The sequence below is a fragment of the Monodelphis domestica genome, chromosome 6 (genome assembly GCF_027887165.1).
Source record: "Monodelphis domestica isolate mMonDom1 chromosome 6, mMonDom1.pri, whole genome shotgun sequence".
In the NCBI taxonomy this organism is placed as follows: Eukaryota; Metazoa; Chordata; class Mammalia; order Didelphimorphia; family Didelphidae; genus Monodelphis; species Monodelphis domestica.
The window spans coordinates 275989808-276133986 of record NC_077232.1 but is presented as its reverse complement, the minus strand read 5'-3'; the positions used below and the strand labels follow the sequence as shown (position 1 = coordinate 276133986).

The following is a 144179-nucleotide window of genomic DNA, read 5'->3' as shown; positions in this document are numbered from 1 at the left end:
TTATAGATGAGAAACTGAGGTCCAAGGAAGTACAGTGATTTGTTTAGAGTTACACAGGCAGTAAGTATTAAAGGTGAGACTTGTACCAGGTCTTCCTGACTACAGAATCAATTCTCTGCTGCATAAAAAAAGATGCATATGACCAAAGCAGAAAATGGGCTTCAGAAGATGGGCTTCTCATGAGCCTGAGTAGAGAAAGTGAAGGTTAACCATTTAGATGGTGCCCGGACCTTTGTGAAATATTAAAAGCCTCTAAAAGAAGCCTTCTGGTATACTGGGTAGATCCTGGATTGTAGACTCATAGGAGAATATGGATAAGAATCATATAAAGAGAGAAATTGTGGATGGACCCAGATCCGTAACAGTGGAGAGATTCACAAGATTCACAATCTAAGTCAGTAAATCTATGTCAATATGTTGTGAGATAAATCCTTGGAAATGTGTATTATTATCCAACTAGCACAACAAAGGTGATAACACAGATATATCCAAGGGGGTTGGGCATGGGGGAAATAGTCCCTTGGATTTATCAGATTCCCCTGTGATAATGCCAGGTGTCATTTTATGGTTCATTAGCAGTGCTCAAAGCTTTTGTCTTTTAGTGTCATCCTCCCTTTTACAAAAGCCTTGTAACTTTTAATCTTGCTAAATACTCCAACAGCTTTTTCAAACTAGTCTAGCAAACATGGCCCTCATTTACTGCTAGAACAAAATGCCTGTTACAAAATTCCCTTGCTAAATTAGAAGCAGATTCCTCTCTCTTACTTTGATGGATTTTCCACACAGTGGGATTATACTGATGCCTGGGGTGGCACATGCACCTGCTACTACAGTAACAACATCTAACTGGGAACCATTATAGAGCTTATCTGGTCTCCTCCTTCCTCTTCCCCCTTCCTATCTTCTTCACATGCTGGAGAGCACAGCTGTCTAAAACCTTCCATTCCTTTCCATTCCTAAACTGTCAATTCCATCTGTGGTTCAGAAACTCCTTCTGGGAAAGCCATCATACTGTAGAGCTTTGACCCAAACATAGAACAATGTTGCTCTCTAGTGTTACTAAGGGAGAAGTAGCTTTTCTTGCTACAGTTGTTTAGGTGCAGGTTGATCCCACCATCATTTGATGACCAAAGACTAAAAGTCAAAGAAGGAAGGGAAGAGCAAAATCTGAGAAGAACCATGTGTTTCCTATGACAGCAATTGTCTTGGAATAGTCTTTTTTATCTCAGTAAGAGTCTCTGAGACCTATGGGTTCTAGTCCAGGCTTTGCCCCCACCCAATTATTAATGTGTCTTTGGTCAAGTAATTTCTAAGCCTCAGTCTCTCCATCTTTAAAGGGTGGTTATTGGAGGACACTGTGTGTAATGACAAAAGTCTACATTCACTCAAGAGTGACAAGGTCAAACCAAATGGTTAATGACTAGTTATGGAATCCTCCTTATGAGAGACATTTGGCACCATTCAGACTGCTCTAACTTGATGGGCATTCTTTTTTTTTAACACTTGCCTTCAGTCCTAAGATCAGTTCTAAGAGAGGAGTGGCAAGAGCTGGATAATCAGTTAAGTGACTTGCCTAGAATCACACATTAGGAAGTATCTGAGAGCTGATTTGAAACTAGGTCTTCCTGACTCCAAGCCTGGCACTCTATCTACTGTGCTACCTATGTGCCCTGAATTCACATTCTTGTGATCCAAGTGGAAAGGGGGAGAAATGGTCATGGAAACATAGAATGGAAATAAGCATTTAAGTGCGTACCATGTTGCCAGGTACTGTACAATAATCCTGGGATATCTGAGGTTAAAGAACTTGCTCAGGGTCACACAGCTGGTAAGGCTAGTTCTGAATTCAGGTGATCTTAACTCATATACCCAGAACTCTACTCATCATACCACCTAGCAGCTTATAGGGTGATGGTAGCTTTTCTCTTTGTGGCACAAGGAGACAGACGCTGCTACTGTTCCTACAGTCTTGGTTTCCTTCTTTTTCCCCTCCAATTAGGAGGTCTTTGTGAATCTCTGTTCAAACACTGGGCAAAGCACAGGTTCAGCTGCTACTTTAAATAGAACCTCTCACCAGCTGTCTTTTCTTTTCCTTTTCTTGTAGACAACAAAGTTGGTACCAGCATCAGTCACTAAGGAAATTTAGCTAATCTTTTGACTTTGGATATCCCAGCAGACTAGCTGTCTTCCATATATAGATCATATTAACCCTGTCTAAAGCTAGTTCTTCATTTCTGTGAATGCTCAGCCAAATGCATCACTACTATTGTCAGATTTAACCCTATGCTTCCTGGGTTGGCTGATAGGGATAGATTAATAATTTAATTTACCATACTGAAGTATTTAGTAGCCCCACTGAATATTTGCTATTCCCTAATTGGTTGACAATTCATTACTTCTATAGCTGTATAAAAGGGTATATAGCTGTATAAAATTTTCAAACATTAGTTTGAAAATGAAAAGGCAGGAGTTCTATGGAATGTACAAATGTACACAGTCCTAATATTCCCACAGGGTTTGGGGGCTGGGAAAGCTCACTTATTAGAGTAAATTCTTTTTTGGAATAAGCCTCCAAAATTTTCTGTATAAGATAGAAAAAGTGTTATTGTCTCCCTGCATAGGCTACGAGTAGGTACCTTCTTACCAAAGCATGGAGTGTGTAAAAGATTTGATAAGGAAAATATTTTCAGCAGAACTTTTTGTAGAAACAAAGAACTAGAATCAAGATATGGTCATCATTTGAAGAATGACTACATGAATTATGGTACAGAAAAGTAAAGGAATATTACTGCATCCAGAGAAATGATGAAGTATTCAGGGATGCAAAGTAAAGAATTCAATATGCACAATGACTATAACAATGCAAAAGGGAAGAATGATTTTTTAAAAACTGAAAGTTTTATAATTATAATGATGCAGCTCAACACTAAAGAAAAGTTGAGAAACTACATTTCTTCTCATTTTCAGATATGGGTGCTATGAATATGAAATAGCATATACCCTGTCAACTTTTCTCTTTCTTCTTGATCCTTTCTTAAAAGGTATTGGTCTTTGAAAAGTTTAGAGATATTTGGAAATTAAGTTTATGTAAAACAAAAGATAACAAAAGAGGGGGGGAGGGACATGAACTCATTACCTCCACTCCTGAGACTTCCCTCTTCCTAACTTTATCACCAGAGTGCATCATCATCCTCCAAATGATTGAGACTCTTAACCTTGATATCATTTTTGATTTCTCATTCTCTCTCAGTACCCATATCCAATCAGTTGCCAAGTCTTGTTGATTCTACTCTTGTAACATTTCTTTTACAGGGCCCCTTCTCTCTACTGACACTGCCACCACCTGGTACATCTGAGGTATACCTATACCTTATCACCTCACACATCTGAGCTATTGTTGGTTGGTTACTTTGCTTCAAGTCTCTAGTCACTCTAGTCTGTCTTCAACTCAAATACCAAGAGTGATTTTCCCAAAGTGCTGGTCCCAATTCAATTATCTCTCTATTGCTTCTACCATCAAATTTGACTTATAAAACTCTGATAAACCATCTCCCTCCAGTCTTCTGGCCACATAAGCTATGACACAGGGATACCACCCTGCATGCTATTCCTTGCATAAAATACTCCACCTCCTGACTAGGCATTATCACTGTGTTCCATGGAGGGAATGCACTCCTTCCCCATCTTCATCATCTAGCTTCCTTGACTTCTTTCAAGTCCAAGATAAAATCCTAGAAGGCCTTCCTGATCTCACTTAGTACTAGATCTTTCTTTTTGTGGTCATCTCCAAATATAATATATACCTACTTTAAGGGCAGGTTGCAAAGGGAAAGATGGAACATTGAAAGAAGAGATGATTGACAGCAAAGACTGTTGGTAGCAGAGGATGCTGGGAGAGGAGAACAGACTTAGGAGAGCTCCAAGAATAATGCTGGGCTTTTGAACGGGGATCTTGAAGAAGCAGGAAGCATATTTCTTGCCAAGAGCCAATCAAAGATTTACTAGTGACTAGCCCTAAGACTACTCCTACCAAGTATTTCAACATTGCTCCACTGAGAACATCCAACCAGAGTGTCAAGTATCTTTGGTTCCGAAAGGGTCCTGTACTCTGTCTGAGAGCCTGGTTCTCTCTCCTCAGTCCTTTGTACCTGTTCTGATTATTCCTTAGCCCCAGTAGTATTATATTAAGTGTGAGAGAAATAGTGGGAAGGGGAGGAGAAACTCAGGGTTGCTTGACAGCTCCCAGAGCCACAGACCTCGAGGAATAGAAATCAAGAACTCCAATTTCCACAACCCAGCTCCCCATCTATCCTTATATTCATTGTGTAATAAATAATATAACTCGCAGTCAGATTTATTCAAGTGAATTATTCTAGGAGCTAAAGGAAGGTAACTCGTGGAGGCTACAGATTAGCCATAACAGAGTACAAACCAAGACCCTTCCCCTACTGAGTCAAAAGACTCAGGGGAGGGTTATATCTTTAACCACCTCACGCAAGGGAATTTGGGGGTACCCCTTACAACACCATATTGGGAAGACTTTCCTTCATCTCCTCATCAGTCTTTTATAAAAAGGGATCCTCAATTTCTTGAGGACACCCATTGTTAGCCCAGCTCAGTAGGGGTTTAAGTGAGAGAGAATAGGAGTCATCCCATCAAGGCTCCTACTATTCAGCATCTTCCTCCTTTACAACAAGCTCCCCTAGATCACCATTCACCATCCTAAAAGTAACACCAGTATCTGTACACAAATAATCCTTACACTATGTAATATGTATATGTATAATACATATGATACATAGGAGATGACCACAGGGAGAAGGAATTAGTATTGTGTTGTATATTAATATTATTATATTAATATTACTATATTAATCTTATATAGCACATCACTATATGATAAACTGGAGATAACCACAGAAAGAAGGGATCAGTATTAAGCATATGTGTGTGTGTGTGTGTGTGTGTATATATATATATATATACACACACACATATAAATTTGTACATAGTTGTTTGGATGCTGTCTCACCCTCTGACTATGAGCTCCCCTAAAAGCAAGACTGTTTTTGTCTTTCTTTGTATCCCCAGAGTTTAGCTCAGGGCTTGACAGTAGCTATGAATAAATTATATATTACTATAAATTATCTAATATAAACAAATAAACTACATTGATATAAACAAAATTATTATAATATAATGACAAATGCTTTTTGGTTTAATTTGACTGAAAAAATAACTAATCAATAAAAGGAAAACAATGTAAAAGACATGGATTCTTTCTCTCCTTTCTGTTTCCCACTGGAAATTTAACTCCAAGATGAACTCCCAAAGGAGAGTGGTCATTCTTCCAAGATACACCTTTCTTTCTACTAGGTGGTCTATATCTTCCTCTGGTCTACACTCAATTTGAGTATCATCATGTCAAAGGCTAGAATTTTTCCTTGAGGAAACGAAGCATCTGCCTCTTATTACAACAATTTGTTTTGGTCTAGAGGTAAAAAATGATTCTCTGCTATTAAGTAACTTACTTATAAAATGATTAATGAACATCATCTTAAGGTTCTCTTCCAATTAGCTTGCCCTTAGATAGAAGTCCCTGGAATTTTGGGCAAAGTTCTAATTCTCTGGTCTAATTTTCTTGTGTGTAAAACAAACTGGTTCTGGCATCTTCCCTCTGTACTTAATGTACAGATATGCATCACAAAGCACTTACAAGTTAAATCAAGTAAATAACATATAAACACAACAAATAAACATTTTTTCAGACATTTCAACATCTAAAATATGTCTTTTTAGTACATCACCTTATTGTTCTGTCACGGAAGTTCATTCCCTCCCCCTCATGAGTAGTTTGACCTATCCATCAACATTCTACATATAACATAGTTGTGCCAGGTTTTGGGTCCCTGTACTTGCTTACTATCAATAAGAGTGAGGGGGGCTGGTCTGGGAGGTGCCCCTTGCAAATGAGAAGGAAAGGTGAAGAGACTTGCAAGCAAGGCATCTTGTGGTCAGGTTACTTAGAGGAATGAGATTTAAAACTATGACTGTCTACCCTTTCTAATAAACTTCATAAAATATATATCTGGGTAGAAATATTAATTCAATTCTTATAGTTGGCAACCACTAAAGTAGATTTTTTTTAGACCTTTAATTTTCTTCTGAGAGGTTTTGAGTAAGCGCTTAGCTAACCTTAGATAAGATAGAAGTGACTTCAATTTGCTCTCCTGCCTGCATACAGGAAACACACCTTAGCTGGGAGAAAAGAAGCAGAGACATCTAGCTTGCCTCCCTGGATTGGACAGGTGAGACCCTCCCTACCCTCATTCCTTTATCATAGATACAGGTGGGATAGTAGAGACAGAAGTCCTGGCTTTTTGCCCAAATGGACCTGGGCTTCCCCCCTCCCCCATCATTAAGGACTCTCCCCAAGTGGTCCCCCTCACTGGATATAGAGGAGAGTGGGGCAGTAGAGGACAGGCAGGAAGCATTCTCTGAAGGCAGGAGCACCCCCTGACAGTCTGACCTTCCCCAGGCATGAAAATTCATGTTTCTTCCCAGCCTCTGCACCCTCCCCAGGGTACTATACAGGGCAAGAAACTGACATGGGCTCCCAGATGCCTGCTGCCTTTGCTCAGCTCAGCACAGAGCAGCACATGGGAGTAAGATGCCCCCTAACCCCCCATTGCAAATGGGACTGAGCCTTTTTGTAAAACCAGTGGGTTTTAGGACCCAAAAGGACCTCCTGCACTCTTACTTTCCACAGCTTGAAAGATCCTACTGCTCCTTTGCTCAGTGCAGGGGGGGGGACCCCCTTAAATTAATCCTGGGGGTCCTTCCAGGCTGTGGACTAGAATTAGGCGCTCCCTGCCCACACCCAACTTTGAAAACACCTAGCCACTAACTACACTCCAGAAAGGGAAACAGACTGCATCTTTAGAAGTTCTCTTTTGAATTTTCTGTTCCCCCTTCAAACTTCTTGAAGACTGTCTGCTTCCTTTAGCATTTCAAAAGCCACATTTTCCTTCTCTTATTTTATCAACCAAAATGCCCAAGGGTTGGGTTTTGTTTTGTTTTTTTTGTCTCTCCCTTCCCCTCTCACACACAATCCTTTCTCCCTGCTTGTTTAGATAAGGCCTACCCACAAATACCTTCCACTCTACACACATTTATAGCACCACCTACTGTAAAGAATTAAAACTGCAGGGAAATAAAAAGAAGTCCTTTGCTACCACTACTAGTGATCTAAAATAATATTAAATTGAATACATAAGTTAAATATTAGTAATATTGAATTTAAATTAAAATGAAATTTCAAAAATTGAACAAAGCCAACATTAAATCAAATTAATTATATGCAATATCAAGGAATAATTTTAGAATATAATAGTATTAATAATACTTTAAATAACAATAGTTATTAATTTTCAATAACTATTGTTAATCATATTGCCACCTATTATTAATTACTAATAGTTATTATATTATTGATTATTTATACTTTTTGTTTGTGGTAGTTTATTTTTATTGATTGTTAATACCATCATCAATAATTATATGTATATTATTAATAATTATTAATAACTACAAGAATTATAATAAATTCATAATAATTATTAATTAAAATGATTACACTAAATATACATTCATTATTGATACTATTGCTGTGCAACAATTACGGTTTCCTTACATTAGCTTTTTGTTTTAAACCTCCTCTTATTACCTTCCACAATAACACTGAAGAACATTGTGTCTCCATTTTTTTTATATTTTAGGAATTTTTCATTGTTTAACCTGACCATTTAGCAATACTCAAACTAGCTTAAATAGGCAGATTAAGACATACAGACTAGATAATACGGGAAATACTGCAACAAATCAAGGGAAATCAGGAAATAATCTTCTTGATTCACCCCTGCATAAACTTTTTAATTCATGGAGTGGTGCTAATTTGCCTAAGGAAAACTGGATGACAAAGAAGCTATAAAGCTTTGTAAGGCATGGATGGACATATCTTTTACCTGGCCAAAATATGGCTCTTTTGACTTCAAGATCTTAAAAGATTTCAAATTAGCCATTAAAAACAAAGATTCCAAAGATTATAAATACTGGTTCTGGTGGGCATATCATGTTGATAAATTGACTATTCCTTCTAGTGAGGAAACCATTCTTTCTTTGGAACCAAACCATTCTAGCTTAACTCCTTCAGTGAAATCTAGCAAGAAACACACTCTATCATCCCACCTGGCCTGTGGGGTTTCTCCTCATACTGACGCAAACCAGGACTTGAACCCCTCAGCTCCTCTCCCTGTCAGAATTCACTCATCCACTACTCCTCCCATCCCCTTTCCCCCCAATCTAATTCTTTACCCTCCCTTAACATCCCCTCCTTCTAACTACCTATTGTCCACCCATCTCCCCTATTCCCACCAGTACCATCTCTACTTCAATCCTTTTACATATGCTCCTCCCACCTATGTAACTATGACTCCTCTAAACCTCACCCCTCCTACTCTCCACCCCATACTTGGTGCCATTCCCCTCCTCTCCAACCTTCCCCCAACCCCTCCCACAATCCTCTCGACCACCCCCAGCCCCTCCCCTGTTCCTCTCAATCTCACCCCCACCCCCTATCTTTTTGCCTTGCCTCCCCATGCTCTGATCAGCCTCTCCCTCTCCATTCAACAACCCCATCCCCTTCCCCTATTAGCCTCATTGCAATCCACTCCATTGAACTCCAGAACACAAGCCAAACAGCAGTTACTACAGAGGATTCAAATAAAGGTCTTTTCCCTCTAAGATTTCACCCTACATGTAACAGACGTGGAGATTTAGTAAACATTAGACATCATACACTTTTTTCTCCACAGGACATTGAGAGATTCAAAGAAAAATTTCCCTTATTTGAAACCAAATCCATATTGTTAATAAATAGGGTTGAGAAAAATTTTGTATATAATCCCACATGGGTTGATGTAGATTTGCTTCAGGCCTTGATAACAGAAAGGGACATGAATAAGATTATTTCCTTTGTTAATCAGGCCCAAGGAAAGGGTCCAACAAGATTACTTACCACTATGCCAAGCTAGAAATGCATTGCCAAAAGCTATGAGAGCCTGTTCTGATAGGCCGGCTACATGGACTAAATTTGAAAATCTTAAGCAGACAATGAAAACCCCTCCCAGTTTATGGATACACGTATTGAGCTGAGAAGAAGGTAGATAGAACTTGATCTTGAAAGAGAATGGGATGTTAGACAAATCAGAATACAATTTGTGAAAAACAATTGTAAGGTAGTTGGGAATTATTTTATGACTAGCTGTCCAAACTGGCCTAATATGGACCTTGAAGAACTGAAAAGTGACAGTTTTTGCTTTTGAGGGATATAAGGAAAAGGAAAACACTGATTTAGTGGAAGCATAAAGGAAGGAAATAATGGAATTGACTGCTAAACAGGGTGAGAAGGATAAAGAGAATGCTACTTTAGTAGAGACATTGAGGAAGGAAATTCAAGAATTAACTGAAATAGTTGGAAATGTAAAGCAAGGAGAGATTATAGCTTGCTTACAAGAATCCACAAAACAACCACTAACATGTTATTTTTGTGGAAAAGTGGATCATGTAATTATGAATTATAAGGAGAGAAATCAGGAAAATAGGAATAGAAGTTTCAGGAATAGTAATATTGATAGGAGGAATAGTTATTCAAATGAGGCAAATCAAGACTCACACCCAAACATCTGTACTCAGTGTGGGAACTCCCCAGAGTAAGGGGGACCTCAGAGTTGTGGACAAAGGAATTTGGATGACTGATGGTACTTGGGAGGGGAAGAAACCTCAAAGAGTCTGGAGATGAATTTTTAAGCCTTTTCAGAGTTTATTGACTTATTGATGTTAACTGTTTCAGTTTGTTCCCCTCCCCAGAACAAAGAAGTCTCTGTAACACAATTCTAAATACAAGATGTATGTGACTTAGTGTTAACCACTTCATAAGTTATCAAAATTGAAATTTTCTGTTACATTGTCTTTATTTGTACCTCCCCTATGATTATACTGTAGAATATCATTGTAAAAGGCCATAAATAGGCTTTTGTTCCTTTTTGGCCTTTGTTAATTGTCACACTGAGCTGATAGATGGACTCAATTACATTGGTTTCCACCTATATACAAGTTTTGAGAATTTATTTATCTAATAATTTAAATTGATTTTAATGGGTATTCAAAAGTAGTTTTCAGATGTCTGGGAACATCCCTATATCTGACTGATCATTTGCCTGCCTCTGAGTTGTTTAGAAGAAGAGGTAAGGGTCCATTTTAAATTGAAATAGAGTGCATTGACATTGTCATATTTTCCCACCTCTGCACTTATTGTAAATGTAATGGATGACGTATATGAAGTAATTTTCACTTTTTAGTCCACGTGGCTCCATATGAAAATGGGTGGGACATATTGGAGACAGTTCTATTACACTGTTACAGTCTTATACCAAGGGGGAGCGAGGTGCCCACGGGGCTTAATCAGCCTGTGATGTGTAATAATGTCATCTGGGAGGTGGGAATGATTTTCCTGTGAAGTCTAATATCTTCGAAATGGATTTATTATATTTGTAATTCTTCATCAAATGTAGAGAGGTTTTTCTGGGTTTCTCTCCTACCAAATTTTGGAATGATGGTATTAATAGATGTTGTTGATAATATCTTTGCCAACATTGAAAGATTTGCTAAATCTGTAGAACTTGTGGCATGTATTCATGATTTCAAAAGTTTTTACATGTCACACAGCAAGTTATGTGAATCCTAATGATAGTTGGTTTGTTTGATATTGTCATTAAATGGGCTCTTATAATTTTGGGGATTTGGGTACTGGTACTTCTGAGAATCTGTATTACTTGTTGTACTACTGTTTTTTAAAAGACTTTTACCTGGTGAAAAAATTATGTACATTCACACTGGATCCTTGCCAAGTAAAGAGGGATATAAATTTCATTTTTGAGTGAGCACCTTTTGTGTTGTGCCTCTGCTTGGCTAACACATTGTCACATGGAATATGAACAATTAAATTATGATTTTAATTACTTTTTTCATTATGTTTGTAATAGGATATTTGATTTTTCCCCTTTCTTCTTCCCTCTCCTTGGTGATACTTGAAGTACATGAAATCAGTATTAATGTTTTTTTTTTACTTGAAGATCAAGTTTACAGTGTATTTACAGTATCTATTAGCTCTAGTAATATGCATACTCAAAACCTTTAGACTATGGAACCCTGCCATTTATTGATAAATGTCATGGGGTTTTGTTTAATGATTCTGTCTGATTCCAGGAGAAAGAGCCACTATACAGTGCCAAGTAGCACAAGGTAAAAAAGTACCAAACACAATCCAGGGAGGATTGTTTAACTTCTAGGCCAATACAAAAGGACTTGAACCTAGTGTGAGAATTGAGGTTGTGGCTCTCAACATATGTTAAGATGCAGGACTCCCTTGTACCACACACCATGTGCAATAATCTGAGTCAAGTACCTCAGTGTGGCTATCATCCTGGCTCCCCCTATATCTGACAGAGACAGTAAAATCAGACCAGGAAATGATTTTTCCCATTTGCTGCTGAATCATAGCCCTTTCTCTATTTTAGTTTGGCAATTTTCTGTAGTCCTAGCTGCAAATGGGTAAAGTGCTAAATTGCTGCTATTGCCCTACAGGCTTGTGGGATATGTCACTTTAATAGAGTTTTGCTGTGATTAAAGAACCTGTTACAAGTTTTTCACTCAGAATTTTGTACACATAAGAATTTTATTTTATTTTTCATTTCTGTATTTCTTATTATTTTGATAAAGAATTTAATTTTTACTCTTTTATTTGGGATTGAAAAAATTTGGGGGGGGGTGGTTTGTTTTGGTTTTTCTCTTGACAATTTTTTTATATACCTCATAACTCAGTCATTTATCTTGGTGTGATTTTGGTGTTGGTCAACACCATCTTCAGGGAGGATTGTGTAATTATCCTAAAATCCAAGCTTTAAAAATTATTGGAGAAATTTCAGGAAAAGAAATTTACCAACATCCTGAATCAAGAAAGCAGATTTTTTTTGGAGAAGGTACTGTAAAGATGCCTGAAGAAGCCACACAATGTATCAAAAGATCCAGAATGAACTTTGAGATATAATGAACTGAATTGAAGGGGGTTAAACATACTCTGAGTGTAAACTCTTATTCCGGAGAGGACTACCCCCTAATTGGCATTTTGTCTATGCATCTATCAGTTTTTGTCTCATCTCTTTAACTACTGTAACTTCCTCTTAGAAAAATGCAATATTGTATGTACTTTTAGCTAGAAGGTATTTAGAGTTATTAGATAGCAATATTTAAATAATTCATTAGGGAGACTGGTCTCCCAAAGGATCACAGGGGAAATTGTGTCAAGCAGAACTTTTCTTCCTCTTCCTGCCTACTGCTAAAACTTTAAACTTAAGACAACTAGCACAGAATAGCATAGACAGGAATAAATGAAACGCTTCACCAGCCTGTGAGACCAGGCCTCAGCTCAAAAGCTGAGACACTCAAACCCAACCTAGGGACATCGCAATTCCCTCTTCCCTGATACCTCTCCAATCCAAACTTGTTAAAATTATCTTTATTTCAATAACCTCAGTCAGATAAGAAGACTATCATTTCAGGGGACATAGAGGGAGCTGAACCTCAGGACAGCCATTCAACTATAAACGGTCCTTACTGTACCTCTGCTGGGTGACTGTGGTCCAGGAGAGGCTTATTCCTCAGGAAGTTCTGTGCTTACCTGCTCTGAGTTGTCTTCAACATCAATCCACAGAGAAGATATCTGTTCAGGCTATCATAAATGGCCCATTTCTTGGGAACCCTATTTTTTCAAAATACAGCCTCAACAGGGGGAGATTTCTCTACTTTTAGCTCACCGGCAGCCACATTCCCTTTTTCTTCAACTCCTCCATTCCGTTACAAAACCTTCCATATTCCCTGTGCTTCAATCCCCAACACATTTCCCCAATAAATATTACAGTTTTGGCAAAGCCAGCTAGGTTTTCCAAACTATTATGTCAAGAATTTGGGAAGAAAAAGGCAATTGGAAGTGTCAGGGAAGTTTCAGAGAAATCGGACCTACATACATGTCAAAAGCCTTTGTGACTGTGGAAAGCAGCCATTTTGAGAGCAGTATTAAGTGCAACTAATCTGCCTAGCAACACCACAGCCAAAAGAAATCACTCCTTCTGAAGGGAGGAGGCAACTCTTAAAGGGCCAGATTTAAAAACATTTTTTTCCATTGCAAAAGGCATTTCAAGATACAAGAAAGCAAAGAAAATATTATTTGTCATGGGTAATCTAGTTTTGATTGGACATTTCTTTTATATGTTTTACAACTTATTTTTTGTCAATATTCCAGATAATATTTATTTTCTGCTTAACATCTATGAAAGCTTTCAGTGTTTGAATAGTAAGTATAGATCGCTTGATTTCATTCATTCCTACATATGCTGAAGCATTATTCTTCTAAATCCAATTATACTATGACCTTAAAAAAGGTGTGCATCTAATTTATGAGAAAAAAGCAAAAGACAATGAAATGGCTGTGATGATTTTAGCCATGAGGGAGGAGATAAGGCAACTAAAGCAAATGATTAAGACTGAGGAGAAACAAAGTGGTAAATATATTAACACACAAGACATACATAAAAATAACAATATAGCTGAACAAGAAAAAAAAGACCAAGCCATTCTCCAATTGATAAATGGGAAAAGGACATGAACAGGCAGTTTTCAGCCAAAGAAATCAAAACTATTAATATGCACATGAAAAAGTGTTCTAAATCTCTTCTAATCAGAGAGATGCAAATCAAAACAACTCTGAGGCATCACCTCACACCTAGCAGATTGGCTAACATGACAGCAACAGAAATGCTGGAGGGGATGTGGCAAAGTCATGACATTAATTCATTGCTCGTGGAGTTGTGAATTAATACAACCATTCTGGAGGGCAATTTGGAACTATGCCCAAAGGGCGCTAAAAGACTATCTGTCCTTTGATCCAGCCATAGCACTTCTGGGCTTGTACCCCAAAGAGATAAGGAAAAAAGACTTGTACAAGAATATTCATAGTTGTGCTCTTTTTGGTGGCAAAAAATTGGAAAATGAGGGGATTCCCTTCAATTGGGGAATGGCTGAACAAATTGTGGTATCTGTTGGTGATGAAATACCATTGTACTCAAAGGAATAATAAAGTGGAGGAATTCCATGGGAACTGTAACAACCTCCAGGTATTGATGCAGAGCGAAAGGAGCAGAACCAGGAGAACATTGTACACAAAGACTGATACACTGTGGTACAAATGAATGCAGTGGACTTCTCCATGCAGTGATCCGGAACAACCTGGAAGGATCTATGAGAAAAAACACTATCCAAATTCAGAGGGAAAACTGTAGGAGTAGAAAAACAGAAGAAAAAACTGCTTGCATACATGGGTCGAAGGGATATGGTTGGGGATGTAGACTCTTAAATGAACAACCTAATGCAAACACCAACAACAGGGAAATAGGTTCTGATCAAGGACACATGTAATACCCAGTGAAATTGCGCTTCAGCTACGGGAAGCATGGGGCAGGTGAGGGAGGGAAATAATATGATTCTTGTAACCAAGGAATAATGTTCTAAATTGACTAAATAAATTAATTTAAATTGAAAAAAAAAGACAGATGGGGCTGAAGGGGAAATACCAATATTGCCACTAAGGGATCAAACAAGCCTACAACCAGACAGCGTCATAATTCATATTAAAACACATGAGCCATTTACAGCAGCTGACCTTGAAAGTCTTAAAAAACAGATGTCTTTCTGATTTTCAGAGCCTGTGAGATGTTTGAAAGAATTTAAAAGAGCAATTAGGCTTTATGTTCCAAATTTTCAGGACACTGAAATTCTTCTCTCAGACTTATTTTCAAAAAGGGAAAAACAACAATTAATTGATGAAACTAGACACAATCCAAAATTAACATCATGGCCAAAAGAAGGAACAGACTTAGAGTTATCTAATAATGCAAATCTAGGTTATCTAAAAAAGGCCACAGAAGATCTATTAGAGGCAATGAAAAGTTTTTTTTTCAAAAAGACCAGATACTTGGGGACAATTTGAGAATTTGAGACAGGAAAGTGGGGAACATTCCACAAAGTTCCTTGATAGAGTGATTGAAGTAGCAGAGGATGTGCTTGGATTTGAAAATTTAACTGAACAAAATCTCCAACACATACAGAGACAATTTGTGGAAGGCAGTAACACACCTATAAGATCATATTTTAAACTTCAATGCCCAGACTGGGAAACACTAAGTCTGGAAGATTTAAGAAAAACTGCAACATACATATTCATAGGTCATAAAGAAATCCTAGAGGAAAAGGATGAAATAATAAGAGCTTAAAACCAAGCTCAAGGAAGCAAATAGCACAATTAAACATAAAGAAATTGAAGAAATAAAAAATCTAGCCACTCTGCAATCATACAAACCCATAAAACAATCAAAGGAGAAATGTACCCAAATGTTTCCTATGTGGTAATAAGATGGGTCACAAAGTTCGAGATTGTATTTTAAAAGCACAATTAGACCAAGCTAACACCAGAGGTCCTAGAAAAGCAACATAAACTATAGCAGCAGCAACAATACACTAACAAATACAAAATTTTGTAATTGTAATTGCAAGAATTCATTGCAAGCACCAAATTTAGAAACAATGGAGAGATACAACCAACAAGGGGGAGAAACCACATTATTCGCAAGTAGTCTCAGGTGCTGCCAAAGTCAGTTAAGAAGACAGGGTAACAAAAAGGAAAAATGGGAAAGGAAATGGGAAAAATGAAAAGGAGATGGAATACAAATAGAATTTAGGGTTCCAAAAGCACAAAATAAAACTAAAGAACTAATAAAACTAAAGAAGAAATCCAATTAGATAATGATGTAACAGATTTAGAGAGAAAATTTTTGGAACACTGGAACAAAATACAAAAAAAGGGAAAGGAATAGATCTGGCAACAACAAAGATCTGTAATACACAAACCTTAAACCTATTAGGACATTATAACTTAAAAAACAAAGAACATGAAAGACTAGATCCAAGCAACAGTGAATTGCAACACGTCTCAGCACATGACAAAAGTAACTTAGCAGAAAGGAAAGAATATACTTTGGAAACAGAAAGTATAGAATAAAAAACAGAACCATACAAGACACAAATATCAGAGGGTTCTAAAGATTCTAAACCAATTGCAAATGAATTAATTGAAGCACATGAGCAAACAACAGAACGGTCCAATGGGTAGGAAAATGCAATAACAGAGAATATTCAAATGAGCAGATTTCCTGGAGACAATGACACTGAAAACAGAGATGATATTAAAAAAGAATATACCAAGGACATAATAGAAAAGTCAAACTTAAATCCTTATGGCAAAGAATTCCAACCAATACTAACTGCACAAGAAAAAGCAAACACAAACATTATTACATCATCCTTAAGTCTCCATGCTAATGCAATTCAATTGCAAACTGATGATGGATTGCAAAACGAATGTTCAAAGGACCAAGAAACGTTTGTAGCTAAAGAACAAAATTGGGATATGATAGCAGATCCACAGGAAGGAACAAACACACAAGAGCCAAATTTATCAACACAGAACACAGAGTTACAGCATACTAATAGGCAAGAGCTTGCAAAAGACTTGGGGAATGTAGAAATCACTGAGTCAGTGCAAGACACGAATCACACAGAACTACTATATATAATGATATTTGACTCAGAAAGTGAGGAAGACAAAGAACGTTATGAATATGTCAAACTTTACAATGAAGATCACAAAGCTTGACAAGAGTGGGAGACAAATGATTACATTACCAACGCAAATCAAGAACAAACGATCATGTCAGAAGAGTTAGTTCAAGACACAGAACACACAAACTAATTAGAAGAAATGCTGATAGCATTGGGAGTCTAGAATTATCAAGAACTTTATGAAAAGTATGAGGTTGAGGAAGAAGACACTGAATTATAAGTAGAACAAAATTATATACCTGATAGAAAATAAACAGAAGAAGCAAACAACATAATGATCCTATGACACCTTCCTTTCTCTGATGAACTTCTCACAAACCAGACAGTCAATTAACAAAATATATACAAGCTTTACGAACAAGAATAGTAGAGTTACATGAAATGGGCTTGATACAACAAAGAGTACCCCTGGATTATAATTTGCACATCAAACCAGGAGACATAGTATACTTAAAAAATTTTAAATAGAAAATTGGCTACAGATATAAAAAGGATGGGACCACATGATGTATTGCTTACTACCCCAACAGCTATAAAAATTGCAGGAAAATCATGGTTCCACTGTTCCCACATAAAACCAGAAAAATTCAAAATCACTGTAACAGACATAGAAGGGAATTAGACCAAAGATAATGCTGAGAAATGAAAACAAAAACTGATTGACATAAAAAAGTACACCACAAAGAAACAACAGTGACACATAATGTTCAAGACAACAAGATCCCAGCAGTCAAGCATGCTATAGCAAGAAGTAACCCAGAGGAAAAGCATCCCAGAGGAAAAGGATCAAGAAAAACTGCTATAGAGAAGAAACAAAGAAGGGAAAAAAAGCTGAAATAGACAGCTAAAACTTTTGAACTTTGTAAATTTGTTTATATAAAAAGAGGACAGGCAGGAAACGAGACATATGTATGTTGAAATAATAAAACAAAATTAATTTCATATATTAGGGAAATAGCATGCATCACTACATAACTTGGAAGAGATCTACCATTCAACATGAGAAGTGGAAATCTGAAGAAATTTGATAAATATCAATTCAACACAACACTATTAGACACAAAACCCATAATCACAAACTGACATTTAAATAAACAAGTGTATGAAATTGTATTTATGCAAAATGTAAATATGTATATAGTTAGTTACATAGGTCTTAGGCAAATAGAAAGATGAATAAACATTTCTATTTGACTGACATCAGGATGCGGAACAATGTATATTATTTTATTATATGTAAATAATCTCTATAAATAATGTATATACTATCATTAGGTTAGTAACATAGTGATAGAGTCTGTAAATATTTAGCATAGCATGTATATATGTTGTAAATAAGATTAGGTTATAGATTAGACTAGAGACTTAGATAATAGTCATAATAAGTAGGGAATAGATTAGGAGTAAGTTAAAGATAGCATAGACAGTTCCTATACATAGGAATAAACTTAAACTGCATATCTGCATATCTGCATTTGCAGATATTAAACTTTTAATTGTTTATTATAAAGCTGATGCTGAAATTGTGCTTAATGGAAATATACATAAAATAGTTTGCAAATAATTATAATTAAAATATGGAAAACTGTTTTAGTTTAACTTAGCAAAAGTAGTATTAGCATTAAGATTCAAATTTCTTTGTAATGGTTTTGTTCAAACATTTATTGTACTGAATTTATTGTAAAACCCTAAAACTACCCTTACCCAAACTATCCTGCATAGAATTCCTTAGAGTAGATAAAGATAGCATAAAATACTAATACAGTAATTGAGGAAATTTTATTATTTTGTGAGGAAGTAGTTAGAAATTAGATTTAGTTGATTGGTAACTATAATAAAAATAAGTGACCCTGGGAAGGTCACATCAAAAAAAGGGGACAATTAAGGAAAGGAAACTAGAAATAAATTCTGAACTTTCTGCCAATCAGGTGGAACAAAAAGCAGTTGGAATGTTAGAGAAGATATTAACAAGAAAGACAGTCAGTGGGGGAAGGGGTAACTGGGAGTGGCAGTTGATCTTGTGATTCTCCTCCTGGCCCTAGAATTGGAAGGAGCCTCTTTCCCTGTTTCTGAAGTGCCTCTATTCCTGAATCTCCCAACTGTGTGCTCTACTGGGATTCCTGAGATCCTGTCATCGGACAAAAAGGACGTAAGGGAAGCAGTTTGAACTCTAAGGCCAGTCTTTAGGGGCATCAGCCCAAAGAGACAGGCCCAATCAGCCCTGAACGTCAGAACTTTTCTTCCTCTTGCTGTCTACTGCTAAGACTTTGAACTTAAGAAAACTAGCACAGATTAGCATGGAAAGGAATAAAAGAAACCCTCCACCAGCCTGTGAGGCCAGGCCTCAGCTCAAAAACTGAGCGAGACTGAAACCCAACCTAGGGACATCCCAATTCCCTCTTCGCTGATACCTCCCCAATCCAGACTTGTTATTAAAATTTATCTTTATTTAAATAACCTCAGTCGGATAAGAGGACTATCATGTCAGGGAACATAGAGGGAGCTAAACCTCAGGATATCCATTCAACTATAAACGGTCCTTATTGTATCCCTGTTGGGTGACTGTGGTCTGGGGGAGGCTTGACCGGTATCTTCAACATCAATCCATAGAGAAGACATCCCCTCAGGCTATATTAAGAGGCCCATTTATTGGGAATTCCAGTTTTCAAAATATAGCTTTTTGGAAGGGGGTATCTCTCTCCTTTGACCTCGCCAGAAGCCATATTCCCTCTCTCTCTTCAACTCTTCCATTCCCTGTTACAAAACCTTTCTTTGATGCCAAAGAAAATCATCAAAAGGTAATGTCGGGGGGGGGGGGGGGGGGAAGAACAAAACAGAGGGAAATTGAAATTCATGGGGGGCAATTAGCACTAAGTGGAGTGGGACAGCATAAACCCAAAGAAACTGGGGGGGGGGGTGTAGCGGAAGAGAACCAGGAGAGGATATAGATCAGTGGACTTAGTAGGAAGGGGCCCTCCCATGGGGCAATATCCTGACACATACAATAAATGACATGATCCTAAGAGGAAACACAATGGAAAGGAGGAAACTATAAGACAGTGGCAGAAAATGCCAAAAACAGCAAATGATTTAAGAATTATAGTAGATTTCACTTTGTAGGGTGATGAGTTTCAAGAAATCTTGAAAACCAAAACACTGAGGTGAATGTCTGGGTACCCTCCCAAAATGATGGAGATCTGTGAGGAGTTCTCTGATATCTAATCTCTATCCTCTCTAAATAGAGGGAGGTAGGAGTGTTGAGAAGGTATGAGTTTCAGAGTTGATTTCATCTGGAACAATGATGAGTTTCTGGAAATACTCAAGTCCAGAAAAACAGCCAGATAGGAAATGATGAGGTAAATGTCTTGGATGCCAAAGTCTAAGAGGGGTGAAATGTACCACACCTGGCCTTCAGGCTGTATATTTTTTATAAGAGTTCTACTTTTCTTTTCTTTTTTCCAATTGGCAGGTGAGATAAGAAGTGAAAATAAATGCTTTTTAATTGATATTTTACATTAATTTTTTTTAATTTCATATACTTTAATCTTACTTTTGCACTCATTTTCATCCAAAGTGGGTGACTTTTCCTAAGGGAAGTTAATGTGAGAATATAAATAGAATGAGGCTTAACTCCTAACTGGCTAAAAGAATGCAGAGTAGGACTGCAGATCTGTCAAAGGATAATTGTTGAAGTCCTTCCTTGGGAGGTCTTGGGAATGTGACAAGGAAATCACTTTAAAAGACTGATATATATTAATTTAAGGTCGCCAAGGAATTCAGCTATGTAATTCCTAAATGAAAACTCAAGTCAGCAGTCAACCTTTTATGGAGTTTAATTACATTTACATGTCTTTTATGGAGACGTGAAAAGGAAAGAAAGAGGGCAGCTAGGTGGCTCTATGGATAGAAAATCAGACCTGGAGACTAGAGAAGCACTGGTTTCAAATTTGTCCCCAGAAGCTTCCTAGCTGTATCACCCTGGGCAAGTCATTTAACTTCCTTATTGCTCTTCTGCATTGGAAGCAATAGACAGTGGGGTAGGGGGTGGGAGGAGGTTTTGGAATACCAAGCTGAGGGACAGGTGCAGGGTGACAGAGCATATTATATACTAAAGTTAATATATGTTAAGATTAAAATTTAGTTTCTCTGCTAAAAGTATTATATATTTAGAAGTTTAAGATACAAATATAGAAAGCACGTGGCTAGGAGGGCCGAGAGGCCCATTCAATTTCACTTACTATATCTTGGGAGACACGTGTCCCTAGAAGTGGAAGCCAAGAGGGAGAGCCCCAAAGTAGGCAGAGAGTCAGTCTAAATACAATTTCTGTTCTCGGCCCAGGTGGGAATTCAGGTGAGGTTACAAGGCATTTCGAGAAGTGGCCAAGGACTTCTGGGAATTGAAGTCTGGGGTTCAGATCTCCATTTTTACACATAATACTATAAAGTGTTAGAAGCTAAAATAAAAACTGTCCACAGTTTTAAGCATCTATATCTACTTAGGTCTTAGAATGTATTGCCAGTACAAGTATATACAAGTATTATTACTGTATTTAATGTTGATAATGTCTTATGTGTGTGTAAATTATACTTTATTATACTGTTATATATTATAAATATATGTACAGGAAAATCCCATTACATTTGGGATTAGCAGGTTTTTGTCTATATCCATGGTTCTAGCCATCCATGACATAAATTAAAACATATTCCCTGCAGATATGAGAATATACTGTAGTAAAAAGATATAATTCTATCCCAATATCCCTCTTGTGGACATGTTACGGAAGCAAAAGAACCTATACAACCTACTTCAGGTTCCTCTCAAAGGCAAAAACCATTTCCCTTACAAAGGGGTGAGCCAAATCACAGATCATATCTATCAGTGCCATATATGGACCAACAATTCTTCATATTTACGTGGCTCACATAAAATGTTATAAAGTACTTTCTTTCACCATTTCTTGGAACACATTGCCCAGGATTTAAATCTCAATTCTCTTTGAAAATTTCCCCAGAGAATGACTAAACAAATTGTGGTATATGTTGGTGATGGAATACTATTGCGCTCAAAGGAATAATAAAGTGGAGTAATTCCATGGGAACTGGAACAACCTCCAGGAAGTGATGCAGAGTGAGAGAAGCAGAACCAGGAGAACATTGTTCACAAAGACTGATACACTGTGGAACAATCGAATATAATGGACTTCTCCATTAGTGGCAATGCAGTGATCCTGAACAACTCAGAGGGATTTACGAGAAAGAACATTATCCACATTCAGAGGAAAAACAAGAAAAAAAACTTTTTGATTACATGAGTTGAGGGGATATGATTGGGGATGTAAACTCCAAATGATCAAACTAATGTAAACATCAACAACATGAAAAAAGTTCAGTCGGTTACTAGAAGGGCTGGAGGGAGGGGAGGGAAAGAATATGATTCTTGTAACCAAGGAATAATGTTCTAAATTGATTAATTAAATGAAACTTAAAAAAAAAGAAAAAAGAAAATTCCCCCAGACACCAGCGGGGAGGAGTGTGTAGGAGGAAAGAGATGACCCCCGTCTAACCACAGCTTTTATTTCATGTTTGAATGTTCATGTGTGTTTCTGTGTTATATAACTAATAAATTACATGTCCATTAACAGTGATTTTGTATAAAACCTATCATTTCAGTTTAAGAAAGAGAAAACAAGGACATGGGAGAAAAGACTTCTCTGATTTTACTTTGAATTGGGACTCAGATGATACACAGTAAAATACCTTTGAACCTGGGAAGAATTAATAAAAAAGACAAGCCAATATTAGATGGGCTTTGGTATGGTTGTCCCTGAGGACACCTTGAAAGGTGTATCACTCATACATCCCACATTCCTATAAGTTTATAAAAGAAATGACAACTTGACAAGTACAATGGAGAAACATTTGAATTATTTCCATTAAAAACAGTTGTTAAAGTAAGACATCAACTGTTACCATTTTATTTAACAGAAAATAAAGAAGTTTGGGAAATTGTAGTAATAGAAAGGTTATGAAAAGGAAATTAAACTCTGGTACAGTGGTCAGATAGGCATTAATCAGCTGAGACCAGAAATGTTGTCAACTTATACCAATCTTTGTCCTTTATCTGCCATCAATGTTTGCATTGTGTTCATTGTTCTAACTTCTCAAGAGTGGAAGGCTCTCTAATTCCTACATTTGTGAGTTCTTCATCCCCAACCTAGCTACTCCATGCTTGCTACTTACATAGAATTGCTAATTACAGAAGTAGTTATGGCCTAAAAATGGCACCCAACATGTAAATATAAATCAAATATAGAGCAGGTATGTTATTCCCACAGAGAATGTGAAATTATTTTTTAAAATCAGAATTATTAGATCAAAATCTATTAATGGATTACTACTAATAAAGTTAGTTAAGAAGCCAATATTTATGTATTTTGGAACACAAATACTTTGTACATGATTGCTAATTAGTAAATTCATATTACATCTCAAGACCAGAAGTATAATTTGTAAATTAATTCCACAACTAGAAATTCGCCATATACATTCCAAGCTTCCTTAAAAGACACTGAAACAGGGGCAGCTACGTAGCTCCAAGGATAAAGCCAGGTCTAGAGACAAGAATTCCTGGGTTCAAATTTGGCTTCAGACCCTTCCTGGCTGTGTGAACCTCAGCATGTCACTTAACCCTCATAGCTTAACCCTGACTGCTCTTCTGTCTTGGATGTGATACTTGGTATCAATTCTAAGACATAAGGTAAGGGTTTAAAAAATAGTGAATCAGGGACTGCTAGGTGGCTCAGTGGATTGGGAGCCAGGTCAAGAGATGGGAAGTCCTAGGTTAAAATCTGGCCTCAAACACTTTCTGACTGTATGACACTGGGCAAGTCATTTAATTCCCGGAATTGCTTAGCCCTTACTACTCTTCTGCCTTAGAACTAATACATAGTATTTATTCTAAGATGGAAGGTAAGGGTTTAAAAAAAAAAGTATATATATACTAAACAGTCCATGAGACTTGATTGGCATAGAGAATTAAGGTCTGAACTGTCAACTAAGGCATAAATGCTAGCAAATGAGCAGGCCAGTCTCTTCTGGCTTAATGACTTCCCTAATGTCAGGCAAGGGAATACATTCTTTTGACTAGGTATGGCTCAGTCAGTAATTATAGGAGGCTAAGGAGAGTTGTATCTAAGGGAACCAACTCTCTATTCTTGCTGAGTTTCATTTCCATACTATTCTTAAGTGTGTGTGTGTGTGCGTATGTGTGTGTGTATATATCTTTTGTTAAATGGTATGTAGTCTATAAGTATCTTATTTCATCTTAATCCAGAGACATTCAGAGGTAGGGAGAATTCTGAATCATAGGGTATCCTGATTCAGAAGCCTTGTATGATGTGACAGCCACATTTCTATCTACATACACAGTTTTATCAATGGAACCAGTGTATAAGAGGGAAATGCCAAAAGGGATGGAGAAGACTGGATTTGAAAAACTATCTCAGGAAAAGAGGAAACGGAACCCAGCTGCCATCGGGGGAAGAAATGGAACTTTCCAGACAAGCTAAAAGGAGGAGCAGTGAGAAGCTAAAGGTTCATCTCATCTTGGTCTGAAGAGAGAGGGAACTAACCCTTACTATGAAGGCTACATACACCCCTTAATCCTTTTGCCTCAGAAACAGAAGATCCTGTCTTTCATCTGTGATACCTTTAGGACAGACTTTTCCCTTAGGGGAAAATCAGAGCCTATTGTAAAGATTTCCTAATTCCCCTATGATCACTGTAGAAGGGAAATAGCTAGGGATTTCCTGGTTTCCTCTATCCTCATTATAATTAAAACCTTTTCCCCTAAAAAGTTTTTATTGATTTCTACCTCTTTAAAGAGGGAAAAGAAGTAAAGTTTTTACAGGAGACTCCCTGTTGTGCGGCTTGTCAGTTAGTGAGTTAGAAGGGCTTGACAGAGGGGAGTTAGTTGGAGACGGTTGGAAAGGCCTTTTGTCTCTGGGTTTCCAGGGAAGAGGACTGTGTGACTCTCTAGTTGGAGACAGAGAAAGGGAATTTAAGGCCTTATCAGCCTTATTGATCACTGATGACATAGACAGACAGGTAGTTAGATAGTGGATATATTATTAGATAGTCAGAGTAAAGAGCTGTTTTCTAAAAAAGAAGTATGAAGTTAATATTAACAAAAGCACACACTTGTTTTCCACTTGTTGTGACCACTGTACATTGAAATTCAGTCAAGCAGCAGGTCTGCAGGAAATGCCAGAAGCTATAAAGACAGGGACCTACCCATAATTTCCTAATACTAAATTAAGTGTGTTGCGTTTAGCAAACTGCTCATTGGCTTTTGTTTAAATCCATACACCCCAAAATTTAACCCCTCACACATCCAGGGTCACATGGGTCATTTTAAAAGTTGCTGAAAAAACCTTTGAAAAAGAATACTGGGTTCTTTTATACTAAAAACTATAGAATATGAATATGGGGGCACATGATAATTTGCACATGGTTACTTTTTTAAAAAGCCATTTCTCTTTAATATTCCAAAGCATTTATTATTTCTAAATGATAAAAATGACTCCCTCAAGTCTCAATGTTCAATGTAGGCAACTTGGAGGAAATGATAACTAAAAAAATTCCCAAATAAAACTAAGACAAAAATCCTGGAGCTTTAAACTCATACTGCTAACCTTGAATAGGGCAAAAGAGAGAAAAGTTATCATTTAGAGTGAATGGGTATTTTATTGTTAAGAAAAAATGTGTGTGGGTGCACATATTTCCACATATATATATACTACACACATTTCCCTCAAATCCAAAATAGCTCTCCTTTATCTTCCAAACTCCTCCAACATCAGAACAATGCAAGGTTCTCAGTAGTTGAATAAGTCCTTCACAACATCTTCTGGAACAGTGAACATTCCAATCAGGCTATATCTCTACACTTAGGTAATGTGGAAGTGAGAAATTTAGAATGGTTTGTAGCAGGAGCTTGGAGCAGCTGAGACTGATGACCTGTCATTCAAACAAGAACATTCTGGTCTTGAATGTGACCTGGAGGCAGGTGGAGCAGCCCAACTAAAGTCTGGACTTTTGGGCTTGGAAGACAGAAGAGTGGTCTCTGTGGTCTCTAGACTTTTGGAGACTGAAGCCTGAAGATTATCTTTGGCTTGGAAGACAGAAGAAAGAAGAATGAAGTCCAGATCTCTCTGACTTGCTCTGTTATGATAGAAACTGAACTTCCAGACCTATCAGCCATTTCTCCAAATTGAATTATATTTCACCATCCTTAAATCTAAGACTCATTCTAGCATCCCTCCATTTCTTATCCTTCCCTGTCTTCCTCAATAAATCCATTACTTAAGATAGAAAAGAGAAAGAGTATTTCATTTGAGACATCATAAACTCACCCCCGAGTAGATTTAAAAGACCAACAGAAGAAGGAGGGTGAAGGGAAGAAGAAGATTAACAGCCTGATCTATAGTTACCAATTGCCATTCAAAATAGTCTTATCACCATATGGCACCCAGACTGACTGAATTTATAATTCCTGAAGACAAAGATGTTTAAACAAGTGATCTATGGGGTGGTAGTACTGATAGCAATTGCAGGCTATTGGATTTACAATATCCTGTATAATAAAATGACAAATATGATTGTTGATTCCATGTAATACATAAGCAACACCACAATGTTTAAACTCAACATACCATTTCAAAAAGAAACCATTCTCTGGCAAATTCTGACACACATCTACATCATTTCTATGGCTGCAATACAGACTATGACCTACCTTAAAAACATTTACAGATGTGTAATTCCTAAAACCACAGCACAGATCATGGTAGTGGATATACAAACTTGGAGATACTAGTTAAGAATGTTTAAATAATTCCTGAAGGCAAAAGGGCAAGATCAGATGAAAGATAAGGGAAATGGTCAGATAGATAATACACCTAAGGAGAAAGAAAGGTCAAGGAAGTAAAGTTTGGTGGACACTAAGGCAAATAGTGAAGTTGAGAAAATCTTTCCACTTAATGACATTTCCAAGATATCTAATACAGCTGGTATGTTCACTGGCAGGTTCATTGGCAGTTTACTATTCAGGAATTAGATTCCATGAAGAAAAGGTTCCCAAAGCTTATCAACGAGCCCCATAGAACTCATAAGGTGCTAAAACATGCTTTTTGAATTTTTGAACCCAGTTTTGAGGATGTGGAATTTCTTTTGGCAGAAATTTTTGCCCCTATGAGCCATCACCAGTTTATTGGTAAAACTAGATCAGAAAGTGCCCTGACAAGTTGGCCTACAGAGGAGCAAAGGGAGGACTTTGATTTCTCTAATCCTATCAGAATAACCTATCTAAGGAAAGTAGGGAAGACTTGCTCCAAGCCACATAAATGTAATGCTCAAAACCAAATGCTTGGGGAAAATTTGATAGGCTAGTGCAAAACAAAGGAGAACATCCACCTTGCTTTATTGATTGCCTTTCTTAGACAGATGAAGCTATAACGGGCATAGAAAGGGATATGGAAGAGTCTGTAGCACACATAGAGAGACAATTTCTGAAAGGATGCACATGTCTCAAAAATTTTTTCAAACATTATTTTCCTAGATATAATACCATGAATTTGACTGAATTAAGAGATGCTGCATCATATATATTTGACAGTCACACAGATCAAAGTAAACAGGTGGCAGATATATAGCTAAAGTTGGAAGAATCACAGAAAAATTTAAAATGAGATTGAAGAAATTAAGAATTTGAATACTATTATTAGAACATACCCAAAACCTGCTTATAAGCTAAGAAAGTTCAGAGATACCAGGCAATGTTTTTTTCTGCCATGAAAGACAGGGACTAAGCACAAATATGCAGAAATGCTTAGGAGAGAATTATGAAGCCAGGACTATAATGTATATAGTTTGATACATGGAGATAGAGAAATGCAAAATAGTGAAAGACAGTTTGCTGTTAAACTTAGGAAAAAAACAGATAAGAAACAGTGAAAAGCTAATGCAAGAAATGAAATCTCTGAGTGCTGAAAAATGCAAACCAAATGACAGGCAGAGACAAGTAAAAGAGCTTGATGAAGAAGTTAAAAACAACATTTCTCAAATGAAAATTGAAATAGGAGACTTAAGAGAAACTATATAGTAACCACACATGAAAAAAGTAGAAATCAAGTAAAAATATAGTTGGAAAATTTTTTTCAGTACAGATTGGGCACAGGGATTGAATTTTGCAAAAGAAAAAGTCAGGAAATGTCACATAAAACTCAAGCAGGAATTAGTGAGAGATACAGAGAAACAAAATTTAAATTCCCTGTAGAAAAATGACAGTAGCAGAAAAATCAAAGCACAAGTTTATTGTTACTAATAAGGTTACTTACTGTTAATGGAGCTGTAAATGATTTGGAAATAGTCACAGATTTGACTTCACAAAACACAGTTAATTCTTCAAATAGCTATTTGGCCTAGATCTCCTTAAAAAAAATATCTAATTTGAATCCTGAAGCTGAAAGTTTCCATCCTACAATGATTAATGTAGAAAATAAAAAATTTAATGAAAATGAAGCTGACATTACATTTGAAAATAATAATCATATTCAAAATAATGGAGGTAAAATAAGTTAAATTTAAAGAGAAAGGGAATGAAAAACTTAGTAAATGCTACAACAACTTAGGATTCAAAAGACTTGGATACATTTTAGGTATTTGAGTACTTGAGGTATTGGAGTCAGAGATGGAGAAAGTGAGATTTTCATTTAGTTATAACTGGAATAAAACCTCACAGCTGCTGCTTTCTTTTATTGCCCAGGGAACTACTATAACAGCGATAGCACTAGCATCATAATATGGATGTCACTTGGTTCCCCTTCTCCATAACCTAAGGCTCATTCTGGACCCTGTGCTGCATTTTTCAGTGATGGGCAATAAATTAGCCAGAATTTTGGAAAATGGAAAATCCTGACACAGCAGATTTCTCAAGCCTTGGACATTTATTTGAGGGACCCAAGATCAGATCTTTTGTTCATGCTTTACCTTAGGGCCTCAGTTTTCCTGATCAAATTTCCCACATGTCCAGAGTAGTTGAAAAGAACCTTGGCTCTCCACGTTTTGCCTTTTATATTTCTCTTAACTTCTTGCATTTCGTTTCTGCATAATTGTTATTTCCATTAAAAATGCTTTTAGGTCTAATGTTTTATTATGGTCCATTCCCCTTCACCTCGTAACTCATAGTATCTATGTTCAGTTTTGCTAGGCAAGTTATTCTTTAATGCCTACACCCTTTGTTTTGTGGAATTATTGTATTACAGTTCTCATAATCCTGATTCACAAATATTTCAACGTGTAATTGAATTTTTACTTTCTGGCCATTTAAAATATTTTTCCTTGACCTGAAAGTTCTAGATTTTGCTCTTAGATATAAAGGAAACTTTACTGTACTTGTCTAATATTACCAGAAATTTTTGTTTTCCACTTTTTCCTCTGGTAGTAAAAGATTTGGGCACTTTTTCTTGAGGAGTATCTAGGCCTTTATTTTAGGTCACATCAAAAGCTGTGTGGGCTTTCCCTACAGGCAATTGAAATAAGCTGGACTTAAGCCTCTAACGTCTATCCAGAAAGTTCTATCCATTCAGAGGAAGCCCATTATAGATTCTAATTTTATCTGTCACATTTGCTCTGGTTGTTAATGCTCAGGCTTCCGATTTGGCTAGAAGGTGGAGCCAAGACCCCAAATCTATTTTGGGCTCATAGCCGACATTTGCTTTTTGCTTTGTTCCGTACACAACTGGTACTGACAACTTCTTGCTGAGGAACACTGCTCAAAAGCACAAAATGCCTTCTATTTCTCCCTCTATGGTAGTCCCAACCTTCAGACTGTATAACCCAAAACTGAGCAATGGAGTTGCCATTTGTCTCCTATTTCTGTACTTAGCTTCTTTATATGTTTCTGTGGTATTCTGGGGGCTTCTTACATTGGCACCAAGCCTCTCCCTAATTTGGAATGTTCCATAAGGCAGTTTCTGAGTAGGCCCCAGGGTCTGCATCCTTCCTTACCTCCCATTGTCGACCTAGTTGGGAGTTCTAGTACCACTGTGATTTTTCTCCCCATTCTTCCACTCATGTTAAGTTTCCAGTCTTAGTTGTTCTCAATAATTTGTTAACTAGAATAACATGCCAATGGTCTTCTAATGGTCTCCAGGCTTTCTTACCTTACAGGCCATTTTCTATACAGCTGTCAAAAGAATGTTCCTAATTATCTAAGCATGAAAAAAAATTCTAAACAATTTTTTAAAAAGTGCCTGAATTCCAGCAATCTTAAATATTTCCAAATTCCCAGAATAATCTTCATCCCATGGATTCAGCCTTTTATAGAACCCTCTGTTACCTGCTTTGTCATATCCCTTCCCATAATGTTGGGAATGTGCTCTTAAATTTCTACCTCAGATATCAACTCTCTAGAGCCTTTGATGATATTCCCAATGGGTAAGCCTCTTTTCTAAAAATTTCCTTGTGACATAACTAATCTTTACATTATATCCAATTTTACCTCTCTTTGCCTACCTCCAGAGGGAGGAGTGGATTATTCCTAAACAAAACAAATTCTAACCCTAATCTAACAAAAATATAGTACTTCTTTTTGAGGTGGGATATTTGTTAACTGAGGTGGTACTTAATAAATGGGAAAGGTATTGAAAGAAAAGCAGGCCTGGAATAGATGCCAAGGAGGGAGAAAGTCAATTTAACAGCAGCAAAGTTCCAGGTAGACTCCATAATTCTTGAATATATAAATTGAGAACCCATTCTGCACATGGAACAATTTCTTTCAGTAGAGTTCAGGACAATGAAAGTGGGATAAATGAGGGAATCCCTAGAGCTAGATTTACAAGTGTTTCAACTATATGGTTTTAACCTATTCAATTTATTTTCCTTTTTCTCCTATTGCTTTGATTTCCTTTGCATCCTCCTCAACATGTAGCATGGTGCCTGGCATATACTAAGTGCGTAATAAATGCTTAGTAACTACAGGGCTGACAAATGAAGAGCTAGGGGGCTAGACTGAAAGACTAGGAAAGTACAGAGACTAGAGATTTTGTAAAGCCAGGAGATTTAGGAGATAAGATGATAGAGGGAAAGGAAAAGAAATTTCATATTTCAAAGCCATGCAGGTGATAGTTAAAAAAGTTGATTATTTCAGTCAACAAGCATTTATTGCTTTTCTATATGCAAGGTATTACTATGAAGAAACACAAATAACTAGATACATGCACAATACACAGAGAGTAGAAACTGAGACCAATGGAGCTTAAAGAACTTAGGATGGAAAAAAGAATATCATGTCCATTTAGGGAAGAGGAATTTGGATGATGTGAAAGAGGAAGCAGTTAGCTGGCAGGTGATAAGATGGCTGAAATAAATATCTAGATTGTATGAAAAAGAGGTCACAAAGAAAGTATCTAGATTGTATGAAAAAGAGAACAACCAATAGGTTGTTGAGGAAGTAGTATTGGGAACAATTGGCTAAACCTGAGTAGTCATGTGAATCAGATTTCCATGAAACTGCAAACAATGAAAAGGTACCCTAAAAAAGCCTTTTACTGGAAGGGATGCCACACTTAAAGCTGAGGGAGCAAAGGACTCAAGATTAAAGAGAAAGTACCACATTGCCTAAAGTCCTTTCTACTGCACCCTGGGGCCCAAAGTTCAAGCAAGAAGGGACTCCAGACACACAACTTATAGAAGACTAGGAAGGAAATGTTAGGTTTCAGTTGGATGGGGATAACACCGAAATGCAAAAGAGGTCATATGTTATGGGAAAGCTGAAATAAACCTGCCAGCCACTTTGACTGGGCTCTTTCCTTTCTCCAAGGACATACGACAGCAAATATCACTTATTTCCCCCTTTAGTTCAGTATCTGGCATGATGGTAGTAGGGAATTTATTCCAAATATTTGGGTAAAAAGTGACTGGACTTATCTTCACATGAGCATGGCATCAATGATAACAAAATGCCAATGAATGCAACTAAAAGATAAACAAGGTCTTGGCTCTAATAAGATTCTAAGACTTTACTACTGTAATAGATAATATTGAAGGGTATATTTGATGGATACTAGATAACTAATGAATGCCTACCCTCCTCCCTTTCTCTCTCTTCCAATCTCCCTTCTCCTGTTCTTCCCTTCAGTTTCCCCTTCCCTTTCAGAGGAAATATTCCTTTTTCTTCTTTTATCTAAAATAAGAGTTTTTTTGGGGAAAACAGGAAAGATAGAGGATGAAGGTAAGAGGGTTGGGATTTCCCTATTATCTACAATCAGTCTTAGATTAGAGGATATTGAGAGGAATGGCAATTTAGTCACTATCATGAAACGGAGCTAGTCAGAGATATATGACTATTGTCCTTCTTCTGCCTTCAAATCAGACTGGTCACCTCCAACCTGATTATCCAAAGTCCCAGAAATAAACCTACCATCTTCCTTCAAAGTCACCACCATCAGCCAAAAGCCCTCAGCCAAGTCCCAGAAAATCAGGCACAAAAACTATATCCTCATGTGATTTGTAGACTCATCAGTATTTGCCTCTAAACCCATAATTAATTCAGCCATGTCAGAGAGACAATCTATAAATGAAGCTGGATATTCCCCTGTATTTTGCATGAATTTATCAAATCTTACCCATGCATTAGACTTTGAGCAACAGAGTTTAATGGCTTGGAGCAAGTCCTCCCTACATTTCCTCAAGTAGTTCATGCTTGTGGATTTGCAAAATCAAGGTCTTCCCTTTGCTCCTCTGAGGGCCAACTAGTCAGGTTGTTTTCTGACCTGGTCTTCTCAATGAATTGACGATGCTCATGGGGGCTAAACAGTTCAGACAAGAGAAATTCTACATCTTGGAAATCTGGATCAAAGATCCAGAAAGCATGTTTGAGTTCTGAGTCTTATAAAGCTGATCAATAAATTTTGGAACCCGTTTCTTCAGGGAATCAAGCTCTTGGGGTTGTAAAATGTCTATGCACCTTTGAATGTAACACAACAGATGGTAACTTAGTGATATCCTTTAGTGGAAAAGTTTTCTCAGGTTCACTATCAGACTTAAGTGTCCGTGTCACTGTCATTTCCCTTTGCATTAGCTTTAGTTTTCTTTGCCTTTCTGTCTTTCTCTTTGTGTGCACTATCTGTCTGGCCATATCCTTAATCTGGTCTAGCCCTTTTGCCTTGATAAATTCCTCAAATAAGTTCATAATAACATTTTCCAAGTTAGTATCCACCACCATTATCTTTGCTGTCATTTTTGGGGATTACAAATCTATAGATGTTCTTCAAATAAGTCAGTCTGTATGGCTGCCATGGAGATGATATAAACTTGTGAGTCACAATGTGCCAAAGGACAGTTTCGTTTTGGAACATCCATTGTAATGTGAGCATTGTGGTGTTGTCCAGGTATTCCACCAAATCTACAATCATGGTGGTCATTTTACTATACAGGACGTTATATATCCAGTAAGCCAAAGGCTGCCAGCACAACTACCCCACAGAGTACTTACTTGAACATCTTGCTGTTTGTTTTTAGGATTGTGAAGTTCAGTCAGCCCAGGGTGCCAGACTGTAATAGATAATATTGGAGGGTATATTTGATGGATACTAGATAATAAATCAGGTAGCATCTTCTTCTGCCTACCCTCCTCCCTATTCTAATCCTCTTTCCTCCCCTCTGCTTCCCTTCAGTTTCCCTTTCCCCCTTCTTCAGCCTCCTTCTAAGTCACTCAGAGTGAGCTTTGATGTTTCAGAGGAAATATTCCTTTCTCTTCTTTTATCTCAAATAAGGGTTTATTGGGGGAAAACAGGAAAGATAGAGGATGAAGGTAAGAGGATTAGGATTTCCCTATTATCTATAGTCAGTCTTAGGTTGGAGGATACTGAGAGAAATGGCAATTCAGTCACTACCACCATGAAGCAGGGTTAGTCAGAGAGAGATATATGGAGGATATTGTCCTCCTTCTGCCTTCAAATCAGCCAGGTCACCTCCAACATGATTATCCCAAGTCCCAGAGATAAACCCAGCTTCTTCCTTCAAAGTTACCACCATCAGTCAAAAGTCCTCAGCCAAGTCCCAGAAAATCAGTCACCGTTGGCTTGGCTCCAAACTGCTTTTCCTGGTAACATTCCAAACAGAATCTTCATTTGACTGACAGCTGACCCATTTCCAGCTTCTGTCCTTTGCATGCATGCCTCTTCCACACTTTCTGTCCCTGGCAATGTTTGTAAATCTAGTGAATTCATGGCCTGTGGTTAATACATTTCTTACTCCAAGTGTCGTGGTTTTAGCCCAAGGCTTTGTACAGTCTTATTATTTCAACAGCAATCCGAATAAGCCTAAGATAAGGACCACAGATGATGGGCATAGCAATTCTAATAGGTCATGCTATTAAGTGGTAGGGCTGAAGGACTTTCCACATCCTCTGCATGGTGATTTATCACGTAGGTCATTGACTATTAAATCCCAAGGTACAGGGGAACAGCATGTGATAGTGAAGTCCCCCCCTTCTCCATTTTAAGTCTGATTTGGAGGCCAAAAAAAAAATTTATTTTTCTATCAGAGTCTTTGTTGAGTAGCAACAAAATCAAATGTCTACCCCTCCAAAGGGGGAAGATTTTTCATTTCATTTCATCATTACTTTATACCACTTTATTAAAATGTAGAATTATTGCTGTTTATTAATTTAAAAAAAGTTCACATTTATATAGGTTAGATTTGCCAAGGACTTATAGATGAGGCTGAAATGATTTGTCATGGGTAACATGTTATTTAATAGCTGAGGCAGGTCTTTGATTTAGGTCTCTAAGACCCCAAAATCTAACACTTTATTCACTGCCACTTACCTAGTAGCTGCAGTTACTTTTAATAGGCACATTAATAGGCAATCTGAAAAAATGCCTACCTGAAATGAAGGAACACTCTAATGCAAGACAGCCTGTCCCCAAGGATCTAGCATAGTCTTTTCTTTCCCACCCCAAACCGCTTCAGAAATAAAAATTGTTAACCATGACATTGTCCCACCACCTGGCTTTTCTGTAAGTTCCCAAACCTCTCCATTTGCAATGTTCAGAGGGCTGGATCATGGTCTGAAAAAGAACAGAAACCACCACAGAAAATGAGAAGCAAAAAATGAAGACAAAGAGTATGCAGTTGCAAAATGGCCATTTATTGCCTACAGGGGTGAGGAAAGGGCAGGGACAAAAAGAGAAAGTACACAGGTGCAAGAAGACAAGCAGATATTTACCCCTAGACAGCATGTGTAAGCAGTACCCAATCTCCAAAATGGAAAAAAAGTAGTTTTGTGATTTAACATAGTAGTGAAGGTTCATAAGCACCTCCCTTCTGAGCTGCCACAAGATTTAAAAGGCAGGACTGCTTTGTTTAGTGTTTAATTTTTCACATTAAAAAAATACCAACACCCAACAGTGTCCTCTTGCACGCACACGTTGTACAGTGTCTACTGTGAAAAATACCTTGGCTGAGCAGCATTGTCAATAGTTTCCAGACCTCATCAACTGGACAAATGTAATAAATAGAAAAATAAAGCAGCTGGTGATTGAGTCTGAGAGTGTCCAACAAAAAAGTAGAAACACTGTTCCTCCAGGGATGACATTGAGTACTGAAATGATAACCATTCTGTTAAACAGAGAAAAATCAGCAAGCTGTAATTACATGGCACTTCATTCAACTTTACTTTCACCTTTTTTTCTTTTAAGAAAAGCTAACATTTAAAACATTACTAGTACATTTTATGACAAATTGGGGCTTTTCTTTTCCCTAAAATTCAAAACAAAGATTTTAAAATCTTTTAGATTCCCCCCCTTTATTTTGGAGTACTAGGGCAGTAGAATCTGCAAGTGCTTCGACAACATTAAAAACAAATGAAAAACTTTACTCAGTCTAAACTTCTGTGCTTACCTTTCAACCACTAACTACCATAGTCACACAATACTTAACAATCCACAGAAATGACTTAGTTGTGCACAACATGAATTCTTCATTGCTAATCAATGAAAAAGAAAGGTCCCCTTCCCCCTGAAATGGTTAAGAAGGTAGAGAAGCCAGCATCATGGGGACAGTGTGTTGGCACTTATTTTGGGTAAGAGTTAGAAACAATCAAAATGGAGGGGAAAAAAAGCTGATTCACGGTAAATTTTTCCAGTGCCCTTGCCTTTTCAGCAAAAACATAAAAATAAAAAAATACACTCATACCAAAAAAAGCAAAAACAATAATAATTTAAAAATCAAACATTCATTGCTATCAAAATTCTACCAATAATCCCTACAGCAATCTACTCTTCAGCTTCTCCTAAACGCAAGAAAATGGCCTGCATTTGGACAACTGTACGAATGCCCATGGTGCACTTCTCAGTGCTGCTGGTGTTGAAGAATTTGCCACTCACAACACTGAACAATCTTGGATCCCAGTGTGCAGTAAATGCAGCAGTCCAGATGCAGGGCTATTGGGGGTTGAAACCATGAAACCCCTCCTCCCCACCCTAGTCAGCAAAGCACTGCTTAGGGATTTCACAGGTAGGAAACATATTCTTAAGCAAGTTAAGCAAGAGAGTGGGTAGTGTAGTTTCCAGTGAATATAAACCAGACACTATATCACACACTGAAACTAATATATCTATACTGCCCAGTAAGAAGCAAAGCCAAAGCTTATTAACACATCACCACTGCCAATCATATAAATCCAAAAAATCACAAGCAAATTAAGGAAACATGGCACAATACAACAACTAAAAAGAACCTCACACTATTAAGTAAAAAAAAAATTTCTAAAGGCAAAAAAGGAGAAGCAACCAAATGTCACTTTTAGAAAGGGCCACCATGATTCTTACTCAGGGATACAAAGACGGTTATCATTTAAAAGCTTGGGAAAAATCTCAACACCACCAACCACAAACTACTAGAAGCAGGAGCCATTCTGTCTTCTGAACAATTCTGTAAGATAACACACAAGGTAACCCAAAGAATCGTATCACTTGGCACATTCTGTCATTCCCAATGATACCCAACTGGTCATGTAAAGTTTGTTCATGAAAACTACCTCTAGTTCCAACTATTGTGTCATATAGTCTATTAATAATTTCTGGTAGGCACAAATGGTCTCAGCAATTAATTGTGAAAAAATCTTTTGCTCTCAGAAATGTTCCCCTACAGATTATTTCTATAAGTTTGGAGTCATCTATTGAAATCAACAAGAGCTATTAATTTTAAAAATTACCTCTTATTATCTAGCTTGCCTCTCCAGAATTCTATTTTACACTTTTCCTGAAAAACCTTCCCTGTCTATTAGATAATTCACTCCCAGATAATATGTTGGTATAAATAAGGGAGTTGGGGGGTGGGGGGAGGATGCTTTTCCTCAGTCATGCCTACTCAAAAATATAATGGTCTTCATTTATTACTGAAAACTCAATTTATGAGTTATCAGAAATAGATCTTTAATATTAACATTAGGATTTTCTTATTATTAACCTATTATCATTATTAACCTATTATCATTAACCTATTCTGGAAAAATGCCAACATACTTTAAACTTATGGGGAAAAAAAGTTGGCTCCAATTAGACATGACTTGATTAGGCATCATTTTTTATGATTTAATTGACAATGTCCATCGATTCATTTTTCCTGTGCTATTCTTTCCCCTTCCGCTATCAGATTACTGGAATTATATATAATGCATTAGTGATTTCAGAGACTTTAGAAATATCCATTTCAAATTTTACATATTTGGTATACTAGATATAATTTTTAAATGGAACATTATATTTATAAACTTTCTGGTTTTATGTGCCATCCTCTACACAATAAAGTCACTATGGAACCAAGTGATATGAGTCTTCATGCTCTTCCTTCATTGTAATGATTTAGGATTCCCACAAGATAGGGTCAAGAACTGGAACTTTATATTTTGGAAAACTAAAATACACAGTGGCTCCTAACACATTTACAGAGGATGCTTGTTAGTAAAATTAAATATCTGCTTGTGAAAGGTATTTTTAAAAAAGAAGCTTAGAACTAGGCAAATGGGGGGTGGTTGGGGGGAAGGGGGGCTGAAGGAGCTGGTCTCAGAACGCATTGTGCCATACCTGACTTCAATGTGTGATATCAAATGCTCACCCTCCTTACGTCAAAGTAATGAAATGAAAATATTTAGCTACTTCATACAAAATTGTTTTTTACATAAAACACCATAAATCTGTAACAGATTTACTATATCGAATTTTAAAAAGTTGCCTATATAGATGGTGTTGGGATTCTTTTCTCTGCTTGCTTTTAGGCAGTGCTGTTGCTTAAAAGTTGACACCAGGCACATTTTTGAAAAACAAAGTCAACAAGCAAGGAGCAGTATAAGGACTTGAGCCTTTTTCAGATGTCAGTCCTGAGGATGCTGCAATTTTCCCCATCAACAATGAGTAAAGCTATGAGGTGGGCAATGATGCCCAATAGGTTAGATGATGCTACATGCTCTTGAATGACAAATGATGGCAAATGGTACATTTTCCCCTCTCCCAAACACTGCTTTCAATCATTTTAACACAGATTTCCACTAGATCGACTTCAATTGAAATCACATCTGATAACTTAAAATAGCATAAATCATGAACCAAAAATGCCCCAATTTTTTCTTCTTTCAAAAGATATACAGCTCCATGGCATAAAGCTCATTTATTTGAAAAACTGAAAAGCATGTGAGTGTATATTTCACTTCTAGAAGATATACACATTTTGACATTTTCTCTTCTTTTGCACTAGGTACTATCAAAGATCCAAAGGGCCTACATTTTATTTTAGTAAGACAACATTGAGGACAGCAGCTTTTCTGATCACCTGAACAGGTAGCTCAAAACAGATACTACTCCTTTTACAAAGGGAACTTATTAGGACAAAGGGTTTGTGGATAAGGACTAAAGGGAAATCATACACATGAAGTTTGAGACATTGGGTCCCAAGGGCATGTGCACCACCAAAAACATAACTCAATTTACCCATTTCAACATGAGTTGCTACACATCTACTCAAATCATGTTTAAAAAATTACACAAGATAATAAATGGTTTGAATGAGTGCATTTGGAAGCAGAGAGAATCCAATTACACACCTTCCTGCAACAGAGTGCCTCGGTCATACACAAAATAAACTTAAGCTGTTTACAATGTTTCCCAGGTTTTTTTTTTATTATTTTCCCCATAACATTTAACTATTAAAAAAGTTTATTATTAATAAATGGGCTCCTCTGTGGTTCATATACAATCATAGGTGAACGTTAAATTCCATTTTATACAAACATCTCAAAAATATTGGGAGTGAAGTATGGTAGGAAATATTGCTCACATTGCTAATTAACATGCGTATATGAAAGGAGGAAAATGTTTTGTTAGTGCATACCTCCAGAGCAGAAAAGCCACCCAAAACAAAGTATGAGATACAGGAGCTGATAAAAAAAGGCAATGTCCACACAATTAAGTTTTTCATGCTATTCTACTTTCCAGTACTATACTTTAGTTACTCTCAAATTACTTGCATGGCTAAGATGTTGAATGATTGAGGTATATAAGAAGGGATACCTGGAAAATCTGTTATCTTAAGGATTTCTTTTTTTGGTGCTATAACATTTTTAAAATAATATTTTATTTACATCAAACTTCACTCAACTACAATGATGTCCAATTTTAATAGATGACAGACAACGCCTCTATCACTAGGCACTTTTGAAAGGGGAGTTTAGATTTCAGTAAAATCATCCAATGCAATTTCACAGATGACATCACATAATCCCACCAACCCTATGCCCACAAAAATAAACCCACCAGTGAATATTATTATTTTATATAGCCTGATTAATTTACTATGGATGAAATTATTATAAGACAAAGGAAATGCATCATTTCAAGACTATTAGACTATTAGACAGCCTAAGATATCAGATCTGTAAGAAACAAATTGTATATATCTAAAACTAATTAATTTAAATTTTTGACTTACATGCTTGCATATGGAGACAAATATAGGCTATTTTAAAGTTTCACTCACATAATGGAAAATTTTGTTTAATAAAAATATCACATTCTGAGACTAGAAACAGTAAAGTGCATGAAAAGTTTAAAATATAAATTTTAAGAAACTCTCATAGCAGCAAAAAAGCAGAATAAAGAAAAACTTAAAAACACAGACACGACCTTTTCCTATTACTGTGCCATAATTAACATTAAGCAGCCAACTAATTCCCCCCACCCACCCACCCAAAATTGCATTATATTTTACTGCCTCTTGAGGCACAGGTTTTTTCCACCACCTGGGCATAAAATAACACATTTAAAGAGCATCAACAGTCAGGAATGAACCAGCAGCTTAATTCAACCCTGACAGAAAACAGAAACAAGGAGTAAAAGCATATGATGGCTATTTGGCAGCTAGGGTCAGGAAAAATAATTGAAGGAATGGTATTGAGCTACTCCCTGTTGTATATTTCCCCAAATCCTTCTAAACCCAAAGTGGCCAGCTGGCAGCTGCTTCAGTAATATATATATATACACACACATCCTAGGATGCATGCAAACATTTTTTTGATTGTACCTTTATCCTCCTTAAACTGGGTCTTCTGGCTAGGTCAGAGAGAGGGCCTATAGGTCACACTGGCAACACTTGTCATTCTAGGTCAACTATGCAACAAGCAGGAAGGAAAAAATTTGGATATATGTAGACAAAAACTGTCATCTAGTGGAAGTATGCACTTCATTTTCAAATACATCAAATTTGCTTTCAAGCTATGTAGCAATGACTATTTCCCACTGTTTCCCAAGTGGAGATGGATCTTTGGGGTCTCACCAAGAACTGTATAACTGATGAAAGGGGTTTTGCTTGTGTTCTTCCCAAAATGCCAGAAGGTTTGCCCAACAAAACACTGTACTATCAACTATCAATTAAGTGCTTTCTTTTCAAAGCGTGTATTTGTGTGTAGATTCTACAGTCATACAGATAGACATGTACATACAAGTATCTAATTTTGTATGTATGGCTTACTAATGCGCAGTGATCTGGAGAGGCAAACCATTTTGTAGTAAAGAAGAACAAGTATTCCTTGCAAGATAAACCATTCAATTTTTAAATTTTCTTATTGTAATTAAAATAAAACATTTTATTTTAAAAGATGGATAGCTCATTTTTGTATAATTAGGCAGAAAATGCATCTGGGAGCAATAAATACATATTGTTGGACCTTCAACCGATCATTTCTCAACTATGAAAGCTAACTCTTTGAATAAGAAACAGGTCCAATATTTAAAACACACTAAATTAGAAACACAGAAAGGGAGCAATACTTTGGTTCCAGCCCTAGTGCCAAATAATACCAATATGCACCAAAATGTGCAAAATCTTATAGCAAACAAATAATGAAAGGAGCCTGAAGAAGCAGCTTAAGGATGGCCATACTTCACTCCTACATACTTTGATTTACAACTGTACAGGTCCATAGCAACAGATCCCCGGCGCTGCGGGGTGGGGCTCCACTACCTCCTATTGGGCAAGTGAACACCATTGACAAGAGGCAGGAGTGGAGGATGGAGTTCAAGTTGTGTTAACAGTGAGAAGTGGTCTGAAGGGATGTGAGGGTGTGGACACCCAGTGATGTTGTTCTCAACCAGCCACTGAGGATCTAAAGGCCCCAGGACACCAAGGACGTTCATATGAGTCTTGGAATAGAAAATGTAGTCAATCACACCCTGTAAAGAGATGGGGAGTAGGGTGAGGGAGGGGACAAAAACAGGCTTTGAAATAAAATTTATATAAGATACAAATAAAAACAATACACAATTCTTAAAAATCTGTCAATGAAATAAGCTAGGTTTATGAAATCTGCTTTTTGAGCGTAGGAGGCCAAACACATTTCAAATTCATTGGAGACCATAAAGTTAGAGCAACAATTTTTGTGGAATCAATATTTTAAAAATAACACCAAATTTACAAGCACAAAGGTTTATACTCTTCAGAAACTGGGTCTATCTAGATATGTCTAAGTACATCTGCACCTGTTTAGCATGGCTGGGGAAAATACTACTTTTTTTTTTTAACTTACAAAAAAAGGAAAAAATTATTTTCTAAGAAATATGTAGCATTTCTAATTCTAAAAACATAAGCTTGATCATAGACCTAGACCTGAAGGGACAGATCTAGCTTTCACACCCCCTACACTATTACAGATAAGTATTTTCAAGGCCTGGGAGACTGTCTCAGCTACCTCAGAGGTCATCAGATTGACAGTCTTTCCACTTTACCACACTACCACTGACCACATAAGCACAGTGAAGTCATTAACCAGACTTCTACAGATGAATGTTTAAAAACACATAAACTTAGTTGTGAAAATAAACATGGGTCTGAAACTACATGTTTTGTAACAAGACGCCTAAAACAGTGCTATTTCCTAAAAAAAAAATTTATGTTAGAGAAAGGATCTTCTCTTCAGAGCTCCTCAAACGTAGGCAACTCAGTCTGTACTATAAATCGCAATGTTTCTGGGGAAAAAAAGGATACAAAAACCTTTGGATTTAATCGCTATGAATATATGCAGGCCCAATGTGCTTAGAACTTCTTGATTCAGGCATGGCATGGCACATGGGCAGAGAGCAGCAGGGCACACAACTAATTGGGGACTGTGCTCTCAGACACAAGGATCATCTTTGCCCTTTCAGACCAAAGGAAGAGTTCATTACAATCTGTTTCTGCAGCTAAGTGGTATATTCCCTCCACTTACATGCCCTTCTCTTTTCTAATAATTGCCAACACAATAGGTGCAGGCTATCACCATCAATGTATTCTTTGAACGAGACCTTCCACTTCTCCGCTCCTGCTGCTCTCATTACCTAAAAGGCTCTTCATCCTCACTTATCCCTCCTAGCTTCCTTCAAGACCCAAATAAAATTAGACCATTCTTCTTAATTCTAGTGCCTTTCATCTATTATTATATTTTAGCCAGTACATAGCTTATTTATCTGCTTTGGACCAACCCTAGCAGCCATTAGACAGTGAGCATCTTGAGAACAACAGTCTTTTCCCCCCCTTTGTTTCATATACTAGGTGCTTCATGAATGATGATTTGCTATTTGGCTTGAGAGAGTCAGTTTGAGCTCTACCTTAAACTCTCCATTTGTTGAACTTTCCTTATCTGTAAAATGTACAAACTTCTCAGGATTTAGTGAGAATAAAATGAAATTAACTGATAAAAAAAAAGTGCTTTGAAAATCTAAATGTACTAGAGAAATGTTAGCTATCATTATTAGATATTATATGCATAAAAAGTTCAATGACGGGCTAGAGGCTCATAGTCAGAGACAACTAAGACTAAGTAAAAAACTTCTCACTATCATGCAACTGTGGAGATAATTTCATAAAATGCCTAACAGTTCTTCCTGGGCCTAGTTACAAACAGAGAGAAGATTCTTTCCCGTATGAAAATGACTACAATACAACGAGTTATCTTTCTCTTCCATTCTATTAAAAAGATGTTCTAACCTTCAATTACAATCTACTATTTGGGTCATTGGCGAAGACTGCTGGCTTTTTGATTAGTGGATATTAAGACAAACATTTTCACAAGAATGAAAAACTACTTTTGCACTGCCGTGTAAAGGCTGGGATCACAAAATTTGTTCTTTATGACCTAATTTCAGGTTTTCTTGTTAAAAATTCTGTTTTCATTTTCCTTCTCCAGTTCATTTTGCAGATGAAGAAACTGAGGCAAACATGGTTAAGTGAGTTGCCTAGAATAATCCAGCTAGTAAATGTCTGAAGCAGGAAAACTGGCCCAACTTTACCCTAAAACAAAGCCATTGAAAATTCTTTCCTAAAATCATTTGATTATACTATGGGTCAAAATCTGTCATTGCGGTTAACTCTGTACTGCATCCATTTCACAGAAAATCTATGACATGAGGCATTACAAAGGTGAAAAAAGGACAGATTTGAGTTTGATATTCTTTCAAAAAGGGAAAATGAATTGGAAAAAAAAAAGGCTATATAGCAGTTATGAAGAAGGAACTCTACAGGACCCAATTCAGAAATCACTTTTCTTCTTTTCAACACTGTTATGCTCATGTCTCAACTCTTTCCACACTTTCTTTTTTAACCCACCCCTATTAGATTAGGGCTTTCAAAGAATATACTTTCATTGTCAGTTTGACATTTACAGATCTAATAAGGAATATGCTGGCAAAGAGAAAGGTCATGGAAAGCTCATTATCCAAGAAAACTTTCTGTGCTATAATCTCTTCTACATCTAGCTATAGATAACAAGAATCCCCCATCCCCAATGTATACATTCAAGAAATCATATTATTAAATAATCTACTAATGCCCTTATATTAGTTGAAAGATAATTAGGAAGTAAAAATGCTCTCATTTTTAAGGGAAGAGATACTATATCAATATCATTTTGAGTCCCATCTAACTTCATTAAATGAATGTTGTCTTCCTCATTTAGGCAAACTTGAGAACAGAGGGAAAGCACAAATGAGAAAAAAAGGACAGTTGACTGGAGATAACAGGTTCAAGTTCTATCACAAAACGTGTGGTAAAACAGAACTGGAGTGCCATATTTAGACATCTTGAGATAGTGTCAGGATTATATTACTAAATTGCTCATTCTTCAATTTAGGATTTTCTACTGTCCTATCAGGATTGAGGCTACTTTAAATTTTAGCAACTAAAGGTTCAGAGAAGGCACAAAATACTGCCAGTCATTCCTTGCGACATCCTTGGCTGGACTCAAAGCATTTCTAATTCCTGGAAGTTTTATCACAATTTGGCCATACATGATATGAAATTAAGTTTTAAAGATAAAAATCTTGATTTGCAGGACACATGCTTAGAACTATAATAAATAACTGAATATAATAATTCCATGCAAACCCCAATTTTGTCACTCACTTTGAAGTCAAAAGTGTAATTTGTGTAAGGCATCAAGTTATTTTCATAGGCGCTCTGGAGCTGGAAGCCATGTGTGATTCTTCCTTCTGAGGTACCATTTTTCCCACTGCAGCTGAAGTTCATTAGACACTCATTATAACGCAGCTCCTTAAAGTCCTTGTGGTTGTCAGCCACTCCTCCACTGCTCAAGTACTCAACAACACCTGATGATAGGAAAGATAGAAGGGAGGACCCCATTTGTCATTTCTGTCCATTTAAAAGGAACTGGACCTCTCAGGTGTCATTCTGTAATAAAGCTAACAAAATAATGCTCACTTGGGCTTCATTCCCAATTTCTCAGACTTTTGAATGAAAACTATCTCTTAAAGAGATCATAATGTTCTATAATCTTCTAATTCCTACTAATATATTCTGACACTCAATAACTAGTAAGTAGTCTCTCGGTAACCGAGGATGACAATTGTCTTTGTGTGTTTTCATCCATGATAGATGAGTGTGCACAAAGACACTTGTGCGTGAAGGAGATTTAAGAGGAAAAGTTAATGCACAGAGATAGCCCCACTCTCTCGGTGTTGGAAGCCTGGGTCCAGTGGCACGAAAAGTTGTTACACCTGGAGACTTCCTCAGCTGCATTGGGAGGTACAGAATTTTAAAACACACAGCATCAAACTCAAGTCTCATGAACCATGAACGTGACAATCAGTGCCAAAGTTATCTTCCCAACTTGGGTATCCTTTTTAGGAAGTTTGGGGATTTTTCAAACGACTAGATATCAAAGTCTTAGATGGGAAAGCAAGATGTATAAGGGTGAAGTGGAATGACACAAAGGGCAGTCTACAAATAAGATGTTAAACTAAATTATTAAAAATAATTCCCCTCAATAAAAAATATTATGGAAAATATAAACACAGAACACTTAACCCACAAATTATCCCCTCAAATTCTGCAGCAAGGAAGAATAATGGGTTTTGTTTCTTGCAAGCCAAAGAAACAAGACTACTTCTTTTCCTAAAGTTATCTGGCAACATTTTATATTGCCATCCATCATATTAGCAATATTACAGACCAGGCTATGTAAGAAGCTAGTTAACTACATTTCCCTCAAATACTTAGGATTTACTTAATGTTTGTAAAAATCCAAAGGAAAAGAACAGGGTGGAGAACTTAAATAGCGCTAATAGAATAATGTTGAAAGATAAAACACACACACACACACACACACACACACACACACACACAGAAATTTAAAAAGAAACATAAAATTATTGCTTTGAATCTGTTTAAAGAATCTACATCCAAAGAGAACAGAAACTGGTACCATATTTGACTCTAACATTCAATAAATACCACAATAATATATAATTGGATGATTTTGTACTCATTAAGTTACTGATTTTATGTCAAAAGTACTGATTTAATGCCAGTCATGCCAGAGTTAAATGATCTGGAAAATGAAATCCTTTCCTGATATACATTTATTTGGATATGGCTACGAATATATATCAACTAAAAGTAAATACAAAAATGGTAAGGAAGGGATCTCTTTTTCATACCTGAATCTGGCAATGAGTTAAGATCCGCACATAGCACCAGTGGGATGGAGTTAGGATCGGCAGATGGGCTACCAGGCCTGCTAGAGGCTTTCTCCAGGATGTTTTTAACTTCTGAGACAAACATCATAGTTTGGATGAGTTTCACATCAGAATATTCTGGATCCCAATGCATGTGAGCATTTGCCACAATAAGAAGCTGTTTGTCTATAGCGTGAATAGGCTTCATACCTAAATTCAATAGTTTAAAAAAAAAAGAAACCAAAACTGTAAAAATCTCCATGAAAATATAATCACCGATATCTAAATCAGTACTATCAAAGGTTATCTCTCGAAAACCATCTGATAAAAATCTTTTTGACTTCTTTTTAGTAGTCAAAAGTGTTGAGTGCCAGGGAATTTTCCTTTGGGAAATACTACTCTTTAAACAAACAAATTACGTTACCTAATTATTTATGACATCTTAGGACTCAAGTTAATGTTAGCAAGTAACATAATCCACCCTCCCCACAAACATTCAATGCACTCAAATCACAGTCCAGATTGTGAGGATGAATTTAGAATATAGGTTTACATAGAATTATACTATTCTATTTGTCTTGAAAATACCAAGGTGTGAGTAGAGTGTGAATGTAGATCAAAGCATTCAATTTTTTACTTTATGTGCATTTTGGATCTTGGTTTTTAATATTTGGATTTTATGAGTATTCTCTCACAAAAACATGGAAATATGTTGTATGTATGATCATAGCTGTACAAATCAGATCAAATTGCTCAGTTTTGGGGGAATGAAGAAGAAATAGAGGTAGAAAATTTGGATCTTACAATTTCATAAAAAGAGTTAAATAATATTGCATGTAATTTGGGGAAATAAATTATTACGTTTTTACAAGAAAAGATGTATTAAGGCATGAACACAAGAGTAAACACTCCATAATAAAAAGGTCCCATGTATCACACTATACAACATATGTTCCAAGGTGCTACTTAGAAGCAACAAAAAGTAATTAATTTATATAAATGCCTTCTTTTCTCTGCTGTTTCCCAACTTCCCTTGGTGATTTTTTAAATTAAAGTACTGCAAGGTAGGTAGAAGGAAGAATAAAGCAACTAGTTCTGGACTGTAGATGACAGTATTAAGGTTTAGGATAGCAAGTAAAAGAGCTAAGCACCGACTCACCAAAAAAAGGCAGCTAAATATAAGAGGTTAAACTTTAAAAACATACATTTCATCTATTTCCCATTTATAGACATTTTAGAACAAACTATTTAAGGACCTTTGCATCACAACTTCCCTTTCTTCATAAAATGCCACATTTTAGCCTTACCTGACATGTATTCAAACTGAAAGTTAAATTACTAAACAGAAATCAGCTATGATGCTCCCTAAAATAGGTACTTACCTGAGCCAAACAATTCTTTGTGGACCTCTAAAACCACAGCCACACCAATGTTGTCCTTTGTCATGACTCTATTCAGCATGGCTTCCGATCCATCAGAATTTGCCATGGCCACTTGGTTAAATTCTACTGTGTGTTTCTGCACCAGCGTGAATCTGAAAGGCACAATCAAATTGGAAAGATATGGAGCTCATCTGTGCTTACATGGGGCAGGAACTGTCAAGCCTCAGAACCACTCCAGAAAACCTGCTCTAGGGACAGAAGAGAGATTCTCAATCAGTTCACTGGGAAAACAAAAGTTCAGTATAGCTAATTTCAACTGCAAGCCTACATATCTTATATGTATTTAAAAACATTTTAAGATGAGTTCCACAGGTTCCGCTAGACTGCCAGAAGTATCCATGGCCATCTGGAAAATAGGATGTCCTCAAAGAGAGCTATGGGGAAGGGAAGCACAAGATCTTGGATAGAAATATGGGGTTATCTATTAACTGCCTCTTTGTGACTGTAGAGCTTTCTTAGCAATACCAAAGGTCAAGAATAGGGGTTGAACTAATGTTCTTATTAATGGTCTTTAGTAGATCTAAGATGATGATTTGGAAGAATGAAAGAGTGGGGAGATTTATTTCTACTCCCCTTACATCTTGCTTGTTGGGTCAAACCCATAAAAAGTTTGGATTCTTGCTTATATAAAGGCTTGAGGTAAGCAGGAGTTTTTACAACTGAATGCAAATTTCTCCCCTTTCCCCTCCAGCAATCTGTTGGGGTAGTCTTCAAACACCATTACCAAACACTTCAAACACCATAAGCCCTCTATTCAACAAATATAATTTGCCTTCTTGAGATTGTATAATTATAGTGTTCACTTTTAGGGAAAATGCACAAGGAAGAAAGAAGCAGAGTGTTAGGTAGAGTCACGGCAAATCTCCTAGCCGCTTGAGGCCAAATAGTTCCTAAAATAGGAATATGATGTAGATACTGTTTCCTACAACAAAAACAGGGATGTTCTTTTACATTTTAAGTTTACAGTTTGTTTCATGACTTTATAACTATTTAAAGGCTTTATCAAAATGTTTCTTACTGACTACAGAAATTAATCTGGAGTTTTACCATGACAACAATATATTTCTTACTCAACCTACAAGTTTCACCTCCTCCAGGAACCCATTTTGCATTGGCTTTTTTCCCTTGCTTGCATTCTGAAAGGACAATAATGCCTTGTGTTTTGGGAGTTTTATCCTTCACCTAAAGTGCAAGTGTTTTATTCGCTGGATCTCCCACTTAATTACCTTTGGTTCTTTTCTGTTTTCCACATCATTTACTGTGGAATGATATTTCAACATAAAGCTTTCCCTCGTAAATGCATTTTTGTCTCTACACATAGCTAAAAAGCAAGTCCCTATGAATGTTGGATGGAGAAAACAAGGAAAAGCAAATATACAAAAATTGAGAAATTTTGTCAAAATTCTTGTGTTCCCTTGATGTGTGATAGGGCAACGTTATTTTGAAAAGAGAAAACTAACTACAAATCAATTTCTGGCTGCTGCCAAAATAATCTAAGTCTCATCACAATGACCTTTACATGCTTTAACATAGGAAAGAGTTATATAAGTTGCTTTAGACTATATTAGAAAATTTTTCCATTTTTGTTTACAAAATAGTCATTTTATTTCAAAGGCTTTTATTTTTTAATGGGATTTCTTAAAACTATTTTTAAAGAGGTAAATTACAGGAAAGAACAGAGACTATAAATGACAATATAGGAAAATTTCTCAAAACCCTAGGACTAGGGTTCCTTCCTATCTAATATTTTCATGTAGGTATAGGAAAGGAATGTATAAGAGAAGACACAGTCCTTACCTGTGATTAATCAATTTTCATATATCATAAATTGATATCATAAATCAATTTTCACATCAGATATTAGCAAATCACACTCTTTTTGTTAAACTATACAAACACAAAAACAGGAGCATTTCCATATAAAATTCTGAAAATGTATTTTAAAATCTTGCTACATCTGGCCCACAGTAAATGTTTAATAAATTATATTTAGCATAACTACACATTAGATCAACATGGTAGCTCCAATGTGTAGTATAAGAGAAAAAAGTTATGCATGAAATTATGGACATAGAAATTAAGGGAAATTATTAAATATGAAAAACAAACAGGTACATAAAGTTATTTTTCTTTCTTTGAAAAAAAGTTTGGTGATATTCCTTTCCTACCTATATACAAATCCAATCTCTAAAGACCTCATTAAAAATAGCAAAATAAATGAGACATGTCAATCATCAGGATACCAATCAAGAGTCGAGTCATATTGATCAGAGTTCATAAATCTTTCAAAGTAACTTTTCTTTACAATGTAGCTATTATTGTATATTATCCTGAATTGCTCATTTCCCTCTGTACCATTTTAGACAAAATTTTAAAGATTATCTCTGAAACAAACCCTTTGATCACATACCAATATTCTAAAATCTCATGAGTTTCCACTTTACTCAAAAGAACTGAGCTACTCCAGATTTGGCAAACATGGATCCTTTTTGAGGCAAAGGCCTTATATTGCTATAGTTTTGTGAATAAGAGTGTCAATATTCATAATTCAGTAATATAGAACATGGCTCTAAATTCCTTACCAGAATGTTTTTGGAATAATTGTAGCCTCTTCAAATTTTCATTTACTAACTTTTATACCTCAGATATAGAGCCCTTCATGGTTATTGATAAACTGTCTTCAAATACTTTGATCTTTGTATCCACTAGGTAACGGCTCATCTAGTAAATTCTTCCATATAGATTGTGGATAATAGACAAAAGTAAGAGAAACTTGTTAAGAAAATATATGTTCCCTCAATTATCTGATTCCTTTAAAAATAAGACCTTCTTACTCATTTGTGAACCCCTCTTACCTATTTAACCATGAACCCATATCTATTAATCTAAAATCATAAAGCCTTTTGATCTCTAACAAAGGTTTACTCCAGATTGGTTGGAGTCCATAAGAAAGTAGAACATGTATAGGGAGGAGTTGACTAGCCAAACCAAAAAACTTTCAAATTTCTCTTTTACCTTGGAAGACGACTCTGCTTTTTAGGTCCTATAAGTTAACAGAATATACTTTACCAAGGAGTAATTTATTAGATAAGGTAGATAAAAAATTTTCAAATCCCCTAGTAAAGCTATCTTTCAAAAGTGGCAAATTGGATACCTATTCAGCAATTTTCCACAAAAGTCTCTTTGAAGTTGCTGTAGAATTCAGGAGATAGCTGGAAGCTGTAAAAGGCAAGGAAATTGTTTATACAGTCCCTAGAGCTACATACAAAATTAGAATACTTGAAGTTGTCAAATTAATTAATCTATCATAGTGCTTCAGGTTGTGCTAGAGCTTCTTTCTTAGCACAAGTGGGGAAATACAGAAAAAACTTTCAAATACATACATGGGCATCCTTGAAATTCCAGGCACATCTCACAAGTACCCAAATTCCATGAGTTACTAGTATGAAAAATGGCCACCAAAGAGATCGGTATAATCTTAGGCTACATGAGAAGTGGAGAGGAGGCAGGGAATGTTCTTGCAGTTTTCTAATAAAGATACAGAGCACTCAGGAGGGAAACTGGGATGTTGATGAGCTTTGAAGATCAGTGGAAATAAGGATGGGAAAAGACAAGAGGTCTTTGTGGTGAAAATGGAGATATATGCTTGACAACAATAAACAGAGATAAGAAAACTAGGTATCAGTTCAAAAGAGACAATTTAGGTTTGACTTAAGGAAAAAACAGAACTATCAAAGGGACAAGACTGCATCAAATGGGAGCTTTTCCCTGACTGGGGGTCTTCTGCTAGTATTTCACGTATAACTTGGAATGGTCCCATTCAACTCTTTTAAATACTTTTTAAACATATCCAAAGTACCGTGTGCTTTAAACAAATCATTTTGATTGCAAGTATAAACAAACATTTTCTACACAAAAAATGGGGAGTAGTGGGAGGGAAGGAAAAAAAAATCACAGGTGCTAGGTTGAACATATTTACAATAAATGTCATGGGAAAAAATGATAGCATAACTTCCACAATTAAGTTTCAAAGCCAAACATTTAAAAATTCCAAAAGCAACCTGGAAATGAGAGCCAGGAAACACTGAAGGGAGGAAAGAGATATAAAAGGTATAAAAGAATAATTTATCATACATGACATCCTTGAGATAAGAATATGGCAAATATGGTTGCCAAGTAACAAATATATTATCATCTGAGGTTAAAATCTTAAGTGTGCATGGGCCTTTAAGGTAATATGAGGTTTTCCTTTGTCCTTCTATTTCATCCCTTATGATCCTACCTGAATATTTGCAATGATTATACATGTTCATTACCTCAAACCAGTGGCTATTTGATTTTACATACAACTGATCTTAATTCTACCCTACAATCTTCAAGCATTTCTAATATTGGTGCTTTGACCCATTGCACCCTCTTTGTTAGGGATACTAATCCTTCATTCCTTATAATTATTACCCAAAAGAGATGGTTCCAAACCTAGCCAACTAATTTCTCTGGACACACTAGTCTGTCAATATCCCTCAAATTATGGTACCCAGAAAAACAAACCAAAACAAAACAAACCACGTAATTATTAAACCATCAGAAAGCACTTATATTTGATGGAATATTGTGATGCTTAAATGACAGATTTACCTGGTATCACATTCATCTCCATCAACAAGACTCCTGTGCTCTGCACCTTTGGATTTTTTCTCTGCCTGCCATGAATATGCAGTACTTTAAAGATAATATTATTCTTAATGACATTCCATTTGGACAACACTTCTTATGCTGCCGATTCACAAATCTTCAGTAAATAAAAAACCCTAATTCCATCCCAAATATTACTTATTTGTTTTAACCTAAGTATGAGCACCAAAAAGACCTGAAAGACTAATTCTATGAGACCATACCTGAATGATTTAATTTTATGAAATGTTTACTTTGAAAACTGTTTTTGCTTGCCTAAGCTTTCTTTTCTTCTGAACTCCTCTATTTTGTTTTATTTTGTTTTGACATAAATGTAATATTTTTGTCAACACTACCACCAGTACACTATTAGGGACTATTCATTCCAATTCATGAAGAAAAAGGAAGAGAACAAAGTACCTTTAAAACAAAAAGGCCTAGGGACCATAATTTGACATTGTATGCTGCCTTGGGTACCTTGATTTCTCTCACTTGCCAGAAGGCAGAAAATATTCCAGTCCACTGAAGACAGGACTAGCCTCAGTGTTAAATTCATCTTGGAGTTATATTTATTTCACTGTGTTAGCGTCATACTATACCATTTATGAGGTAATGCTCATTGTTTTTCTTTCTTATTCCCCTCATCTCAGTCACTCGCCTCTTTCTAATTCATTAAATTTTGTCTATGATTATCCATTCCCTCCCAAACATCATTCTCCCTCAAATTCCTATTTGCTTCACTGTAAAGCATGACAAACAAAAAATTATGGGCACATGTATATGTAACCGCTTTTATCCATTTCTAATCAGAATGAAGTGAATCAGATCCCCACTCTCCTGCCTCCTTCCTTCTGAATTATGAAAAATAAAGTTCTACTCCCACTGTCTACACTATTGCATGACTTCATCTAATTTCCCTTTTCTTTTAGTTTTCCTTCACAGCCATTATCTTCCACCTTAGAAATCAAGTTTGTATTAATACCATGTCAAAGGAATTATAAAGTGACTTGCCCAAGGTCACCCAACTAGGAAGTGACAGGTCACATTTGAACCTAGGACCTTGCTGAGTCATCCCCACTCCTTCTTTGTTCTCCACCTCACCCACAGGACCCCTAGGACTCGAGTGTGTCTATGTTCCTCTTATTTAATTCTCTTAATATGCTTTATGAAGTGCTGAATACTTATTTCTGCTTCTGAAAACAAAGTGCTATATCCTCAGCTACATAAAGCAGTGGAGAGAGCACTAGGCCTGGAGTCAGGAAGATTCATCTTCATTAGTTCAAACCTGGCTTCAAACACTGAATAGATGTGTGACCATGGGCCAGTCACTTTCCCCTGTTGGTCTCAGTTCCTCATCTATAAAATGAGAAGATGGTAAACTACTCTGGTATTTCTGGCCCCAAAACACAAAAAGGTGTTACAAAACATCAGACATAACTGAGAGACTAATCAATTTCAACAACTATATCATCATATAAACCTTTTTAATGCTAAGATCAATGTATCTTTCCACAATTTTTTTTACCTTTCCTGCTCATAATTGTTTGGAAGTCTATTCCACTAAAGGTCAATTTCCCATCACGGTCATTGTAAGGCTCTGAAATAGTTTGAAGATTGCCTCTGATTTCTAACACAAGGTGTCAAGACTTATAATTCTGAGTATAGTTTCAAGGTTTGTGAACTACTTTTCTCTGGATGCTTCAAAATGTTTTCTTTTGGGTGACTGGGAGATATTGATTCCAGTAGCTTTCTTGTTGGGAGTTCTTTTCTTGCAATTTTATCAGTGGATTCTACCTTTATCTCTGATTCTAACAAATGTCTCAACTTTTCATTTCTGAATTTGTGAAATATAGGATAGATTTTTCCCCCCTCATTATCAGTTTTCAGGGAATCCAAACAATGCTTCCTCCTTGACTTCTCAAAGGTTCAGGCTTTAAAAAAATATTAGATGTTATGATTTGCTCTATTTCAATATTTTTATATTGTTCTAATATTTGTTGCTGACTAAATGAATTATTAATTTCACTTAGGCTAAATTATAGGGAATTTGTTACTTTCTCTTCTAAGCTACTTATTTCTCTAATTCTGTCAAGCATCTTCACTGAAGTCCTCTTTGATCCAGACCTGATCGCCTCTTTATTAGGAGTAGGGGGGAAAAGATTCAGAGCACTTAATGGCCTCCTTTGGTGTCTCAGGACACAGGGATATGACTCTGAGAGTCCCTGGTCCTAGGCAGTCTAGGTCAGAATGTTGACAGTTTACTAGTATTATTCATAGTGTCTTTGTTCACCATCACTACCCACCACTTGCAACGTTTCTACTCTTGTACTTGCTATGAGTAGCTCACATTTTTACAGCATTTTGACAAATAGCCTAACAGGACTGACAGGAATATGTGCCCTGTCTTTTTAAACTTTTTAATTATCTTCTCTTATGAATTTGATTTAAAAAAAGAAAAGAAAAAGGAGAGGGGAAGGAGGTTCTCACGCTGCAGGGGTTTATTACTTCATATAATCAGAACACACATACACTATTTTCCAAATACAATCTAAAAGAATGACTGGTTTCCCAATTATTAAAAGAAAAGCTGGATGAATTTACATGAGTGAACTTTAACTCACTAAAACATTGCTGGGAGTAGTTTTCCTCTCTCCAATTGTACTATGAAGCTGAAAAAAAATATCAAGTAAGGATCTCAAAAGCTCTGATGAATTATAACTCCATAGTTCTATAGTCTGATGAAAAATAATCTACTTTTTCTTCCTGATTCCATTCTCCCCTCCAATGCCATGGGAAATGCCACTTGGGCATTACTTCCTCAAAAATCTTTAGTACTCTTAAAAAAAAATCCTTAGCTTATCATTTAAGAATTCAACAATATGACCCAAATTATCCTTTTTGTAGCTTTACTTCAAATATACTAGACATATATATATATATATCAAATTGTTACTCATCAATGACTGCTTCTCAGAAAGCAATTTCAATTTCTTCATTCCCGCCATTCCTCTTGCCTGGAATGGCTTTTGTAACCCAATTCACCACCACCCCCGGCACATTCATAATCCATGTTGAATTCCTACAAAGGCAGACTTTCAATAAACACTCCCTGATCGCCACCCTAGAAGTAATCTTTGCCTCTTCAAATTTGTGACACTATTCATATGCCCCTATCACTGTCATTTCTGCCTTGTTTATGAGGTGGTTTCATGGTTCTATGGCTTCTTTCCTTTACATGAATACACTCCTTGAGATCAGGGAACTGAGATTCTGACCCTTTTCCTAACTGTATCCTCACAAGCCTCTGCATGTGGGAGGGTCTTACTATTTCAGAACTCTGGGAGAAAATTCCTTCAGGCCTGGATACCTGACTGGCCTCCTCCTATACTTCTGCAGGCTTTCCCTCCTCTTCATGGTGCCCTTTCAAGTTTCAGCATCATTCCCTTTGATAAAAGTCAGAAGCAAACTAAGAACTGCATGAGTCACCTGTTGTCTATTAATATTAAACCATGTCTTCACAGATAGTCTGTTTCAAGAAGCATTATCTGTGTTCTAGGTATAATGCTAGACACTGGAAGATGAAAGGGCAAAATTTCAGGAAGGAGTTCACATCTATTTAGGGGTATTGTACCCTAAATGTAGCTTTCTAAACATCTTTTTTGTTGTCCTTGGCATTTTTCCCCTTTTTTAGAAGACTCAGACCATTCTGAGCATTCATTAGCTGATATTCTCAGGGGGTTCTTGTAACTGTTTTTGACTACTGGTTATGTTCCTTCTGGAGCTAGTTATGTTTCCCAGTGGAAACATCTTCCCAAGTTCAAATCTAACTTCATACAAATGTATGTGCAATCCTGGGCAAGTCTCTTTGTCTCAGGTTCCTCGTCTATAAAATAAGCTGATGAAGGAAATGTGCAAACCACTCCAAAATCTATTTCAAGAAAATCCCCAAAAGGGGTCAGAGAGTCAGATACAAAGTAAACAAATGGGTTCCAACATTCTGTCTCCTTTAATTTTCAGTAAATGTCTGAAGTATATTTAGTGCCATACCCATCAAACTGTTTTACTGAATTAGAAAAAAAAACATAACAAAGTTCATTTGGAAGAACAAAAGATCAAGGATATCCAGGGAAATAATGAAAAAAAATATGAAGGAAGGGGGCTTAGCAGTACCAGATCTCAAACTATACTATAAAGCAGTGGTCATCAAAACAACATGGTACTGGCTAAGAGACCAGTGGAATAGATTTGGATTAAGTGACCTCAGCAAGAAAGTCTAAACCCAAAGATCCCAGCTTTGGAAACAAAAATCCACTATTTGATAAAAACTGCTGAGAAAATTGGAAGACAGTATGGGAGAGATTGGGTTTTGATCAATAGCTCACACCCTACACCAAGATAAACTCAGAATGGGTGAATGACCTGAATATAAAGAAGGAAACTATAAGTAAACTAGGTGAACACATAATAGTATACATGTCAGATCTTTGGGAAAAGAAAGATTTTAAGACCTAGCAAGAGTTAGAAAAAAATTACAAAATTACAAAAAATTACAAAATGCAAAACAAATTAAAAACTTTTAGTATAAACAAAACCAATGCAACCAAAATTAGAAGGGAACCAACAAATTGGGGGAAAAAATCTTCATAACAAAAATCTGTGATAAAGGTCTAATTACTCAATTTATAGAGCTAATTGTACCCCCCCCAAAAAAAAAAAATATATATATATATATATATATATATCTCAAGCCATTCTCCAATAGATAAGTGGGCAAGGAACAGGAATAGGCAATTTTCAGATAAAGAAATCAAAACTAATTAATAAGCACATAAAAAGGGTTCTAAATCTCTTATAGTCAGAGAGATGCAAATCAAAACAACTTTGAGGCATCACCTCACACCAAGCGGATTGGCTAACATGACAGCAAAAGAAAGTAATAAATGTTGGAAGGGATGTGGCAAAATTGGGACATTAATACATTGCTGGTGGAATTGTGATTCAACCATTCCGGAAGGCAATTTGGAATTAGACCCAAAGGATGATAAAAGACTGCCTGCCTTTTAATCCAGCCATATCTCTGCTGGGTTTATAGCCCAAAGAGGTAAGAGGAGAAAATATTCATAGCTGCACTCTTAGTGGTGGCCAAAAATTGGAAAATGAGGGGATGGCGAATGGCTAAACAATATGTGGTATATATTGGTGATGGAATATTATTGTGCTCAAAGGAATAATGAACTGGAGGAATTCCATTGAACTGGAATGACCTCCAGGAATTGATGCAGAATGAGAGGAGAACCAGGAGAATAACATATACAGAGACTGGTAGACTGAGGTATAATCAAATTTAATGGACTTCTCTACTAATAACAATGCAATGATCCAGGAAAATTCTGAGGAACTTATGAGAAAGAACACTATCCACATTCAGAGGAAGAACTGTGAGAGTAGAAACAGAAGAAAAACAACTGCTTCATTACATGGGTCGATGGGGATATGATTGGGGATGTAGACTCTAAACGATCATTCTAGTGTTAACATCACCATGGAAATAGACATATAAAACCAAGTGAAGGGGGCAGCTGGGTGGCTCAGTGGATTGACAGCCAGGCCTAGAGATGGGAGGTCCTAGGTTCAAATCTGGCCCCAGACACTTCCAAGCTGTGTGACCCTGGGCAAGTCACTTAAGTCTAATTGCTTAGCCCTTTCCACACTTCTGCCTTGGAACCAATACATAGTATTGATTCTAAGGTGGAAGGTATGAGTTTAAAAAACAAAACAAAAACAGTGGAATTGTGCAGCTATGGAAAGGGGTGGGGAAATGGGAGGGAAAGAATACAATTCTTATAACCAAGGGAAAATGTTCTAAATTGACTAATTTTTAAAAAACCACAAAAATTAACAAATTAATAAAAATCTGTAAGCATTAAAAAATAAAAGCTTAAATAAAAAAAGTGTTGCAGACCCCCAAAACCTTCTGTCCAAGGATATGATCAAATTTCATGAAGTATGAAACCAAACAGGTAGTCTACATATGATTTCATGACTGAGTCCCACAAATGCATTCTCCTTAACTAAAGTTCATTAACATTATGGATTCATAATGTTTGGTGTGGAGGAAGAACAGTATCTTTTTCTTATAAGCCTCTTGGGAGATTAGATAATTTTTCATTCCATTTCTATCCTCAACAAATTACAAAGTTAAGCACATAGTGGGTGCTTAATGTACATTAAGTGATTTATCATTTCAGATTATATACTCAAAATGATTGCTCCTATCCTCTTGAATCTTATGCCTTTCAGTAACAATGGTAACCCTATTGGTCTGAATTTATTTTGAGAAATCCCCTTCTAAGCAAAAGATTATCTGTACATTCTCTTTCTTCACAATACAAAATCCATCAGGATCATTATCAAATCAAGAGAACAAAGTTCTCTAACTAGTAACTCTAACTAATACTGATTGGTCATAATTAAGTTCTGAATGGCAACTCCTTCTGAAATCTGAGAACAAAGAAACAAGTTAATTGGATAAATCCTTTCCTTTTAGCAAAACAAAATTCACTAGAAGTCAGGACAGCAAAAGGATTGTTGATACTATAATTTCATTTAATTCTAAAACTGTTATTGTAATTAACATCACCCTCTTATCTAGAACCCTACCTCAACAGCAGAGGTCTCAAACTTAAATGTGTCCAAATCAGAATTGTCTTTCTTTTGAAATCTCCCACTTTTCCCAATGTTCCCATTGTCTGAAAAGGGCAAATCTATCCTTGCAGTAATACCACCACTTCACCACCTCAGTATGATTCTTGAGTCTTCACTTTCCATTACTCCACAGTATTTGCAAAGTATTTCCAATTCTAAAAGGTGACTTTTCAGTAAAGAGTCTGGTTAGGGTACTGCCCTAATAAATCAGGCAAGTTAAGCTAAATGATAAAATAAAAGATTATTATAACATACACAATATTGAATGGGCTAAGGCCCTAAGATACAAGGAAGGGCTGATTTAAAAAACAAATTGTCCTAATGAGAGAAGACAAACCTTGATGGGTTCATATTTCTAAAAGTGGATGGGCAAGTATTGCATCAGAGACAAGGTATTCAGGTAGGATGTTTATTTCTAAAGGGGATTGAAGCTCGGCATTACTCATTCTGCAATCCAGAGAGATAGCATGGATATTTATTTAGGTAGTCCCCTACCCTTATGAATATTTTTAAAAAAGGAGGATGGGATATCAGAAGTTCACTCAAACTTACTTAGCTGTTGGCAAATTTCCAAAGAATAGCTCAGTGGATGGTCTGGAATCAGGAAAACCACAATTATTCATTAGCTGTTTGACCCTGGCCAAGTCATTTAACCTGTCTGCTTCAGTTTCCTGAACTGTAAAATAGGGATAATAGCCTACCTCCCAGGGTTGTTGTTGTAAAGTACAGGGCCTGGCACATAGTAGGCAATATCCTCTTCAATGTTCATAAAGGAAAAGAACAGAAGAAGTAAGAGTCAAGGTTACAAATTTTTTTAAAAATTACTTCACTAGATTAGTACATTGGTCTTTGTTTTGGGGGGAATTGGGGGAGGGTAAGAGATTACCTTAGAGCCTTTTATTTAACAGATGAGGAAACTGGGGGCAGAGGTTAAGTGATTTCACCAAATGAATAAAAAGTTTAAAATTTAGGGCTTTACTATTATCTCACACATATAAATGTATGAGAGGAACAGACAACTATACCTGGGTCTAAAGTAAAGATAAAAGTGGAGTTGTCCCTCACCCTACATTTTTTCCAATGGGCCACTTAGCTCATTTAATACCAATATAATTATAATCATGAACTTGAGGGCCTTTGTTCTGACAATGGCTATTTTATTCAAGGGTGGCTTTCAAAGAAGCTCCACTTAAATGCCCATTGTGTGTATTCAAGGGAAGTCTTAGTTTAGTTCCTCAATGAAAGGCCAAAGAACACACAAATAATTTAACTTAGAAATAGAAATTTAACATGAAATATTCAGAAAGGAGAAGAGAGATCAGGAGAATGCAATAAAAGGGGTGAATAGAGTAGTATGTACTAGTCTCTAAAGGAGAAAGTGTTAGAGCAGCCAAGTGGCCAGATGAAGAGTACAGGGTTCAAATCTGACCTTAGACATTGTGTGACTGAAGAACTCACTTAACCCCAAATGCCTAGATCTTACCACCACTCTTCTGCTCTAAGAGAGAAGGTACGAGTTATTTTTTCTAAATAAGGGATTGTTAAGGGGGGGGGGGGGGGGGGGGAGAAGACACCAAGTACACTTGTAACAGTATGTTGAAGTACATTTAAAATAAAAATGAAAAGGAAACCAACTAAACTGGGATTGTTTGGGAAAAAAATTCTTAAGATCACAGATACCAAATTAAGGACCCCTGCTCTTAGACTTCAAAAAGTAAAAATTAAGGTACATTTAGAGTAAAATTGATTTTTAAAAAGACAAAACAACAAGAAAAGATAACATCAATCAGTTGGTCAGAGCAAAGCAGCCACCATTTGTTTCAGAAAAATAGATATTTAAATTTAAAGATATTTAAATCAGGTTGGTTAGGCCTTAAAAGCCCATAAAAACTCCCTTTTTCCTCTCTCAAGCCTCCAGAGTGTACCCCAAGCCTTTTGTTATGCAGAAGGCACAGAATAACTCACAGTTTTGCCATAAATGACAAAAATACTTCTTAAATGAAGGTGAATGTATTGAGAGACATTGGAGTCTAGTGGGAAGAGTACTAGACTGAGATCACAATACTCCTGGGAGCTCTTATTTTCTACTTGCAGGACTGAAGATAGGTGGTTGTAAGAGCTTGAGTTTCTTCATCTATAAAATGGGGTAATAATATACTGTCAATACAAATTACTGAAAAAATAGAAATTTATACACCTTAAATTATACAAATGTAATTTATTATTTTTTAATGAATACTCTTGCTTTTAGCTACCAAAAACACAAAGCTCCCATTCTCTGTATGCTAGGTTCTATTACAAGCACTGCCACAAATGTAATTAGGACTTTTCTTAAACCTGATGGAAACAGCCAACACCAGTATGTTCAGGAGTATCCTCACTAGAAGTCCAGCCATTCCTTCAAGACAGCAAGTGCTGTGAAGATATAGGAAAGAAGGGTAGGCAGAAAAGCCCACCAAGCAGGTGCCTTAGCAGAGAGAGGGGGCAGCATATATCAGGCTAGTTATTTGGATACCGCTCAGCAATGAATGCTCCAGAGCCTCCCATCGTTGGCATAATCAAAAAGTTCAACCTCAGACATAGACATGTTTCTGGAAATGACAGGAAAGAAGCTGCCTTCACACTTGCCCATCCACTAATGGGCCTCCCCACAGACCAGCTTTTCTGTTGCTAGTATTTCCTTAGAATATCACTTTTTTTTCAATAGCGATCATCCTTGTTTTACATATATTATATATTATATATATATATATATATCATTCATTTGTTTTATCTCTTCATGTACTTAACCCTAATATCCATATGCCTGTATATTCTTGGAACAGTACCATGAGTTAAGGAGAACTCAAGAAGCATCCATGAGGAATAAAATAAGGAATAGCCAAGTACCCCAAAAATCAAAGAAACCCAGATTTGCTACTCAGGTTTAACTGAGTTGTCAGTGATCTCTACATGTGGAACTTCAAGTATGAGAACTAAAAAACTGCACCAGTTTATGCACTTTACTCACTTTTCTGTTTTGAAGAATATTGCACAACCGTCCACATGTTTTCTCTCCTGCTCTGACATGATTTTGGCACGTGACTTGGGAGAAAAAAATCCATCATATCCACGCTCCTTTAATGCTGGCAGAAAAAGGGTGAAGTATTGCTCTGTTTCCACTTCCTGAGAGAAGAGAAGAATCATCCTCTACAAGACACTGAGGAAAATCTAACTGAGATATATATCAGAGAGGGCAGGGCCATGAGATAAGTAAAGATTAATTTAAAACCAAAAAGGGGCTAAAGAAGTTTCCCAGTCTCCAGCTACTTTTGTTTTTGCCATGAAGATATACAACAAAATTGGCCAATAAAAAATAAAAATAATCACATTACAGTTAATGAATGACAAAGGATTAAAGGTTAGGATAATTTTTTTAAAATAGAGTATCTGTCTCATTTCCCAGACTCACCTACTGAATCAAGAAACAGGGAGATTAAGTCAGATTGTCCAGGGTCATATGGCAAGTAATTATGGTGTGATTTCAATTCAGATTTTGACTCCAGTGCCCAATATACTGTTTTCTCTTATCCTGACATTCATCCCTTGCTTCCTATCTCATTAAAATATAATTTTAAAAAATATCCTAGATAGCTATGACAGGTGTTTCCCCCTAGAAATTAAAATGGTTAGAAAAGAATAAGGGATTTTATTGAGTTAGGTAATTAATACAAATCGGATCTCTGCTAATTACAAGACTGATTTTTTTGTTATTGAAACTACATCTAAAGAACGTGCATCATTGAACTATAGGTGATTGTGCCATTCCCCACCTTTGATCTTTTCAAAATATTTGACTTTCAAAAGCTGCATTTTATCTGATGGTTCTTGCTGTTTCCCAGGTACACACAAAAAGTATAAGTAGAATGGCAACTCTAAATTGCCTTTTACTCCTCAGTCTTGATCTATCTATAGTATTGAAGCTATGGAATTTACAAGCTGCAGGCAGATTCCTTTTAAAATACCTTGAACTCCTGAAATGCTTTTTAAAATTATTGGTAAAACCTAACCAAGAAAGTAAATTGCCTAAAAATACTACATTTCCATAGTGTTGAGAGAGGAGGAGGCAATGTAGCTTTATTTTAATCAAATTAGCTTTAGCAGAATATGACCAAAAGAAACTAAAGCACAGCTAAGAGTATTAAGGAAAGCACCAATAAAAGCACATAATTGTATATACATTCCAGCTATTCTCCAAGTTCTACTTCAAGACAGGGACTTGCTTGTACATCTTCCGTGAAAGCTAGGTACTATTTAATAATTTTCTGTCTTAATTACTCTTCTGATCAATGACTGTTGTACCACTCTCATAGTGAAATACAAGAAAAGTAGAAGTAGCCATCTCAACTTCATAACTGTCATTTTTATATTTCATGAAAATGCTCCTCACTGAAATTTCTCCCCTCTTAAATGAAAAAAAAAGGGGGGGGGGTGGAGGGGGCTCTGTATACTTTCCATTTTTAGCATAAAGTGCTTTTTCTGAAGTATTGCCTTTTTTTTTACCATTTTGTCTTGAAGTGAAAGACAATTTAATTTTCTAATTTTACCTGAAGACTAATGATATCTGCATCACAGTTAACAATTTCTTCCATAATTCCCTTTTTCCTGTACTCCCAGTTTAATGCCCAGGATGGGCAGTAGCCATATAGCTGCCGGGTGGCGTATTTATCACATAACACATTATAACACATAACCGTGAATGATGCTAGGAAGAAAGAGGAGAAAAAACAAGGGACAAAAAGAAGAAAATTAGGCAGTTTGCTTGTGAAGAAATATAATGCACATGCACATATGCATACAGACACTAAGTCTAAACTTTATTCACCAAGAAAAGACAAAGAATTTCAGTGCAGAGAAACACCCAGAACTGCTTTCTGTTGGCTCAAAAACACTAAAAACATAACAATGTTGGGAGACACTCCAACTTTGTCAAAAGTCAAATCTTAAAGTCAAATAAATTTCTACTTTTCACTGCTAGCCCAGGAGTCCCTTAATTAAAACAAACATTTCTGGGAGAATAACAAATGTCTGTAAATAAGTCTGATTTTCTTTAAGTGGATGAGTATTCACCCTATTTCTTTCTATATTAATTTGTTGAGCAAAATTTCCTCACTTAAAATGCTGCAAAGTTAAACTAAATTTTGTCCAAAACAAATTTTTTTTGCCGAACTCATCTTTCCTCCCTCCCTGCAGCAGATTAATCTAAAGGATAAGTCAATAAATCTTAAGTGTTAGGGGTCTGAAATCAGGATGTTCATATTGTTTGACACAGAATCTAACCTCAAGACCAATTTCTTAAAAATAGTTTCTAAATTAAATTCTCATTTCCATGAAAAGCAAAAGATTCAAAACCAATCCAATTGAGCTGAAAAATCAACATATCTGAAGTTTCCTTCAGATACTAAGATCCCTGAGGACAACCTACACCTTTCCCATGAATAGCATTTTTTTTAGCTCCAAATCACCGGGGTCTCAAATCTAATTCAATGAAATACTTCATTGTTCCTGACACAAGTTTAAATCTTCTAAACAACCTAACTAGATTATTACCCCACACATGTATCTCTTAATGGGAAAACTCACTATATGTCTTACTATGATGGATTTTATCTGAGTGGAAATTAGGGGGCTTTCAGCTTCATTCTAATTCTAGATACAATTATATGTCTTTTTCTGGACCACAAAGGGAACTGTGAAAAAGAAATCTCTACCTATGCCCCAAACATCAATAAATTTTTTATATTCAGAGAGAAGGGCTTTATCAAAAATGTTCATGTCTAAATATTAGAAATCAAATAAAATAAAAACATTCCTTCCAATATTTTTTATTTTCAATGATTTGAAATCGAGAAAAAAAGGATATAATTATTTTTATTCAGTCATTTTTTAGTCCTCTCTGAATCTTTTTACCCCATTTGGGGTTTTCTTGGCAAAGAAACTGGATGTATTGCCATTTCCTTCTTCATCTCATTTTATATATGAGAAAAAAGAGGCAGTGCTAAGTGACTTGTCCAGGGTCACAAAGATAACCTATGGCTGGACTTAAACTCAGGTCTTTCTAAGCTCAAGGGTGGTACTCTATCCATCACATCACCACCTACTTAGCTGCCCAAAGAAACAGTTGGATTCTATAAAAAGTTAACTACATTTAGTGCAGAATATATAAGTGCTGTTAAAGAAACTTTAAAGTCTAAATTATTATGTGTGGATCATGGGTATACCTGCATTTTTGAAGATTGCACATCCCATCATATAGGGTTTATTAAATGAAAACACTGACACAATCCCACTAAAAGAAAAATTTTAAATGCTGTACGATGTAGTAGGTTATTACATGCGTTTTATAAAAGCAAAATATTTCTGACATTAGTAAAAATTTAAATGGATGATTGAATATCTACCCTCAGAATACCAATGACCTCCAACTACCAGGGCAAAATTACTTGAGAATAATCCCTAAACAAAGCCAACTTTGATAACAAAAGATTTCATAATAACTACATAAAATAAATACTTTCTAAATAGTATTAAAAGTCAATTCCTTAATCATTTGATCTTCAAAAAAAAAAAAGCTCTGGGAAGTATGCTGTTATTAATATCCCAATTTTGAAGATAAGGAACGAGGGCTAGGAATAAGTGACTTGACACAGAGAGCAACTGTCATGAGGAAGAATTCAAACTCCACTCTTCCTAACACCAAGTTCCCATCTCAATCCTTCTATACCACAGAGATTATAATTGACTGAATCAAGCCTAAAAAATCATGTCTAGTCAACTCAAACTTTGGAGAAATTATATATAATTATAATTAACAATATTTATATAAATATTAAATCTCTTCTTAAAAAAGGTAATTAATTACAAATAGCTCTGCATCAAATCAGTCAGCCTCAAAATAAGAGGTCTCCAGAAACATTACAGTATTCCCAAAACAGCCAAGATATAGAGAAATTAAAACATAATCTCGGGTTCCTTAGCCAGCTCTATATTATTTTTATTGTCAACGCATATTATTAGTTCATGATTATGGTAACAATTCATGCTTTCACGATACTACCCGAGAAGTTGTCAAGTCTTTTTTCAGTTGTGTCCCACACTCTATGACCTCAAATAGGGTCTTTTGAGCAGATATACTGGAGTAATTTACCATGTGCTTCTATTTGCTGTGTCATTTTATAGAAGAGGAAAGTGGGACAAAGTGAGTTGCACAGTCACACAGCTATTTGAAATTAAAGTTCTCCTAATATGTAAAAACTCTTACATTAATTATTTTCATGGTTTTTTGGGGGGTAAGCTTGAGTGGGGTGGGGGTGGGGGGTTCACAAAGTTCCCAAAAATCATATGATTGAACTTATCTCCTTCCCTGTCTTCCCTCCCCCCTCCCAGTGCTGGCAGGCAATTCTACATTAAACTTTTTTAAAATCAGTGTAATCTGTATTATTTCTTCTTACTGACATTGTTCTTGTGCTAGTTATCTAATGCAGGTATTCGTGATGAATACAGCATATATAAAATAAGTCATATATTCTTTTGAGAAACCATCAGTAGCCTATTTATGAATAGTGAATTGGTATTATCCCATTAGTGAAGTCATGGGATTGATTATGAGGGACCCAGAGAAAAAGAAAAGGCATGTTATTAATTACACATCACAAAGACCAAATGGAATCTCCTGTATTTCTAGAAAAGTGAAGAAGAGAATAAAATTCTAACCTGAGGGCAGAATTTGGTCTCGTTCTTTTAGTGTAATCCATGGCCTCGGAGGAAGCTGCTCTGGATGAACTGAAAGATGCATTTGTTTTAATATCATATATATTGTAGATGTATTGTCAAATTTACCACTTAAATACAATGTCACAGAATAGAAGATATAAAATTTAAGTGTCAAGCTCTAATGAGGCTTTAAAAACAGGCAAATTTAAGGGAGGACAAGTCAGTGTAATAATCCCACATTGAATCAATTTAAGGTATGATTTTTTTATGCTTTTAAAATAAGAATCTTTTTTATTCAGGCACTGAATTGCAAATAAACACTTAAAAATAAAAAGCGCCCTCACTTTCTTCCTACTTTAACTTGAGAGATAGGTGAAGAAAAAAGTTTTAAAGTAACAAATTCCAACATTGGCATTCCATAGCAAACACTGAGTGAAATATAATGTATATAATGAGGCATGAAATTAATTAATTTTAGAATAAATAAAACATCTACTAGCCTAACTTTCCCAGCATCTACTATATTGCTCTAAACAGAGTAAGTTTGTTCAATTAACAAAAGATTTATTTTGGGGGGAAAAGGCTGATAAAGAAAAATTAACTGACTTCAGACTACTCCCCAAAAGGCCCCAAACCAAAAGAAAAGATCACAAGTGGCTCTATGCAATTGTGAAAAGGGAAGCCATTTCACTAACTATAGTGTTTCAGTTATAGGACCAGATGTTTCAAGGGACTCCCACCCACAGCTTAACAAGAATCTGAACTACAATATACCAGATATAGGATTATCCACTGTGCTTGATGACTTCCACTATCAAAGGAGAATATATTAAGAAGTGGGATTCAAATCTCGCTTCCAATGTTTCATTCTCCTTGTACTTGTGAGATAATTTTTTCTAATCCAACTGCAAAACTTTGACTTTCACCTTAGTGGATTCAGTCTAATATTCTTTCTTTGCTCTAATCTATATCATTTTTGTTGTACTGTAATATATTATGACTATAAATAATTCATAAACAGATAATATACAAACCAACTCAAAGTGAAAAAAGCAGAACCATGAGGATACAGAGGCAATATAATGTAAATGGGGAGAAAGGGTAAGGGTAAGAAGTGAGACCATGGGCACAGAATACTATTGAGTCAACAACAATTATATTCAGGTTTAGTTTTGCTCAACTTTTTCCCCTTTTTCTATGTTACAAGAGATACTTCACAGGAGAGGAAAAATATATTCAAAATTTATGGTAATATAAAGCAATGGATTCTGGCATTTAATTGCTCAAATATGATAGTAAATGATAACATTTTGGCAAGATTAGAATCCCTCTCATTGGTGGCAATCTGACTTGCTTAGCAACAGAGGGATTAATACTCAATATCACCCAAACTAGTTTGAAAACTTAAGGATGCATTAAACTGAACAATGTAAATATCATGGATATAAATAAGCAATAATATGTAAAATATAAAAATAACTACTAGGTTCAATGCCTACTGTTGGCCACATACAATACAGAGAAGACATAGATATGTTGATATTTTTTATTTCTATATGTTCACATATTACCAACTCTCTTGCTTATTAAATCCAATAATTCCATAAAATCATGTACTCAATCAAATCCATTACTAACTAAAAAAAATTTATATGTCCCATAGTATAATTACTTTGTATTCACACAAAATCACTATAGATTTCTTCAGCCTATTAAGAAGTAGACCTATTTTGTATATTTTTATTTCATATTTTATTTATATCCAATTTAACAACCATAAAATTGTGCTACGCTTTTATTAGGTGCCTGCGTTTTTATATCACTGACTTTTCCATAGCTGTACCCCTGTCAGTTTTTCTTGTAGGCTATGATTTTACTCACTTCAAACAGTACTATGATAAAATTTTAGGAACACATATCATATTATAGCACAACTGACTACTGTGAACAATTCAATCAGGGAAACCATGAAAGCAGAAGACTAATCAAGAGATAAATGCAAAAACTAAGGTGAGTAGCAGTGTAAAAATGAAGAGTCTGAATTCTCCATTAGAGCATAAGCTTTCTTTGGGAGGTATGGCTGGCACACACATTAAATGCTTTTAAAAAGTAGTTATAGCCTTTTCATTCATTACAAGAATAATGGAGTCATATAAAAATGTCAGAAAAATAACATGAAAGCATCAAGATGTCACAGATTCACAGATTGAGAGCACATATAAATGAACAATGAATGTCAAGACAAGTTAAGTGACTTGCCAAGAGAATTCCATTTGATATTACCATAGAAAAGAATGAAATAAGAGGACTAAAATGAGGAACAAAAAGAATAGTTTGAAAGGTTACAGGAACACTCAGCAGAAGCTAGGACTGCATTGCCATAAAATTCAAGAATTAAAAAAAATTAGGATTAAATCACCTGCTAGATTGTCGAGCATGTAGTTCAGTAGCTTTCGGGTTCCATCTGGGTCCTGGTATAAGCTGAGAATATCTTGTGATAAAGGATTGCCTGAAACAAAGAGTAAAAACAATCGCATGAGTTCCAAATGCTTGGAATACTGAAGAGAAATTCACTTGCACCTCCATTATAATCATAATATAAGAATCATAATATAAGAACAGAAGGGGAAAAAGTCATTCCTTAAACTGGTCACAAATAAACACATAAAATTGACCTTTTCTATTTTTTTTGTTGTTGTGAATAAAAAGACTGAAATCCTAAGTAGAAAGGATTTCCATTATGGTTTAGAATGGAGGAAATGTCAAGAAAAGCTAATAACATGTATTAAAGGAATAGAAATCATTATGGTCTTGGCAGGGTGTTAGAAGAAGAGATAAGATTGGAGAAAGTAGGAGACCTACATCTGTCGCATATGTTTCACAAATTTTCAGGCTTTTCAAACATATTGATTAATTGAGCTGACATTTTTTCCTCTCTAAAAAATATTTGTGATATAAGATAGCTCTCAGGGAGACTACTGATAACTACATGGGTATAGGAAACAGAACATACTAAGAAAAGGTTATATATCCTTTTTCAAAATTCTTACATATTAAGCATTTCGATGAAAACATGGCAAAATGGCTTAAATTCAATAAGAAACCTGAAATAGGTCCCAGATTATTAAAATTATTCACTTTTCCTAGAAAATCAAGGAGATAAATCTCCATTTCAAATATGACTTTTATCAAAATAATAGAGTCCATTACTGGCCTTATACTCCAACCAGACTTAAAATACCTGTGGCCTTCTGGTGTTGGTCAAAATTAACTCTCCATGCTCAAACTTCTCCTTGAAGACAAGTACTCTAATCATATTTGTAGCCTAGATATCTTACTTGTATTTCTTCACAACGGCGAAATAAGTGAATGTGTTTTGATTATTTATTGCTCTGAACAATATCCTTATTTTGGCTGATTAGAAAGGGCCAACACATTGACACATGAGCTCATGCTCATAATCTTAACGTACCTACAAAATATCTTGAATCCAGGGTATTTTTCTGAAAACCCCAAAGTTAAGAACTTTTTAGAATTGTACATTTCCCACAAAACAGGCACTATATAAATTAAATATGCAAAATAACTGAAATCATACCGCTTGTCTTCTCAAGAGGGGAAGGGCTGTTAAGGAGCTACTGGAACTCAACATTGTAAAATAAAAGAAAAATAAAAGAGTTGCAAATGTGTACTTAGGGGGTTAGAGAACAGACAACTCATTTTGTATCATAATGCACTGCAGTGATTCAAAGGCAATTTGTCAACTATCTTAGCTGACCCTCAAAAAGAAATGGCTTAAGGGTCTAAGCAAGTTAGGATTAAAAAGGGGAAGTGATAATTAAAATTAAATAAAATGTCAAATGTAATCAATTGTTTTAATATGGATTTTGAGAACCATTAAACCTTGGATGTGTCTTCTTTTGGTTTCATATAAAAATCTAATGGGGTACGCCATCAGTAAAATGAGCTGTATTTTATTAAGAGCAATATATGCAAATGATATGAGGACTACACTTGAAATGCTACAGTTCAGATCTGACACTTCAATTTCAATGCAAAATTTCTTGCCATACAATCTGTTCCTTTTTTGAAACAAATTAGTTATTAATTAAGTGCTTCAATATCGCTGGAAAATTGAACCACCACATAGTTATACATAGAACAACTAATTTGTACAATTTTTCCTATTTTAGCTCCTTTTCAGGACTAATCTGATGTTCATAAATGTGCTATTTTGAACTAAGTGGTTTTCCTTCTTGCTCACTTCATGTTTTCATTTCACCAACTGCAAAAACGATTCTCTTAAAGAGTCTTTAGGACAGATCAAAACCTAAATGTTTAGATGAAGTCCAAAAAAAATAGCTCCAGCAAAAGATTCATGCAAAAATCTAACTTAACACTTTATAGTAACCAAGACAAATTTGACTGTCAATTTATCAAAAGTTTAGTGAACAATACATAATTAATAATGCTTCCTCCTTGTCACACAATTTGTGCAATGGCTACTTTGTCAAATTTTATGGTTATGATTTTAGCTTTAAACAATATTTTTCAATCACAGAGATAATGTGATCAATCACAGAGATAATCCTGTTAGGAAATTAAATTTTTCTTAACAGTCCCATGATAAAACTGCAAGAGTAACCAAACAAATCCTCAACTTCATACCAAGTTTCCATTAGCCCTGACTGCATCTAAAACTAACAAAAAAAAAAACTCACCTTTCAAACCCAAGGTTTGTAGCTGAAAGAGCCGACCAAGTTCATAAGGCAAAACCCGTAACAGATTGTTATTTAAAAGCAATTCCCTATTAACACAAAGAAACAAACAGTATTTGTGATCTTTAAGAAAAAAAATAAAATAAAACACAATTCTATATTATAAGCAATAAAATGAAATCTTGAAGAAAAATAAAATGATGTACAATTTGGGGAAAGACATGGTTATTTTTATAAAAATAAAACTTTTTAAAAATCTTAAGAAAATGGTAATGTTTTCAATACTAACTTACTGTTCAAGTTTTAAACTCTTATTTCTCCAGTGTGACAGAAAAGGTTAAAAGTTGGAATTCTAAATCATGTTTTCAGGGTTGACTTAAAAGTTGTGACAGAATCAATATTCCCACCCACCCATCTTTGGAGATCCCCCATGTATCATTTGTCCTGCTTTCGTTTTTTAGGTGAGTGTGGGAGCTCACCAAAGTGTCTGGTGAGGGGGGTAAGAAAGGAACATATGCATGGGGTCAGCAGGTAGTTGTTCAATTATATCCACAGGATATGTTCTTCAAAGATACAGAGGACCTACTGTATACCAACTAAGCAAGAAGCCATAGAATAAAAAATTTAATTTGAATATTAGAAAAGGCCCAATAAAGCAGTAAGCATGTAAAGCATATCCAATCTTTTTCCGTTAGGTGGAATGTTAAGCTTTCTCCATACTTCTTATGAGTAATGCCCCATTCCCTTTTGTGAATTCCAATTTTCAGCTATCAGAACATCCATGTTTGCTCACCTGAGAGACACCATGTTTCCTAGTTCTGCTGGTAAACTTCTGAGTTTATTAGATGACAAATCCAGGTAAACCAAATTATGAAGCTTGGCAATATCAGGTGGAATGCGAGTAAGATAATTGTCATTTAGGTGCAGAGCTGTCAAGTGTGTCAATGACCAAAGTGATGTACTTAAGCTCCGCACTCTACCTAAAAAGCAAAATGTTACAAGATAAATCTTCAGGGGCATTATCCAATCACCAAAATTGGAATGTTGGAAGTGAACTTATAGAGACATACAGTGAAAGGCACAAACATGTGTTTTTACACTGTCTCTGAACTCATTAGCATTTAAGTGTACTATTTATGTATGCAATGAAACACTAAAAAATCCAGAAAACAAATTGCCTTATTTGAACATGCCTGCCTCACAAAAGAGTCAATTATATTTTTAAATGTTTCATTTTCATTCATTCATTTCCAGGGCAAGAGATAAGCCTTTTCTGGTTAAGGCTCTTTTGATGCAAATTTGATCAAGTCATTGTTTTCTGGGAAAACTTAAGGGAAACTTAAGATTTTTATGTCTGGTTAAAATGCAAATAAATGAAGGTATGGATATCATAGGAATTGGTCCTATCTCCTTTCCAAGAACTGGTTTTAATGGGGGGAAAGGGAAGCTGAAGCTGGGCAACATGGGGTAGAGGGGAACATGGGACAGATATAAAAGGAGTAGTAAAGATGCTTGGAGGGGGAAAGACGAATGCAGAGAACAAAGCTGATCACTCTACAGTATCAAAACATGGCACTAAGAAAAATACGGTGCTAAAAATGTACTTCCCAAAATACTTAATAAAGACATAAATCACGTTATTACTTTTCAAAAGAGAAGTTTGTATATTTCATTTGTTAACAGTTAATGAGAATAATTCCGAGTAATTTTTTAATATATAAAAATATTTCAAAAACTTTTTTACATATGAAAATACAACACTTGGCTATCCTAGAATTAGAGATAGCCAGCTTTCACTCAGTCGCAGTTTTATTTCATCTGCAAAAACTGGTAGGCTAAGCTATTTAAGAGTTAAAGAGTTTTTACCACATAGTCCCTCTAGTTGAATGCATGGGAATAAATACATAGGCCAATGTTTTGGTTTTTTAAAAGAATCCTTTAGATTTGACTCACCAGAGATTTCTAATTCTGTCCAGTGAGATTTCTTTCCATTGGCTACCTCCTCTGCTGACATGATGGTGTAAATTCTGCGAGGATCTGGGGGATCATATTTTTCTTTTGGCATCCCTGTTAGTCTGGAAAATGGGATGGGATTATTACAATTTATTCCAAAAAACAACAAATGCTTGATTTCTGAAAGTACCAACAAAAGAAAAAGGAAATAGAACTTCTTTGTCAAAAGTGGTCTTTATAGTCTAATAAAATTATATCAGATATAAAGTACTTGGAAAAATTTAAAGCAATATGTAGATGCTGGTTATTACCATATCATAATTATTAATAATCTACATTTAATATGCCACAAGTTCTTACACAAGGACACGTACACTGCGCCTTTGCTACCCGAGAATTTTATTGGTGCTCAGCTGGGAATTTTCAAAAATTGACAATGGTCTGCCAAAGGAAAACATTTAGTTCCCAAAACAATTTAGAAATCCACCCAGTAGTAAAAGACTTAACAAAAAAATTCACAAGGAAACATTCTCCATCCAAGAGAATGACAGCCATTAAACAGAATAGAAATAGAAATAAATAGAAAACTGCCTCAGAAATGCATGTGGTCTACCATAAAGGACAATGTTTTATGTCAGTGCCATCTGAGCTGTTAAGTCTTTTTACATTCTACAACCTGGCTAAAAGTTGCTTTTCCAAACTTATTTCATACTACTTCCTTCATGCACTCCATGCTCCAGGCAAATTGGAACTAAACCGCCTCCTCATTCTACCTCCCTCCTTTCTGTTTTTATACATTGTCCATTCTTGAAATATTCTCTCTCCTACTCCCCAGCCACCTTTTAGAATTCCTAGCTTTCCTCAAGGTTCCTGTCAGTTGCCACTTGCTATTAAGAAGCCTTTCCTGATACTGGTCTCCAAAAAAAAAAAAAGCAATAAACCAAAAGGCATATTACAGAGTACACGGTGTTTACACACATATGCTCATGTGTTCTTGCCAACATACCACCATATAACTAATCTGCAACTGCTCTTAGGACGAAGCAGATTCCTGGATTTGCTTCAAAGCAGTTCAGGTTTAAAACTGGCCCGTGTGTGAATAAATGCTATTAAGAAAAAAAAAGAAAAGAAAACCACCTGTACCTGCCCTAAACGTACAAGCTAAACTGCAGCACAGTATTTGTAGAACTCAATACCTGGCATTCCAGGCTCTATCATCCTTTTTCTCAAGTTCCCATTTCCACATATTTTAAAATGCTTAAAAATAGTTAAATTGTTCAGATTTGTTTTATCATCTATCAAGCACATGGCTATTTTGAGCTACTGAGTGAGTTGCACCCAAATTAAACACATCCTGTTCCAAAGACAAATTCCTTTACCTTTGCTAAACTGAAAACTGTGGACTACTATAAGAAAGGTTCAGACACAAATCTTGGTGTGGATACAAAGATTAAGATTAAAACCAGTCCTTCCCTTATCTGACATTCTCTGGCAGGACAAAACATACAAAGAGATATAAAGGTAAAGAAAAGTGAGAAAGCACTAACAATGGAAGTGAATAAAGAAAATTTCCAATAATAAGAAGGAATGAGCTGAAATGCCAGTTTTTGAGAAAAGTAGGTCAGTTTGGCAGGAAAATAGATGGCATTGAAGGAAATAATGTAAAATGTCTAGAAAAGTACACTAGAGCCAAAAGAAACGGTATCTTATCCTAGAAGCAACAAAAAGGAAGGTTTGAATACTTTTTTAAACATGTTTTTTCTCCCAAAAACCAAGTGAGAAAGCTATTACAAACAGTAGACAGTAGGAAATGGAAGGAGCATGAAATATCAAGGTATATTAGAAAATATACTGAATTGGGAATCAAGAGTCAAAGTCCAACAAATCAAGTTCATTTGCTGATGAGGTTAGGGCCAAGTAATTTATTATCTTCTGCCCTCAACTTGCTCAAGGTCTAGGGCAAAAATCAAATACTGTTTATTAAACATTATTATTAAATATTATTAAGTATTATTAAAGTCTTGAATAACTGGAAATATATTAATTCCCCAATACTACTCAAATAGGTTCTTTTTTTTTTTTATAAATGGACAAAATAACAATGTACCTAAAGGAATGAAAGGATCAAGAATCTCAGAGAAAATAATGAAAAAAGATTAATTAGTAAAAGATCTCAAATTGCACTATAAATTTTACATTAGGGGATAGCTGGGTAGCTCAATGGATTGAGTGTCATGCCTAGAGATGGGAGGTCCTGGGTTGAAATCTGGTCTCAGACACTTCCCAGCTGTGTTACCCTGGGCAAGTCACTTGACCCTCCCACCACCACCACCACCACTGCCTAGTCCTTACCACTCTTCTGCCTTGGAACCAAAACACAGAACTGATTCCCAGAGAGAAGGTGAGGGCTTAAAAAAAATTTTTTTAAATACACACATACACACAAAATAGATGAATGAATTATTTGGTACTAGTTAAGACAGAATAGATACAGAGGCAATTATTAAAAAAGGAGAGTGTTAATAAATGTATGGACTAGAATGAGGACTTGGGGGTTGGGGGGGAAAGCCAGTTGGTGAAGATTAGACTTAAAAATATGCACCAAAAATTAATTATGTAGAAGTATATATTGCATAAGAGCATAGTAACGAGAAAAAAAAAAACTTGGCAGCAAATCTGATACCAAAGACACAGTGAATGAATCAAATAAGAGCCATGCCTCTGGGACAAATAGGTGGCACCATCATGGCCCCTTAATTCTATCAGCCTAGTCCTTCCATTTCTGTCTTGAAACAGTTAATGAGATAGAAAGCACTGGGTCAAAAAAAAAAAAAGAAAAGGAGCCATGTTCCCAAAAATAAAAGGTCCAAAAACAAAGTCTGTTTCAGAAGAAATGCAAAATATCAAACACAGGGAAAAAATTCATTAAATTAGAAAATAATCACTTTTCCACATTTCCCACACATCAGATTAGCAAAGAAAAAAAATGTACAAAGCAGAAAAACAATATATGATTTGGCTGTAAAAAGGAAATCAAACTATTAGGCTTTTTATTGTAAACAAGATCATTAACATTTTATCAATAACCTCAACAAAAAAATTCCTTATTCAAAAATATCAGAAACAAGAATTGCATATAAAACTGTAGCACAGAGAGCTAGTATTTAAGCATTTTCTCATGGTTCCATGGATTCATGTTCTTTTCCTACCCCCCTCAGAGCCAACAAGCAATTCCACTGAGTTATTATACATGTATTATCATTCAAATTATTCATTTTTGTAATCAAGTAATCTTTCAAAACCCAAAGCCCTACATCCTATAGCCATATAAACAAGTGATTTAATTAAATGTTTTCCTTTTGCATTTCTATCCCAACAGTTCTTTCCATGTGGGATAGCATTCTTTCTCATGAGCCCTTCAGGATTCCTGATTCATTGTATTGCTATTAATAGCAAAGTCGATAACAAAATGTTTAAGTTTCCGTGTACAACTTAATCCTGGCTCTCCTCATTTAGCTCAACATCATTTCATGGACGGTCTTTCCAGCTCATATGAAAATCAAGCACCTTATTGACCTTTATTGCACAATAGAATTCCATCATCATATAACACAATTTGTTCAGCCATTCCCCAAGAGGGACACTCCATCATTTTCCCATTTAAACTATATTAAGCAACAGTACTGCTACCAGTCTATATTCCAGTCAGGACTTACTTTTGCTCTTTTCTGTATTTCTGATGTGACATCAGTGCTTTTTTAATGGTAGCACTACCCCATAATCACATTTTTCTCCCCAAATAAATTCTTTGTGTGACAAGTACAATCCAGCTCTGACCAATCAGAATTCATCATCTTTTGAGTTGTTTTCCATTAGGATGAGGCAGTCATCTAGTGCCCTGCTGATGCAGACTCTCAACTGCCTCACATCATACAAATGCTTTGGTTTCAAGAATGAGAGGAAAGCTCAGAGGCCATTTATTCCAGCTTTAACACAAAAGGCATCCCTTAATTCATAAACATAGCTAACAAGTGATTGTTCAGACTGCTTAAAGACCTCTAAGAATGGAGAATCCTTACCTACTTTGAGCAGCTAACTCTACTTTTGGACAGGATTTTGTAGGAAGTTCTTCCTGAAATAAAAACATATTTCTTGCCTAAACAGTGCAAATATCATCCCTGGGGCATATAATCCTTAAAAAACTTGTGGATGGTTATTTTGGCCTCCTTAGAGGTTTCTTGGGGCCCTTTGTCATATAGGCTACCTAAGTTTGTTATTGCCATACTGCAGTGCAATATTATCCAATATTCCAATCATTTTTACTTACTTTTTTTGTTGCATGTTAAGTTCCACAGATGCTTCCCTACCCACAAAGACATCATGACAAAGATAATTACATATATATAGATGTGTAAAACCATTACCATACATACTCAACTTGACCATCATTTCTTACAAATGTTACAATCATATGCTGTAATTTTTTAAAATATTCTCCATGAGCATCCCTTCAATTTTCATTTCTTTATGAACAGAGCTGCTACAAATATTTTAGAATATTTAGGTTCTTTTCCTTTTACTCTGATTACCTTGAAAAACCGATTTAATAGTGGTATTATTGGGTTAAAGGATATAATTTCAAGATATCCTCCAAAATGGTTGGATGAGTTTAGTTCCAAGAGTATTAATGCCAGTTAATTTTGATAATTACCACCTTTTAATACAATTTAAAATCGAGTACATCTAGACTTCCTTTCCATTTATTAATTCCTTTGATATTCTTGCATTTTTAATCTTTCAAATGATTTTTCCAACTCACTAAAATTATTATTGCAATGGCCTTAAATAGATTAGATTATTTTTTAATTAGTTTGGATCTACCCATCCACAAACAATATTTCTCCAATGACCTAAATCTGATTTTTATTTGTTTAAAGTGTTTTATGATTATTTTTATGTAGTTCCTGTGTTTCTTTTGGCATAATTATTCTACAGTTACTTTATTTCTTAAATTCTTATCTTCCATCATAGAATACTATACAACTCCAAGTCAGAAGAGTGATAAGGAGGTTATTTAACTGGCAATGGGGGTTAAGTGTTAATTGGGGTGTATGGGGTGCTCAGGGAGGGGTAGTATCTCTGGTATGGAGGGCTTGTCCTGCCCTCCTAGGGCAGCTCTCCAACCTCTGACCCTCGCCTGACACCCAGCTATCACTTGTGGCTCCTAGTAGCTGCTAGCATGCGGCAGCGGACACACCCCAAGCAACGGCTTCGACAGGCCGGCTAAACCTTGTGAGGGTAGTCATCGGGTGGTAGACCCCTGGTGAACCAGGGCCTTGCTCACCCAGCATGTGAAGAGTGCCTCGGCAGAACAGACGGAAGAAACCAATAAGAAGGTTCAAGGGCTGAGAGGGCGACACAGCAAGGCACTGTGGAGTGCTTAGGGCGTGTTGGAGCACAAAAGACAACAAGGCCATCCAATGAAGCTGAGGAAGTCTCCAGGTACCACTGGACCCAGGCTTCTAACGCCGAGAGAGTGGGACTGTCTGTGCATCGACTTTTCCACTTAAATCTCCTTCACGCACAAGTGTCTTTGTCCACACTCATCTATCATAGATGAAAATGCACAAAGACAATCGTCATCCTCAGTTACTGAGAGACTAAGAGGTTAAGTGACTTGCCCATGGACACAATGCAATCAAGTGTTAGAAGCCATTGTTTCACTTATTGGGAAGAGATCTTCCTGGCTTAATCCATGTTGTAAATAATGCTGGCTTCAAGTTTTAGGTAAATACTTTCATTTTAAGGAAAAATCCATTTACTATTTTTAAGTAGTATTCAAATGAATGCTGTATTTTCTCAAAAGTCTTCTGCATCATAATTTGTTACTTTTGTTATTGATATTATGCTAATAGTTTTTTTTTTATTAAATCATCTTCGCATTCTTGGCATAAATCCCATTTGGTCACATTGTCTTTGTGATACACTTTTATATTCTCCTAGCTAGTATTTAAGCTATTTGCATCTATATTCATTAATGAAACAGGTTTAATTTCTTTATGGTTGTGCTCTTCCTGGTTTAGGTATCTGCTAGGTATCTTAGGCACTGTTACTTATTTCAGAAAACATGTTGGTAGACTTTTCCTATTCCAAAAAATAATGAAATTTATCATTAGATATTTGGCAAAATTCACTTGTAAATCCATATGGTCCTGAATGCCCCCCTTCCCCCCAGGAAGCTCATTCAATGAAGCCTGTTCAATTTCCTTTTCCTAAAGAAGTTTTATTCAGATATTTTATTTCCTGTGGTCCCATTAGTTTACAGTTTTGTCAACAATCTCCTACGTCACTTAAATTGCTAAATTTATTGGCATAAACTGGAGCAAAATAACTCCCAATAGATCTTCCAGGTCAAGATGGCTCCAGAGTAAAAGCAGGGCTCTGCCTCTCCTCTCCAGACAGAGTGCCTCAAAACAACAAAACCAAAATCAAAGGAGCAAATCAAAGTAGGGTACAGCAAAGTAGGCAAAAAGGGAGCAAAATTTCCCCCAAGGGGTGAGCTCATCACCCCTCCCCCACTTCACCTACCTTTCCAGAGTGCCAGGAAGCACAGGACAAACTTCTAAGTTCTAGGAGAGAGGCTAGCTGAGATCAACAGACTTACCTCTAAGAGAAACTAGACGCAGAACACTGAGAAGCTGAGGAAATGTGGACAAAGGGTGTTGCAAAGCTTGGGGAGAGGGGGCAGCTCACAGAAAAACGCCACAGAAAACAGGGAAAAAAACCTCTCAGGCTAAAACCTCTCCAGTGCTCAATATGGAGACTGGCCTACAATCCATATCCAGACCTCAGCAAGGCAATCTTTAAGTTCTTAGGGGCTGGACCTGGCACTAAGAGCAGCTGGACACTGCTGAGACTGGGAAAAAATATCCTCAGGGCAAAAACCTCTTCAGAGCCCAATACAAAGATCCCCCAAATTCCTCACTTAAACATCTGACCAGGAAGGAACAAGGCAATGCCCACCAACTCCCAGGAACTAATAGCCACAAACAGCAAAAAAAAAAGGCAAGAGAATTAGGTCTACAACCAAGGATCACCTACTCATCAAAATTGACTATATACTTCCAGGGGAAAGTACAGGCATTCAACAAAATAGAAGAGTTCCAAATATTTGTAAAGAAAAGACCAGAATTTAAACAGAAAATTTAACATCGAAATACAAAAACCAAGAGAAACATGAAAAGGTAAATAAGAAAGAGAGGGGTCTTATTTTTTGTTTTCTAAGGGCCTCAAATGTTCAAATTGTTTATATTCCTATATGGAAAAATGTTATTTGTAACTGTCAAAAATTGCATTTTAATATTATAGTAGTTAGAAGAATTATCCAAATGTAGAGATTGGGGTACTGAGTGGTTTAAAATCATATTTTCAAAAAAAGGGGTGGGGGGGGAGATAATGGCACCAAGAGAAACTTGAAGGAATAAGAAAATTAGGATACTGTATACTACACAAAAAGGCACATAGAAGTGGGAGGGGAAGAATACAACTATAAGGAAAAGAAGAGAATGCTTCTTCTAAAAGGTAATACTCAAACCTTATTCTCAGTGGAATCAATTCCAAGAGGAAAGAACATCTAGATTCATTGGGGTATTGAACTCTATCTTACCCTATAGGGAAACTGAGAGGGGAAAACTAACAGGGGAGTGGGGAGGAGAGTTAAAAAGGGTGTGAGGGGGCTTAATAGACCCTAAAAAACAAAAGGGGAAGAAAAAGGGAGGGATCCGAAAGGTAGGGTGGGGAGGGAAGCAATACAAGGGGGGAAGAGTGTGTGGGGTAGCTTAAAAATACCCTAAAAGAAAATTAAGAGAAATAAGAAAAGGGGGGGGGGGGGGAAGGGTGGAAAGTAAAATAAGGGTGAGGATTAGGAGGACAGATTAAAAACAGAATACTGGTGTAGAAGGAAATGAGAGGAAAGAATGCTGGTGTAGTGGAAAAGGAGAAAATAAAAATGATGGCGAGTACACAAGTAGTAATCATAACTTTGAATGTGAATGGGATGAACTCACCCATAAAACGTAAACAAATAGCAGAGTGGATTGGAAAACAAAACCCTACCATATGCTTCTACAACAAACACAATGAGGAAGATTAATACATAGGGTCAAAGTAAGCAGATAGAGCAAAAATCTATTGGGCATCAACGAAGAAAAAGAAGGCAGGAGCCCCAATCATATCTGGCAAAGTCAAAGGAAAAATAGATCTAGTCAAAAGAGATAGGGAAGGTAATCACATCCTGATAAAATAATTAGACAATGAGGAAATATCAACTCATAATATGTATGCACCAATTGTCACAGCACCCAAATTTCTAAAGGAGAAACTAGTGGAGCTCAAGGATGAAATAGATAGAAAAACTATACTAGTGGGAGACCTGAACCTTCCTCTATCAGAACTAAATAAATCAAACCAAAAAATAAATAAGAGGTAAGAGAAGTGAATGAAATCTTAGAAAAATTTAAGATATGTGGAGAAAAATAGGGACAAAAAGGAATACACCTTTTCAAGCAGCACATGGTACATTCAAAAAGATTGACATTGTATATGGTATTTTAAAAAAATAACCCCAAGAATCCAACCTACTTGGAGCTTTATGTTTTCTGGATATCATAATAAAATATTCACAAGTCTATTTGTCCATTGCTTTTAGCACATAACCAGTAACTTTTTATACTCCTTTTTGATTCCATCTTGATATCTGCTTATATCCACCATTCCCCTTTACACTGCCCATTGGGTAATCTTCAACTTTTAAGTCTTTAGAGAAAACAATGCAGGATATAAAATAAAATTTTTAATTTTTAAAATCATCACTCTAAAAGGGAGAGAGAGAATTACTAGGCAGAGATAAAAAAATTTCAGGAATTCAAGATGAAAGAAGCAACACATAAGACCAGAGCTATGATGTATAGGATAGTATACATTTGATCTCACAGGACAGGATAAGAATTAGATCACCAGTGTTAAGAAATACACCTGAACTTGGAGAAGAACTTAAGTTCTTGTAATTGGTTCACAAATTAAAATCATATAAATCCACTAAGTATGCTTTGAGGAAAAATCCTTATAACTCCACAAATGTGTGGAAACATTGGGATTTTTGCTTTGATGCTATCAAGTTAAATAGTAATAGAACTTTTAGATTTGGAGGCTCTCTCTGAAATCAAATATGCCAGCCCAATTTTTAGATGAGTTAAGAGCTTGACTTCAGTTCTCTAGGTAATAGTCTTTTGTTTTTAAAAATAAATGACCATATTGGATAACAGTTTTAATGTTGTCTTAGTATACTCCAGAATGTCACTTTCATACTTTCATTTAGAGCCCAATCAACAATGGTTGTTGAAAATTAGTAATTAAGGAACTCTTGGATCTTAATCCAAATGACTTAGGATACATGATAAAATGTCTAAATTTAGGACTTCTATAGCATGAACCACACTTTAGTTTTGAGAAATTTTCTTTGGGGGTGCGGGGGTGGGGGGGTGGGAGACCATTTGGAAGACCCATTTTTAACTCTGCACTGTACCCTGATACTATTTTTAGGGACTGTTATCTTGATATAACTCCAATAAATTTAAAGCACACTAAATTATGAGCCCTTTAGAAGGGTAGTTTTTTGGTTAATCCAGGAATTATTCAAGGCTAAAAATGACAGGATGGGTAACAACCTGCAATAGTGGTTTCCTTTCCCAGGTTATCTGCTCTTCTAGAATAATCAATAGGCATTAGCAAATGGCTATTATGAGCATAGGGTATGGGAAAAAAAAGGCATCAACATAACTACTTTCTACAAATATGACATTGTAGAAAATCTGAGAGAGAGAAAACACCAAGATTAGAGAAGACTAGGAAAAGCTCCATCAAAAGTTAAGGATTGTGTTGAGACTTGAAGGAAGCCCAAAATAGCTGGCTCTATCAGATACCACAGGTAGACCTAACAGAGCAGCAATTATTGCATGTATTTCCAGCAGACAGGAAACCATAGGGACAGTTTCTCTTTCTTTCTTTCTACCCTTCTGCTACTCTTTTATGTGTGGGAGATGAGATTAGGGTTAGTATTACTATTCCTTAGACTAAATCTGACTGCCCCTCCCCATCCCATTAAAACTTTTCCTGACATAATCTTGAGAAGAGTTTCTCTATACCCCGGGAGGGAAGCAGAGTATAAGATATGAAGGAACAGTTTCAAAATTATCATTATGGTACCAGACTGGGAACCCCATGGTAGTCATGGGTTTTTCTTGACCATGGGGGTACTTAATGTTGAAAATCACAAGCTGCAAATGTCATATCTCCCCACCCCTTCACCACCTCCAAAACAGGACTGAACAGAGGGGAGGAGGAGAATCTTGTGTCAAGATTATTTTATTTAGTCTGATTTTACCTAAAAGAGGAGAGGACATTTTGCCCCAAGTAAGCCACTTCTGTAGGCAGAATCTTTTCCTTCCCTTCCCCTCTCTTCCCTGTTTGCTGCTTTTTTCCCTCAAAAAAAAAAAGGGGGGGGGGCACTTTTCTTTCCAGCATCTTATCAAGTCTCCTATCTGTTCATTAGAGTGATTTCTGGGGGTATAAGAATTCCATGACACACAATGGAACTGCAAAAATATCTTTGGGAATAAACTCCTCAGAGTTAAAGGACTTTCATAGTAGATAAGAGGAAACAAATCTTGTCCTAAAACACTGATCACAAAGCCGTATCTGACGCTCAAATAGATTCCATTGTAAAATGGTGCCTCCTTTCCCCTCAGTTCAAGTGGAAGAAACTAGTGCAAAATTATTAAAAAGATGTTTGCCCATAACCTAATAAAATATTCTCCTTATATTATACTTCTCAAATAACTTAGCGAAGTGACAGGACGTGAAAAAAATTTCTCCAAATTGAAGATATTATGTATTAATAATGAGCAAACAAAAACCCCTTAGTACAGTCTGTTTTCTTTCAACCAAACAGTAATGCAAACATCATTTTTGCTAATAAACTAAACTGAGAGTAAATATGTTTAAGCTCATTGAGACAAGCTACAGAGACAGCTGTAGAATTATCAGATTATTAGAGCAAAATTTGTATTGTTTAATGAAGTATTAAAATGATTGAAGATCACGGTTCCTATGCTTAAAAAATCCTCTAGGAAAACTTGAAATTGAAATTTTATTATGAAAAAACTAAGAAACTTTAAAAAACCATTCCCCATAACCATACTACATATTTTTCTCGCCTTTGTTGTTTAGTTTGCTTTTTAATTTGCAGAATAAGTTTTTATGCTTATACTATAGACAGGAAGAACTCTTAATATTATAATGAATCGATGCTCCAAAAACATTGTGTTGGTTCCTCTAACACTTTCAATCATTCTTTTTTCCTGATCACAATGATTCATTTGAAAACTCAGTAAAAAAAAGTAATTAATAAAAATGTTGAATATAAAGAACTTTCTATATCAATTATGAGGTAAAATAATCTTCAAAATAGCCATATTCTTTCCCTTTAACCCCAAAATAAAGTCACACTGCTAACAGTAAACTTCAAAGACCAGAAATGCATAAAACAAATTATAAATAAACTGTATTTCTGCAAACTAGTTTTGCCATTTTAATAAGTCAATTAATATTTATTATGAGACTGTGTCCCGCACAAGTGCTGGAAAAACAAAGAAAGTCACTTCCCCTCAAGGAATTCAAATCTAGTAGAGAGCATGTAGTTATATACAAACAAGCTATATATAGTATAAGAAATAAATAAAAGGGCTAATAATTAAGAGATATGCATAGAGACTTACTATAGAAGATAGATTTTAATTTATACTTAAAAAAAACCAAGGGAGTTGAGAAAATCCAATCATTGGAGGGGCAGGAAGTCAGGAAGTGTCCCTTCATAAAACAGTAAGGAGGCCAGAGTCATGTTATTGCATATTATGTCAGGAGCATAATATATAGAAGATAAGAACGGAGAGGGGCTGGGTTTTTTTAAACACTAGTTAGGTTTCATATTTGATACTGTATACTCAATAGAGCTAAATGAAAAAGACTTGCACTTTAGAAAAAAAAATTAGTGGAAGATGAACTGGAGTTGAGAGATTTGTATAGGCCACTGCACCTGCTGATTACAACAATCCAAAACTGCTGCAATGTCACAAAAGCCCATGGCAAGATATTAACTATGTGGGGGAGAAGAAATTAAAAAGTTGGGGACACACCTAGAGAAACTGGGAGGATGGTGGCACCTTCAATAATGGTGGGGGAAAAGAGACATGGACATCCAGCTCAAGATGTCAAAGACACAGTTAGTTGCAAAGTGATAATACATGTAAAGTGCTTTTTAAGTCTTTAAGGATTATATGAATGTTAACTAGAAGTCTTTACCAGAGAAGTCTTAGTAAATGAGCTGAGACCAAAGCTGACAGGGAGAAAGGCTCTATGCAGAAAAGGCTGAAGGCTTCCAAACAAACAGATTATAAATGAATTCCAAAAAAGGTAGGCACCAGAGCTGACCACATTCAGCTGATTGACTTTCCACTTAGTTCTGGTCTTTTCTTTACAACTACTTGGAAATCTATTTTCTTGAATTCCCATACTTTCCCCTGGAAGTATATAGTTAGTTTTGATGGGTAGGTGATTTTTGGTTGAAAACCCAATTCTCTTGCCTTTCTGAATATTATGTTCCAGGTCTTTAGTGTGGAACTTTAGGTCCTTTAGTGTGGAAGCTACCAGGTCTTGTGTGATCCTGATTGTTGCTCCTTGGTATCTAAATTTCCACTTTTTGGCTTCTTGTAGAATTTTCTCCTTAGCTTGAAAGCTCTGGAATTTGGCAATTACATTCCTGGGAGTTGTTTTGGGGGGATTTATTGTATAGGGTGTCCAATGAACTCCTTCAATGTCTATTTTGCCCCCTTGCTCAAGAACATCCAGGCAATTTTCTTGGATGATTTCCTGTATTATGATGTCAATATTTCTGTTTATTTCTGGATTTTCAGATAGACCAATGATTCTCAAATTGTCTCTCCTTCCTGTTTTCCTGACCTGTCACCTTGTCAGTGAGATATTTTATGTTTTCTTCACAGTCTTTTGACTTTGCCTTCTTAATTCTTGTTGTTTTGCAAGATCATTAGTTTCCAGTTGCTCGATTCTGGTCCTTAAGGCCTGGTTTTCTGCTTTCACCTTTTGGTATTCAGCTATGATTTCTTGGCATTTTGTTTTTAACCATTTCCCACTTCTCTTGCCAGAAGGCTTCCATCTTTTTGATAAGCTCCCATTTAAATTCTTCCAGAGCTTGTGAACAATTTCCATTTTTTAAGAAAGTTTTGCCTTTGAATTTCATCCTGTATTTCCTCTGTAGGCTGGGTTTTTCCTCTGTAAAAATTTGAGGGTCACTGTCTTTTTTGGAAGGATTTTGAGGATACAGTGTGCAATTATCCATCACTATGGATGTCTTACCTTCCCTTTTTAGTCAGAATTCTGAGTGAGCTGGGCAGGTTCTGTTTATGGAGTTAAGGAGCAAGGATTTTGCCTGAGGCAAGCTATCGAATCTCTGCAGTCCTTTGCAGCTCTTCTCTGCACTACCTTCCCAGGAGTGCCCACGGTCTGCACTCCCTTTCCCACCTGGGTTTCCGGTCTAGCCAGTTTCCTGGGTAGGTCCCCAGAGGTCCTAGTCATCTCCCAAGGACCTAGAGGTGCCCCTCGCTCACTGGCTGGTTCTGGCGGGCTGGCTCTGGCTCCGTAGGTAGGGTGGGGGAGGGTGGATCAGCTCATGTTTGGGTGGGAGCTTTTTCACCCTTATAGTGTGGAAATGCCCAAATCCTACGTACCTTCAATCAATGCTGCGCCCTAATGCACAGTTCCTCCGTTCTTCTGAAAATGATTTTTAAGGACTTTTGAGGTAGTCTATATCGGTGTGCTGGGGAGAGGAAGTGTCCCGCGTCTAGACTGCCGCCATGCTTACCCAGAAGTCAAGATGAAACTATTTGATAAGAGTTCCTATTTTTCAAGAAATTCTGAAGAAACTGGAAGACAATTTGGCATCATCTTCTAACATATTACAACATAAAGTCTAAATGCACAGTACATTTAAATACAAATGGCCACATCATGTAAGAAAACAAAGGCATGGATGTTCATTATGGGAGGAGGAAGATTCTTAACCAAACAATTAGATAAAGAGGATAAAAATGAAGCCAGCTTCAATACCTACCAGATATCTCCACATATGCAGGCTCCACTTAATGCCATGGACTTCATTGCTAGAAACGCTTGATAGGACGTCCCTTTTGACTTTACCTGGCTCAGATCCAGGCCTCCATGCATTTCCATGTATCCTCCACCAAAATTGCACTTCATGTGTGGTCTTCTCTCATCAAAAAAGACAGGGATTGTAGTACATGTCACATAGTAAGGACTTAAATGCCTCATCAATCACTAGCCTCTCCCACAGAAACAAGAGGTGCTATTAAAAAGCAACAGAACCTTGAAAAACTGTCTGTTTAACTGTCATACTAAGGAGAATTAATTTTGATGTCTGAAAAAAGATTATCTCCCCAAAGAGAAGTTTTAACTCATATTACCCAAAAAAAAAAAAAAACAGGAAAATTCTTGAGAAGAAGCTTTTAATCGGAATCCTGAGAATTGAATGGTGGGCCCAATTTTTAGAATAGAGAACTGAGCAGTAGCAGTGACAGTTGACACTCTGGCTATGATCTTTCTCATACAGTACTGTAAAGAATTGTTTTACTTTTAGCTATATTGTTAGTAAATTATATCATCAGCAATTGACAAGTTTAAGTCTAGGGCATTGATATATACATACAAAGTAGTATATTAACATTCATTAAAAATGAATGTCTTGAAAGCCACACCTAGAGTCCTGCATTGCAATCTAACCTCATATACTTTCTAGTTTTGTGTCCCTGGGCAAATCACTTAACCCTCATTACCACTCTTCTGCCTTGGAACCAATTCTAAGACAGAAGTAAGGGTTTAAAAAAATTACTGACTTGATGGATGAAAAAAACTGAGAAATAATTTTTAAATACTTAATTCAAATACTATAGAAATTGTGTGCAATAATAAAGAAATATCTCTCCAATTTCTTTAATTATATTCTTGATATAGAAACCTTAGGAAGGGAATACGGAAGAGAAAGAAAACTACAGAATAATATACACTAATGTAAAAATACTAACCAACAGTAGCTCATGGCTATGATCCCTACTAGCTGAGGTTGATTGATAAGATTTCTTTAGTTGCAGCAGCCAATTTTAGTCTAGCACCAATATGGTGACCCCCTGAAAGAAAAGAGCTACCAACCTACCTAAGAGGTAGGCAAGGCCAAAAAAGGTGCAGGTAAAAACCCCTGTGCTGATTAGTAATGGAATGAGGCCCTTTCACTTCCACCTTGGACGAGATGAGAAGGACGTCAATATAACTAAATACAAACCACTAGCAAAAAATTTCCTCAATCAAAATCCAAGAACTTGAATGATCTATAATATGGAGAAATAAAGGCCTTCCCATTAAGATTAGGGTTTGAAAGACAGGTCCATTACCACCATTATTAGTTTTGGAAACGCAAACTATTTAAAAAGAATGCAAATGGGCAAAGAGGAAACAAAAGTACCACTACTTAGAAATAATATAATGCTTAACCTATGGAGAACCCTAGTCATTTAAAAGTGATGTGAAACCAAGCAATATGAGGATATGTATAAACTTATACTTCTTAACTCATGGTCTTGGCACCACATAAACATCTAGCTAGCTGGCTGATGGTGAAGTAGATAGAAATCTGGACTCTTTAATCAATAAACATTTATTGTCAATAAATACTAGTTTGTACGACCTGGACAAATCACTTAACCACCAAACATCTCAGTGTCCACAATTGTAAAAAGGGGCTGATAATAGCATCTACCTCCCAGTATTGGGGTATACAGGTGTTTCTCTGGTGTGAAGGCTTATTGAGCCATTTTCAAGACTGCTCATCCTCCTTTGGTGCCCATCTGCCTGCCGCTCAGCTCCCACACCCCAATAAACATTCTCTGCAGGCAGGCTAAATTATGTGGATACCTCAAATCCACAGAAGTTGGGGGTGGGGAGGAGTATCTAGACTCGATATGAGAAGATTTTCCCTAGGGGAATGAGCAGATAAGAATACTATGTTCCATTGGTCACAAGGGAGGCAGAAGTACACACTGTGGAGCACTTGGAGCTTAGTCAGACACTGGAAATGCCAAGGTCAGCCAGACCATCTCCAGTTATCTTGTGTTGTCTTACCACTAGATTTGGATGACTATGGAAGAGTAAGGCTGACTTTGTGCAACTCTGTCTCATTTAAATTCAATTTATGAGCAAGTCAAAATCACCCATAATGTAACTTTGGTCGCCCAGTATGAAAGACAATCTCCAGGGGTGTTGATAGGCTCTAATGAAATAATATTTAGAAAGTGTTAGCACTTAAAAATTAAAACTTAAAGTTTTTTTTTTCCCCACAACTATGGCAAGGAAAATAAGCTTTATTTACTTCAACAGGATAAAAAGGATCAAAAGAGTGAAAATGAAATACTTAGACCCCCCCCAAAAAAAATTGTTCTGCACAAGCAAATATAAGTGCAGTTATAATCAGGGAAATTATTAGGAAAAACTTCAAAATCTTATGATAAAGATCTACTATATAAGATATTTTTTAAACTTGATAAATGGTTCATTATATAATGATCAGCCATTAGAAAGAGGCATTTTTTCTCAATGAAATGCTCCAAATCACTAACGTAAAACCAATTTTAAGGTTTCATTTAACAATCATTATGTTACCAAAGATGATAAAAGGAAAAAATTGATCAAGAAGTTGATAGGAGACAGGTAGACAAGCATACTACCGAAAATTGTTCTAGAAAACCATTTTGGAATTATATCCAAAATGGTCAGAAATAATACATACAATTTTTTGGTTTTTCAGAGTTGTTTCCTCTCCTATTAAATAAATTGTTCTGGTTCCGCTCAGTTCACTGTATCAGTTCATATTATTTTCCCCATGTTTCTCAGAATCTTTTATATTCCTTATTTCTTTTGGTGAGATAAAATCCCATTAAATTCACAAGGCCATTTTTGTTTAGCTAGTCGTCCATGGATGTTCCTGTCCTCCCTCCCGAGTATTTATGTGACAACAAAAATCATGGTTCAGAATTTTGGCATATGCAGTAGCAGCCAAACAATAACTGAAGGATAAAGCATTTTTGGCTCAGTAAAGTAAAAAAAGAAAAAGAAAAAAAACTGGCTTAGTAAAGAAAAAAATGGATTAGAGCTACAGAATCAAGATATAGATTCTCAGAAGTGGCCAATATTGTGATTTCTTTTCCTTTATCATAATTTGTATTGAGAGAGTGCATCTACTTAGGGAAGAGGACAGTGACAAATATATTCTAAAAAGCAAAATTATTTTTAAAAGTTAAAAATGTCAAAACAAAAATGTTAGTAATAAATTCTGATTCTAGGAATGAAAATTTTATGGACTTTTAAAGAGTTAAAGAAGTCAGTTCCAAAGAACTTGTGATGAAAAATGCTAGCCACCTCCACATAAAGGATTAAGTTTGAATGAAAATTGAAGAATGTTTCACTTTCACTTTTCTTGCCTTTTTGGTTAATATAGTTAACATATTTCACCTGTATTATATTTCTTGCTTTCACAATACACGAGAGGTTTAGGAGAGAAATTTGGAATTTCTCATATTTTACATTTTACATGAATATAAATAATAATAATATATATATAATATATGTATATATTATATATTATTATTTATATTCATGTAAAATGTATAATATATATATTATTATAATATATATATAATATATATATATAATATAAAAAATATATAATGGATTTTTAAAGGGAGAATGCTGATTTTGATTTAAACCATCAACCAACTTAGGCACAGATTTTAAAAGTCAACAGGAAACAAATGTAGAACTAACCAACCTATAATTAGTTTAGTTATTAAGATGTTGGGAAAGTGGTTACTGATGTAATGTCACTTCATACTTCATGTATTTTACTTAATAATCAAAAGACATTCGTTAAGTTTCTACTATGTGCCAGGCATTATGCCAAAGGCTAGGGATTCAAATAATAATAATAATAATGATACTCCAGGTGCTTACAATCTAATAGAAGGTGATACACCAAAGGAAGGTAAAATTAGGGAGAGAATATTGAATATATATCCTGAATCTCTAACTTAAAAAAGGTTCTGGAATTCAGAAGGGAGAAAGCATAGTAATAAGTACTACAGTTGATTCAATCTTACAGAATTATTATTGGTACTACATCATCATCATCATTGTCAAAGCCTTTTTCCATTTTGCTTGAAACATCCAGGAAAATGGTGCTTTGTGTTGCTATGTTTATTGTAAATTATGTTAATGTTGATTTAATGTATCCCGAGCCATTTTTAGGCTTAAAATATTTGGTCATAATGTGAAATGTGAGGGCAGTTTCATCAGTCTCTCAGAAGGACAATTGTTGAATCTTTAAGAAGGAATAGAAGCTTGAGACTGTAAGTTTCTTTTAGGAAGCTTTAATTTTTTTTTTTTTTGGATGGAAAAGACTGAAAGGGTAGAAAAGGATTGAGAAATTCTTTTGAAAAACCATTTTACAAAGATGAAAAGAAAATTCCCGATGACTTTATGACATCTTAAGAGAAGTATGTATGTAAAATTGATAAGTCAGCAGGCTTAGTGACAGGTCACTCTGTGATCTTTCTTACATCTAACATAATAAATGATTATTTATTGTTTTGTTTGCTGCACTGCTGATGTCCAGCCAAGAATCTTGAAGTGTAGGAGATTAGAGATATTGATATAGAGATGAATAGAATCTTACCAGGAAAGGATCTTCGTTATTTAATAAACTGGGGGCTCAGAGCTAATTGATGTTGATAGTTAAAATAGATATTGTAGTAATTGAGGAAATCCCTGAATAGATACTTTGCCTTGGATACCAGATCTGAGACCAAAAAAGATGAACTACCCAGTGCTAATAATGGAATACTATTGCCCTATAAGAAATGATAAAGACAACCACAGAAAAAACATCTGGATTTTTGTGAGGTGATACAACAGAACCAGGAGAACATTGTACACAGTAACAGCAATAAAATTCAATGATCAACTATAAATGACAACTATTATGAGTAGATCCAGGACAACTCCATGGGGCTCATGACAGACTATCCACCACCATAAAAGGCCTGAAAGCATGCCATTCTTCACTTTATTTCTTCCATGATTTATTCTCTAATGTTACTAATATGTGTCCTCTTTCACAACATGGACATGTATAACTTGTGTACTTGATCATATTACCTGCCATCTTCTGAAGGGAGGACAAGCAGGAGGGAATGAGAGAACCCAGATCTCAAAATATCAGAAAATGATTATCAAAAATTGTATCAATTCGTGATCTGGGAAAAAAAAAATCCTTAAAAGTCTCCAAACAAATTTGGAGCAATAGAACCCACAAAAGGATGGAGTCAAACAATTTTTTCACCAAAGACAAAGGAAAGGTCAGTCTCACTGGGTAAGGAGACATAGTCCAAAGCAGTAAGCATCCAAGCAAGCCAGCGGCAAACTTCCACAAAGTAAGCCACCCAGGCAGCCAGACCTCCCATGTCCCAGCCCCTAAGGCAGTCAGGACTCCTGACCCCAAAAGCTTTGGATAGTGCGCCCACCCCATCTCAGGAGGAGAGATAAGCTTTAGGAAACAGTTAACTCAGATAAAGTTACCATGATGACAGGGAAGATCAAAAACATGAACTACTTCAGAAGCCTCAAAGAAAAATGTGAAATGGTATCACTCCTGTAAGGGCTCAAAAAACCCTTTATAAAGCAAATTAAGATGGATGACTAGGTGGCTCTCTGGATATAGAGCCAGGCATAGAGTTTAAATCTGGGTTTGGACACCTCCTAGCTGTGAGGCCTGATCAAGTCACTTAATTCCCACTGTCTCACCCATACCGCACTCTTAGAACTGATACTTAGTTATCAATTCTTAGAGAAATCAGATGGGTTTTTTTTTAAACAAATAGATGAAGAAAAATTAAGTTAAGAAGTGAAGAGGGACACAATATGATCATGAAAAAAATAATCAACAATTTGGTAAATGAAGCACAAAAAATGGAAAATGTGTAGAAAAATGGCATGAAAAAAAACCTTAAAAGCAGAATTGGCCAAATGTAGATGGGTACAAAATTTCAATGAAGAAAATAATGCCTTTAAATTAGAATTGGGCACATGGAAACTATGAGACTAAAGAAAGATCCATGAGTCATCAAGAAACATTTTTTTTTAAATAGAAGAAAATGTGAAATGTCACATTGGAAAACTGACCCAGAAAATAGGTTCAGAAGAATTAATTCAAGAATTGGACTCTCTGAAAGCTCTTAAAAAAAAGAGCCTGGACATCATTATTAGAAATTATCAAGGAAAACTGCCCTGATATATTCATGATCAGGAGGACAAGAAACTGAAAGTATCCAGACACAGATGAAAATAAACAAGAAAGTTAAGGATGTGAATAGAATCTTGGAAAATTGAAAAGGAACAGTAAGGAATACACCTTTTTTGCCTCATGGTACATGGCACCTACATAAAAACTGACTATATTAGGGTATTAAAAAAAATCTCACAGCCAAAATCAAAAGTATCAAATGCATATTTTCCAGACCTGTATTACACGATAAAAATCGCATTCACCAAAGAGCTGTGGAAAGACATTGAAAAGTAATTAGAAGGAATGAGTGGGTCAAACAACAAAACAGAAGTAATCAATAATGTCATTAAAGAAAATGACAGACAACATACCAAAATTTATGAAACACAGCTAAAGCCATACTCTTGGGGAAATTTTATATCTCTAAATGTTTGTATAAAATAAATAACAGCTTGATGAATCTGTTAGGCAACTAAAAAAAGAAAAAGACAACAAATAAATCCTCAGTTAAACACCAAATTGGAAATCCTGAAAATCGAAGAATACTCTTCTTTAAAATCTACTTTTAAAATTGAAAGAAAACCACCAGAGGACACTTAGATGGCATAGCCTAGCCTATGCCACTCTTCTGTCTTGGAACCAACATACAATCTGGATTCTAAGATGGAAGGGTGTTGTTTTTTTAATTCAACAAATAAGTCTAGGAGCTAGCTTTATAAAAGAAAAAAAAATAAACTATGGGAGTTATTTTGCCCAATATGGTGTTGGTAACTAAACCAGAAAGAGAGAAAATAAAACTATAGATCAATTTCCCTAATATTGATGCAAATCTTTAAAATAATAACAAGGACATTACAGCAATATATCACAAAGATCACCCATTATGGACCATGAAGTTTTTATGCCATAAATTCAGGAATAGTTCAGTATTAAACTAATAAATAGTTCAGTCAAATTGACCTTGTCAATAATAACAAAACAAACAAACAAAAAAACAGAAAACATTTTACAAAATACAACATCCATTTCCGTTAAAAACACTACAGAGCATAGAAAAATGGAGCTTTCCTTTAAGCATTGTACTGGGATAAGCTAGCTTTCCCAGTAAGATCAGGAGGAAATAATGATGTCCATTATTTTCACTATTATTCAATAATATACTAGAAATTCCAGTTATGGTAACCAAAAAATTAATTGAAAGAATGAGAATGAGCAATTGCAGAATTACACTTGAACTAAAGAGTTACGGCAATTAACAACTTGCAGGCTATAAAATAAACCCATATAAATCAGTATTTCTACATATTACCAATCCAGCAATAGCAAGAAAATACTATTTAAGATAACAGTAGACAATATAAAAAACCTGGGGTGGGGGGTGGGGTTTATCTGCCAAGTTAAATCCAGGAACTATAAAGAACACAATTACAAAACCCTCTTCACAAAGTCATTCAAACAACTGGGAAAAAACATCAATTGCTTATGGGTAGGCCAAACTATTCTTAGTGCCATAATCAAACTATCAAAAAAATATTTCATAGAGCTAGAAAAAATAACGAAATTGATCTATAAAAACAGAAGACCAAGTAGATCATCTTTTTTTAAATGTGAAGGAAGGTAGGCTAGATAGATTATCTCAAATTGTATTACAAAACAATCAAGTGGGGGTTAAGAAACAGTGGTGGCTATAAAACATACATTAATTAAGCTATTGTTTGATAACTCGAACTGCTGGAAAACAGTATGGCAGAAACTAGAGAAAGAGACATCTCACACCATAAACCAAGATAAATTAGGGTAGCATGGAATAGGTTAAAAAACAAACCAAAGGATAAATGAAGAATTTATCACCAAATAATAGAGCAAGTGATAACAAACCTTTTAGAGACAGAGTTGCATGTGAGGCACCCTTCCCCTTACCCCAGCCAGGGCAGGGAGGAAGTGCTCCCATTGGGCTGCTAGGCAAAGGGGCCAATGATATGAAAAATATTGCCAGACTCCATGGGAGCACCCCCTTCTGGCATGTACATCATGTATGCCATAGGTTCACCAACATGCACATAAGAGAATTATAAGAAATAAATGGACTATTTTGATTATTATTGCATATTATTATGTATTTTTTTACACAAACAAAACCAACGCGACAAATATTAAAAGAAAGCAAAAAACTGGGGGAAATTTTTATGTCTTTGGTAAGACTTCATTTCTCAAATATATAGAGAATTGAGTCAAATTTGTAATACTACAGTCATTCTCCAAATCAGTATGGAATGTCTTAGCTATATTTTCTCAACAATTAGAATGATTAAAGACAATTCCCACCCCCGGAGAAAAGGATTGATAGGATATGAATGCAAATCGGGGAATATTTTCCACCTTTTTCATTTTTTTCCCCTGGATGTATCTACTTCTATAATACAATATGGAAGGAAATGCTTTACATGATTTCATATGTATATGAAATTGGTTACTTTCTCAAGGAAGGAAGTATATCTTAACATGAAACTGGGGGAAAAAATATTGATAAATTTGACGTAGTGATCCACCTAAACTATCTTTCTCAAAGAGGTCATCAACAAAAAATTTTTATATAAATATACAACATTCTCAATATATGAAATGAGATTCAGTTTTTTTGTGGTTGGAAAATGAGGGGATGCCCTTCAATTGGGGAATGGCTGAACAAATTGTGGTATATGTTGGTGATGGAATATTGTGCTAAAAGGAATAATAAAGTGGAGGATTCCATGGAGACTGGAACAACCTCCAGGAAGTGATGCAGAGCGAAAGAAACAGAGCCAGGAGAACACTGTACACAGAAACTGTACACTGTGGTACAATCGAACGTAATTGGACTTTTCAGTTAGTGTCAATGCAATGTCCCTGAACAACCTGCAGGGATCAAGGAGAAAAAAACACTACCCACAAGCACAGAGGACAAACTGTGGGAGTAAAAACACTGAGGAAAGGCAACAGCTTGACTACAGGGGTGGAAGGGATACGATTGAGGAGAGACTCTAAATGAACACCCTAATGCAAAAACCAATAACACGGAAATGAGTTCGGATCGGATGTATACCCAGAGGAATCACACATCGCCAATGGGGGGGGGGGGGGGAGGAAAAGAAACTGATCTTTGTTTCTAATGAATGTTTGAAAATGACCAAATAAAATGTTTAAAAGGAAAAAAATTAATTATGAAAATATATATATATGAAATGAGAATGCCACTGACATAAAAACATGTCCTAAAGATATAAATGAAGCAGACAAATCCCTTGTATCTCTAAAACTATGATCTTATGATAATCAGTGAAGAAAACAGAACCAAAAAAAGCCTCCAATCAACAAACATTGGCTAAGTGACACCAAAAGTATAAATGCCAGGGACTGAGGATATAAAAACCAAAAGTAACTTCAGTAATGTAAGGCTGGATGTTCTAATTAACATGAACAGTACTGATTTGGGAGAAAAAATTATGAAGTACATGTAACTCCTCTGTCAAAAGGAAAACAGGAGATTTACAGGTATACAGGTAGAGAATGTTCCATATGCTACCAAATGTGGTTGCTTTGTCAACAAGTTTTTTTTTTAAGGCAGCAAGGTGGTCCAATGAATAAAGTATGGCAGGCTGGAGGCCATAGACATTTATTAGCTGTGTTGCTCTGTAGAAGTTACTCAACTTGTTTGCTTCAGTTTCCTCAACTGTAAATGTAGATATAACCGTATAGTTGTGGTGTGGCTAAAGTGTGATATCTGTGTAGTGTTTACCAAGGAATGAGTTACCTATGTGCTCTTTATTATTTGTTGGTTTAGTTATTTCTGTCCTGATTCATAACCCCATTTTGAATTTTGGAGAGGGAGGGGGCAAAGATACAGGTTTGTCACACCTTCTCTGGCTCATTTTACAGAGGAACAACAAGGTTAAGTGACTTGCCCAGGGTCACACTACCCAAGGTCAGAGGTGAATTAAGATGAATCTTTCCAAGTTTAGGGGCTACCACTCTTATATCCACTTCAGCACCTAGTTTGCCTGACAGTAGGAACTTAATATTTGTTCCCTCCTTTCCTGCTTTTCTTTGTTTGAGTGAAGGAAATCTATTAGTAATATCTATTAGAAGTAACAGCTAATAGCATCTTTAAGGTTTGATTTTTGATTTTTATTTGATTCTCCCAATCTATCTGTAAGGTGCTATTATTATTCCTACTATACAGGATGGCAAAACTGGGACTATTGGAGCTTAAATACGGGGCTACTAAGTACGAAGGAATTGAAAGTCCAGTCTTCAAAGTACAATGCTTTATTAAGAAATGACCGAGGCTTTAAAAAAGGAGAGGTACCAAAGAGTAGGGGGATTTTTAACTTTAAAAGAATAAAATATGTAAAACCCAGTGGAATTGCACATTAGCTATGGGAGGGAGATGGAAGGAGGGGAGGGAAAGAATGTGAATCATGGAAACATGGAAAATTTTTTCTTAATCAATATATGAAATTTTTTTAAAGAATAAAAACAAAATTAATGATGGGACTAATCTCCCCTCACCTAGATTGCTTTAACAGGTAAGCTGCTCTATTCTCCTTTTCCATCCATAACCAGATGTTACTGCTCTTTTTCCTTGATTTCCCTAATATAAGAATCTAAAACAGCTTGTCCTATCAGATGCCCAGGCTTTCCCAGACCATCCTAATTTCTACATAACTCAGCCCTCCTTCAGCAACAAGCTCAAGTTTTGTCTCCCATACATCCATGTCTCCTGTCTTTTCCTTGAACCCAGGATGACATGACTTAAAAGTTCATATTTTTAGTCTTCCTTGCCTAATACAATTCCTTTACTTTTTCCTGTCATTTTGACCTTAATATCACCCATGTTTTATTTTCTGTACTTCTAATTAAAGGTCCACTGAACAAACATCTATTAATTGATTCTATGTACAAGAAAGACATTGTACAAGGAGTCAGAGATATAAAGGCGGGGGGAGATCATGGAACTTTAGATTTAGAAAGGAACAATCAACTAGCTAATTCCTAATTTTTATAGATGAGGAAATTAAATCAGAGGAATTAAGTAAACTTGTCCAAAGTTAAACATGTAGTGAGTGCTAAATGCACTGCTTTTCTCAGTCTTCATCCTTCCTCTGACATTGTCAAATCACCCTCATCTTATTTTTCTTGTTCACTCATTTCATACTTTTTGTGACCCCATTTGGGGTTTCTTGGCAAAGATTAAGTTGTGTGCCTTTTCTTCTACTCATTTTACAGAATGAGGTCAACAGTTAAGTGACTTTCTCCAGGGCACAAAGCTAGGAAGTGTCTGAGGCAAGGTTTGAACTAGAGAAGATGAATGAAGTCTTCGTAATTTCAAGACTCTATCCACTATTTGCCTTTCTCATAGTTATTCTATTTGGGACACTAATTTTCCTGGTTCCCCTATATATCTAATCACTCCTGTTCAGCCTTCCTTTTACAGGCCAACAGTAGGCTTTTTCCCATACCTTCTCCCTCTATACTACACTTCATTTGATGATCTGAAGTCCCAGAGCTATGAAGTTTCTTTCCAGACCCACAGGCTCTCCCTAGATCGTATAAATATCTTAAACTCAGCATGTCCAAAATGAAACTTATTATCTCTTCCTACCCAACTTTCTCCCAATTCTAAACTTCCCTATTTCTGTTGATGGGACATATAGGAGGCATTTAAAAAAGAATGACTAAGTGGATATGAACCAACATCCTCTAACTCTACAAAGTCTGTCTGCAGCTTACTTTCCATTTTTCAAAAAAATCCAGACCTTTTGTCTTGGTATCAATACTGTGTTCCAAAGCAGAAAAGCAGTAAGGTCTAGGCAATGGGGGTTAAATGACTTGTCCAGGGTCACACAGAGCTTGTACACATAAATACAAAGTATTCATCAAATTATACAAAGTAAATTCATGGGGCAGTTCGGTAGCTCAATGGATAGAGCAGCAAGCCTGAAGTTGGGAGGACCTAGATTTAAATCTGGCCTCAAATACTTCCTAGAAGAGTGAACCTGGGCTGGTTTTGCCTAGCCTTTCCTTGCCCTTCTATCTTAGAGGTGTCACTAAGAAAGCAAAGGTTTAAAAAATAAAAATAAATCCACTGGGGAGCCAGGACTAATCAAAAGCCATGTATCAAATATGGCACCCTGAGCTATGCCATGAGAACTTAGGGATTCATTCCTCCCTAGTACACCCTTCCTGCCCCTAAGGATACAACCTAAAGTGGTAAAAAATTGGGGGAGAGGGGATGGGAACTTTGTTGTTAAGTCCCATTATGTGCTGCCCTTGGATAAGTCTTCCTGATTTCAAGCCAGGGATTCTATCCACTGAGCCACCTAGCTGCCCAATCAAGCTGCTAAAGCTTCTTAATTCTAGATCCTAACTAATTTCTCTCCTATCCATCCCCCCTTTTCTAACTGCATCCCCTTATATTATATTATATATTATATTATCAAGGCTAATAGTCTCCTGGGGGCAGCTAGGTGGCTCAGAGCATAGGATGCTAGGACTGGAGTCAAGCAGAGCTGAGGTCTCAAACACTTACTAGCTGTGTTGGGCAAATCACTTAATCCTACTTGCCTCAGTTTTCTCATCTGGAAAATGAACTGGAGAAGGAAATGGCAAACCATTCCAATTTCTTTGCCAAGAAAGCCTCAAATGAGGTCAAATGAGGTCTGATATAACTGAAAAACAACAAAAGCAGATAACGAGGCTGGAAGTCAGAAAGACCTGACTCCTAACTCAAACTCTTGCTAGTTGTGTGGCCTTGGGCAAGTTCAATGGGACAAGACTAAAAGGGCAGACAATTGCATCCTTTTGAATAATAATAGTATTGGATGAATGAGGAGGTGAAGGAGATGGTGAAAGAGAATATAGATATTCAAGTAATGTTTGTTATATTTTATCTGCTCTTTTTCAAACTGTCCTATTATGTGACCTACAGGTGGCTATTTTAGAATGATAACAGCACAGCCACAAATATCAACAGGTAAAAAGATCAATCCCAAATGAGGCCTTACACATTAACACAGTACTCAAAGATTCATGCTCTTACAAGAAAAAGAACATAAGCTTTATTTAGTATCTCTGGGGAAAAAAAAAAACCTGGACCCTTACATTTGAAACTCCAAGTTTTCTTAACTCTAAAAGTCTTATCTGATGACAGGGCCCAGAAAACTACAAAGAAAATTCTCACCTATGTATTGCTACAAGAAAATAAACTGTTTACAATACAACTATCAAATCTAAGGAAGAGGTTGTACAACTTTCAAATCTCTCAGAATTAAAGAAATTCACTCTTCAGAGATAAAAATTCCATTAAAAAACACTTCTAAGGAAAAGTAATATTTGTACTAAATACTGGGCAAGCTTTTGTTGTTGTTGTTGTTTATCAATACATGTCCTTGAGGGCAGCTAGATGGCTCAATGGATAGTCAGGCCCAGAGATGGGAAGATGTGTGTTCAAATCTGCTCTTAGACACTTCATATGTAATCCTGAGCTTACTGTTCCTTCTGCCTTAGAAATATAGTATTGATTTTTAAATGGAAGGTAAGGGTTTAAAAAAACACACATATATATCAAGAAAAGTTAATAGGATTTGAAGTCAGACAACTAGTATTCAAATCTCTCTTACTATGGGATATGGCTATGACCTTGGGTTACTTACTTTCTCTGGACCTTTTTCATTATCTACAAAGCAAGATGGTTAATTCTCATACTTTTTGGACTCAGAATCTTATTACATTCTTAAATATGGTGGAACCCCTCCTCCCTAACCTCTTAGGGAAGGGTCTTTGGTTTATGAGGGGTATATTGATAATTACCACTAGTTCTAAGAAAATAATTTTGACCTCATATGCCTTGAAAAGGTCTTAGGGACCCCAGATCATGTTAAAAGAATTATTGAACTATATTATCTCCAAGAACTCCATTATCATTACAACCAGGAAAGCAATTACCCATTTTCTAGGTAAAGAAACTAAAGCTCAGAGTTTAAACTGATGGTGTCAGTGATGGTGAACCTTGCCTCAAACCACCTCCCCAGAGGGACTGGGTGTTGCCCCCCACCTTACCCCTGACAGGGGGGGAAGTGCACCCATTGGGCTCCTGGGCGTGGATGGGAGGCTCATGTGAGGAGGGGGAGGAAAGTGGTCCAAGCACCCCCTCCAAACCCACCCTGCTATCTGAGCCACACCCTCAGGCAGCATGTAAGCCCTCCTCCACCTCCCAAGCACCTTACCCCAGACTGGGGTAACTCCCATTAGGTTGCTAGGCAGAAAGGCAGGAGAAGTAAGGCATATCCTTAGGAGGTGCATGGTGAAGGGGAAGAGTCCTTCTGACTTTGAATTCTGGCAGGCAACTGTAGGCTGGTCAACAGAGGGATCTGCATAAGTGCACATGTGTCATAGGTTTAAAATCATAGGCCTAGGGTGACCCAGCTGGTTCAAATGGTGAGACTCCAGAATAAAAGGTTCTAGTTTTCTGAGCAACTGATTACTCCAATGCTTTTTCTTCTTATGCCACCCCACTTCCTATTTTTATCAATATCTGATGTCCACATCAGCATTATAAAATTGAAGACATTTTTCTCTTCATAATTTTTTCTTGACCCCGTTTTCTTTGGTAACATTCCTAAGTTTTAAAAAAAATTTCCCTTTCCCAAAATTTAATGAATTTCTGATTTTTTAATTCATAATAATTGAAACCCAGTGTACTACCCAAAATTGGAAGGGGGGGAAAAAGCATTTACAGAATACAATTGAAATATTTTATTTAATAAGGACCTGCATTAACATACAACTAGTTGCAAAATCAAAATGTTTTGGTCATGTTAACTTTTTTGTAAGGATTCTCAATTCAGAACCCATTCTAACCCCTGTATTCTAGTCAATTTTGAAAAATCACATAACAGAAGCCTGACATCTTGCCTTTTATAATAAACAAAAGCTGTTCCAGGACTAGTCAAAAAGTGAATACATAAATGTGCTGAAACTTCAATGGTTTACTGGATTAACAAAAATAACAGCCAATGTTGATGTTGATTCAATCTCACCTGGTTTTGAAAATCACTATCAGAAAATGGCAATTCCAAACTTATGCCATTATCTCCCTACATTATCCCTACACTCAATCTTTCTCACCTCCCTCCCTACTCCCCACCCCAAAAGCAAGTGCTGTTCAATTGAAAAATTAGACCCTGGAAACAGCTAATTTCACTGGGCACTTCTAACAACTCTAAATAAGTTCTAAAGAACTATTTATGTCTATATCATTCTTTATGGTGAAATATAACAAAAAAGGACAAGTCACTTTTATTATTCCTGATGAAGTAGAGAAAGGGAAGGGGGGGGGGAGGAAAAGATGGAAAAGCTTTTACTAGATACTACTATATACTGAGCATTGTGCTAAGCACTTTACAAATATTTCTTTTGATCTTCACTACTACCCTGCTGTGTTATTTTACAAAGAGGTTAAGGGACTTACATACACCCTAGGTCATACAGCTTTCTAAGTGTCTGAAGTCACATTTGAACTCAGGCATTCCTGCCTCCAGACTCAGCACTCTATCCACCTTCACCAACTGTCTCTGATGACTGGATGATGGCATATTTTCAATACAAACCAAAATCTTCAAGTATTTTCTGAATCAAAATAAGACTATAAAAGCAAATTAAAGGGATTACCTTCTAGAATATATTTCTCTTCTTGGAGCAAATGTACCTTATAAATATGTAAAACATATTCAGTTATTTAAATCAGAAAGCATTGCATAGTGGAGTATCTGGTTTTAGAGCAACCTGACACAAACTGGCTGAATGGCTGAGGAGTCACTTAAAACCTCTCAGAGCAAAATAAGGTACCAATCAATCAGCATTGGTAGAGGGAATTGTCCCATCTTGGAGTTTCCAAAGCCAACCTACCTTACTAGTAGCAGTTTTCAAATGCTTTCAAATATTAAGAAACTCCTTCCATCTCCAAAAAGATACTGTTTATGTGGGTCACATCTACTCAAATATCTTAGTATTAGTATTTTTGGCCTCAAGGACCCCTAAGTAAAAACTATACTCTGGGCCTTCTAAAAACACTCTCAGAAAAATGTAATACTCTCTAAATATGACTTTACAGCTACTAAACACTGTATGTACATCTTGGTTTTTTCCCCTTAAAATTTCTACCACTTCACAATCTAAAATTAAAACTCATATGCATCCTTAGTATGCAACAAGTACTAAAGTTAGTTGGAGTTAGGTCTGGAGTCAAGTCCTACCTCAGACACTTAATGCCTAGGCAACTGCACTTAAACCTCTTTGCCTCAGTTTCCTCAACTATAAAAAGATGATAATACTAACTCTCCCTTCCTCCTCTCACCCTCAGAAAATATGACTCGGCTATAGCTAGCAAATGTTAAGAATTAAGAGGGATTGGGGAGATTTTCTAAAACAAAAAACTACTATTTTATCTGAGCTTTGTAACCTAGAATACACACTAAATTAGTAACAGAAGTGTTTATTACTCATACCAATGTTGTTTTGTCTACAAGTCCTGGGTATGAACTAGTGATGTGTCTCTGGTAGTAGTTAAAGAAAATAATTCCCTTGTCCCTCTAGATACCAGGATTTTATGAAATCAAGATTGGGGAATGCAACCTCTTTAGAGGTTTTTTAGAGTTTTAAGTCCACATAGCCCAAAGAAACTGAGAGGTTAGTCAGCCTCACTAGAAAAAAATTTTTTCCAATGTAACCACTCGTCTACAAATCAATTTTTAAAAATTAAAATCCCAATCATTTATATTTGGAATTGAAATGAATGGCTTTTTTCTCTTTTTAGACTTTGCTTAGAAGATAAACAATCAGTATTAAAATAGCATTCATAAAATACATACTTAGTGGGCAAGTGAAGGCGGTTAGACTCAGATTCTGGCAAATGTGAACAAATAGGGATTAGAAGTAACAAAACTTGAAAGCACGAGAACAATATTCCAGGCAATTGAGATAGAATCGGTGAGGGAACTCCTGTAGAAGCTGCGATGCCTCGGTCAAGCTCCCCTCAAACGCTTCTATAGCTGGCCTGTGCCCTCCCCCACGTACTCAGGGAGCAGGCAGGCGCCCCGCAGCTTAAGACACCTCCCCTCCTCTATCCCCTAGGAGGCAGAAGACAGCAGTCTCCCATCACCTCCCCCTACCGAATCTTCCCTTCCATCATTCCAGAGTGGCCCTCGGGCCCGCCTCTCGCTAGGGGAGGCCCCTCTCCATTTCTCCACTCCCCCGGGATGCGTACACTCCTGGGGTAAATGTTCCCCATTCAATCCCCGGAGAGCTGGACGCCCGCGGGCAGGGCCTTTTCCAGCAAATATCTTCCTCTCTCGGTTTTCCGCTCTTTCACTAACCACCGCCCTCCTACCAGCCCCAGCGGGGGCGAAGTGTTTTAAAGAAAAAACTCTGCCTCCAGAGTGCAGGGAGGGGGAGGAGGTGGGTCTCGGGCGCCCCCTACTCCCGGGGTGAGCGGGCCCGCGCAGCGCGGTCCCGGGCGGTTAGGCCACGCTGCGGGCTGGGGTCCGGCCTGCTCCCCCAGACGCGTGAGGGAGGCTGGGCCGTGGGTGTAACTACCAGAGTTACACGAACACGTTTGCCACGACGAATGCAGCTCGCAACTGAGGCTGGGAACAACTGCGCACACGCACACCGCACACACACGCACAGATAGGAGTACGCGGGGGAGGGGATGTAAATAAGACAGTAGGCCCTCGCCTTCGCCTCCATTCTACACCCACGCACAAGCGAGAAGCCTCGCCCCCCGTAATGTTCCAAAACGCACGTTCCCTCCATCGGTCCCAAAGCCAAGCCAAGCCGTCCCCCCCACTGCCCCTGCCTCCCCGGCGCCCGCACGCGCGCGCACACTCACCGACACACACGCACACAGGACCACACGCACATACCCACGGGCGCTGCCCCCGGCCTGGGCCGGTCATACCTCGCTACCCCCTGCCCAGCAGCCAAGAGCTCGACGCGCGCGCGCCCCCCGCGGTGCCTCCAGGGCCCCCCCCCCGCCCGTCCCCGCGCTACCCCACCCCCGCCTCACCTGCATTCAGCGCGCCGAGCTCCGGGCGGCGGCGGCGGCGAGGCAAGCGAGGGAGGCGGCGCGGCGGCGGCGGCGGCGGGGACGGCGGGGGCGGCGGGGCTGAGGGCAGCCAAGACATGCAGGCAGCCCGCCGGCGGGGACAGGCACCGGCCGGGAGGGGCGCGGGGCAGCCGGGCCGGGCCGGGCCGGGCCGTGGGGAAGGCCGAGGCGGGGCGGCCCCGCTCCCAAGGCTCACTAAGGTGGCTCCGCGGCGCCTGACTCCGCGGCTCCGACCTGAGCCCACCGCCGCGGGGGAAGCTTGGTGCTGTACTCCGCCGGCTCGCAGAGGCCGTGGCCTCGGCGCCCGCCGCCTTCCGGTTCTTTCTCTCACTCACGCTGTCCACGTTCCAAGCCCCCGGGCCGGGGGAAAAAAGGAGGCGGCCGCCGCGCGAGCTGCGGATGGAGATTAACAACAAGGTGCCGAGAGTGAGAGGAAGGCTGATTGACGTGGAGGGGCTGGCGGGAACCGGACACGCCCCCATGGCTCGGCCGGAGGTGGGGCTGCGCATGCACTCGTGTTGGGGGCGAGGTCGCGCCTGCGCAATCGGAGGAAACCACGGGATGGCTCCTCCTCTCCCGCGCTCCCCTACCCCGATTCCCCCTACGAAACGCGCAGACCTTCCGGTTGTTTGCAAGCTTTGCGGGGTGTACACGCGCCCTGGGAGGGAGGGGCAGAGCTGAGATCACCCCGCCATCTATTTTTACTGCGAACTATTTACCGCAGTCGTTACCGAGTCCAGCTGCGGGAAGAAGGGCTGTGAAGCAAGAACGCTCCTCGAAACTGCTGATGGACTTGGAGGACTAAATTCAAGACATGCTTCCGCGGCAGCGATGGGGTATGGGAAGGGTCGTCTTACCTGCTGGAGTTACCCGCATATGTCCCTCCCCACCCTCCAACCCTCAGAGAGCCGGGCGCAGCCTAAAAGACAAGTGAAAGTAAATACACATCACTACCTCTCCCCCTTACCCCCCCCCCCCCGGCCCCCGTTCTTGCCCCTGGTTTAATCCTATTGAGCATCATGTTATGGTGACTTCTATGGTCTGGATTACCAAACCCTGTCAAGAAAAACCTTGATGTGGCAGACCTTGGGCTAATCAAAGAAAGGCCACAGACAGACGGGCCTATTCACAACTCCCAGTTTAATGAGGTAGACAACGTGCAAACAGCTAGTACAAACAAACCGTGAAAACAGAAGGAGGACGCACCTAGCATTCTTATTGTGTGAAGTGGAAATTTAAGGGGACCTTGAAATTATCAAAGTACACCATCCTTAACCACTATTTTAAAAAATGGGAAAAACCAGTTTCCCAAAATGGAGATTATTAAGAGAGAAATGTGGGGCATTGCCACCTTAGGGCCTAAGCCAAATGCCCCAAAAAATTTACAGAGAGAGATGCGCGGCTATATCTCTCAGGTCATTATCAGAGCAGGAGTCACTGACTGATTCTTTGAGTTACAGAAAGACGACTTCTAGGAAAATGCAATAGATATATTTTACACATTCAAGCAAATTAACATTTGTAAAAGAAATGGTCTAAAGTGGAGACAAAAGTTTTAATCCAGAAATAACCGACAAGAATATTATTTAAAAAGAGGAGTTCAGGGGGCAGCTGGGTAGTTCAGTGGATTGAGAGCCAGTCCTAGAGATGGGAGGTCCTACGTTCAAATTTGGCCTCAGAAACTTCCCAGCTGTGTGACCCTGGGCAAGTCACTTAACCCCCATTGCCTACCCCTTACCACTCTTCTGCCTTGGAGCCAATACACAGTATTGACTTCAAGAGGGAAGGGAAGGATTTAAAAAAAAAAATTCAGGACTGGATTATAAGGGAGGGGCTGATGTGAGGATAAACTTTGAGAGCAGGACTGTGTTTGGCCTTTCTTTGTAGCCCCTAACTTTGACACAAAGTGACGACTTGCTTTAAAGGAAACATACTATGTGGAGTGAGAAATTAGTGTGTTATTCTCAAATTATTAATATTTAAAAGCTTGTTCTCTTCCCCTCAACTTCTCCCCCAACCATTTCTCTTACAAGATTACCACACTCTTTTCCCTTTTAGACAAAGTGCTTTGCTTTGGGTCTTTGGAGTATGTTTGGGAACTTGCCCTGGGCAGGAGTCCCAGGCTGATGGTCTTAGATCCTGAAAGTACCCAAAGATCAAATTTTAAATACAAATCCCTTCTGGGAGGCTTGATTGCCTCAGGATTCTCTTATAAGTAAGGGATTTTTTTTCTGTGAGTTTTGGGACATTTGACTTGGGTCATTGACTTGAGACAGTGCCCACCACTTCTCTCTCAATAAAGCAATATATTTTAAGTGATGGATTTCCCTGGTCATATTTTTTTAATAGTGGTTAAAAAGACCATCCTTTGAAATTTTCAAGGTCCCCTCATTTTCCACCCCACACAACAGGATGCATACTGGATAACATGAATGACCTGATCTCATTTGATTCTCACTCATTTGGGATTTGGGAATTTAAAGTACCAAGGCTCTTTTTCTTTTTAATTATATTAGTGCTGGACTGACTAAAACACAGGCAATATCCCATCTATAGCAAATTACTTTAGAGGTATAATACTACTATTCAGTTGAGATCTGAATTTAAACCCCTTTTGGGGTTTTGGATTTTTTTTTGTTTGGATTTTGTTTTGGATTTAACAATTATTTTCAGCTTTAGTAAATTAATACACAATTATTATTGTGATGTTTTTTTAGCACACTGGTCTCCTGTTGGTTGCAGTTAGTCTTAAACTTTATTATTGGTGTGAAATGCATTCATCTCCTTCCATTAATAAAACATGAAATGTAGGTGCAAATGATTAACTAAAGGAATATCATGTCCATGTAATTGCTGCATATTGTGTGCTTCAAGGAAGTGTGCTTATTAGAGTGATGGAAATAGCCCTCAGGACAGAGAAGGCAACACAAATTTTCCCCCAGTACTAAGTTGGAAGATTCATAAAATTCTTATGGGTTTCTTGGGGCTACCCATACTTTACCCATACTAACATTAATCCAAGAAAATTAATACCCCAATCCTCAGCAATCTAATTTTAAAAACATCATTGTTTGGATTTTCAAACAACAAAGCCAAACATAACACTTCAGAATTCCAGGATCAAATTGCTTATTCTCTATAAACTATTGTAATAATTCTTAGCTTGCTCCTAAAAAGAACACATGCATACACACATATGAAAGCTATATATCAGATCTTGTTTACTCCTACCAGATTTTAAGTGAGCCATCTCTCTTAAGCAGTCAGTAATTGTTCTCTATTAACTAAAATAGTAGCTACCAAATAATAGCTACACTAGTTAGTAAACTCATCACTATATTATTTTTTCAATGCCTACATGTTTTTGTTAGCCTTATAACATCTAGCCTACCTAACCTCATAAACTGGCAGGCCTTCATGGAGAAGACTGGAGAACCCCAAAAAATCCCAGAAGCCAAGAATCCCACTAACTATAAATACCCATTTCATTCTTCCCTGATAGAAGATAAACTCTAGTAGATTGTTCCACAAATCAACATTGCCTTGTGCATTTTTTATGCACTGTCATGGGCTCAGAAGTCTCTCAGCTATCCAGAAGCACACATTGCATCATGGGTCTGCCCTTCAAGATACCCCACCTGGCATTCGAATGTTACATGAGTAATTTTAAGAGGGGACAATTAGGAAAGTCAAGTCAAGCTATCCTGAGAAGATAGAATCAATCCATGTATATCAAAGAAATTTTCCAAAATCTACTTAATGGTAGACTTAGTTAGGTTGAACATCAGGTACATATCATATGCTGAATTCTAGGTAACTGATTCATTTGCTTTGATCCTTTACAAGTGATCCTGGATCTGCACTGTAAGAAACAATGAGTAGATTGATTTTTTAATTGGAAATAATTATATGAGATAAAGAGTGAAATGAGTTGAACCAAGAGAACATTATAGATTTAATATCTGAAGAATAACTTATGAATGTTCATCTCCAGTGGTATGGGGAGGGGAGGGAGAAGCTGAATAAAAAATAAATAATAAACCTTATAGTATTTTTTTCATGATCCTAAGTCTTAATGAAATCACCACAGTGTCATTCACAAAGAGGAACTCCAGGACAAAGGTCTCCAACAGAAGGGCCATGACCAGTGTGTGGTCAGCCAACCTCCCTGCAATAGAAAATCCTTGTTTCCAATATAACTACACCTTACCTTATCTGCTAAATGCTCCCCTTTTTTTTGCCGTGTGCAAGATGCCAGCCTCTTCTCATTTCCTAGTACTCCCAGCTGCTGGAACAGAGCGAGCCACATAGGATGAGAAAGAAGGCAGATATAGAATGGGTACTACATTATCTTTCCTCACTCTCCTAAATTTGGCCTATTTCTGGGGAAGACAACATTCAAATCCTAGACACCCAGCTTCAAAACATCAGTAGCATCCTTAGTCACTCACCCCCACTGCACAAGTTGACAAATCTTGGCATTTTTCACATCCACATCCCTAGTATCCATTTCCTTTTCTCTGGGCAGATGGCTATAACCACAGGCCTGGAGACAGGAAGATCTCAAACACTGAGGAAGTCACTCAACCACTGTTTGTCTTGGTTTCCTCAACAGTAAAATGGGAATAATAATAGTAACTACTGCCTAGGGTTGTTGTGAGAATCAAATGAGATAATATTAGTAGTTCCTGCCACATAGTAGGCACTTAATAAATTCTTATTCCCTTCCCTTTCCCTACTGACATGGTCTCCACCCTACTTCATCACCCCCTTCCCTGGTCTGTTACAAAGAGCCTTCTAATTAGACTCCCTAATTCTGGTCTCTCCCCATATAGTTGCCAAAATGATTTACTGAAAGGCAAGTCTAACCATGTCATTCCCCTGCTCAGTAAAACCTGGTGACTCCTTATTACCTTCAGGATCAACTATTTTTTCCCCATTGTGATGAGACCAGAAAGCCAACCTAGTGTCCTGAGGGAGAGATGAGATGTCCTAAGCATAGAATAGGTCAAACCAACACCACTTTATTCCCTCAAACTCAAACCTTGGTGGAAAGAGCCCAAGCGTACCAAGAATTGCAATCCCCCATCCCTCATACCTAGTCCTGCCTCCACTTTAATACCCAGGATTTTCATCTAGGGAAGCAATTCCAATTGAGAGAATTCCTGACATCTAACACCAAAGCCCAAGAACTCCAGAAATTGCAATACTTCAAAGACTACCAATAGTGATACCAGTCCAACTCCTGAAGGTTTCATTTAGGGAAACAACTTATATGGAAATTTTTATCTGTCAACTGTCTCAAGGTGCTGAAGTCCTGGCTTTCTTAGCAGCTAAAAACTACAGAAAATTTAGAAAAGAAAGTTCTCACTAGCCAAACTTCTTGCCACTTTCAAATCATTTAACATCTGAAATAGTAATGGCTTTATCAGTGAAAATGATCTTAAAGAAATAAATGAGGTCTGTCAAAAAAAAATGCCCCTCAGATTCTGTATAAGGCTATAGGTGGTGGCAAACAATGGAAATAAAAAAATAAAAATGAAACCATCCTCATAGTCAAAGGGTTTAGGTTCCACTTAGGGGTAGGGGTACAAAAATATATACAAATAAATATTGTCCAAGTAGAACTGATGAAGGGAGAGCACACTAACGTTTGGGGAGTTTCAGGAAGTCTTCACATATAAGGTGGCTTCTGAAAGTTGATTCTCATAAGGATTCTGAGAATTCATCTTTCTAATGCTAACTTTGTTTGAATAAACGAGATTGTTATACTAATTGATTTAATGAAAGGGACTTCTAATTGCTAGATTTAGCTCCTTGCATCTAGTATTAGTTAATAAATCAATAAATAATAATTAACATAAATCCATTCATTAATATTAATGAATACAAATTTATTTACTTGATGTCTTTTTAAAGTTATTTGATTTAAAAAACATTTACCTTAAATTGTTTAATTATTTTAGTGATTTAAATAATTTTACAATTTTAATAAATAGATTTACATTTATTTTAATTTTTTTTAAATTTGATTAAATTGACCAGTTCTTTTGATGCTATGAAAAAATGTGGGGCAGCTAGGAAGATCAGTGGTTAGAGAACCAGGCCTAGAGAAAAGAGGTCCTGGATTCAAATTTAACCTCTGATACTTCCTGGGCAAGTTAATTCTACCTAGCCCTTACCACTTTTCTTTGGTATCAATAGCATCAATTCTAAGTCAAAAGGTAAGGGTTTTAGAAAAGAAAAAGAAAAAAATTATCTATTTCATTCTTTAGCTTAAGATGAAGAGTCCTTATATCTTTTGATTTCCATTCCTTCACTTGTTAATCTCTTCAGTTCTTCCACTACTGATATAGCATTCCGTCTGGAACTACTCCCCCAAATCTGTACTCATCTTGGGAGATTGGGTCCTCAAAATGGCAACTGTTACCTTAAGTTCTGGACGATCCTATGTTCTCTATACTCTTTTTTTACACAGTAGTTAGAGCCCCTACTAGTATGTTCTCTGTGAACAATCAGCCAGTAATAATCTCCATTGGTTTTTAGTAGGGGCATTTATCAAGATAATAAATATATTTAAAACATCCAGGACAAAACATTCTTCCTATCCCACAAAGTCAGAGAGCAATCTCCCACATGGAAAACTTATGTGGAAGAGTGGGCTCATACTCAAAGTAAAATAGGAATGAGGCCTAGAGTAGAGAACACATGTGGCAAAAGGGCACTCCCAATCCCTTACCCTAGAAGTCCTTGTCTCCATTCTAGATGTCACCTGAAGTCCCACTTGTTGTGGGTTGTTGTAAAAAAAAAAAAAGTTGTAAACTCTTTGCTGAACAATGAAAGTACTTAAACCCATACTTATAATAAGGCAAAAAGTTCTTAAGCTGTGCCTATTTTTGGATATAATACAAAAGGGTGCTAAGTACCTATAAAGGTCAGGCAACTTGTGAACTTACAAGGAGCAAAGAGGTGAGAACTTACTGAGATTCTAGTCTACTCAGGTGTGAATTACTCAAAAGATTAGTCTTCTTAGTTGTAAACTAAGAATGGTCTGTCCTGTGAAAAACGTCTACTGTGATTGGTAGATGGGAGAACTTAGGGGAGGTGACATAGGAGAAAATTCCCTTTATAAGGAGATGAAAATCTGAGAGCAAGGACAGTCTCTTGGAGACAGTCTCTTGAAGACAGTTTGAGGGAGGCTGACTCTGTCTGGAACTCCTTCTGAGGAGACTCTGTCCCTCTGAATCCTTGCTTGGACAGATCTTGTGGTGAGTGATAAAAGACTGACTGATCCCTCTCTTCCTAGGCTGGCTCATGCCGGCCTAGGCTGGAATAGCCCTTTTCTCATTATTTCCTTTTTCTCTCTCTCTCTCTCTTTCTTAATTCCTCATTTGTATTAATTAAAATCTCTATAAAACCCAGCTGACTTGGGTTTATTGAATAATTGGGAATTTTTCCCTGGCGACCACCTTATTTAAAAACAAGACACTGTAGTGAAAACATATTTCCTGCGGTCACAACTTCCTCATCCACTCTTTTATCTACTACAATTTAAGTCTTCCACTATTTTAACTCTTACAGTTTATGGCCCCAACTACTTTAATTATTACAATATGGAGAAATACATATGACCAATATGGAAATGCATTTTGAAACTTTGTGAGTCTTAAAGCACTATATAAACACTAGCTATTATTGTTGTTATTGTTATGGATGTGTCCCATAAATCCCAAGGTCATAGAGTAGGAGAGTTGGGACTAGAAGGAAGAGAAAAAGGAGGGGGAAAGCATTGATTAAGCACTTACTTTGTATTCTACAAATATCACTTTATTTCTCTGGGATCAGTTTCTTTTTCTGAAAAATGATGTGAAGGGGTTTAGAATAAATGATTTCCAATGATCACTTTCAATTTTCAAATCTTGTAGTTTTATGGAGATTTTCATTTTCCCTTAAAGATTATATTTCTCTAGTTTTTGCTACCAAATTAGAAGATTTTTGAGGCAACTTGATGTTGGTGGGACTAGCACTAGGTCTAGAATCAGATAACCTAGCCTCCAATTCTTGCTTTGACTTTACTAGTCCTTTAACTTAGGACAAACCAATTAGGTTCTCTGAGCCTTAGTATAAAAATGGATATTAATACCTATTTCATTACCTGTTTGCAAGACCATATCTATCAGTCTTGGCCCTGAGGAAAGCAGTTGACAGGCAATATCACATCAACATTGTAATTCATAATATGAGAATAATACAAAAAGAAAAAAGAATTCAAAAAGCAATAAGATAAATTAATTGGAACAAGAGGGGAGAAGATAAGGAATGAGGTGAGATCTTGCAACATAAGGACTTATGTAGAGAGTAACCCTAGGAAATCAGCCCATACAGTAAGGGTAGGGGCAGAGACCTTGGAGTCCTACAGTTAGAGACTACAGATCATGTGACTGATGCCCAAGGATGAGGGGCAGAGGAGTGGGGTGGGGTTGAGTCACTAGAAACTCAACTCAGAATATAGATGCCCAGAGAAAGAAGCATACAATCTGCTAGTTTCCTACTTTAATTATTTTTGCTAAACTAGGTACTAACTTCATTTGTTTATCTGCTGCTAAAACTCTACAAATGATGTCAAAATATAAATGTAACACATTTTAAAATTGTATAGCCTAGTAAAATCAGGAAGAGGTCACTAGCAGCTAAGAGGTTTAGGAAAGGTTCCAGGTAGAAAATTATTCATAAGCTGTCCTGAAGGATATGGCATTCTAAGAAGCAAAGGTGAAGAAATAGATCAAAAGTTGCAAGCTCTCCCTCATTTTGCAGATCAGGAACCTAGTAAATTATTTGCCCATGATCACAGTGGTAGAGATTGGAAAAATTTAAATCCAGGTCCTCAAACTTTAGGGTCTGTGTCCATTCCACTGTGCCACAAAAGGACAATGACAAGGAAAATATTCACAAGTAGGGGTACACTTTCTCATGGAGAGGGAGATGTATAGCCTGAATGTTTTAGGGCTAAGTCCTAACTGGAACATTTCTCTTTCTTCCAAGCTACTGTTTCCTAATTCTCAGGAGCTGTTGATACCATCTCCTAGGATGCTTTTTCCAACAAGCTGGAAGCTGCTGAAGTCATTGACTGGACTTTGCTACTTCTCCCTTGAACCTCTACCTCCTAGTTTTCCAATAAATTAAAGCTGCTATTTTTCCTCTGGTCCACATGAATATGTTGATAGCCCTTTGGGGGAGTCTGTTTCATAACCTCAGAGTTATATTTGTTCTTTTGTGAGTCAAACCAATAGTTCCCTAAGCTGTCAGTCTTTTGAATTATTTTGCTTCCCTTTCAATGCCAACTCTCCCTAGATCCATCTGAGATTTGTGTGTACATAAATTCCATTCAGCTACCATCATGACCCTGTAGGACAATGTAGCTTTACTCAAGCTGTTTTCTTTACAATCTTGTAAAGATCCAGGCTGGCTGCCTGGATGGATGGGCAGACTGACACAAATCTACATAGTGACCAATGATCTGTCTTTCCATAACATGACCAGTAATGGGATCAAGCTTTAGCTCAAGACCTTGAGAGATGAGAAAATGTCACCTCCCTACGCAGCCATTTCACTTTGGGATGTCTCTAATTGTTAGGAAATGTTTCCTTGTATTAAGGTCAAATTTGCACTATATAAATGTCAGCTATTATTACATTGGCAAATTCTTTATAGAATTTCTCTACATCATCTACTGGGACATACGCTTCAATTATGGTATAATGATGATGGATTACTGGGCTTGGAATTCAAACACTTGGGATCTAGTACAGTTTGAGACAATCAGTTATTGTCTATGTGACCATCAACAGGTTATTCTCTGGGATTTAGTTTCCCCATTTGTGGAATAATAATAAATCATGTACATCTCTGACTTCTTCGTAGCCTGACCAAAAATCTTAGATTTCCCCCCAACCTCCACCCCCAGAATATGGGAACTGTCAAGGATCAGCTAATCATGATCAGCTGATTGTGAGTGTCCTAAAGGAAGACCAGACTACTCATAGCAAGATAACTGGTGTTTGGGTTGGTGCAGTTGGAATGGCATGTGCCATCAGTATCTTAATGATGAACTTGCCCTAGTTAATATTATAGAAGACAAATTAAAGGGAGAGATGATGGATCTCCAACATGGCAGCCTTAACCTCAAAACACCAAAGATCATCTTTAGCAAAGACTATTCCATGACTGCAAACTCAAAGCTGGTTGTGATTACTGCTGGGGCATGTCAGCAGGAAGGAGAAAGTCGTCTTCATTTGGTCCAGCATAATGTGAATATGTTTAAGTTCATCATTCCCAATATTGTTAAATACATCCCTAATTGCACGTTGCTTGTTGTCTCCAATCCAGTAGATATTTTGACATATGTGGCCTGGAAGCTTTCCTAAAAACTGTTATTGGAAGTGGTTGCAATCTGGATTCTGTCCGTTTTCATTACCTGATGGGGGAAAAACTCGGTATCCACTCTTCAAGTTGTCATGGATGGATCCTTGGGGAACATGGAGACTCAAGTATTTCTGTATGGAGTGCTTTGAATGTTGCTGGTGTCTCTCTGAAGACTCTTCATCCTGCTCTAGGAACTGATGGTGATTCAGAGCATTGGAAAAATGTTTCATAAACAAGTAGTTGAAAGTGCTTATGAGGTGATCAAGTTGAAGAGCTACACTTCCTGGGCCATTGGCTTATCTGTGGCAGACCGCACAGAAAGCATCATGAAGAATCTTAGGAGAGTGCATCCAATTTCCACCATGATTGCAGAATGGCATTTCAGTTATCCTGATTCTGGGAGGAAGAGGCTCATTTAAAGCAGAGTGAAGACACTGGGGGATCCAGAAGGAGCTACAGTTTTAAATCCTTCTAATATGATTTCACTTTACTGTCTAGAGAACATGATAATGGCTAAGGGATTGTGTATGGTACACATTTCAAGTGGGTCAAATCCTTCCTCTGATTAGTGATTCAATACCAATAGACAGCAGAAATATAAAACCTATGAATATACTCTAGTATCCTCCTAAAGGTAGAGATGGGGAATAGTACAGTGACTTTGCTAAACCCTCTTGTTTGCACAGTGATACTGGGTATGACTTGTCTTGTATCAAAGTCATAAAGTGCTTGTGATCAAGCTCAGTCATCTCCCCATAGGTATGTTACTGCCTATTTTGTAGGTTCTATGAGTTCCCAGTTCCCTTAACTCTAAGTTAGTTTTTGGTTCCTGGTGTGGCATTTAAAAGAGTGGATGCCATAAACTGTAAGAGTTAAGTTGTAAACTGTAGTGAGTAAAATAGTGGAAGATATAAATTGTAGTAGATATAAGAGTGGGTGAGTAAATTGTGAGCGCAGAAAATGTGTTTTTACTACAGTGTCTTGTTTTAAATCAAATATAAGGTGGTCGCCAGGGAAATATTCCCAATTATGAATATACCCAAGTCAACTGGGTTTTATAGAGAATCTAATTAATAATACAATGAGGAATCAAAGAAAGAGAGAGAGAGAGAGAGAAAGGAAATAAATGAGAAAAGAATAGGCAGGCCCAGGCAGCTCTGGCAACCCAGGCCTAAGCCCTAAAAGAAAAGATCAGTCAGTCCTTAATCACTCACCATAAGATCTGTTCAAGTGAGGATTCAGGGGAACAGAGTCTCCCCAGAGGGAGTTCCAGCCAGAAACAGCCTCCCTTGAGAGACCTCCTTAGAGATCGTCCTTTTCTCAACAACCTCCTTAGAGACTCTCCTTTTAACAGTCTCCTTAGAGACTGTTTTTCAAGAGTGCTCCTTTTCAACAGCCTGTCCTTTTCTTATATAGGGGGTTTTCTCCTATGTCACCTCCCCTAAGTTCTTCCATCTACCAATCATAGTAGATGTTTTCCAAAGGACAGCCCATTCTGAATTAACACCTGAGTAGATTAATCCTTTTAGTAATCCACACCTGAGCAGGCTAGAATCTCTGAGTAAGTTTCTTTTTTTTTTAATCTCTGAGTAAGTTTCTTACCTCTTTGTCCCATGTAAGTTTCCCTGACCTTTATAGGTACTTAGCACCCCTTTGTATTAATTCTAAAAATAGGCATGGCTTAAGTATGGGTTTAAGTACTTTTCATTGTTCAGCAAGGAGTTTTTTTCCCCTAAAGCAGGCTTAAGTACGTGGAGTAGAGGTCTCACATTTTTTATCTAAGTAGAGTTCTCACTGTCCAAATGGGGAATGTTCCCAATAAGGAATTGTCCCAATGGAGAATACCCCAATGGGGAATTTTTTAACATTCACAAGTCTGAGAAATTTCAAGATTCACACTGGATACACACCACCATAGAGTAATAATACTCTGCTTTGGGGCCACCCTCCCCATAAGGGTTCTACAGTATGGCCCATGCATCACTTTTCCAGAGGACCTAGTTCTGTCTAATTTATATTAGACAGAACTAGGTCCTCTGGAATATATATATATATATGTAGTTGTGCATTTCAGTTATATAAAAAGTATCTATATAGGTACAACAATCCAACCAGTTCCTCAAGTCTCATACTAACCCATATATTGAATAAACAACAAGTAACTGAAAAAAATAATAAGTAGTATTTATATAGTGTGTGCCCAAGCACTGTACTGAGCTTTTTACAATTATTATCTTATTTGATCCTCACAATAACTTTGGGAAACTATTATCTCCATTTAACAGATGAGCAAACTAAGGCAGATGGGGGTTGAATGACTTGCCTAGGGTCCAGAGCTCCCACATGAAAGAGAAAATACTACAGTCATATTGAAAGAAACAGATCAAGTACAAAGAACTATAATCAAGCTATCGCCTGGAAGCTTTTCTTCACTTCTTACTTAAAATTCTTTATAAATAAGTACATTTATGGGGCTCTCTCAGACCAAGGTTCCTCATTTGTAGAATGGTGTTCATGCTGTAGATCACTGAAACATTTAAAAAATAAACCAGAAACCAGAAGGAAGTTCAGAAGGAAACAGAGATAAGTAGGATAATGTTTGTCCTATCTAGTTAAATGTAACCTATATAAAAGTGTTTATACAAGCTATATTCAAGAAATCATAACTTCACAAATAAACCTCTGTTTCCAGCTTTGTTTGTATATACAAATGTTTATATTTGTTGATGATTCTCTAGTTCATAATAAAACAAAAAATTGTAACCTAGATAAAATCTGCAAGAGTTCCTGCTCCTCTTACATCATCTTCAAGAATCTAAGACTTGGGGTAGCTAGGTGGTTCAGAGGATAGAGCACCAGGCCTAGGATGGGAGCTCCCGAGTTCAAATATGACCTCAGACACTTACTAGCTATATAGTCCTGGGCAAGCCACTTGACTCCAGTTGTCTAGTCTTTACCAGTCTTCTGCCTTGGAATCAACACTTTGTATTGATTCTAAGACAGAAGTTAAAGGTTACAAAAGAAAAATTGAATCTAAGACTTGGTTCAAAATAGCATATACAGTGGTATATTTCAGCTTTATGAAATATTCACCATATTACTTAGATTTGGGAAATCTGATGTTATCACTCGTAATTCTTGTTTTCTTAAAAAAGGAATAAAATTGGCAAGTAATTTTCCTTTGATTAATAAAATATTAATTGCATTCTTTCCATTGCAAAACTAGGATTGGACACTATCCAAAAACTTAAAGAATGAGCAACATGCAGTATTTTAAAGCATGAAAGAAACAGGAAAAATGCACACTTGAAAGACAGTCAAAGGGAAGTGTAATGTATGAGAAGAGAGTAAGAGAGGAGGAGATCAGAGAGAATATCCTTCATTTTCTCCTCTTTAACATAAGGCTCCAGGAAAGTATTTTTTTTAGAAGAGCAAAATTCAAAGCTTATTTAAATGAAAAGTAGAAACCTTAAGAATATATAAAGAAAGTTATGAAATGGGCAAAGAGAATGAGTCAGGCAAAGGAACACAAGTATTAAATGTACAAGTGTTCCCAGAGTAAGAGAACAAAAGAACAGGAAAGCTAAAGAATAGGAGTTCCTCATTGCAAAGGAAAAAGGATAAACTCTAATATTAAACTGTAGGCCCCTTATCATGACTTCAAATCTTTCCGTATTCTAAGGCCTGTTATTAGAGGGATAATTACCAAAAGCCCACTTCAACCCCAGATGGGGGTAAAGAGTGCCTTGAATGGGTCAAGAGCTGTGAGAAATACATTCTGGGTGTATGTAGCTGGGTTTCCAAGCATTCCTAACAGCAGCCCCAGCCAAATCAAAGACAAGACACCTTTAGTCAAAAAAAATCAACATTCCCCTGACTCTGCAAGGCTTTCAGTTCATTTTCCTTTTATGTCTTTCTCTCTCTCCAACTTCAAAAGGAAAAGATTTGGGTCCATTATTAATTTATACCCCATATTAATTAATTAATCCTCTTATATTAATTTACTTTGGAAAATTAATGTTAATAAGAAATATTATCTTGATGACTCTGTCCCTTAACCAGACTATACATACAGAGAAAAACCTCCTTTCGGGTTAGGTTTGGCTTCTTTTCTCTTAAACTTGCTTCACTTGTTCATAGTCAAACTCATATTAGATGGTCATCTGGGTTTTGTTGGGTTTTTTAAAAATATGTAACTATTTCAAACAGCACAGAAATAAAACAGTTAATTAAAGGGAGAATTACATCAGTCAAAAGTGAATATATAATTCTTGACTCTTACAATACTCATTCTCCTACTGAGACAGAAAGGGGGAAAATGCAAAGTGATAAAAATGACTCTTCTTCTCCTGGTATAGAAACTGTCATAGATTAAGTTCATGCATCTCATGGATCCTGTATCAGCTTTATCTATTCTTTATCTCTAGTGTTAGGCCATCCATACTTGGATATCTCCACTGCCCTGTTCTTGATCTCCATGTTCTTTAGTTGTATGTTACTCATACCAGTAATAAGCTCTAATTTAGATAGTCCAGAATGAAGTTCTAACTCACTCCTGCCTGACTTGTGCTTGCCTTCTAAACTTCCTTCTTTCTCTTCTGTGATATAATTTTTTTAAAGTAACAATATCTCCTTTTAACCTTTATTCCCCACCCCATAAATCCATAAACAGAAAGAGGGGGAGCCCCTCATAACAAATAAACATAGTTAAGAAAAATTAATCCATACAATGGTCATGTCAAAAATATATTACATGGGGGCAGCTATGTGACTCAGTGGAATGAGAGCCAGGTCTAGAGATAGGAGTCTAGGGTTCAAATATAACCTTAGACACTTTGTAGCTTTGTGACCCTTGGCAAGTCACTTAACTCCCATTGCCTAGCCCTTACCAAGCTTCTGCCTTGGAACCAATGCACAGCACCGTTTCTAACACAGTTATTGTAGTAATCCAGGGATGAAGTGACAAAAGCCTGCTCTAGAGTGCTGGCATTGTCAAAGGTGAGAAGGGAACATATTGGAAAGATCTCACAGGGTGAAAAATACAGACCCTGGTACCATGTTGGATATGGGGAGTGGAAGAAAGAGTGAGAAATCCAGGATGGCTCCTAGGTTGAGAGCCTGAGAGACTAGGAGGATGATGTTACCCTCTAGGTAATAGGGAAAGAAGGAATGGAGAAGGGATTGGGGGAAAGATGAGTTCCATTTTTAACATATTGCATTTAAAATGTCCACTGGACATCTCATTTGAGATGTCTAAAAAAGCAGTTGGAGTGCAAACTTAGAGGTGAGCAGAGAGTTTCAGGTAAGAAAGGTAGATGTGAGAATCAACAACATAGTGATAGTGATTAAAATCATGAGAATTGATGAGAACACCAAGTGAAGAAATACAGTGAGAGAAAAGAAGAGGGCCCAGGACAGAGCCCAGAGGAACACTTAAGGCAGAGGCTATGATCTGGAATACTAGCAAAGGAAGGACCAGTCAGATGATTAGAAGTTAAAAAAAAAAAGAAAGTGGTGCTTGGAAAACCTAGAGAGAATAGAATAGTAAGGTGGAGGAGGTGATCAACAATATCAAGAATACTTTATTGTATAAAAACAGTAAATGCAACTCACCAAGGACTCATATCACAACCCATGAACAGATTTTAACAAGTTTTTTCTTCCTTTTCCAATAAACCTTTCCCTATAGAGTCCTCCAGACAGATAAAATTGCATTGAGTTTTCCATCTCTTCTTCCCCTCTCCCCCTTCCATCATAAGTTAAAATTGTGCCCTAGTTCCAGAGGGAAACCCTTATAACCTCATCTTTCTCAAGAACCTACCCAGTTTTTCAGATTTACAGTACAGTACAGGCTAAAGCCCTTCCAAAAGGAGAAAGAACTAAAGGTTACTAGGGACAAAAGTTCCTTCTCTCAAACATGTGTGAACTTTAGATTATTCCACCCTACTTAGTCTAACAAAAACAGGAATGTCTACACCCATATTTAAGGATTAAATATTTAGGAGGATGGCCTATGATGGACATGTGCTAGCAAGTGACAAATCAGAAATAACTGACAGACCCCTGGGCTGTCCTAAGTCAAGCTTAAGCTACCATTGGTACATGTAAGATGCAGGAAACTGATGTAAAAATGGTCTATATATTTTGCGTCACTTCCTCTCTCCAGCTCTTTGGGGTCTTTCTGTGGAGAGCTGGCTCTGGCTAGCAGCTAAGCATTCTGGCATCTTGGCATGGTGGAAGCTATTGTCTGGTTTGGCAGTAAGTTTTCCTTGATACTATACTGGGAGAATCTGAGTAGCCTAGTTCAGGTGAGGCATGTTAACTGAGTTCTCTCAGAATTTAGGCTGATTTCTTTCTCCTTTACCTTCCAAACATTATCCTCTTAGAAAGCCTCTAATCTTCTTCAGAGATCTTGTGGTGGAGGTCTTTGAACTTCCCCTGGCATAGGCCAGGCAGGAGAAATTCTATACCCTCCTTCTCTCACTTTTCCTTAATTCCTTCCCTCTATATTAATTAAAATGACCATAAATTTCTAGCTGTCTTGGGTATTTTATTTGGGATTTCCTCTGGAGACCAAAATTAATTTAGATTAGGTCACAACCCTAAAATTATCCTAACACATGCACAATCCTCATGACAAAATATCGATGAAAAATAAGGTCTAGATTTTCTCCTTGATATTAAGGAATTTTCTCTTGTTGCTCTTCAGCCCCAGTTCCTGTTTATTTCCTGTTTCTCAAATCAGAGTCCCTTTCTTAATCTCACTGATCTGTTCTTCTTATCTCTATCTGTATGGCTCTGCCTTTTGTACAGCACATTGAAGGACGTGGCCCAGGTTCATGACTAACCACTTCAATCAGCCTCAGATGTGATATTAATCAGATGTTTTTGTCTTACATGGGGAACTCCCTTAAATGACAGAAAAAAAGAGATCAGAAATAGAGGGAAAAGACCTACTTGTATAAAAACATTTTTTGCAGCTTTTTTTGTAGTGGCAAAGTATTGAAAACTGAAGGAATGTCCATCAATTGGGGAATGACTGAACAAGTTGTGGAATATGATTGTAATAAAATACTATTGTGCTATAAGAAATGACAAACTGGGGGACTTCAGGTCAAGATGGCGGTGTAGAAGCAGTGAAAGTTCAGACCTCGGAAACCCTTCCTTACCGATCGCAAACAGAGTGCTCCTAGGCCACCAAAATTCAAGCTGAACAACAGGATAGACCTAGGGAAACCTCCTGGACCTGGATCAAAAGGTACCACACCCCAAAAGCCAGAACCCTAGATCACTCGGATCTAAAGGGTAGACAGAAAGAAGGTCCCAGGCACCATCCCCCCAACCCAGAGTGCTTAGCCCAAGGCAGCAGCGGGAACCTCAGTGCTCTGAGGACTCACCTTGAAAGCAACCTGAGCCAGTCTCTGGGGCACCCAACACAGACAGCAGGGAAACATAGACAGAAGGGAGAAGCCTGTAGCCCCGTGGCTGGTATCTTCCATCTGAGTCTCAAGGGAGGTCCCAGCTTTAGGGCACCAGCTGAACCCAATCCCATCAGGAGCCCTCAGAGCTACTGAAAGGACAGAAAACTCAGGGCTGGCAAACGGGTTGCTCCAAAGAGCTTACCTTGAAACTAACCCCGGGCCAGTTTCTGGGGACTCAACACACACTGTGGAAGAGGAGGTTGCTGCTTTTTTTTTCCTTCCTTTTTTTGGCTCCGGGATTGTTCGGCCCACACCACCTGAACCTAATCCCATCAGGAGCCATCAGAGTCCAGGCAAGCCACAACCCCTCCCCCCTTAGAGACCTGGGTCTTCTGAAAAAAACAGAAACCTAGAGGCGAAGTCAAGATGGCAGCCTAGAAAGAGCATAGACCTGGCAGCCTGGCCAGAGCTTTAGAGATCCTCCATATCTGCTCCAGCCGTCCAGGAAGTTTAAAACTCAGAGTAAACCCAGCCCAACTAAACTGAACTCAATCCCATCAAAAATCTCCAGAACGCAGGGAAGCCCAGGCTCCCCATCCATCCTCATTGACTGCTGGACTTTAAGTCAATCAAAAGCCTCCAGAGGACAGGAAAGCTCAAACCCCCAACAACCCTCCCTCAGAGATTACACCAAGAGATCCTTTGTTAAAGCTCCAAGAGGGGAGACTGATAGAAGTCCCCCAAAAACAAAAAAATGAGAGGAACAAGAGCACAGACAAATACGGGGATGAAAGAAGAGGTGAATTTGAACAAACAACAGAAACAGAAGAAAGAAACTACAATAGACAGCTACTACTCACCAAATGGAACAGAGGGGGAGAGATCAGCAAACGATAAACCAGAAACCCCAGCAAAATGGATACAGGCTGTGGAAGAACTCAAAACACAACTAAGAGAGGCTGAAGACAATTGGGAAAAGAACTTAAAAATTAAGATAAGTCATCTGGAAACAGAGACACTTGAACTAAAACAAGAAAATAGTGTCCTGAAAGCCAAAATCATCCAGCTGGAAAATGAGGCAAAGGAGATGAAAGATGAGGCAAAGGAGATGAAAGACGAGATAAAAAGGATGAAAGACGACCTTCAAAGAAACTCAGACCAGAAGGAAAAAGACGACCAAAAAGCCAAAGATGAAATCCAATCTTTAAGAACCCGAGTAAAACAACTAGAATCAAGTGACCTCACAAGGCAGCAGGACACTATAAAACAAAACAAAAAGAATGAAAAATTGAGGAAAATGTGAAGCATCTCATTCACAAAACAGACGATTTAGAAAATCATTCAAGAAGAGACAATTTAAGAATAATTGGACTACCAGAAGACCATGACAAAAGAAAAAGCCTGGACATAATACTAGAGGAAATTATCCATGAAAACAGTCCCGAAATCCTAGAACAAGAGGGGAAAGTGGAGATTGAAAGAATCCACAGATCACCCCCTGTATTTAATCCCCAACTGACAACACCAAGAAATGTTATAGCCAAATTCAAAAACAATCAGATAAAAGAACAGGTATTACAAGCTGCCAAGAAGAAACCATTCAGATACCATGGAAACATGGTAAGGATAACACAGGATCTGTCTGCATCCACACTGAAGGACCGAAAGGCATGGAGTATGATATTCCGGAAAGCAAGGGATCTAGGCCTACAGGCAAGAATAAAATACCCATCAAAACTGACTATATTATTACAGGGGAAAGTATGGTCATTTAACACAACAGAAGAGTTCCAAGCATTCATAAATAAAAGACCAGACCTGACAGAAAATTCGAAGTCCAACCACAGAACTCAAGAGAATCATCAAAAGGTATTTAAAAAAGAGGGGAAAAACAACAACAACAAAAAAAAAGGTTTTTTTTAAGAGACTCAATAAGTTAAAATGATATGTATCCCTATAAGAAAAGAGGTCATCGGCAACTCTTAAAAACTGTTGCTATCACCTAAGCAGCTAGAGGAACTACACTCAGAGGGAACAGTGACAAACTGTATAGGATGAAAGGACAAGACATAAATAGGTATATAGATATATGCATGTATAAATACATATACATGTGTATGTATATATATACATATATATACATTACTAAAGCTAAAAAAGAAAAGAGGTTATGACTAAAAGAAATGGGAAAAGAAACAAATGGGGGTAAATTTATATGTCACAAAGAGGCTCATGGTGGGAGGGGGGAGAACATCAATACACTGGAAGGGTAAAGAGGTTGGAGATAAGAAATACTCAACTAAAGAGGGAAGAACAATCCAATCCATTGGGGAAGAGAATAGATTTTCGCCCTATAGGGGAGTAGAAGGGTAAAAAACAGACTGGTGGGGAGGGAAGCAGTACAAAGGAGGGAGAGGGTGGGGGGGGATTTTTAAAAAGACTACAGGGGAAAATACGGGAGGGAATAAGAAGGGAGGGGGGTAGAAAGGGAAGTACAAGGGGGACTGATTTAAACTAAATCACTGGACTAAAAGGTAGAGCTGAAGAAGAAAGGTTAGAATTAGGGAAGGATATCAAAATGCCAGGGAGTCCACAAGTGACAGTCATAACATTGAACGTGAATGGGATGAACTCACCCATAAAATGTAGACAAATAGAAGAATGGATTAGAATCCAAAACCCTACCATATGTTGTCTCCAAGAAACACACATGAGGCGGGTTGACACCCACAAGGTCAGAATTAAAGGATGGAGTAAGACCTTCTGGGCCTCAACTGACAGAAAGAAGGCAGGAGTGGCAATCATGATATCTGATAAAGCCAAAGCAAAAATAGACCTGATCAAAAGGGATAGGGAAGGTAATTATATTTTGTTAAAAGGGACTTTAGATAATGAGGAAATATCACTAATCAACATATATGCACCAAATAATATAGCACTCAAATTTCTAATGGAGAAACTAGGAGAATTGAAGGAAGAAATAGACAGTAAAATCATATTAGTGGGAGACTTGAACCAACCATTATCAAATTTAGATAAATCAAATCAAAAAGTAAATAAGAAAGAGGTAAAAGAAGTGAACAAAATCTTAGAAAAATTAGAATTAATAGACATATGGAGAAAAATAAATAGGGATAAAAAGGAATACACCTTCTTCTCAGCACCACATGGCACATTCACAAAGATTGACCATACATTAGGTCACAGAAACATGGCACACAAATGCAGAAAAGCAGAACTAATAAATGCAGCCTTTTCAGACCACAAGGCAATAAAAATAACTATCAGTAATGGTACATGGAAAACCAAATCAAAAACTAATTGGAAACTAAACAGTATGATACTCCAAAATTGTTTAGAGAAGAAATCATAGAAACAATAATTTCATCGAGGAAAATGACAATGGTGAGACATCCTTTCAAACCTTTTGGGATGCAGCCAAAGTGGTAATCAGAGATAAATTCATATCCCTGAGTGCATATATTAACAAACTAGGGAGAGCAGAGATCAATCAATTGGAAATGCAAATAAAAAACTTGAAAGTGATCAAATTAAAAACTCCCAGCAGAAAACCAAACTAGAAATCCTAAAAATTAAGGGAGAAATTAATAAAATCGAAAGTGATAGAACTATTGATTTAATAAATAAGACAAGAAGCTGGTACTTTGAAAAAACAAACAAAATAGACAAAGTACTGGTCAATCTAATTAAAAAAAAAGAAGGAAGAAAAGCAAATTAACAGCATCAAAGATGAAAAGGGGGACATCACCTCTGAGGAAGAGGAAATTAAGGCAATCATTAAAAATTACTTTGCCCAATTATATGGCAATAAATATACCAATTTAAGTGATATGGATGAATATATACAAAAATACAAACTGCCTAGACTAACAGAAGAAGAAATAGAATTCTTAAATAATCCCATATCAGAAAATGAAATCCAACAGGCCATCAAAGAACTTCCTAAGAAAAAATCCCCAGGGATCCCCCTGATGGATTCACCAGTGAATTCTATCAAACATTCAGAGAACAGTTAATCCCAATACTATAAAAACTATTTGACATAATAAGCAAAGAGGGAGTTCTACCAAACTCCTTTTATCACACAAACATGGTACTGATTCCAAAACCAGGCAGGTCAAAAACAGAGAAAGAAAACTATAGACCAATATCTCTAATGAATATAGATGCAAAAATCTTAAATAGGATACTAGCAAAAAGACTCCAGCAAGTGATTAGAAGGGTCATCCACCATGAACAAGTAGGATTTATCCCTGGGATGCAGGGCTGGTTCAATATTAGGAAAACCATCCACATAATTGACCACATCAACAAGCAAACCAATAAGAACCACATGATTATCTCAATAGACGCAGAAAAAGCCTTTGATAAAACCCATTCCTATTAAAAACACTAGAAAGCATAGGAATAGAAGGGTCATTCCTAAAAATAATGAGCAGTATATATCTAAAACCATCAACTAATATCATTTGCAATGGGGACAAACTAGATGCATTCTCAATAAGATCAGGAGTGAAACAAGGATGCCCATTATCACCTCTACTATTTGTCATTGTACTAGAAACACTAGCAGTAGCAATTAGAGAAGAAAAAGAAATTGAAGGCATCAAAATAGGCAAGGAGGAGACCAAGTTATCACTCTTTGCAGATGACATGATGGTCTACTTAAAGAATCCTAGAGATTCAACCAAAAAGCTAATTGAAATAATCAACAATTTTAGCAAACTTGCAGGATACAAAATAAACCCGCATAAGTCATCAGCTTTTCTATATATCTCCAACGCAGCTCAGCAGCAAAAACTAGAAAGAGAAATCCCATTCAAAATCACCTTAGACAAAATAAAATACCTAGGAATCTACCTCCTGAGACAAACACAGGAACTATATGAACACAACTACAAAACACTCGCCACACAACTAAAACTAGACTTGAGCAAATGGAAAAACATTAACTGCTCATGGATAGGACGAGCCAGTATAATAAAAATGACCATCCTACCCAAACTTATTTATCTATTTAGTGCCATACCCATAGAACTCCCAAAAAATTTCTTTACTGATTTGGAAAAAACCATAACAAAGTTCTTTTGGAATAACAAAAGATCAAGGATATCCAGGGAAATAATGAAAAAAAACACAAACGAGGGGGGCCTAGCAGTCCCAGACCTCAAACTATATTACAAAGCAGCAGTCATCAAAACAATTTGGTACTGGCTAAGAGACAGAAAGGAGGATCAGTGGAATAGACTGGGGGCAAGTGACCTCAGCCAGACAGTATACGATAAACCCAAAGATCCCAGGTCTTGGGACAAAAAATCCACCATTCGATAAAAACTGCTGGGAAAATTGGAAGACAGTGTGGGAGAGATTAGGAATTGATCAACCCCTGACACCCTACACCAAGATAAATTCAAAATGGGTGAGTGACTTAAACATAAAGAAGGAAACCATAAGTAAATTGGGTAAACATAGAATAGTATACATGTCAGACCTTTGGGAGGGGAAAGACTTTAAAACCAAGCAAGACAGAAAGAATCACAAAATGTAAAATAAATCATTTAGACTACATTAAATTAAAAGGCTTTTGTACAAACAAAACCAATATAACTAAAATCAGAAGGAAAACAACAAATTGGGAAAAAATCTTCATAAAAACCTCTGACAAAGGTTTAATTACTCAAATTTATAAAGAGCTAAATCAATTGTACAAAAAATCAAGCCATTCCCCAATTGATAAATGGGCAAGGGACATGGATAGGCAGTTTTCAGATAAAGAAATCAAAACTATTAATAAGCACATGAAAAAGTGTTCTAAATCTCTTATAATCAGAGAGATGCAAATCAAAACAACTCTGAGGTATCACCTCACACCTAGCAGATTGGCTAACATGATAGCAAAGGAAAGTAATGGATGCTGGAGGGGATGTGGCAAAGTAGGGACATTAATTCATTGCTGGTGGAGTTGTGAACTGATCCAGCCATTCTGGAGGGCAATTTGGAACTATGCACAAAGGGCAATAAAAGAATGTCTACCCTTTGATCCAGCCATAGCACTGCTCGGTCTCTACCCCAAAGAGATAATGGACAAAAAGACTTGTACAAAAATATTCATAGCTGCGCTCTTTGTGGTGGCCAAAAATTGGAAAACGAGGGGATGCTCATCAATTGGAGAATGGCTGAACAAATTGTGGTATATGTTGGTGATGGAATATTATTGTGAAAAAAGGAATAATAAAGTGGAGGAATTCCATGGAGACTGGAACGACCTCCAGGAAGTGACGCAGAGCGAGAGGTGCAGAACCAGGAGAACATTGTACACAGAGACAAACACACTGTGGTATAATTGAACGTAATGCACTTCTCCATTAGTGGTAATGTAATGTCCCTGAACAATCTGCAGGGATCTAGGAGAAAAAACACTATCCATAAGCAGAGGACAAACTGAGGGAGTAGAAACACTGAGGAAAAGCAACTGCCTGACTACACTGGCTGAGGGGACATGACAGAGGAGAGACTCTAAACCAACACTCTAATGCAAATACTAACAACATGGCAATGGGTTCGAATCAAGAACACATGTGATACCCAGTGGAATCACGCGTCGGCTACAGGGGGTGGGAGGGAGGAAAAGAAAATGATCTTTGTCTTTAATGAATAATGCATGGAAATGATCAAATAAAATACTATAAAATTTAAAAAAAAATGTGGCAAATTTGAGAACTGGTAAAGAATCAGACAAAAATCAAGCTTTCCATAATAAAGGATTGAGGCTTCATTAAAAAAAAAAAAGAAATGACAAACTGTATGAGTTCAGAAAAACTTGGAATGACTTATATGAAAGTGAAGTGAGCAGAACCAGAAGAACACTGTATATAGTAACAGGAATACTGCACGATGATAAACTGTGAAGGACTAACCTGTTATCAGCAAAAGAAGGCCCCCAAGATAACTCCAAAGGACTTATGACAAAAAATGCTATCCACAGCCAGAAGGAACAGTTTTATTGATGGTTTTGTATATGTGCCATTGCTGTTCTTCATCCAAACCCTTCGCTTTCACTCTACATAATTAAAAGCACCAGGCAATTAAAAACAAGTTGTACATAATAGAAACTTACAGCATAATTAATAATATATAATATAAAATATTATATGTAATAATAATATAGTATAATTCTCTTTTCCTGTTCTACTACATCTATACCAATACCTATTTTATTTGGTATTTCAGTTCAGAATAAAAATTTTAATTAATTTTTAATTTTTAAAAAGTACTTTCCCAAATATGACACAGCAAAAAGCTAATCCTCCATAAACCCGAGTTTAGCTCATTATTCAAGCAGCACCTGACTATACTCTATATTGTGATGAAATAACTCCTAGAGTTCACCCATCTAATTATATATTGTAATCAAGATGATATATAGTACTTCACTCTGTTTTTCCATGTTGGTGAATTAGATCAAACTCATAAATGATCATCAGTTATGTGAGATCTAAAATGGTTGAGGTCTTAAACTGTAGTGAGTTAAAATGGTGGAAGATATAAATTATGATAGATATAAGAGAGGGTGAGTGAATCTGACTGTAGAAAATATATTTCACTAGAGTGTCTTGGTATTAAATCAAATATAAGGTGGTCGCCAGGGAAATATTCCCAATTATTCAAATACCCAAGTCAACTGGGATTTATAGAGATTTTTAATTAATAATTTAATGAGGAATGAGAGAAAGAGTAGGAAAGGAATAATTATGAAGGGCCTCAAGCCAATATGGCCTAGACCTGAGTCTTAAGAGAGAGAGAGAGAGAGAGAGAGAGAGAGAGAGAGAGAGAGAGAGAGAGAGAGAGAATTAGTCAGTCAGTCTTTTAACACTCACCACAAGGTCTGCCTAAACAAGGATTCTAGTGACACCAGGCCAGCTCCATCTCAGCTGACTTCACCAGAGAGCCTTCCAGCCAGAGACTGTTCCAAAGGGCCTCTCTCCAGAGCCTCCAGAGGGACAGAGTCCCCTTAGAGGAGCTCCAGCGGACCTCCTTAGAGATTGTCCTCCAAGAGCTTCCCTTCTCCAGAGCCTCTCTCAAGAGATTCTTCCCAAGCGATCCTCATCAGAGATCCTCCAAAGGGATTTCTCCAAAAGGATATCTCCTCAAGAGATTCTGCTTTTTCTTATATAGGGGTTTTTCACCCATGTCACCTCCCCTAAGTCCCTACATCTACCAATCACTGTAGACGCTTTCCAAAGGACTGCCCATCTAAATTCCTGCTAAGTCGACCAATCTCCTCAGTAAATCTGAATCAGAAAAAATGCTGCTGTGTCGACCAATCTCCTCAGTAAGTCTGAACGAGAGAAAACACAGCTGAGTCAACTAATCTCATCAAGAAAAACTTGCCCAACCTTTTTAGGTACCTAGCATCCCATTGTATCAATTCTAAAAACAGGCCTGGCTCACAGAACTCCTTGCCTTATTATAAGCATGGGTCCAAGTACTTTCATTGTTTAGCAAGGAGTTTTCTCTCCTAAAGCAGTCTTAAGTACAGGTGGAGTAGAGGTCCTCCCATTTCTGATCCTGGCGAGTTCTCACATCAAAATGGGGAATGTTTCTCATTAGGGAATTTGTTCCAATTAAGAATTCCCCGCTGGGGAAATTTTTAACATTCACAAGTCTGAGAGATTTCAAGATTTACAATCACCCCTGATGATCATTGGGAGACTAGTCTCCCCATTGATCATTTAACATAATCAATTTGTAATCCTAAATACACTTCTAACTAGAGATATACACGATATTCAAATTTCTAAGAGGAATTAGAATAGTGAGAGGGGAATAGTAAAGAAAAGAAAGCAAAACCAATGTTTTGCTAGGCACATTGACAGAAAGCCAAATTGGGGCAGTCCCTTTTGGCATAAATGTGTACATTTACAATAAATGTTCAATCAAAGTTCAGTTCAATCAATCGTATCCAAAATTCATTCTTGATTTTCTTGATGAAGTATAGGTTTTCGGCATCTTTCTACAACAGTTCATTCTCTGGATATAAAAGCTTCTTTCTTGAAGATCTTTTCTCGAACAAAATCAAATCTTGAATTTTTTATAAAAGTACAATCTTAACCAAACAATCAAAATTCTTGGAATTTTATAAAAATACAATCTCAAACAAAAAATTCAAAATTCAAAAATTCTTAGATTTTAAATTAAAATACAATCCCCCCTGAAGTAGGTGTTCAAAAACATTCAGTTCAACTCAGAATGCAATGTTGAGTTATGGGGGTGTATGAGTCAATTATCAAAAGAAGAGAAAAATAATCAAAAACATAAGGAAAAATTCAAAATAGGCCCTTGTATAGGTCCAATATAAAGTAATTTCTATCCCACAAGTCTGTAGGACAGAATGCAGTAATATGTCATTTAGCCATTTGCAGCCAAGACTACAGGAAGTTGCCATAATGTAAGAAGAATTAGAATTCTATTTTGATGGGGAAATGTCATTCCCTCGTCTGATTTTTTTTTGTCATTCTCAGGGATATAGGGAGCCAGCATGATAGTCAAGCTTTGTACTTGTTTGAGTACTTCATAAAGAGTGTAGATACAAGGAAGTCCTACGACTTAACATATGTCAAGAGTCGCAACCTCGAGTCTCACATTAGTATTTCATGTGTGCTCTTTTTGGCACTATTCAGGTTAAGTCTATGTTCCTTGTTTTTTATCCCTTTTTCTGGAATCATACAAAAACATTAATCACAGTCCTATAATATTTTATCAATAAATCGCAGGTTCCTGTAGTTTTAAGCTTTTGCATTGACATTATAGCAAGAATATATATTAACTTGTATTACTGCAGAAAAAAAAAACACTAATATTAATTATGTGTACCATCAGTACAAAAATGAGAAAAAATCAAATATTGTAATCAAAAAATAAAGAAAAGAAATGGTAAAAATAAGGAAAAATCAGTAATTCAATGTGTTCTCAAAAAAACAGCATCCATTTGTCTATGGATTATTATCTCCAATTCATATGATAGGATAGAGTCAATCAGTCTCACCAAAAGATACTTTCTTCACATGTGAGCAGTGAATCCAAGAGTCCTTTTCTCCAATCTTTATAAATGTTGGAGTAGTTAACAATATTTGGAATGGTCCTTCCCATGAAGGTTGAGTTGCTCCTGTTCACTTGAAATTCTTAATATAAACTTTGTCTCCTGGGTTCAGGTCATGCAGAGAAAAGTCTAATGGTCCAGCTTGTACTGCAGCTCTGGATTCATGAAGTTCACGTAGTTTATGCTGTAATTCCTGTATATAGGAAGCAATAGTAGTATCTCCCCCTAATAGTGAGGTATATGCCACGGAGAAAGGCTTAGCCTGTATAGGTGGATGTCCAAAAAGCATCTCAAATGGTGAAATATGTAAGTCTCCTCTAGGCCTGCTTCTAAGATAAAATAGGGCCAGAGGGAGAATTTCAGGCCATTTTAAATGGGTCTCAGTGCATAATTTGCCAATCATAGTTTTAAGTTCTTTGTTCATCCTCTCTACTTGGCCTGAGCTCTGGGTATGATATGGAACATGAAATTTGGGAGTTATCCCCAAGCAAGAATATATTTGATTTAAGACAGAATCGGTAAAATGACTTCCTCTATCACAATCAATACGTGCTGACAGGCCAAAACGAGGAATAATTTCCTTTAAAAGTATCTTTGCAACAAAATCCGCTCGGGTCGCAGGAAATGCTTCCGGCCATCTGGTTAGTTGATCTACAATTATTAGACAAAATTCATAATGTCCAGCCTTTGGCATCATTATGAAATCTATCTGTAGATGTTCAAAAGGTGTGTAAGCCAGAGGATGTCCACCAAAAGCTTTTCCACGAAATGCATGTTGGTTATATGCCTGGCAGGTAGACCAGGCTGAACACACTTTAGAGGCTATGGTAGTTATACCAGGGGCTATCCATACTCTCTTAACAGAGTCCACAATGCCCTGGGTGCCAAAGTGACCATTTTTATAAACAGATTGGCATATTTGGTTATAGAAACTTCTAGAGAACAGGGGTTTCCCTTCAGACGATACCCACACTCCATTAATCTATTTTGCCTTAAATTTTTGTTTCCATTTTTCCACTTCCTTTTCATTATAGGAAAGTGATAATTTAATCAGTAGTTGTTAATGTTAAAATTAATCCAGGTCCTTCTATGGCTGCTAGCTTTGCAGCGGCATCTGCTCGGTCATTTCCTCTAGAGACAGGGTCAGAGCCACCTGTATGGGCAGAGACATGAACTACAGCTAGGGCTTCAGGCAGTTTGAGAGCAGAATGAACTTCATTAATAATTTCTGCATTAGCTATGGATTTTCCAGCTGAGGTTAAAAATCCTCTCTGGAGCCATAACATCCCGACTGAGTGACAAATGCCAAAAGCATATCTAGAATCTGTATAAATTGTTGCCTTTTTTACCCTTGGCAATTATGCAGGCATATTTCAGAGCTATGAGTTCTGCCCCTTGAGCTCTAATATTAGAGGGCAGCGAAGCTGACCACTCAGTGGCAAATTCTGTGACTACAGCAGCTCTAGTGTAGCATATGCCATCTCTCATAAAAGAAGAACCATCAGTAAATAAGATCAGATCTGAGTTGTATAAGGGAGTGTCCAAGAGATCATCTCGAGGTTTTTCTGCCATGGACACTAGTGTTTCACAACTATGTAATGGTTCTCCTGAAGTTGGTAAATCTGGAAGCAAGGTGGCAGGGTTAAGAATTGAACAGCACTCCAAGGTAATGTTTTCATTGTTTAACAAGGTTATTTCATACCTTGTAATTCGCTGATCAGAAAATGCCTGTGTTCTATGTCTTAACAACTATGCTTCTACCTCATGTGGGTACATAATTGTCAATGGGCATCCCAATACTAGATCAACACTTTTTGTTACTAGTAAGGCTGTAGCAGCTACTCCTCTAAGACATGGTGGTGCTCCTGCTACTACTGGGTCCAATTTAGCAGAATAATAAGCAATTGGGTGCTGAGAAGGTCCCAAAGTCTGAGTTAAAACACCTGAAGCTACTCCTCTTCGCTCATGCACATACAAAGTAAATGGCTTGTTGTAATCTGGGATGGCTAGAGCTGGGGGAGACATGATAGCCTTTTTTAGATCTGATAGAGCTGACAGGTGTTCTAGTTCTAATTTGAGGGCTTCAGCGACCGAATCCCTGGTTAGTGCTATAAGGTGTTTAGTAATTTCCCCATAGCAAGGAATCCATTGTCTACAAAACCCTGTTGCTCCCAAAATTGCTCTCAACTGTTTCTTAGTAGTAGGTGCACTTAAATTTTGAATATTCTCAATTCGTCTGGGAGAAATCAAGTGGGCACCTGCGGACAGGATGAACCCCAAATATTCTACTTTAGGGAGGCACCACTGAACCTTATCCTTCGAGATATTATGACCTCTTTTGTGCAATTCCAAAAGAAGGTGCTTGCTATCTTCTTGACATGTTTCTGCATCTGTTGAGGCCAAGAGTAGGTCATCTATGTACTTGATTAATTTGCTGTTTTTTAATTTTATATTATCTGTATCTTGGCTCAAAATTTGCTAAAATAAGCTCGGGCTATCTACAAAACCTTGTGGCAGATGACTCCAGCAGTATTGACGGCCCTGTGTAAACCTTAAAATTTCTTAGACTTATAAATGTTGGAAATTTCACCATTGGGAAATTCCATACTTGGAAAATTTCTTACTGATAGTGTATTGGAATGTGAACCCCATTGGCATGGGAGGTTCCTTCTCCTCCCTTCTTAAGATTACTTTAGGACAGAAACCTTTTGCTGAACAATGGAAAGGGCTTTGACCTATGCTTAAGCACAGAACAGGAATTTCTTTGAGTCATGATTGGTTTTAGAATTGATACAATAGAGATACTTGGAATGACAGAATCAGGTCTTGGAAAATACAATTTCCACCCCACTCAGTCCTAACAGGATTTAGGAAGGGCTGCAGCATAGATCAAAATTTAATTATTTGAGAATATGACCTCCAACAGACATGTGCAAAGCCCAGACCTCTGGGCGGTCCTGGGTTAAGCTAGAGCCACCATTGGCACAGGGAAAATGATGGACAGTGATTGGTAGATGTGAGAACTGAGGGGAGGAAACTTGGATGGTTTCCTTAAAGAGAGAGGGGTCTGAGGACTGAGGGGGGTTGGAGAGTTGTGGCTCTGAGTGGTTGGAGAGGTGCTCTGAGAAGCTTGCTCTGAAGGAAGCTAAAGGTGGGGGCCTCTGAGACTGTTTCTCCATTTTGGTCATGTGAGTAATAGGGACTGATCTCTTTTCTTTGCCCCAGCTATCTAAGGGCTTGGGCCTTTTGGCCCAGCCTAAACAGAAGGGGGTATTTAAGCCCTATTCCCTTCTCTCCCCTTTCTCTCTCCCTCTCTCTCTCTCTATCTCTAATTCCTTTCTTCCTCCTATCTGTAATTAAACTCTATAAAAGGTTGACGGCTGACTTGAGTTTTCATTTAGGAATTACATAGCTGAATTCCTTGGTGACCTTAAATTAATATATATCAGTCTTTTAAAAGTGATTTCCTTGTCACACCTGCCAGGTGAAAGCAAAGATATGCCTCGAGTTCTCATGTATGGGTATCGAAAAGAAGGCTGAGCACAAGTCTACTACTGTAAATTATGTAGCTGTGCTAGAAATAGAAGAAATAATAGTATTGATATTGGAAACTACGGAGTGTCTTTTTATAACGTGATTGTTCACAGCCCTCAAATCCTGCACGAATCTATAGAGGTGTTTGCCATCAGGCCTTCTTTTTGGTTTTTTAATGGGCAGGATGGGCATGTTGTATTCAGATTTACAAGGGATTATTATTCCCTGTGCAATTAATGAGTTAATTACTGGGGTAATTCCCTCAATTGCCTCTTTTGAGAGGGGATACTGAGGAATGGAAGGAGGTGGGCTAGATTTAGTTTTTATCTGCATAGGAACAGCCAACTTAAGTAAGCCTACATCGGAAGAAGATGTGGCCCAAAGAGACTCTGGTATATCTTCAGGTATTGCAAAGGTGGGATGCTCTTTTTTCTCATGACTCTCTGAGAGAATTACAGGGAGTAAATTTAAAGATTCCTCTGGTACTTTCAATGATAAAGAACCCTCTGGGGAGCAGGTTATTGTGGCTCTGAGTTTGCATAGAAGGTCCCTCCCCAGCAAATTTAAAGGGGAGTCAGGCATCCAAAGGAAGGAATGTTGTACCTCTAGGGGTTCTACAGACACAGTCTTTTAACTCTTTGGGTTATTCCTGATACTCCCATTACATTCTCTGAGCCAACAGAATAACATTGTAAATCAGGTGTTCTCTTTAATACAGACCAGGAAGCTCCAGTGTCTAATAGACAATCATAATAGGTGTTACTCACCTTTAAGGTAACATGGGGTTCATTAGTATGGAGGGGTAGTGGATAGGGACAACAGGTAGTAGGACATCAGGGACCAGAAAATCAAAGGTTGTATCTTCTGATTCCTGTGCCCCAGTCCCCCCCCCCAGACACCTTCATTGTGTTTGGGAGGTTCCTTGGGCACCCCCCTGAAAAGCACCCCCCTGAAGGGCACTCCCCTGAGGGGCATTCGCGCCGCAAGTAATTTTTGAACGAGCACCATTTTTTATATTTTGTTGTGGAGTTATTTCACTTGAGTTATCATTTTCCCAATATCCATTCCTATAGTCATCATTCCTAAATTGTGGTTTTCATTGTCATTATATTTATTTCTATAATTATCACTTCTGTAGTTGTTATTAAACTGAGTATTCCTTCCTATAATCTTGAGAAAAGCTCTACACTGTACTGTATTGTGGCCCTTCCTCCCAAAGAAGTTAATGGATTGATAATTAGATTTCTGGAGAGGGGCAAGTGTCGTTTGTTCATTATCATGCCCACTTTCTAATTTAGTTATCCTATCTATCACACATTCATTTTTTCCTTCATTTCCTCCATGTCATCATTATTTTCTTCCTCCTTTTCTTTGTTTCCCTTTAAAACATATATATAGCTGTTTTTCGCAATTCTTCAAGGTCCATATCTGACCATCTTGGGCATTGTGTTCTAAAATAATTCTGAATTGCTTTGCAAGAGCTATTGACAAAGATCCTTCTAACTTGTCTTAAGCTACTCTCTTTAGTTAGGTCCCAATCTAAGTATCTGTCTCCAAACTCGATTATTATATCCATGAATATCGAGGGTGTTTCTTCCTCCTTTTGCTTAATTTTTTCAAGTTCCATCCACTTATCTGTACTGTCTGCACATTCCTTCATTTGCCATAAGGATGGCCTCTCTACAATGGTATAGTTGTAGATAATCCTCAGGATTGTTATAGTCCCATTCGGGATCCTGAGATGGCCAATGTCCTGCATTATGCCCCCAGGTTTTGTTGGCATGAGCAATTATTTTATTTTTTTCACGTTCAGTTAAAAAAGCCTGTAGCAAGTTCTCAACGTCCTTGTAAGACGGATTATACTGAAAAAATATGTTTCCCATCTTTTTTGTTACTAGAAAGGGATCTTGTTCATATGTGGGGATAATTTGTGTAAATTCATTTTTTTCTTGAGGAGTAAACAGTACCCTGTGTCTTAAAGTCACCACATCTCCATTCTGTCCTATTTCAGGTACTTCTCTTAGAGGAAACAGGCCTCTAGTTGAGTTTTGTACCTGTGGGTCAGTTTGACAAGGACAGGTTTTTCTAGGATGACAAGATTCCCTTTTCGCTGGAATTTGGTTTTCTGTAGGAGAGGGAACATGAGAAACTGGGATTGCAGGGGAAGGGTTTTGGGGATTAAATTCAGTCAAAATTTGCACTACACGAGAGAAGCAATCTGTTAACTGAGCTATAGGGAAGGTTTTTTCCATCTCTATTTCAGGGAAGGAAATTTCCTCATTCAAAGGTTTAGAAACAGGTCTGTTTCTGGTAGAGTGGGTATTTGCCAATTGATCCTGTAAGAAACATTTTAGATCTTCTAATTAGGCTTGCATTTTATCCTCAATTTTTTTCATTTTAGCATCTCTAAATACAGAATTGAAGAGTACAAAAATGACAGTACATAATAATATAAAAAATTGGAGGTATCCTGCATTCCTCAATGCCCCTAATTCTTCAATTGCCATATAAATGTCAAAGAATGTAGTATTCATTTATATATATATATATATATATATATATATATATATATATATATATATATATATATATATATATATATATATATAGTAATAATTTCTCTAACAGTCTTCACAAAACATGTGGGGAGCAGGGCAAAGCAAAAACCTTTCCACAGGGTTTTTTTTTCTAATCTAGGAAGTTGTTCCTTAAGGGAAAGGATATTTAGAAACAGCTCTCCCAGCCAAGACTTTAGGGTTCTGTTGCTAAGATTTAAAACAGTTGTTTTCTATCTAACTATCAGAGTCACACTGCTGGAACTGAGGTTCGATTTGAACCTAGGATTTTCTGTCTCTAGGCCTGGCTCTCAATCCACTGAGCCACCCAGCTTCCCCTTAAGATTAAAAGGAAGAAAAAGAAAAACTGCTGATTCCAATTTAACTTAAGGAGAAAAGAGAAGAGAGAAGTTTTTTATACTCACTTGTTCTAGCAGCTGTGTCTTTAAGCCGAGTTAGATGTTAAAAGGGACTAAGTGGTGAGAAAGTAGAAGAAAAAGGTAAGAAAATTCAGAAGTTTATTTAGAGAATTCTTTAGACTCCCATGTGGTCAGCCACAATGTGAAATGGAAATCACTTTAAAAGACTGATATATATTAATTTAAGGTCGCCAAGGAATTCAGCTATATAATTCCTAAATGAAAACTCAAGTCAGCAGTCAACTTTTTATGGAGTTTTTTTTTAATTACTAACAGGAGGAAGAAAGGTATGTGAGAGAGAGAGAGAGAGAGAGAGAGAGAGAGAGAGAGAGAGAGAGAGATTGAGAGAGAGAGAGAGAGAGAGAGAGAGAAAGGGGAGAGAAGGGAATAGGGCTTAAATACCCACTCTGCTTAGGCTGGGCCAAAGGCCTAAGGCCTTTGATAGCCGAGGCAAAGAAAAGAGATCAGTCCCTATCACTCACGTGACCAAAATGGAGAAACAGTCTCAGGGCCTCCACTCCAAGCACCCAGGCTCCAACAACCTCCTTTCCTCCACCCAGGAAGTCCCCTGACTCCTCAGCTGTCCTCTACCTCACTTCCTGTGTCTCCCCTGTGCCAATGGTGGCTCTAGCTTAACTCAGGACAGCCCAGAGGTCTGTCCCCTTTGCACATGTCTGTTGAAGGTCATATTCTCAAATAATTAAATCTTGAGCTTTGTTGCAGCCCTTCGTAAATCCTGTTACCCTGAGTAGGGTGGAGATTGTAGTTTCCAAGACCTGATTCTGTCATTCCAAGTATCTCTATTGTTATTGATCAGGAAATAGCCAAATCCCATCCTCTAAAGAATGGTTTGAACAGGGTTGAGTAGTTTTGAAATTCACACTACCAGAGAGAAAAGATGTCTGACCCTTGGGGCATAGAATCTTGTAATATTCATTGCGAAAGGAAATGGGGGGATTGGAAAAACTGGGGATAATGGGAGTTTTGTAGCTGGGTATGAAGGAGTTGAAGGGAGAGAAGGAATATTGCTTGGTGAGGTAAAGGAGAGAGATGCCCCCTGCTGAGAGGAAGCAGCAGGGGTCCGATAAGGACTATTTGTCGTTGAATGACAACTGATTCAGCTCCCTCTCTGCCCAGAAAAGATAGTCCACTTATCTGACTGTGAATTCAAATAATATAAGTTTAATAACCAAATGGGATTGGAGTTTTTCCTCAGCTTCAGAGCTGAGGCCAGGCCCCAGAGGCTGGTGGAGGGTTTCTCCCACTCCCGTCTACTCTATATCAGTCCTCGCTTTGTCTATTTCATCATCTTAGCAGTAGACAGAAAGCAAACAAGAACAGTTTTAACTTCAGAAGTGATTGGGCTGAATCTTCGGGCTGAACCAAGAAGAGGCACATCAAACTGAACTGGGCTGAACAAGCTCCTCCCTCCTCCAACACCAGGAAGCCACTACTGCCCAGCAGGAAGGAAGTGCTAGTCACAAGACCCAACTGCCATTCTCAATTGCCCCTTCCCCCACCAACTGTCAGTCTTGCTTCCTTTCCACAATCTTCCCCAGATCTCCAGCCTCAGGCTCCCATGTGACCCTTGGTCACATGCTCCTGTCAATAACTAACTCTGATGTTTGCACCTCTCAGTTTTTGCAAACCATTCATCCTTTATCACATTTTATCAAAGCAGCCACAGCCTTTATTTCTTTAATTTCACTGTCTTTAGCTTTCATTTCAGCTTCCTTTAATTTCCTTTTCAAGTCCTCAACAGTGGAGTCCTTCTTATCAAATTTATCCTCTAGGTCATTTGCCAAATGTGTGTGTGTGTGTGTGTGTGTGTGTGTGTGTGTGTGTGTGTGTGTGTATACACATCTATATATGCATATACATATATATAAAATGGATTTATATAAAAATAAAGGGAATCTTTATTCTCTGGTTTAATAACTTTGGAATTTTCTTACTCTAATATGTTCACTTTATCAGTCATCCTTTCCTTTGTTTATTATTTATTTAAGAGATTTTTAAAATAAGTTTTTCAAACTGCTGTAGGGCTTAATTTTGTCATTTGCAGAAGTTATTTTCACCCAACTTTAAGATATCCACAAGAATTCATACTGGTATCTACCAAGGGCTCTCTCCTTATCAATAACAACATAAATGACATTTTTTAAAAATTTATTTTTCATCAGAATAAGGAAATGGAGAGTGCATTGCCCAAATATTTTAGAAATGGTTTATTTACATAGATAGGCAAATTCTAGAATAATAAGCTATGAACATGTAAGTGCCAGCTAATTCCATATTGCCTGGTACTTATCCCAGTCTATGAACAGAAAACAGGTGGCTAGCTAATAATACTACTACTGCAGAAATTGTAGCTTTTGACAAATATCTCTTGGTTTCAAGTCCTTTTTATGACATAAATGTCCTTTATTGTTTCTCTATTTTTCTTTAGTAAGACTCACCAAATGAATATGAGTCCTGTGTCTCTAATTCAACCCATGCCCATAAGGTATCCTCACCAGTGCTTTCCAGGTTCAATTATTTTGTCTCTACCTCGGTTTCTTTCTTAGTCTAAGAAAACTGAGGGGGTTTGCCCACAAGTAATAAATGACATAACAAGGATTTCAAGCCAGTTAATCTGACTTGAATATAACAAAGATTCTTATCAATGTCCATTTTTTTCAGTTTTTTATTATGAAACATCCTCTTTTGTATATCCAGTGAACCAATAGTTTGGTTTAAGAAAAGGATTTCAAGTGAAAATCCCTAAAGGCCTTCTGTTTAATGTAAAAATCCACTTAGAAAAACCAAAACTTCTTTTTCTGCACAGAGGAACAGGAAGAGAAACAAAGTATAATAGTATTAATGCCCAACCTCCTTTCTTGTAGACCTTGTGGGAACTCTAGGGGCCAACATTTGGTTCTGTGGCATTCAGTGATTGGTTGCAGTCCCTAGATGACTGCTGAGCCAAAATTCAGTGTTTATATGATGTGGCAACTTGCCCCAAAGCCTCTTCCTTCTATCCCATTTTGAAAAATGAGGATGACTCTGAGCTATACAGAAGGTGAGAGTCTCAGTTGGGAGAAGGGCAATGCCTAATCCCCACCTAGCCACATGTCATGAACACAAGTCTCTTCTAAGCAACTAGGTGCCTAAGATGGATCTACCTTTTTGTATCCCCTTTCCTTTTATTTTATTTTCCCCAAACTCCTACTTTCTACCTTATGAATAACTGTAAGACAGAAGGGGAAGGGCTAGGCAAACAAGATTAAGTGACTTGCCTAAAGTCACACAACTAGGAAGTGTCTGAAGCCAGATTTAAATCCAGGCCCTCCAACCTTAAGTCTGGCACTCTATCCACTGTGTCACCTTGCTGCCCT

The 144179-nt window shown here is 37.0% G+C and overlaps 1 protein-coding gene and 1 pseudogene across 2 annotated transcripts; one reads left to right on the top strand and one right to left on the bottom strand.

The window, feature by feature from the left end:
• Window positions 1–35044: 35044 nt before the first annotated feature.
• Window positions 35045–106789, bottom strand: CNOT6L (CCR4-NOT transcription complex subunit 6 like). Of its 2 annotated transcripts, none has more exons than XM_016422998.2 (12): window positions 106293–106789; window positions 73657–73778; window positions 72497–72683; window positions 71707–71792; window positions 69405–69494; window positions 66986–67054; window positions 63820–63977; window positions 62244–62398; window positions 47795–47946; window positions 46395–46622; window positions 44842–45044; window positions 35045–41639 (listed from the first exon to the last, which is right to left on the bottom strand). In XM_016422998.2, the coding sequence occupies exons 2-12, from the start codon at window positions 73766–73768 to the stop codon at window positions 41427–41429; spliced, it is 1653 nt and encodes a 550-aa protein (XP_016278484.2). In that variant the 5' UTR covers window positions 73769–73778; window positions 106293–106789; the 3' UTR covers window positions 35045–41426. The 2 variants fall into 2 exon arrangements, with proteins under 2 accessions (XP_016278484.2, XP_056659229.1); XM_056803251.1 differs by lacking the exon at window positions 106293–106789 and adding an exon at window positions 87899–88514.
• A 9604-nt stretch (window positions 106790–116393) lies between these two features.
• On the top strand, window positions 116394–117340 carry LOC100618080 (L-lactate dehydrogenase A chain-like; annotated as a pseudogene).
• The last annotated feature ends 26839 nt before the right edge of the window (window positions 117341–144179 follow it).

What these genes read in the sequence shown, in the direction of transcription:
- CNOT6L (XM_016422998.2), bottom strand. Translation starts at nt 73,768, where the DNA reads ATGCCAAAAGAAAAATATGATCCCCCAGATCCTCGCAGAATTTACACC. An exon ending in TAACTCATTGCCAGATTCAG is followed by an intron (nt 45,045 to 46,394) that starts GTATGAAAAAGA and finishes TCCTATCATCAG; the next exon opens with GTGTTGTTGAGTACTTGAGC. An exon ending in ATTACACTTTTGACTTCAAA is followed by an intron (nt 41,640 to 44,841) that starts GTGAGTGACAAA and finishes ATCTCTTTACAG; the next exon opens with GGTGTGATTGACTACATTTT.